At 50.2% G+C, this 144,179-nt stretch overlaps 1 protein-coding gene across 2 annotated transcripts; it reads left to right on the forward strand.

Annotated features, from left to right (window-relative positions):
* The first annotated feature begins 1,162 nt into the window (after positions 1 to 1,162).
* On the forward strand, positions 1,163 to 120,024 carry LOC146026861 (cytochrome P450 4B1-like). 2 transcript variants are annotated; one of them, XM_083157907.1, is made up of 12 exons: positions 1,164 to 1,521; positions 24,199 to 24,343; positions 47,167 to 47,211; positions 54,343 to 54,470; positions 55,452 to 55,576; positions 90,254 to 90,405; positions 90,939 to 91,045; positions 99,256 to 99,446; positions 106,411 to 106,544; positions 111,826 to 111,890; positions 114,383 to 114,465; positions 116,699 to 120,024. In XM_083157907.1, the coding sequence occupies exons 1-12, from the start codon at positions 1,330 to 1,332 to the stop codon at positions 116,874 to 116,876; spliced, it is 1,545 nt and encodes a 514-aa protein (XP_083014033.1). In that variant the 5' UTR covers positions 1,164 to 1,329; the 3' UTR covers positions 116,877 to 120,024. The 2 variants fall into 2 exon arrangements, with proteins under 2 accessions (XP_083014034.1, XP_083014033.1); XM_083157908.1 differs by lacking the exon at positions 47,167 to 47,211 and having other exon boundaries at positions 1,163 to 1,521.
* Positions 120,025 to 144,179: the final 24,155 nt, after the last annotated feature.

A 144,179-nucleotide genomic window follows, 5' to 3' on the forward strand; every position in this document is an offset into this window, starting at 1 on the left:
CGAATTGCGGGAGGGGGGGCGGGTGTCTGGGGGAGTGCTGGAGTAATGGTGGATGGTGGCTGTGGAGAAATGGTGGATGGTGGGCGTGTACTGTAACCCTGGCTGGGCGGGGGGAGGTGATGTCAAGGGGGTGGGGTGAGTAGAACACTGGTCTTTTCCTTAGGGGGGGCGGGTTTGTGTATAACGCTGGGCGGGAACGTTATACACATAGAACACTGGTCTTTTCCCTAGGGGACGGGTTGGTGTATCCCAGGGTTGCCGACTTTCAAAAAATCCTCTCCGGGAGATGCCCGGAGAGGAATCTTGCATTACGTGTTTTGGGGGCGGGGCTTAACAGTGACGTCATTAAGCCCCGCCCCTACTATGGCAAATAGCCGATATAACTGATATCTATGGAGGGGGCGTGGCTAAAATGACACGATTGTGCCGTTTTAGCTCCGCCCCCTCCCCTGAGACCCGCGGATTGCGGCATATAAATGCCGCGATCGGGGGGGCTCAGTGGGGGCCCCTCTGATTCCGGGAGGGTTGCCCACCCTTCCGGGGGCCGGGAGGAAGGACCCGATTTTCGGGAGACTCCCGCAAATTCCGGGAGGGTCGGCAACCCTGGTGTATCCCGCTGGGCGGGAACGTTATATACACAGGGGATGAGTGACAGATCTGGCTAAATATATAAGAGATAATTCCCAACATGACCCATTCCAGGAGGAACAAAACGCTCTGTTCCTAGATTTCATTGCCAGAGGCAGTAGCAGAGGTGGGGCAGTCGAAAATACAAATAGGGGAGCACCTACTGTCAGTGACTCCTGGACTGTGTTTGGGGAGGCAGTTGGTGTAATTCACCTACTTAAATTTTGGACTGTGCTACAGCCATTACCTCTGCAACTGCTTCTGGCCAGGAATGGAGCATTTTGTCCCTCCTGGAATGGGTCATGTTGGTAGGTATGTATATGTATGTGTGTGTGTATATATGTGTGTGTGTGTATATATGTGTGTACGTGTGTATGTACTGTATATCTCTGTGTTTATGTGTGGATGTGTGTTTGTCCCCACACCCTTCTCCGTTGGCAGCCTCCTCTCCTCCTCCTCCTCCTCCTCCTCCTCCTCTGTACATTGTCCCGTCAGTTGGCTCCACCTGCCCCTGGCATACGTTTATCTCTGTGTAAGTAGAGGCACGCCAGCAGTGTGTACCAAGGCAGTGCAGCAGTGTGCACCCCAGGCAGTGCAGCAGCGTGCACCCCAGGCAGTGCAGCATTGTGCACCCCAGCAGCGTGTACCCCAGGCAGTGCAGCAGCGTGTACCCCAGGCAGTGCAGCAGCGTGCTCCCCAGGAATGGCCCCCTCCATGCTGTCCGGGCTCCTGTCCCTGAGCGTCCCTGAGCTCTGTCACTGGGCGGTCTGGCTGTGTGTCCTGTACCTGCTGTACAAAGCCTCTAAGCTGTTCCTGAGGTGGCAGGAGCTGCGCAGAACGTTCTCTGAGTTCCCAGGTCCGCAGCAGCACTGGCTGTATGGCAATGCCCATGAGGTAAGTGCCCGTCTGGGCTGTGGAATTGTTCCATAGAGACAAATAGAACACATGGGGATGATTCTGCATTGGCTGCAGACAGTGGGGATGTACAGTATGTATGTATGTGGACACATCTGTATGACGCAGTGCAGCATACCTCCCAACTGTCCCATTTTTTTGCGAGATGGTCCCGCCCACACGCCGGCAGTGTCCCGCGGTTGGGGGGGGGGTCGGGCATTCAGTTGGGAATCCCCCCAGCCTATAGGGAATAGACACTTTTCAGACGCGTGCGCAGTGGTAGAAGTTGGGAGGTATGGTGCAGTGTTTCTTTTACCTTGCACTGCCCATGTCAGCAGCTGCCGACTCTGAATTAGCCCCAGGGTAGAGTCTATTTATGAAGCAGTGATAACCTGGTACTCTGGCAATAACACAAAGTATTATCACTCACTGCCCATTAATGGGGGTCATGTGAGTCTCTCCCGGGCGTGTGCATGGTGCCTGGAACATAGAATGTGAGGACAGATAAGAAGCACTTGGCCTGTTGTTATTTATATTGTTATCTGTTGGTCTATGTAATGCGCGGCAAGGGGAGTCTAGCAGGGGCCATGTTGTGTTCCTCTGTGATAGTATGCTCCTACTGCATGTACAGATGGAGTATATTGCTAAAGAACCGCGGAAGCGTGCGTCCTAAATGATATACTGCATACCTCCCGACTTTTGACCTGAAGAAATAGGGACACTCGCGCGGCGAAGCCGTGCAAGCGCCCGAAAAGGGGGTGGGGCGTATGCAAATGAGGGCGCGGCTTATGCTAATTAGCCGCGACCTCATTTTCATACGAGAATAGACGCTGTGCGCATGCGCACAGCGTCTATTCTACTAGATTGGGGGGTCTCCCAACTGCCACCCCCCGCAGCGGGACAATGCCTGCCGCGGGTGGGACAGCGGGACAGGACCCGAAAATCGGGACTGTCCCTCTAAAATCGTGACAGTTGGGAGGTATGATACTGTAGGACCTGATTCAGGTCCAGTTGTAGTTTAGCAAGAAACCAATAAACTGTAACTCCCCATAGACGTGGGCTATGGTGAGCAGACACTAGACGTGGGCTATGGGGGGCAGACACTAGACGTGGGCTATGGGGGGCAGACACTAGACGTGGGCTATGGGGGGCAGACACTAGACGTGGGCTATGGGGGGCAGACACTAGACGTGGGCTATGGGGGGCAGACACTAGACGTGGGCTATGGTGAGCAGACACTAGACGTGGGCTATGGGGGGCAGACACTAGACGTGGGCTATGGGGGGCAGACACTAGACGTGGGCTATGGTGAGCAGACACTAGACGTGGGCTATGGTGAGCAGACACTAGACGTGGGCTATGGTGAGCAGACACTAGACGTGGGCTATGGGGGGCAGACACTAGACGTGGGCTATGGGGGGCAGACACTAGACGTGAGCTATGGGGGGCAGACACTAGACGTGGGCTATGGTGAGCAGACACTAGACGTGGGCTATGGTGAGCAGACACTAGACGTGGGCTATGGGGGTGGACACTAGACGTGGGCTATGGGGGTGGACACTAGACGTGGGCTATGGTGAGCAGACACTAGATGTGGGCTATGGGGGGGCAGACACTAGACGTGGGCTATGGTGAGCAGACACTAGACGTGGGCTATGGGGGGCAGACACTAGACGTGGGCTATGGGGGGCAGACACTAGACGTGGGCTATGGTGAGCAGACACTAGACGTGGGCTATGGTGAGCAGACACTAGACGTGGGCTATGGGGGTGGACACTAGACGTGGGCTATGGGGGTGGACACTAGACGTGGGCTATGGTGAGCAGACACTAGATGTGGGCTATGGGGGGGCAGACACTAGACGTGGGCTATGGGGGTGGACACTAGACGTGGGCTATGGTGAGCGGACACTAGATGTGGGCTATGGGGGCAGACACTAGATGTGGGCTATGGGGGCAGACACTAGACGTGGGCTATGGTTAGCAGACACTTGACGTGGGCTATGGGGGGCAGACACTAGACGTGGGCTATGGGGGGCAGACACTAGACGTGTGCTATGGGGGGCAGACACTAGATGTGGGCTATGGGGGGCAGACACTAGATGTGGGCTATGGTGAGCAGACACTAGACGTGGGCTATGGGGGGCAGACACTAGACGTGGGCTATGGTGAGCAGACACTAGACGTGGGCTATGGTGAGCAGACACTAGACGTGGGCTATGGTGAGCAGACACTTGGCGTGGGCTATGGGGGTGGACACTAGATGTGGGCTATGGTGAGCGGACACTAGATGTGGGCTATGGGGGGCAGACACTAGACGTGGGCTATGGGGGGGACACTAGACGTGGGCTATGGTGAGCGGACACTAGATGTTGGCTATGGGGGCAGACACTAGATGTGGGCTATGGGGGCAGACACTAGACGTGGGCTATGGTGAGCAGACACTTGATGTGGGCTATGGGGGGCAGACACTAGACGTGGGCTATGGGGGGCAGACACTAGACGTGGGCTATGGGGGGCCGACACTAGATGTGGGCTATGGGGGGCAGACACTAGATGTGGGCTATGGTGAGCAGACACTAGACGTGGGCTATGGTGAGCGGACACTAGATGTGGGCTATGGGGGCAGACACTAGATGTGGGCTATGGGGGCAGACACTAGACGTGGGCTATGGTGAGCAGACACTAGACGTGGGCTATGGGGGGCAGACACTAGACGTGGGCTATGGGGGGCAGACACTAGACGTGTGCTATGGGGGGCAGACACTAGATGTGGGCTATGGGGGGCAGACACTAGATGTGGGCTATGGTGAGCAGACACTAGACGTGGGCTATGGGGGGCAGACACTAGACGTGGGCTATGGTGAGCAGACACTAGACGTGGGCTATGGTGAGCAGACACTAGACGTGGGCTATGGTGAGCAGACACTTGGCGTGGGCTATGGGGGTGGACACTAGATGTGGGCTATGGTGAGCGGACACTAGATGTGGGCTAGGGGGGCAGACACTAGCTGTGGGCTATGGGGGGGACACTAGACGTGGGCTATGGTGAGCGGACACTAGATGTTGGCTATGGGGGCAGACACTAGATGTGGGCTATGGGGGCAGACACTAGACGTGGGCTATGGTGAGCAGACACTTGATGTGGGCTATGGGGGGCAGACACTAGACGTGGGCTATGGGGGGCAGACACTAGACGTGGGCTATGGGGGGCCGACACTAGATGTGGGCTATGGGGGGCAGACACTAGATGTGGGCTATGGTGAGCAGACACTAGACGTGGGCTATGGGGGGCAGACACTAGACGTGGGCTATGGTGAGCAGACACTAGACGTGGGCTATGGTGAGCAGACACTAGACGTGGGCTATGGTGAGCAGACACTTGACGTGGGCTATGGGGGTGGAGACTAGATGTGGGCTATGGTGAGCGGACACTAGATGTGGGCTATGGGGGCAGACACTAGACGTGGGCTATGGAGGTGGACACTAGACGTGGGCTATGGTGAGCGGACACTAGATGTGGGCTATGGGGGGCAGACACTAGACGTGGGCTATGGTGAGCAGACACTTGACGTGGGCTATGGGGGGGCAGACACTAGACGTGGGCTATGGGGGGCAGACACTAGACGTGGGCTATGGGGGGCAGACACTAGATGTGGGCTATGGGGGGCAGACACTAGACGTGGGCTATGGTGAGCAGACACTAGATGTGGGCTATGGGGGGCAGACACTAGACGTGGGCTATGGTGAGCAGACACTAGACGTGGGCTATGGTGAGCAGACACTTGACGTGGGCTATGGGGGTGGACACTAGACGTGGGCTATGGTGAGCGGACACTAGATGTGGGCTATGGGGGGCAGACACTAGACGTGGGCTATGGGGAGTGGACACTAGGGGGGGAATTTACTAATATGAAAAACCTAGTTTTTCATATTAGTATTTCCCCTACGACTGCATACGACTGTTTCAGTCGTATGCAAAGTTGTGTTCCGGAGGGGAATTTACAAAGCAGTCGTATACGACTGCTTTGTAACCCTCCGATGGTGTAATGATTCGTATTAGCTGGCCATATATACGGCCGCTAATACGAATTTTTCAGGCAGCCTGCACGGATCAGTCAGATCCATCATATCAGTCAGATCCCTGCAGGCTGCAAGGTGTAAAAAAATAGAAAAATAAATAATTAAAAAAAAACAGTGTGGGGTCCCCCCCACAGCCGTAACCAGCACCAGGCAGGTCCCCGTATTTTAAGAACCAGCCCCAGCAGGGGCTGGCTGGCCACTTTCAGCCTGGGGGGCAAACACAAGCAAGTAGCCCTGGTCTTTCTTTTAGCACAAATATTCTTCTGATATGTGAAAAACGATAAGCAGCACATATACATACATATATACATACAGTCGTTGTATTCCTACTAGGCACATGAGGCCTGTCCCTAGTGGTGTCCCTTGCTGAGGAGGTCAGCACAAGATACTCACTTTCAAGCCAGGTCAAAAAATTTTTTTTATCATTATCATTTTTTTTTAGCATTTATCCAAGGCAAATCCAGCGTTCTTCTCACATGACCAGCATTTACCCTCCCACTAAATGGCCGGTTACCCCTCTAGATGTCTACTTCTTGCCAATCATTTTGCGATCGGCCTGCAAAGAGAAAATGTAGCAGTCTTCGTTCGGTAGGCCCCATAATCGCCGGATGTGCCAGTTGGCAGCGGTACAATTTTGTCTAAATCAGGCCCATTGTGTAATGAATACGCAGTTTAAGATTTTCCATGAAAAACTGTAGGTTGTAGCTGCATGGGGTACAGCCGAATACACCCCTTGCCTCAGAAAGCCCCCTCTTTCCAGGGCGGCAGCAGCTGTGCGAGTCCTGTAACTACTGTGGGAGGGAAAGGCACAAAGGCTGCCTGTCTGTACCCAGTGACAATTTTGGCCGTGTCTCCCCCCTGTTCGGGGCCCGCTAAGCCCTGTCCCTTCACAGAGTCCTCCTAAGCAGCCGAATGGCACATCCGGACACTGACAGCCAGGGTGGCAGGATTATACATGGCAAATGACGACCACCTGGAATTATGCACGACACGACAGCACCCTTGGAATTATAAGGAACACATGGCGCACCCAGGACTGATATGGCACAAAGGGCAGCCCTGCACTATTTTTTATTTTTTAATAGCAGCCCCCTTACTAATGCCCCTATAGTAGTGTCCCTCATAGTAATGCCCCATTGGTAGTGTCCCCAACAGTGCCTCCACCACACAGTCCTGACAGTGACAGCATATAAATGTAATGGGCATGGGAGGACTGTTGGTTATTTTATCTCATGCTTGCAGCAGCTTAATGCATTCTTTATATGCTGAGGCATGCATGACATGTGAGCACTATTCATGTTTGATGAGGGGGATAGGCACCTTTTTGTCTCCTGACTCGGTGCCAGGGACTTGGGGAAGCAGTGAAAATTTTGTACTTACAAGAAGACTCCCCTCAATGTAAGAAGCCAGTGGCAGGGCTAGATGCCCGTGACTACAGCCGCCCACCCACTTCAAACAAGACGTCTCCGGCAGCATGATGAGCCCTCTGCACAGAACGACAGCAGCCAGTTCCACACAGTCCTGCCCCAGCACAACATAATGTAATATGAACGTCTTGCAGGCAGCTGCTCGTTACACCTGCATACTAGGAGGCAGAGCCGCCCGTATTCACTGAGCATGAGAAGGCAGTGCAACGGCAGCGGAACTGATTTCACTCACTCATGATCTGAAACTGCCAGCCAGAGCCAGGACAGTAGTTTTTTGTCTATTTATTTATAGCAGTGGGACCTAGAGCACCCTCTATGGGCACGCCTGACTCAGCTACATACTTTGTGTAATTATAGGGCCGGCACTGCAAGCGGCCCTAATGCTGCATATATGTACTGGCCTGGGGGGCACATGGCACCCTGCCCCCTGGCCCAGCCCGCCACTGAGCCCCAGGCCATACCAGCCAGCAGGGTAATGCCACAGCCGGGGGACACTTATTATATAAGGTCCCGCGGCCAAAACATTAACCCTACCGACCAGTCAGCCTGGCCAGGGGCCCAATAAAGGGGTCCCCCCCCTCCAGGACTTACCTGACCAGGCTGAAGCCTGGTGCTGTCCCCGGTGACCCTGTGCGGTGGCCACCGGGCTGATTCTGTGTAAAAGAATAGATGAAAACCTATTGTTTAAAACTGTGGAACTATGAGTCCCAGCAAGCCTCCCCTGCAAGCTGGGACTTGGAGAACCACAAGTCCCAGCCTGCAGGGCATTAAAGGGCCCGCTGGCACTTGTAGTTCCACAGTAATAAAAATAGTACAATAAACACACTGACACAATGAAAATAAAAGTTTAATACATCCATTACACACATACTGATACCTATCTTGATCCCATAGGTAGCCCTCTGTCCTGGTGTCCGGTGTCCTGTGTCGTCCTCCAGGTCCATGTCGGCGGTCCGTGTCATCCTCCAGGTCCATGGCGGTGTCCGGGTCCAAAGAAATCCATGTTGGAGCTGTGGAAGGAAATCCTACTCACCTGGTCCTGTGCTGAAGATGTCTTGTCTTGGTCCGACGTAGTCCAGGTAATCTTCAAGCTGTCGCCGGTCCCCTCACTTCCCCGCAATGATTCCATTGGCCGCCTAGCGGCCAATCAGGAGCCGACTTTCTTGGCTCCTGATTGGCCGCTAGGCGCCGAGTATGAAATATCTCTGCATCTCTCCTCAGTGCGATGCGGACAGTGCGGGGACCGGCGACAGCTTGAAGATTACCTGGACTACGTCGGACCAAGACAAGACATCTTCAGCACAGGACCAGGTGAGTAGGATTTCCTTAAACAGCTCCACAATGGATTACTTCGGATTCGGACACCGCCATGGACCTGGAGGATGACACGGACTGCCAACATGGACCTGGAGGACGACACAGGACAACAGGACCGAGGGCTACCTACGGGATTAAGATAGGTATCAGTATGTGTGTAATGGATGTATTAAACTTTTATTTTCATTGTGTCAGTGTGTGTTTATTGTACTATTTTTATTACTGTGGAACTACAAGTGCCAGCGGGCCCTTTAATGCCCCGCAGGCTGGGACTTGTGGTTCTCCAAGTCCCAGCTTGCAGGGGAGGCTTGCTGGGACTCATAGTTCCACAGTTTTATACAATAGATTTTCATCTATTCTTTTACACAGAATCAGCCCGGTGGCCACCGCACAGGGCCACCGGGGACAGCACCAGGCTTCAGCCTGGTCAGGTAAGTCCTGGAGGGGGGGGGACCCCTTTATTGGGGGGGTCCCCACTCCCCCAGGTCCCCTGGCCAGGCTGACTGGTCGGTAGGGTTAATGTTTTGGCCGCGGGACCTTATATAATAAGTGTCCCCCGGCTGTGGCATTACCCTGCTGGCTGGTTTGGCCTGGGGCTGGTTCTTAAAATACGGGGGACCCCTACTCATTTTGTCCCCCGTATTTTGGGAACCAGCCCTGGACCTGGAGCCTGGGGCTGGTTGTTAAAAATCAGGGAACCCCTATTTGTCGGGTTCCCTGATTTTTAATTACCGGCCCTGGCTCTTTCAGCCTGGTGCTGGTTACAGCTGTGGGGGGGACCCCACGCTGGTTTTTTTAAATTATTTATTTTTCTATTTTTTTACACTAAAGCCTGCACGTATCTTACTGATCCGTGAAGGCTAAAGCCAAATACGACAGGACAATCAAGGTGTATTTTCCTGTCGTATTTGCGTGCCTGTTTTACACCAATTAGCAGCCGTATTATCAATACGGCCGCTTAGTAAATCAGGAACCACCATTCTTTTGAATGGTGATTCCTGTCTTATCCTATCGATGGTGTAGACATTCGTATTTGTAAATACAAATACGAATGTCCCATCATTAGGAATACGAATTGTTGTATTTTCGGGATAGTAAATCCCGAAAATACAAATGTGTAAAAAATAGGTGTATTTCTGCCTACTAATACACCTATTTTTTACGAATCCATATTGGTAAATTTCCCCCTAGATGTGGGCTATGGGGGGTGGACACTAGACGTGGACTATGGTGAGTGGACACTAGACGTGGGCTATGGTGAGCAGACACTAGACATGGGCTATGGTGAGCAGACACTAGACGTGGGCTATGGTGAGCAGACACTAGACGTGGGCTATGGGGGGGGCGGACACTAGACGTTTGCTATGGGGGGTGGACACTAGACGTGGACTATGGGGAGTGGACACTAGATGTGGACTATGGGGAGTGGACACTAGACGTGGGCTATGGTGAGCGGACACTAGACGTGGGCTATGGGGTTCAGACACTAGACGTGGGCTATGGTGAGCAGACACTAGATGTGGGCTATGGTGAGCAGACACTAGATGTGGGCTATGGGGAGTGGACACTAGACGTGGGCTATGGGGGGCGGACACTAGATGTGGACTATGGGGGGCAGACACTAGATGTGGGCTATGGTGAGCAGACACGAGATGTGGGCTATGGTTAACAGACACTAGATGTGGGCTATGGGGAGTGGACACTAGACGTGGGCTATGGGGGGCGGACACTAGATGTGGGCTATAGGGGCGGACACTAGATGTGGGCTATGTTGAGCGGACACTAGATGTGGGCTATGGGGGGGGCAGACACTAGACATGGGCTATGGGGGGCGGACACTAGACATGGGCTATGGGGGGCGGACACTAGACGTGGGCTATTGGGGGCGGACACTAGACGTGGGCTATGGGGGGCGGACACTAGACGTGGGCTATTGGGGGCGGACACTAGACGAGGGCTATGGGGGGCAGACACAAGACGTTGGCTATGGTGAGCAGACACTAGACGTAGGCTAGGGGGGGGCGGACACTAGACTTGGGCTATGGGGACGAACACAAGACGTGGGCTATGGTGAGCAGACACTAGACGTGGGCTATGGGGGCGGACACTAGACGTGGGCTATGGTGAGCAGACACTAGACGTGGGCTATGGTGAGCAGACACTAGACGTGGGCTATGGGGGCGGACACTAGACGTGGGCTATGGTGAGTAGACACTAGACGTGGACTATGGTGAGCAGACACTAGACGTAAGTCCTAAGTTTTATGAAAAATTACTAAAGGACCCAACAACTGAGTATTGCTGCAGTCTCAAAGAATTTTTACTTAAAGGGATTGATGATGGCTCAATAACCAAAAAAGAATTTTCATTTTTTTATAATGCACACCCAATTATTCCCACCTACTATCACGTACCAAAAATACATAAATCACTTTCTTCACCTCCTGGTCGTCCAATTATTTCTGGTGCTGGGTCCCTCACTTTCTGCTTTTGTCGACACTTTTTTACAGTCACACGTACAGTCACTCAGATCCTACATCAAGGATACCACCCATTTTTTGATTAAGATTCAAAGATGCAATTGGCACAAAGAATATTTGTTCTTGACATGTGACGTTGAGTCCCTACAGTACCCGCGTGGGCAGGGGATCATGGCACTTAAAAAATTCTTGATTAATGATGTGGATCTGAGTGACAGTAGAAGGAATTTCATTTTGGATTCAGTTGCATTTATTCTTTCTCACAATTATTTCACATTTAATGGGTTTTTTATTTACAGATCTTGGGTACTGCTATGGGCACCAAGTTCGCCCCAAGCTTTGCTAACCTCTATATGGGACTGTTCGAGGACCAGTACATTTTTTTTTTGGGGGGGGGGGGGGCGTTCGGGGCGAGCTTGGTGTCCTATGGCAGATACATTGATGACATGTTTTTTATTTGGCAAGGGGGACACTTAGAAGCACTGAAATGTATTGATTTTTTAAATGACAACACTTTTGGTTTAAAATTCACTCACACTATTAGTCACGAACACATTACTTTCTTGGATATTGCCCTCCGAATTGAGAACAACGAAATAGTAACCTCCACTTATACAAAGGAGGTTGACTGTAGTAGATATTTAAACTACAAGAGTTGCCATCATCGTCCCTGGGTAAATAATATACCCAAAAGCCAGCCTTTAAGAATAAAAATAAATTGTTCCGATCCTCTTTCCTTTGAGCAACAGGCCGATAGCCTTATCTTGTCATTTTTAGAACAAGGTTATCCTTTTGAAGTCCTTCTCTCTGCATTGGAAGAAGTAAAGAAAGTAGAAAGAGAGTCTCTTTTTCTGGATTCTTCCAAAAAACATAAGAATAATTCCATTAGCGTAATTGATGACAGTGATAATTTCAACTACAAACCACTTTTTATCTCCAAATACAACTCCCATTCTCATGAAATAAGAAAAATTATAAATAAAAATTATAAGGTTTTGAAAACTGATAGACACCTTGCATCAGTCTTAGAAGACAGACCAAAAATTGTGTTTAAAAAAAATCTTAATCTAAAAAATGCACTGGCTCCTAGCCATTTTAGGAAATTAGATGAAACAACAAAGAGTACATTGCAAATCGTGGGGTGCCATAAATGTGGCCGTAATAAATGCATAACTTGTAAATTCCTGGTAGATAAAAGTAAACAGTTTATATCTTCCTCCAATCAGTCGGTTCATAAGAGAAACAGTTTTTTGAACTGCAACTCCACATACGTGATTTATTTAATCACGTGTGAATGCGGTTTGCAGTATGTGGGCCTTTGAATACACGGTTTCTTGAGCATAGAAGGAATGTTTTGAATCAAGATAAAACCCACAGTATCTCCAGGCATGTTAAGGAAAAACATCAAGGAAATGTTGAAGTCCTTAAACTTCAAGCAATTGAATGGATACCCACCTCAGAAAGAGCTGGTGATCGCTTCTCCTCCTTATGCAAACGTGAAGCTTTTTGGATTTTTTCCTTGGGTTCTCTTACCCGCTAGGACTAAATGAGTCCATTGAACTCAATAATCTTGGGAAATAAACTCTTTCCTGTACCAAATTCCTTCATTGGTCTTTATAGTGTTCTTCTCTTGGTCTTCTCTGGTTAATGATTATAACAACTAAAAGGGCTGATTCTTTTTCATTGATTGTTCTTTGTTTAGTTTAATGTAGCTATTGTAAATAGATTAATACTGGTAAACTTGGAGATATTCCTATAATAACATCAATGAACTCTATAGGTGATATTAGCGTACTTGTATACATGTACAGGTATGTGTGTATGTATATAGATATCAGTGAATTATAAAAGTGGCCATTTTCTCCTTCTAACTGGTATCTATTGTTTTCATATATGAATTACACCTTGACCAGTAATTTGTTCCTCATTTAGATTTTGCAGTGAATTATGCAAATTATTGGATAGCGATATATATATGTAGCTGTAATATTCTGAAAGTACTGTGTGCCTTGTTCTCCTCCATATTTTTATATTAACCTTTACTCACTATTGTTCCGGGTTCTATCTATGCTGTATAAATGGCCACTCATTTTGCCCCTTTTCTTCTTTTTCAACTGATGTTTCAAATAAGGAAAAAAAAAAAAATGGGGCATCAATTTCTTTCTTCATTTACACCTGTATATATGTATAATCTTATTTTTGGTCCCAATAGAAGATAAAAAAAATCCTAAAATTATTATAAACTGCTATCCACAACATCGAATAATAATAATGTAAAAATAATAAATAAAACAATATAAATATTAGAAGTGGTTGGTCTTAAACCTGGGATTCCTGGGTCAATGTGCTAGTGCTCAGTGTGGTGAGCCACAGAGACTCCTTTGAGACTAGAGCTGATAACTGACATTTCAAGATGCTTTATGTGCCACAGTAAGTAATTAACTAAGACTATTTATATGTATATATATATATATATTATCTAACGAGGTGTTATACTTGAAATATCCTTATCTGCCTCTTGGTCAGTAATCCATTCTTTTTATTCACATTAGTGCTTGAAGCTTGCCTTTGAAATACTCTTTAATAAAAAGTTTTAAATGAAATGTTCGCATTGTGTCTGCTGATTATTAACCTGAATGAATACAGGTGATCTTTCCCATCCTGATTGTTCCGATTGGTGCATGGTACTTTATAAACCACCAGTGCAATAGGGGATTTATCTTCTGAACAAACCGTCAGATTAGGAGGACGGAGAAACCGGTTAAGAGCTATTCCCCCACGATGCCAAGTGCCTGAATTTGGACCTCTATATCCTGTCGCTGTCTGCGTAAAATAAGGAACCTGTCCCTGCAACCATCTGGCATGATTATACTTACAGCGCTACAAAGCCAAAGACGGTGAATGCTGTTATACACCTGCCCGGGACAGAGGTAGCAATATCTTCGAAGACTGTGTTGCTTGTTTCCCTGCAGCGTCCGCCCCCAGCTGGGTGTGTGCGGTCGGCTCCCTGACGCAGTGAGCTGGTCTCAATACTGCGGTCAGGTTGGAAGGATATAAACAGCAAATATACTACCCAAAGTACTTTCCTACAATAACTCTCTGGACTGCTCACTATCCTTATGGAGATCACTAATTGAGTGAGACTTACAGCGACAGTGAATAGGGTCCCTCACCTTACTGAACTTCTTATTTCTGACCATCATTATTTCCCCACGTATAGCAATTAATACAGATAACCAAACTACCCCGAAGTGAAGGGGGTTTATCTGGACTGAATTTATTCCTACCAACTAAATTCAAAAATCTGGAATCAGTATATTTCTGTGGAAGTATCAAAATCCGGCTATTGGTGGTTATGTAAAATATGGTCTTTTGAAGTTTACTGTATCGGGTACGATGGGCAAAGTGATACTATTTTATTTTATATGTATTCATTGATTATTTAAAGATGTATGTATTCGTGTTTACTATATGTGTATTTTATTAACATTGTGTGTTATAGATTATAAATAAATAACAATCTTTTTAGAAACATTTAATTCTGAGTATTAAGGCGCCTAGAGAATTATGCTGCTTTATCCTATACCTTTATCTAACACTTAAGCCTAGAAATAACTCACACTGACACCTTAACTAATAAATAAGATACGGACACCAACTGCGTAAGTTTAAAGGTCATCTAGCATATTTATTTAAAGATGGTATGACCCTAATTGTTTTAGGGATGGCAAGAAGAAGCACTTGAGACCAGCACCCTCAAAACGCTGATGCCCCTCATGGCGGCGACCAGGTCGCCCCACTCGCTGGCATCACTCAACAATTGTGTGTACAGCCCGCTCCGCAGCGGCATGCCACGCCCCTCCTAGGGCCAGACGCGGGCACTTCCAGGAAGTGTCCAGCGCCCCACCGCGTTGAGTCGGGACTCACCTACCTTCTTGGCAGAGGGGCGGGCCATACCCCACGGAGACCACCTGACACCACACCTGAGTGCTGGTCGAGAGCGCTCAACCGCCGATTTTAAATGTAATCTAAATTCAAATTTGGTGAAGGCTCAACAGCCCAGGTAGCACATTAGAAGGGAAGGGAGGGTGGGAATCCAGACTCAAAGAGGAAGTCCTTCCTGTCTGCTTTCCTATAAGTACCCCTCTCTAAGCTGACGCCCCCCAGCTACCCGATAGGGCAGATCTAACTGCCACTCACTATTTGCCTCCGGCCTTACCTTAATGTTTACAACTTTATTTAACTTTGCAAATTCACAGGCTCTTAATTACACTCGGGCCTATGCGGCCCTCGTTACATCTAAGGCGCCTAGAGAATTATGCTGCTTTATCCTATACCTTTATCTAACACTTAAGCCTAGAAATAACTCACACTGACACCTTAACTAATAAATAAGACACGGACACCAACTGCGTAAGTTTAAAGGTCATCTAGCATATTTATTTAAAGATGGTATGACCCTAATTGTTTTAGGGATGGCAAGAAGAAGCACTTGAGACCAGCACCCTCAAAACGCGGATGCCCCTCATAGCGGCGACCAGGTCGCCCCACTCGCTGGCATCACTCAACAATTGTGTGTACAGCCCGCTCCGCAGCGGCATGCCACGCCCCTCCTAGGGCCAGACGCGGGCACTTCCAGGAAGTGTCCAGCGCCCCACCGCGTTGAGTCGGGACTCGCCTACCTTCTTGGCAGAGGGGCGGGCCATACCCCACGGAGACCACCTGACACCACACCTGAGTGATGGTCGAGAGCGCTCAAACGCCACTGCCTTGGCACGCCTACCCAGCCGGGTCAACCTGTGCCACAAGGCCCGCCACCCCAAAAACAACTACCTACACCCTAACTACACTAAACTCAAGAGAATATCCTGCAGGAAAATAGCCATACCGGGGTCCGATAGGTGAACCCCGTCCGGCCTATACAGCCTCGGGTTGCCTTTTACAATGGTGGGATGCCTGACTGCTTTACCACCCTTTGCCACTATGTATCTGGATACGGCGTGGTTCACTTTCTTTCTGGCCTTCTCAACAGCCTCTATGCTCCGACACCCCCGCCATGTGAAACGGGGCACTATGTCAGACCAGACCAGCAGTACACCTGGCCAACGCTCCTGTATCCTCGCCATGTCCTTCTCAATTTGTATGGTCAACGCAATGCCGGTCCGCTTGACCAAGTCATTGCCTCCCAGGTGTATGACTAAGACATCAGGCCTGCCCAATCTCCGGGCTTTGGAGACCAGCAGGTCCCACAGGCCATCCCACTGAAAACCCCTAATGCCTAGCCACTGCACCTCCCGGGCCTGAGACAGCTCCGGGGCCGAGGCTGCTAAAGGGTGCCTAGCATCCCAATATATATAGGAGTGCCCCACTAACCAAACCCTGCCCAGAGTCATTGAGGGAGGGGGAGGGGCTGAAAAAGAGAAAACCTAAGGTTAGCATATACCTTATACTGTACAAAACACAACTGAAATGCATTGACTATAGACCCGAGTGAAGGGGAAAAATCTTAAAAAAACTCTGGTGGACTGTATGGGGGAAGCCAATTGTAATTAAGTCCCCTGCAAAGGAAAAAGTAAAAAAATTCCCTTCACTCCGTCGATTCCGGAACGCTAACCGTTCCAAAACCGATTGTAAACAGTACGTTTTCGGGTCAGCGCAACAGGCGCTATCTACAACTTATCTAACCTTACATATTTCTTATAGGCGGCTGACTTCCACCTCCCCACCGCTTGAACTGAGGACGGTGGAAGCCCCGCTGCGGCTGCGCAAGTTGCCGCCCCGATTCTGAACGAATGCGTTCCATACTCTTTCTCGGGGAGACCCAAGGCCGCGACACACCTCAGAAACACAGCCGCAAACTGGAATCGGGTAAGTGGCCCCACCTCCTTGTGTGCTAGGAACTGTGCCGCGGTGCCCGGTCCGCCCGAGACATACTCCTCAGCCAAAGATACAGGACATATCGCCTTATTGCAGTGCGCTCTCAACGTTATCCATACGCCCTTACCCGCTTGGTCTGTCTTAGACTTCCCTATCTTGCAAAGTATCTTCCCCTCGCGGAACACTACATTTTCTTTAAGGAGCCCCGAAAGCGCGTGTTTGTTAGCGGCCACTAACTCGCTTACTCTAAAGGCTCCAAAAAATGCGAAGGAAAATGCCACTTTGAAGAGCGCCGCCTCATATCCATTCACCGCTACTTTATTTAAACACTGCATAAGGTCCCCCAGCATGTTCTCATCAATTGGGCGAAGGGAGTCTGGAAACCCCGGCTGCGCCCTTGCCCACCCTTTTAACGCTTTAGCCAGTACAAAAGACCTAGTAGGGTCGGGTTCACCTAGCAACTTGGAATGGAAAGCTATCCCTGCCAAAGCCGCCGCCATAGCCGACTTTGACCTGCCGTTTTTATAATGCTCCCAGACGAAGGCTAGTAACCGGTCCTCGACCGACTTACCATAGGCCTCCGGTGAAACCTGAAAGGCTGACCAATCCCTCCAAGCCGCCCCATAAGCTCTACGTGTGGACGGGGCCAAAGATAGCAGGGCCAGTGACTTCATGCCGACTCTATGACCTGCCATACAAAAGGGGGACAGCTGAGCCCTGTGATAGCGGCCTCTGGTGCCAGCTCGCGAAATCTCTCGAACTGGAACCTCGAGAGTGCATCTGCTATGCTGTTGTCGACTCCCGGGACGTGTCGGGCCCTAAAGTGAATGTTGTGCTGCAGACAATGTAAAACTAGGTGTCTTAGTAGGCGCAAGGCCTCTGGTGATGTGGCCCGCTGGTTGTTAATCGCATGGACAACGCCCATGTTGTCGCACTAGAACACTATGTTCTTGTCCGCCAAATGGCTGGCCCACAACTCGACCGCCACAATGATGGGAAAGAGTTCCAGCAGTAATAGATTGACCGTGAAACCATGGTCGATCCATGACTGTGGCCATGGCGCGCAGCACCATTCTCCTTGCAAGTAGGCCCCGAATCCCGTAGAGCCCGCAGCGTCCGTGTAGAGCTGTAGCTCCACATTGGAGGCTGGGTCCGCCGGCCACAGCAGCTCCCTGTTGAAATGCTCCAGGAAAATGGACCAGACCGCTAGGTCACCCTTTATCTCTTGCCCTAGCCTAACTGTATGATGCGGGTCTCTCACCCCCGCTGTGGCCCTCTCCAGCTTCCTGCAGAAAACCCTACCCATCGGAATGATGCGGCAAGCGAAATTGAAAGATCCTAGCAGCGACTGAATCAGCCGCAGCCGGACCCTCCCCTTCCGCCGGCACTCCTCAATAAGCGCCTGCAGCTTCGCTACCTTATCCTCCGGCAGTCTGCAACATCCACCCTCAGAGTCTATTTCGATACCCAAATATGATAGCACCCTGGTGGGACCCTCCGTCTTGTCAGCTGCTATGGGGACCCCTATAGCCGTCAGTATGTCCTTGGCCCCTTCCAGAATGCGCCGACATGTGTCGTCTTATCCTGATCCCACAAAGAGGAAATCATCTAAATAATGAGCTACCCCTTTGCAGCTCGCACCTTCCTGTATGCACCAATGCAGGAAGGTGCTGAATCTCTCGAAGTAGGAACATGAGACTGAGCACCCCATCGGCAGGCATTTGTCTATAAATATGCCCCCATCCAGCCTAAAGCCCATAAAACGGAAGGAATTGGGGTGCAAAGGGAGCAGCCGGAAAGCGGACTCTATGTCCAGTTTCGCCATGAGTGCCCCCTGACCAAAACCCTTCACGATCTCCAGCACTTCATCAAAGAGCTGGTATTGCACGCTACACTGGGCTTCCGGAATGGCGTCGTTGATGGACCTTCCGGGAGGGTAAGACAGGTGTTGTATTAACCTATACTTCCCCGGCGTCTTCTTAGGGACTACGCCTAAAGGGGAGAAACACATGCGGGGCAAGGGTTCGGCAGCAAAAGGGCCTGCCATCCTTCCCAGTTCTATCTCTGCATGCACTTTCTGTCTCACGACCCCCGGAAAATCCCTTGCCGATTTGAGGTTCTTATGGGATATCACCAAGACTGACTCAGGTTTGGGTAATTGAAAACCGAACTTAAAACCACTATATAAGAACTGTGCCGCCTCCCTATCAGGGTAAGAGGCTAGGCGGCGAACCAACTCGTCCAGGACTATGGGGGAGGGTGCCTTACTTGTTGCTAGGCCCTACGTCACCCTGCTCCTGGGCCCTCCCAGATTTACAGGATTTTCCCGAGTGTCCTGCCCCGCACCAACGGCATTCATGCCTGTAGCGGCACTTTGTGCCTCTCTCGCATTTGCCGTCGTTAAAGGCGAAGCATCTACCCTTGCCCGAGGCCTTCGCCCCGGGTTTCCCCCCGAGAAAGGGCTTCCTGCCAGATTGTTCCGTGGATGGCTGGCCTTTTCCTATAACCTCTAGCCATATCTCCACGTGTTTGCAACCCATAGGCATGCTTGTGGACCCCTCATGAGCCCGGCGGAACTTCTCGTCATAGTCCCGCCAGGCCCCGTTCCTGTAGCTAATGAATGTTTCATTTACCAGAAATAGGTAACGAAGAACATTCAAATGTTCATCTGGCCTGGTGCTAAGGTAGCACGAGGAGAAGATGAGGAATCCCCTGAGCCAATTGTGGAAGCTCTTGAAGGCGAGCTGAGGATTTCCTGGCCTTATCGAACTCCTTTTTCATGTCGGCCGTTAACGTAAAGAGGTCCACAAACTTCCCCTTCTTAATCCTCTCTTTCACTCCCCTACGGAGCCCCCGGGAAATGGCCGTGTTCGAACAATAAACCTTATCCCCAGCCGTGTCTGTAACGGGGGGGGGGGCGCGTCCTTCTGTTTGCGCTTCGTGCCTCTGACCCTCTTTGCTACAGCTCGCGCAACCAATTTAGCAAGCTTGCGCGGGCGCCCTGACTGCCCCTCGTCCCCGCTGCTAGCTGTGGAGTGGTAAGATGAGGATTCACACAAAGAATTGTCAGTGTTCTCACCCTCCGTGGATTCGGCCCCGTCCTCAGGCTCTGCCTCCGCCTCTTGTGTCACGGGTTGCTCTGAAGGCCTGGGCCCTGATGACCCGCCAGATTGCTCGGCGTCCCCTGAGGCGCCCACCGGATCCCTGCCGCTTGTGGCCGCCTTGGCGGTCGGGGTAGATGACCTCGGAGCCAACCCTGAGCCTTGCAGGATCCCTTGTACGGCACTCTGTGTAGACCTCATGGCCCTCATGACCCCGTCCGAACCTGAAGATGTCTCTGGAGACAAAGGCAAGGCATTACCCATGGAGCCTGACGTAGTGGAAAACCCTGCCTCACCCCTGGATGCCTGCCCCCTTTCGGCACTCCCTGCGGGTGAATAATGCGGCCGTGGAGGGGCGAAATTTGGCTGCTGCCCATATGGATGGGGTTGACCCCCGCTCTGATAAGGATGCTGCAACCCTGACGCCCAGCTAGCAGTGGGCTGCTGCTGGAACAATGGCCAAGCAGACCCGTAAGGCCCCTGTGGTGTCCCACTGTTTTGGTGGAAATATGGGAAGCTGGAAGGTTGGCCCCAGGGAGGCTGGTGTGCCATATGTTGCTGCGCTGGTGGGTACCCCGGGTGGCCGGTTGCTACTGTTGTAGGGAAAGGCCAGGCCCCTTGTTGGTGGGGATTAGCGGGGGGCTGCTGAAAGTGCTGGAACCCAGGATGAAATGCAGACGGGCCAAACCCTTGGTGCCCTTGCTGCAAGGGTGTGGGGGGAGCGAACATACCCTGTTGCGCCTGGGCTTGCCCAGAGCCCTGGTGCCATGCTGCTTGCTGCCCTGGATACAAATGTGTTGTGGCAGGACCCGTGCCCTCCCCGCTGCTGCGGGTTAACACTGGTTGCCCCCCAGTAAAAACTCCTGCCTGCGGGGGGAAACTGCCCGGCAGCAGAGGATCTGCAGTGTGCGACAGGGAGGCCTGCAGTGTGACTATAGGCGGCCCCCTGAGTAGTGCGGGCAGCCTTGCTGGGCCTCCTGTAATGACCTGCATGGGGCTGGCACTGGGTGCGGGAGGGGTTGATGCACCCCTGCTGTCCGCGTGAGGCAGCGCGTAAACGGGGATACCCGGAGCTGGGGGAGGTGTATTCATACCCCCTTGCTCCTCCTCGCGGTGAATCAAAGCCGCGTGAACCCCCACCCCGGTACCCGGTGAGCCCGCGTGAGCTTCAGGGGCAGCCAGCGCCTCGGCCGAGGTGCCTGGCATATCCCCGCGTGTTGGCGTGTAGCCGACACTACCAGCCGCGCTAGCCGCGGCCTGGTGATGAAAGCGAGCGGCCGCCGGGGACCGCGTGATCCCCGTGACGGATGCTCCGCTGCTGCTGGGACTGACTGCTGACAGGGGAATAATTCCGCGCTGCAGCGCCGGGGAGAGAGGGCGCACAGAGTCGCGCTGGCGCTCTGTGGACGCCATGTAATGGGCCGCGGCTGGTGTTTTACCACCCCCACGCCCGGCTACTGTGATCAGGGGGCGGGCGGCGTCCGCCAGCCAACAGGGGGGGGGGAGCGCTGCGCTTAGGACGCCCTGACATCTTTAAGGTAAAGTAACTAGCTGATGGACCAAATAAGTAAAAAATACTTAGCTTTAAGTGTCCTTGCGCTTGGTTAAACAGGATTGTCCCAGCAGAAATCCAGACTCAAAGAGGAAGTCCTTCCTGTCTGCTTTCCTATAAGTACCTCTCTCTAAGCTGACGCCCCCCAGCTACCCGATAGGGCAGATCTAACTGCCACTCACTATTTGCCTCAGGCCTTATCTTAATGTTTACAACTTTATTTAACTCTGCAAATTCACAGGCTCTTAATTACACTCAGGCCTATGCGGCCCTCGTTACATCTTCCTGCGCTCTCTAGATAAGAGTTTGGTACTTATGTAGTATCTGGGCGTCCTATTTAGAAATCGGGTCGGATCGGGTACATCGCATCGCATCGCATGCGACCATCGGATGCGATGCGATGCGATGACCCGATTTTTCCATAGGAATCAATGTTAAAATGGCTTGAGTCCATTTTAACATGGAATTCAATGGGAAAAAGGGGTCCTTTTCATACCCCTACTATTCAAGTGGGCATGGAGTTGGATATAAACCCGTGCCCGAAGCGTGGCGAGCGTAGCGAGCCCCGCGAGGGGACACAGAATACCGTTCGCTCGCCTGCTTCGGGCTTGGTGGCTTGTTACGCTCGCCACAGGTTTATATCCAACTCCATGCCCACTTGGATAGTAGGGGTATGAAAAAGGACCCCTTTTTCCCATTGAATTCCATGTTAAAATGGACTCAGTCCATTTTAACATTGATTCCTATGGAAAAATCGAGTCATCGCATCGCATCGCATCCGATGGTCGCATGCGATGCGATATCGCATCGCATCTGATTGTATGCCTTAACTTAAGGCATACAATCAAAAAATCGGACGCCCAGATACTACATAAGTACCAAGAGTTTCTCTTTCTTCTATAGACACTAGACATAGGCTATGTTGAGCAGACACTAGACGTGGGCTATGGGGACGGACACTAGACGTGGACTATGGTGAGCAGACACTAGACGTGGGCTATGGTGAGCAGACACTAGACGTGGGCTATGGGGGCGGACAATAGACGTGGACTATGGTGAGCAGACACTAGACGTGGACTAGGGAGTGGACACTAGATGTGGGCCATGGGGGGGCGGACACTAGACGTGGGACATGGGGGCGGACACTAGACGTTGGCCATGGCGGGTGAACACAAGACGTGCGGTGGGCTATGGGGAGCGGACACTAGATGTGGGCCATGGGGAGTGGACACCAGACGTGTGCCATGGGGGGCAGACACTAGATGTGGGTCATGGGGAGTGGACACTACACGTGGGCCATGGGGGGTGAACACAAGACGTGCGGTGAGCTATGGGGAGCAGTCATCAGACGTGTGCCATGGGGGGGGGGCGGACACTAGACGTGGGCCATGGGGGCCAGACACTAGACGTGGGCCATGGGGGGCGGGCACTAGACATAGGCTATGTTGAGCAGACACTAGACGTGGGCTATGGGGGCGGACACTAGACGTGGGCTATGGTGAGCAGACACTAGACGTGGGCTATGGTGAGCAGACACTAGACGTGGGCTATGGGGGCGGACACTAGACGTGGACTATGGTGAGCAGACACTAAACGTGGACTATAGGGAGTGGACACTAGATGTGGGCCATGGGGGGGCAGACACTAGACGTGGGACATGGGGCGGACACTAGACGTGGGCCATGGGGGGTGAACACAAGACGTGCGGTGGGCTATGGGGAGTGGACACTAGATGTGGGCCATGGGGAGTGGACACTAGACGTGTGCCATGGGGGGCAGACACTAGACGTGGGTCATGGGGAGTGGACACTACATGTGGGCCATGGGGGGCGAACACTAGACGTGCAGTGAGCTATGGGGAGCGGTCATCAGACGTGGGCCATGGGGGGGTGGACACTAGACGTGGGCCATGGGGGGTGAACACAAGACGTGCGGTGGGCTATGGGGAGCAGACACTAGACGTGGGCCATGGGGGCGGACACTAGACGTGGACTATGGTGAGCAGACACTAGACGTCGACTAGGGAGTGGACACTAGATGTGGGCAATGGGGGGGCGGACACTAGACGTTGGCCATGGCGGGTAAAAACAAGACGTGCGGTGGGCTATGGGGAGCGGACACTAGATGTGGGCCATGGGGAGTGGACACTAGACGTGTGCCATGGGGGGCAGACACTAGATGTGGGTCATGGGGAGTGGACACTACACGTGGGCCATGGGGGGCGAACACTAGACGTGTGGTGAGCTATGGGGAGCAGTCATCAGACGTGGGCCATGGGGGGGCGGACACTAGACGTGGGCCATGGGGGGCGGACACTAGACATGGGCCATGGGGGGCGGACACTAGACGTGGGCCATGGGGGGCGGACACTAGACGTGGGCCATGGGAGGCGGACACTAGACGTGGGCCATGGGGGGCCGGACACTAGACGTTAGCCATGGAGGGCAGACACTAGACGTGGGCCATGGGGGGCAGACACTAGAAGTGGGCCATGGGGGGGCGGACACTAGACGTGGGCCATGGGGAGGGGAAGACACTAGACGTGGGCCATGGGGGGGGCAGACACTAGACGTGAGCTATGGGGGGGCCGACACTAGACGTAAGCCATGGGGGGCAGACACTACACGTGGGTCATGGGGGCGAACACTAGACGTGCGGTGAGCTATGGGGAGCAGTCATTAGACGTGGGCCATGGGGGGCCTGACACTGGACGTGCGCTATGGGTGGAACTACAGAACCTCCTGCATGATAGGACGGACGGTGCAATAATCAGCGGCTATGGGCCATACAGACGCTCTCCTGTACCACTGACATCTCTCTATCTTTTTATCTTTTCTAACAGTTTAAGCAGGACGGCCATGATCTGGACATGTTGGACGGATACGCCCAGCAGTATGACTACGGATTCCCCATGTGGATTGGGAAATTCTTTGCGTCACTTATGGTCTGTCATCCGGACTATGCGAAGGCCATTCTGACCCGGCAGGGTGAGCACAGGCGCTGTCCGCATGTTCTGCTGTATGACTAATGTGCCTCACATACGTGTGCATCATGTGTGGCCGACCCTACCTGCCAACGCGCTCAGACCGACAAAGGGACAACGGTGACATCGGCCGAGGGACTTATTATTGGAATAGTTTGTGTGTCCCTGGGTATAATGTCACTGTCACACATTGCGCACATTACAGACCCCAATACCGGCATCACCATACACACATACTGGCATCTCCGTACACACACACACCACCATCTCCGTACACAGACACCGCCATCACCGTACACACACACCGCCATCAACATACACACACACACACCGCCATCACCGTACACACATACCGGCATCACCACACACACACACACACACACTGCCATCACCGCACACACACACCGCCATCACCGTACACACACACCGGCATCACCGTACACACACACCGCCATCACTGTACACACACACCGCCATCACTGTACACACACACTGATATCACCGCACACACCGGCATCACCATACAAACACCTACCGGGTCAGTTACTAAGGGCCAGATGTTACGGGTTGTGCTTGACAATGACAGTTAGGAGCTGATTGGCTGGTTGTTTATCACTCCCCATTTTATCACTTTTTGAAGCTTAATATATCTGACTCTAAAAGCGGCAATGTTGCCCATAGCAACCAATCACAATCTGTCAATCACTTTCTAGGACGCAATAGAGAAATTATAGGTGTGATTGGGTGCAATGTTTAGAAGCTTTAGTACATAAACCCCATTATATCCCTGCGCCCTCTGCATAAACCCCATTATATCCCTGCACCCCGTGTACTCCCCATGTACCCCGTGTGACACCATTATATCCCTGCATCCTCTACTCCCCATGTACCCCGTGTGACACCATTATATAGCTGTGTCCTCTACTCCCCGTGTACCCCGTGTGACACCATTATATACCTGTGTCCTCTTCTCCCCATGTACCCCGTGTGACACCATTATATCCCTGTGTCCTCTACTCCCCGTGTACCCCGTGTGACACCATTATATCCCTGTGTCCTCTTCTTCCCATGTACCCCGTGTGACACCATTATATCCCTGCGTCATCTACTCCCCGTGTACCCCGTGTGACACCATTATATCCCTGCGTCCTCTACTCCCCGTGTACCCCATGTGACACCATTATATCCCTGTGTCCTCTTCTTCCCATGTACCCCGTGTGACACCATTATATCCCTGCGTCATCTACTCCCCGTGTACCCCGTGTGACACCATTATATCCCTGCGTCCTCTACTCCCCGTGTATCCCGTGTGACACCATTATATCCCTGCATCCTCTACTCCCCGTGTACCCCGTGTGACACCATTATATCACTGCGTCCTCTACTCCCCGTGTACCCCGTGTGACACCATTATATCCCTGCATCCTCTACTCCCCGTGTACCCCGTGTGACACCATTATATCACTGCGTCCTCTACTCCCCGTGTACCCCGTGTGACACCATTATATCCCTGCGTCCTCTACTCCCCGTGTACCCCGTGTGACACCATTATATCCCTGCGTCCTCTACTCCCCGTGTACCCCGTGTGACACCATTATATCCCTGCGTCCTCTACTCCCCGTGTACCCCGTGTGACACCATTATATCCCTGCATCCTCTACTCCCCGTGTACCCCGTGTGACACCATCATATCCCTGCGTCCTCTACTCCCCGTGTACCCGTGTGACACCATTATATCCCTGCATCCTCTACTCCCCGTGTACCCCGTGTGACACCATTATATAGCTGTGTCCTCTACTCCCCGTGTACCCCGTGTGACACCATTATATAGCTGTGTCCTCTACTCCCCGTGTACCCCGTGTGACACCATTATATCCCTGCGTCCTCTACTCCCCGTGTACCCCGTGTGACACCATTATATCCCTGCGTCCTCTACTCCCCGTGTACCCCGTGTGACACCATTATATAGCTGTGTCCTCTACTCCCCGTGTACCCCGTGTGACACCATTATATACCTGCGCCCTCTACTCCCCATGTACCACCATTATATCCCTGTGTCCTCTACTCCCCATGTACCCCGTGTGACACCATTATATCCCTGCGTCCTCTACTCCCTGTGTACCTTGTGTGACACCATTATATCCCTGCGTCCTCTACTTCCCATGTACCCCGTGTGACACCATTATATCCCTGCGTCCTCTACTACCCGTGTACCCCGTGTGACACCATTATATCCCTGCGTCCTCTTCTCCCCGTGTACCCCGTGTGACACCATTATATACCTGCGTCCTCTACTCCCTGTGTACCTTGTGTGACACCATTATATCCCTGCGTCCTCTACTTCCCATGTACCCCGTGTGACACCATTATATCCCTGCGTCCTCTACTCCCCGTGTACCCCGTGTGACACCATTATATCCCTGCGTCCTCTACTCCCCGTGTACCCCGTGTGACACCATTATATAGCTGTGTCCTCTACTCCCCGTGTACCCCGTGTGACACCATTATATCCCTGTGTCCTCTACTCCCCGTGTACCCCGTGTGACACCATTATATCCCTGTGTCCTCTACTCCCCGTGTACCCCGTGTGACACCATTATATAGCTGTGTCCTCTACTCCCCGTGTACCCCGTGTGACACCATTATATAGCTGTGTCCTCTACTCCCCGTGTACCCCGTGTTACACCATTATATCCCTGCATCCTCTACTCCCCGTGTACCCCGTGTGACACCATTATATACCTGCGTCCTCTACTCCCTGTGTACCTTGTGTGACACAATTATATCCCTGTGTCCTCTTCTTCCCATGTACCCCATGTGACACCATTATATCCCTGCGTCCTCTACTCCCCGTGTACCCCGTGTGACACCATTATATCCCTGCGTCCTCTACTCCCCGTGTACCCCGTGTGACACCATTATATAGCTGTGTCCTCTACTCCCCGTGTACCCCGTGTGACACCATTATATCCCTGCGTCCTCTACTCCCCGTGTACCTCGTGTGACACCATTATATAGCTGTGTCCTCTACTCCCCGTGTACCCCGTGTGACACCATTATATCCCTGTGTCCTCTACTCCCTGTGTACCTTGTGTGACGCCATTATATCCCTGCGTCCTCTACTCCCCGTGTACCCCGTGTGACACCATTATATCCCTGCGTCCTCTACTCCCCGTGTACCCCGTGTGACACCATTATATCCCTGCGTCCTCTACTCCCCGTGTACCCCGTGTGACTCCATTATATCCCTGCGTCCTCAACTCCCCGTGTACCCCGTGTGACACCATTATATCCCTGCGTCCTCTACTCCCTGTGTACCCCATGTGACACCATTATATCCCTGCGTCCTCTACTCCCCGTGTACCCCGTGTGACACCATTATATCCCTGTGTCCTCTACTTCCCATGTACCCCGTGTGACACCATTATATCCCTGCGTCCTCTACTCCCTGTGTACCTTGTGTGACGCCATTATATCCCTGCGTCCTCTACTCCCCGTGTACCCCGTGTGACACCATTATATCCCTGCATCCTCTACTCCCCGTGTACCCCGTGTGACACCATTATATAGCTGTGTCCTCTACTCCCCGTGTACCCCGTGTGACACCATTATATCCCTGCGTCCTCTACTCCCCGTGTACCCCGTGTGACACCATTATATCCCTGCGTCCTCTACTCCCTGTGTACCCCGTGTGACACCATTATATCCCTGCGTCCTCTACTCCCCGTGTACCCCGTGTGACACCATTATATCCCTGCATCCTCTACTCCCCGTGTACCCCGTGTGACACCATTATATAGCTGTGTCCTCTACTCCCCGTGTACCCCGTGTGACACCATTATATAGCTGTGTCCTCTTCTCCCCGTGTACCCCGTGTGACACCATTATATCCCTGCATCCTCTACTCCCCGTGTACCCCGTGTGACACCATTATATAGCTGTGTCCTCTTCTCCCCGTGTACCCCGTGTGAAACCATTATATCCCTGTGTCCTCTATTCCCCGTGTACCCCGTGTGACACCATTATATCCCTGCATCCTCTACTCCCCGTGTACCCCGTGTGACACCATTATATCCCTGCGTCCTCTACTCCCCGTGTACCCCGTGTGACACCATTATATCCCTGCGTCCTCTACTCCCCGTGTACCCCGTGTGACACCATTATATCCCTGCGTCCTCTACTCCCCGTGTACCTTGTGTGACGCTATTATATCCCTGCGTCCTCTACTCCCTGTGTACCCGTGGGACACCATTATATCCCTGCGTCCTCTACTCCCCGTGTACCCCGTGTGACACCATTATATCCCTGTGTCCTCTTCTCCCCGTGTACCCCGTGTGACACCATTATATCCGTGCATCCTTTACTCCCCGTGTACCCCGTGTGACACCATTATATCCCTGTGTCCTCTTCTCCCCGTGTACCCCGTGTGACACCATTATATCCGTGCATCCTTTACTCCCTGTGTACCCCGTGTGACAACATTATATCCCTGCGTCCTCTACTCCCCATGTATCCCGTGTGACACCATTATATCCCTGCGTCCTCTACTCCCCGTGTACCCCGTGTGACACCATTATATCCCTGCATCCTCTACTCCCCGTGTACCCCGTGTGACACCATTATATAGCTGTGTCCTCTACTCCCCGTGTACCCCGTGTGACACCATTATATCCCTGCGTCCTCTACTGCCTGTGTACCTTGTGTGACACCATTATATCCCTGCGTCCTCTACTCCCCGTGTACCCCGTGTGACACCATTATATACCTGTGTCCTCTACTCCCTGTGTACCTTGTGTGACGCCATTATATCCCTGCGTCCTCTACTCCCCGTGTACCCCGTGTGACACCATTATATCCCTGCGTCCTCTACTCCCCGTGTACCCCGTGTGACACCATTATATACCTGCATCCTCTACTCCCCGTGTACCCCGTGTGACACCATTATATCCCTGCATCCTCTACTCCCCGTGTACCCCGTGTGACACCATTATATACCTGCATCCTCTACTCCCCGTGTACCCCGTGTGACACCATTATATCCCTGCGTCCTCTACTCCCCGTGTACCCCGTGTGACACCATTATATCCCTGCATCCTCTACTCCCTGTGTACCCCGTGTGACACCATTATAAAGTATCCCTGCGTCCTCTACTCCCCGTGTACCCCGTGTGACACCATTATATCCCTGCATCCTCTACTGCTCGTGTACCCCGTGTGACACCATTATATCCCTGCATCCTCTACTCCCCGTGTACCCCGTGTGACACCATTATATCCCTGCGTCCTCTACTCCCCGTGTACCCCGTGTGACACCATTATATCCCTGCGTCCTCTACTCCCCGTGTACCCGGTGTGACACCATTATATCCCTGTGTCCTCTACTGCTCGTGTACCCCGTGTGACACCATTATATCCCTGCGTCCTCTACTCCCCGTGTACCCCGTGTGACACCATTATATCCCTGTGTCCTCTACTCCCCGTGTACCCCGTGTGACACCATTATATAGCTGTGTCCTCTACTCCCCGTGTACCCCGTGTGACACCATTATATCCCTGTGTCCTCTACTCCCCGTGTACCCCGTGTGACACCATTATATAGCTGTGTCCTCTACTCCCCGTGTACCCCGTGTGACACCATTATATCCCTGTGTCCTCTTCTCCCCGTGTACCCCGTGTGACACCATTATATACCTGCATCCTCTACTCCCCGTGTACCCCGTGTTACACCATTATATCCCTGCGTCCTCTACTCCCCGTGTACCCCGTGTGACACCATTATATCCCTGCGTTCTCTACTCCCCGTGTACCCCGTGTGACACCATTATATCCCTGCGTCCTCTACTCCCCGTGTACCCCGTGTGAAACCATTATATCCCTGCGTCCTCTACTCCCCGTGTACCCCGTGTGACACCATTATATCCCTGCGTCTTATACTACCCGTGTACCCCGTGTGACACCATTATATCCCTGCATCCTCTACTGCTCGTGTACCCCGTGTGACACCATTATATCCCTGCGTCCTCTACTCCCTGTGTACCTTGTGTGACGCCATTATATCCCTGCGTCCTCTACTCCCCGTGTACCCCGTGTGAAACCATTATATCCCTGCGTCCTCTACTCCCCGTGTACCCCGTGTGACACCATTATATCCCTGCGTCCTCTACTCCCTGTGTACCTTGTGTGACGCCATTATATCCCTGCGTCCTCTACTCCCCGTGTACCCCGTGTGACACCATTATATCCCTGCGTCCTCTACTCCCCGTGTACCCCGCGTGACACCATTATATCCCTGCGTCCTCTACTCCCCGTGTACCCCATGTGACACCATTATATCCCTGCGTCCTCTACTCCCTGTGTACCCCGTGTGACACCATTATATCCCTGCGTCCTCTACTCCCCGTGTACCCCGTGTGACACCATTATATAGCTGTGTCCTCTACTCCCCGTGTACCCCGTGTGACACCATTATATCCCTGTGTCCTCTACTCCCCGTGTACCCTGTGTGACACCATTATATCCCTGCGTCCTCTACTCCCTGTGTACCCCGTGTGACACCATTATATCCCTGCGTCATCTACTCCCCGTGTACCCCGTGTGACACCATTATATCCCTGCGTCCTCTACTCCCCGTGTACCCCGTGTGACACCATTATATCCCTGCGTCCTCTACTCCCTGTGTACCCCGTGTGACACCATTATATACCTGCATCCTCTACCCTCCGTGTACCCCGTGTGACACCATTATATCCCTGCGTCCTCTACTCCCCGTGTACCCCGTGTGACACCATTATATACCTGCGTCCTCTACTACCCGTGTACCCCGTGTGACACCATTATATCCCTGCGTCCTCTTCTCCCGTGTACCCCGTGTGACACCATTATATCCCTGCATCCTCTACTCCCCGTGTACCCTGTGTGACACCATTATATCCCTGCGTCCTCTACTCCCCGTGTACCCCGTGTGACACCATTATATCCCTGCGTCCTCTACTCCCCGTGTACCCCGTGTGACACCATTATATCCCTGCGTCCTCTACTCCCCGTGTACCCCGTGTGACACCATTATATCCCTGCTTCCTCTACTCCCCGTGTACCTTGTGTGACACCATTATATACCTGCGTCCTCTACTCCCCATGTACCCCGTGTGACACCATTATATCCCTGCGTCCTCTACTCCCCGTGTACCCCGTGTAACACCATTATATCCCTGCGTCCTCTACTCCCCGTGTACCCCGTGTGACACCATTATATCCCTGCATCCTCTACTCCCCGTGTACCCCGTGTGACACCATTATATACCTGCGTCCTCTACTCCCCGTGTACCTTGTGTGACGCCATTATATCCCTGCGTCCTCTACTCCCCGTGTACCCCGTGTGACACCATTATATACCTGCATCCTCTACTCCCCGTGTACCCCGTGTGACACCATTATATACCTGCATCCTCTACTCCCCGTGTACCCCGTGTGACACCATTATATCCCTGCATCCTCTACTCCCTGTGTACCCCGTGTGACACCATTATATACCTGCATCCTCTACTCCCCGTGTACCCCGTGTTACACCATTATATCCCTGCGTCCTCTACTCCCCGTGTACCCCGTGTGACACCATTATATCCCTGCGTCCTCTACTCCCCGTGTACCCCGTGTGACACCATTATATCCCTGCATCCTCTACTCCCCGTGTACCCCGTGTTACACCATTATATCCCTGCGTCCTCTACTCCCCGTGTACCCCGTGTGACACCATTATATCCCTGCATCCTCTACTCCCCGTGTACCCCGTGTTACACCATTATATCCCTGCGTCCTCTACTCCCCGTGTACCCCGTGTGACACCATTATATCCCTGCATCCTCTACTCCCCGTGTACCCCGTGTGACACCATTATATACCTGCGTCCTCTACTCCCCATGTACCCCGTGTGACACCATTATATCCCTGCGTCCTCTACTCCCTGTGTACCTTGTGTGACGCCATTATATCCCTGCGTCCTCTACTCCCCGTGTACCCCGTGTGACACCATTATATACCTGCATCCTCTACTCCCCGTGTACCCCGTGTGACACCATTATATACCTGCATCCTCTACTCCCCGTGTACCCCGTGTGACACCATTATATCCCTGCATCCTCTACTCCCCGTGTACCCCGTGTGACACCATTATATACCTGCATCCTCTACTCCCCGTGTACCCCGTGTTACACCATTATATCCCTGCGTCCTCTACTCCCCCTGTACCCCGTGTGACACCATTATATCCCTGCGTCCTCTACTCCCCGTGTACCCCGTGTGACACCATTATATCCCTGCGTCCTCTACTCCCCGTGTACCCCGTGTGACACCATTATATCCCTGCGTCCTCTACTCCCCGTGTACCCCGTGTGACACCATTATATCCCTGCGTCCTCTACTCCCCGTGTACCCCGTGTGACACCATTATATCCCTGCATCCTCTACTCCCTGTGTACCCCGTGTGACACCATTATATCCCTGCGTCATCTACTCCCCATGTACCCCGTGTGACACCATTATATCCCTGCGTCCTCTACTCCCCGTGTACCCCGTGTGACACCATTATATACCTGCATCCTCTACTCCCCGTGTACCCCGTGTGAAACCATTATATCCCTGCGTCCTCTACTCCCCGTGTACCCCGTGTGACACCATTATATCCCTGCGTCCTCTTCTCCCTGTGTACCTTGTGTGACGCCATTATATCCCTGCGTCCTCTACTCCCCGTGTACCCCGTGTGACACCATTATATCCCTGCGTCCTCTACTCCCCGTGTACCCTGTGTGACACCATTATATCCCTGCGTCCTCTACTCCCCGTGTACCCCGTGTGACACCATTATATCCCTGCATCCTCTACTCCCCGTGTACCCTGTGTGACACCATTATATCCCTGCGTCCTCTACTCCCCGTGTACCCCATGTGACACCATTATATCCCTGCGTCCTCTACTCCCTGTGTACCCCGTGTGACACCATTATATAGCTGTGTCCTCTACTCCCCGTGTACCCCGTGTGACACCATTATATCCCTGTGTCCTCTGCTCCTCGTGTACCCCGTGTGACACCATTATATCCCTGTGTCCTCTACTCCCCGTGTACCCCGTGTGACACCATTATATCCCTGCGTCCTCTACTCCCCGTGTACCCCATGTGACACCATTATATCCCTGCGTCCTCTACTCCCTGTGTACCCCGTGTGACACCATTATATCCCTGCGTCCTCTACTCCCCGTGTACCCCGTGTGACACCATTATATCCCTGTGTCCTCTACTCCCCGTGTACCCCATGTGACACCATTATATCCCTGTGTCCTCTACTCCCCGTGTACCCCGTGTGACACCATTATATCCCTGCGTCCTCTACTCCCCGTGTAACCAGTGTGACACCATTATATCCCTGCGTCCTCTACTCCCCGTGTACCCCGTGTGACACCATTATATCCATGCATCCTCTACTCCCTGTGTACCCCGTGTGACACCATTATATCCCTGCGTCCTCTACTCCCCGTGTACCCCGTGTGACACCATTATATCCCTGCGTCCTCTACTCCCCGTGTACCCTGTGTGACACCATTATATCCCTGCGTCCTCTACTCCCCGTGTACCCCGTGTGACACCATTATATACCTGCGTCCTCTACTACCCGTGTACCCCATGTGACACCATTATATCCCTGCGTCCTCTTCTCCCGTGTACCCCGTGTGACACCATTATATCCCTGCATCCTCTACTCCCCGTGTACCCTGTGTGACACCATTATATCCCTGCGTCCTCTACTCCCCGTGTACCCCGTGTGACACCATTATATCCCTGCGTCCTCTACTCCCCGTGTACCCCGTGTGACACCATTATATCCCTGCGTCCTCTACTCCCCGTGTACCCCGTGTGACACCATTATATCCCTGCTTCCTCTACTCCCTGTGTACCTTGTGTGACACCATTATATACCTGCGTCCTCTACTCCCCATGTACCCCGTGTGACACCATTATATCCCTGCGTCCTCTACTCCCCGTGTACCCCGTGTGACACCATTATATACCTGCATCCTCTACTCCCCGTGTACCCCGTGTTACACCATTATATCCCTGCGTCCTCTACTCCCCGTGTACCCCGTGTGACACCATTATATCCCTGCATCCTCTACTCCCCGTGTACCCCGTGTGACACCATTATATACCTGCGTCCTCTACTCCCCATGTACCCCGTGTGACACCATTATATCCCTGCGTCCTCTACTCCCTGTGTACCTTGTGTGACGCCATTATATCCCTGCGTCCTCTACTCCCCGTGTACCCCGTGTGACACCATTATATACCTGCATCCTCTACTCCCCGTGTACCCCGTGTGACACCATTATATCCCTGCATCCTCTACTCCCCGTGTACCCCGTGTGACACCATTATATACCTGCATCCTCTACTCCCCGTGTACCCCGTGTTACACCATTATATCCCTGCGTCCTCTACTCCCCGTGTACCCCGTGTGACACCATTATATCCCTGCGTCCTCTACTCCCCGTGTACCCCGTGTGACACCATTATATCCCTGCGTCCTCTACTCCCCGTGTACCCCGTGTGACACCATTATATCCCTGCGTCCTCTACTCCCCGTGTACCCCGTGTGACGCCATTATATCCCTGCGTCCTCTACTCCCCGTGTACCCCGTGTGACACCATTATATCCCTGCATCCTCTACTCCCCGTGTACCCCGTGTGACACCATTATATCCCTGCGTCATCTACTCCCCATGTACCCCGTGTGACACCATTATATCCCTGCGTCCTCTACTCCCCGTGTACCCCGTGTGACACCATTATATACCTGCATCCTCTACTCCCCGTGTACCCCGTGTTACACCATTATATCCCTGCGTCCTCTACTCCCCGTGTACCCCGTGTGACACCATTATATCCCTGCGTCATCTACTCCCCATGTACCCCGTGTGACACCATTATATCCCTGCGTCCTCTACTCCCCGTGTACCCCGTGTGACACCATTATATCCCTGCGTCCTCTTCTCCCCGTGTACCCCGTGTGACACCATTATATCCCTGCGTCCTCTACTCCCCGTGTACCCCGTGTGACACCATTATATCCCTGCGTCCTCAACTCCCCGTGTACCCCGTGTGACACCATTATATCCCTGCGTCCTCTACTCCCCGTGTACCCCGTGTGACACCATTATATCCCTGCGTCCTCTACTCCCCGTGTACCCCGTGTGACACCATTATATCCCTGCATCCTCTACTCCCCGTGTACCCCGTGTGACACCATTATATCCCTGCGTCCTCTACTCCCCGTGTACCCCGTGTGACACCATTATATCCCTGCGTCCTCTACTTCCCGTGTACCCCGTGTGACACCATTATATCCCTGCGTCCTCTACTCCCCGTGTACCCCGTGTGACACCATTATATCCCTGCGTCCTCTACTGCTCGTGTACCCCGTGTGACACCATTATATCCCTGCATCCTCTACTCCCCGTGTACCCCGTGTGACACCATTATATCCCTGTGTCCCCTACTCCCCGTGTACCCCAGGTGACACCATTATATCCCTGCGTCCTCTACTCCCCGTGTACCCCGTGTGACACCATTATATCCCTGCGTCCTCTACTCCCCGTGTACCCCATGTGACACTATTATATCCCTGTGTCCTCTACTCCCCGTGTACCCCGTGTGACACCATTATATCCCTGTGTCCTCTTCTCCCCATGTACCCCGTGTGACACCATTATATCCCTGCATCCTCTACTCCCCGTGTACCCCGTGTGACACCATTATATCCCTGCGTCCTCTACTCCCCGTGTACCCCGTGTGACACCATTATATCCCTGCGTCCTCTACTGCCTGTGTACCCCGTGTGACACCATTATATACCTGCGTCCTCTTCTCCCCGTGTACCCCGTGTGACACCATTATATCCCTGCGTCATCTACTCCCCGTGTACCCCGTGTGACACCATTATATCCCTGCGTCATCTACTCCCCGTGTACCCCGTGTGACACCATTATATCCCTGCGTCCTCTACTCCCCGTGTACCCCGTGTGACACCATTATATCCCTGCGTCCTCTACTCCCTGTGTACCTTGTGTGACGCCATTATATCCCTGCGTCCTCTACTCCCCATGTACCCCGTGTGAAACCATTATATCCCTGCGTCCTCTACTCCCCGTGTACCCCGTGTGACACCATTATATCCCTGCGTCCTCTTCTCCCCGTGTACCCTGTGTGACACCATTATATAGCTGTGTCCTCTACTCCCCGTGTACCCCGTGTGACACCATTATATCCCTGCATCCTCTACTCCCCGTGTACCCCGTGTGACACCATTATATCCCTGCGTCCTCTACTCCCCGTGTACCCCGTGTGACACCATTATATCCCTGCGTCCTCTACTCCCCGTGTACCCCGTGTGACACCATTATATCCCTGCGTCCTCTACTCCCCGTGTACCCCGTGTGACACCATTATATCCCTGCGTCCTCTACTCCCCGTGTACCCCGTGTGACACCATTATATCCCTGCGTCCTCTACTCCCCGTGTACCCCGTGTGACACCATTATATCCCTGCGTCCTCTACTCCCCGTGTACCCCGTGTGACACCATTATATCCCTGCGTCCTCTACTCCCCGTGTACCCCGTGTGACACCATTATATCCCTGCATCCTCTACTCCCCGTGTACCCCGTGTGACACCATTATATCCCTGCGTCCTCTACTCCCCGTGTACCCCGTGTGACACCATTATATCCCTGCGTCCTCTACTCCCCGTGTACCCCGTGTGACACCATTATATCCCTGCGTCCTCTACTCCCCGTGTACCCCGTGTGACACCATTATATCCCTGCGTCCTCTACGCCCCATGTACCCCGTGTGACACCATTATATCCCTGCACCCCGTGTACTCCCCATGTATCCCGTGTGACACCATTATATCCCTGTGTCATCTACTCCCCGTGTACCCAGTGTGACACCATTATATCCCTGCATCCTCTACTCCCCGTGTACCCCATGTGACACCATTATATCCCTGCATCCTCTTCTCCCCATGTATCCCGTGTGACACCATTATATCCCTGCGTCCTCTACTCCCCGTGTACCCCGTGTGACACCATTATATCCCTGCGTCCTCTACTCCCCGTGTACCCCGTGTGACACCATTATATCCCTGCGTCCTCTACTCCCCGTGTACCCCGTGTGACACCATTATATCCCTGCGTCCTCTACTCCCCATGTACCCCGTGTGACACCATTATATCCCTGCACCCCGTGTACTCCCCATGTATCCCGTGTGACACCATTATATCCCTGTGTCATCTACTCCCCGTGTACCCAGTGTGACACCATTATATCCCTGCATCCTCTACTCCCCGTGTACCCCATGTGACACCATTATATCCCTGCATCCTCTTCTCCCCATGTATCCCGTGTGACACCATTATATCCCTGCGTCCTCTACTCCCTGTGTACCCCGTGTGACACCATTATATCCCTGCATCCTCTTCTCCCCGTGTACCCTGTGTGACACCATTATATCCCTGAGTACTCTACTCTCCGTGTACCCCGTGTGACACCATTATATCCCTGCGTCCTCTACTCCCCGTGTACCCCGTGTGACACCATTATATCCCTGCGTTCTCTACCCTCCGTGTACCCCGTGTGACACCATTATATCCCTGCGTCCTCTACTCCCCGTGTACCCCGTGTGACACCATTATATCCCTGCGTCCTCTACTCCCCGTGTACCCCGTGTGACACCATTATATCCCTGCGTCCTCTACTCCCCGTGTACCCCGTGTGACACCATTATATCCCTGCATCCTCTACTCCCCGTGTACCCCGTGTGACACCATTATATCCCTGTGTCCTCTACTCCCCGTGTACCCCGTGTGACTCCATTATATCCCTGCGCCCCGTGTACTGCCTGTGTACCACCATTATATCCCTGTGTCCTCTACTCCCCATGTACCACCATTATATCCCTGCGTCCTCTACTCCCCGTGTACCCCGTGTGACACCATTATATCCCTGCGTCCTCTACTCCCCGTGTACCCCGTGTGACACCATTATATCCCTGCGTCCTCTACTCCCCGTGTACCCCGTGTGACACCATTATATCCCTGCACCCCGTGTACTCCCCATGTATCCCGTGTGACACCATTATATCCCTGTGTCATCTACTCCCCGTGTACCCAGTGTGACACCATTATATCCCTGCATCCTCTACTCCCCGTGTACCCCATGTGACACCATTATATCCCTGCATCCTCTTTTCCCCATGTATCCCGTGTGACACCATTATATCCCTGCGTCCTCTACTCCCCGTGTACCCCGTGTGACACCATTATATCCCTGCGTCCTCTACTCCCCGTGTACCCCGTGTGACACCATTATATCCCTGTGTCCTCTACTCCCCGTGTACCCCGTGTGACACCATTATATCCCTGCGTCCTCTACTCCCCGTGTACCCCGTGTGACACCATTATATCCCTGCGTCCTCTTCTCCCCGTGTACCCTGTGTGACACCATTATATAGCTGTGTCCTCTACTCCCCGTGTACCCCGTGTGACACCATTATATCCCTGAGTACTCTACTCTCCGTGTACCCCGTGTGACACCATTATATCCCTGCGTCCTCTACTCCCCGTGTACCCCGTGTGACACCATTATATCCCTGCGTCCTCTACCCTCCGTGTACCCCGTGTGACACCATTATATCCCTGCGTCCTCTACTCCCCGTGTACCCCGTGTGACACCATTATATCCCTGCATCCTCTACTCCCCGTGTACCCCGTGTGACACCATTATATCCCTGCGTCCTCTACTACCCGTGTACCCCGTGTGACACCATTATATCCCTGCATCCTCTACTCCCCGTGTACCCCGTGTGACACCATTATATCCCTGTGTCCTCTACTCCCCGTGTACCCCGTGTGACACCATTATATCCCTGCGTCCTCTACTCCCCGTGTACCCCGTGTGACACCATTATATCCCTGCGTCCTCTACTCCCCGTGTACCCCGTGTGACACCATTATATCCCTGCGTCCTCTACTCCCCGTGTACCCCGTGTGACACCATTATATCCCTGCGTCCTCTACTCCCCATGTACCCCGTGTGACACCATTATATAGCTGTGTCCTCTACTCCCCGTGTACCCCATGTGACACCATTATATCCCTGCGTCCTCTACTCCCCGTGTACCCCGTGTGACACCATTATATCCCTGCGTCCTCTACTCCCCGTGTACCCCGTGTGACACCATTATATCCCTGCGTCCTCTACTTCCCGTGTACCCCGTGTGACACCATTATATCCCTGCGTCCTCTACTCCCCGTGTACCCCGTGTGACACCATTATATCCCTGCGTCCTCTACTGCTCGTGTACCCCATGTGACACCATTATATCCCTGCATCCTCTACTCCCCGTGTACCCCGTGTGACACCATTATATCCCTGTGTCCCCTACTCCCCGTGTACCCCAGGTGACACCATTATATCCCTGCATCCTCTACTCCCCGTGTACCCCGTGTGACACCATTATATACCTGCGTCCTCTACTCCCCGTGTACCCCATGTGACACTATTATATCCCTGTGTCCTCTACTCCCCGTGTACCCCGTGTGACACCATTATATCCCTGTGTCCTCTTCTCCCCATGTACCCCGTGTGACACCATTATATCCCTGCATCCTCTACTCCCCGTGTACCCCGTGTGACACCATTATATCCCTGCGTCCTCTACTCCCCGTATACCCCGTGTGACACCATTATATCCCTGTGTCCTCTACTCCCCGTGTACCCCGTGTGACACCATTATATCCCTGCGTCCTCTACTCCCCGTGTACCCCGTGTGACACCATTATATCCCTGCGTCCTCTTCTCCCCGTGTACCCTGTGTGACACCATTATATAGCTGTGTCCTCTACTCCCCGTGTACCCCGTGTGACACCATTATATCCCTGCGTCCTCTACTCCCCGTGTACCCCGTGTGACACCATTATATCCCTGCGTCCTCTACTCCCCGTGTACCCCGTGTGACACCATTATATCCCTGCATCCTCTACTCCCCGTGTACCCCGTGTGACACCATTATATCCCTGCGTCCTCTACTCCCCGTGTACCCCGTGTGACACCATTATATCCCTGCGTCCTCTACTTCCCGTGTACCCCGTGTGACACCATTATATCCCTGCGTCCTCTACTCCCCGTGTACCCCGTGTGACACCATTATATCCCTGCGTCCTCTACTGCTCGTGTACCCCGTGTGACACCATTATATCCCTGCATCCTCTACTCCCCGTGTACCCCGTGTGACACCATTATATCCCTGTGTCCCCTACTCCCCGTGTACCCCAGGTGACACCATTATATCCCTGTGTCCTCTTCTCCCCATGTACCCCGTGTGACACCATTATATCCCTGCATCCTCTACTCCCCGTGTACCCCGTGTGACACCATTATATCCCTGCGTCCTCTACTCCCCGTGTACCCCGTGTGACACCATTATATCCCTGCGTCCTCTACTGCCTGTGTACCCCGTGTGACACCATTATATACCTGCGTCCTCTTCTCCCCGTGTACCCCGTGTGACACCATTATATCCCTGCGTCATCTACTCCCCGTGTACCCCGTGTGACACCATTATATCCCTGCGTCATCTACTCCCCGTGTACCCCGTGTGACACCATTATATCCCTGCGTCCTCTACTCCCCGTGTACCCCGTGTGACACCATTATATCCCTGCGTCCTCTACTCCCTGTGTACCTTGTGTGACGCCATTATATCCCTGCGTCCTCTACTCCCCATGTACCCCGTGTGAAACCATTATATCCCTGCGTCCTCTACTCCCCGTGTACCCCGTGTGACACCATTATATCCCTGCGTCCTCTTCTCCCCGTGTACCCTGTGTGACACCATTATATAGCTGTGTCCTCTACTCCCCGTGTACCCCGTGTGACACCATTATATCCCTGCAACCTCTACTCCCCGTGTACCCCGTGTGACACCATTATATCCCTGCGTCCTCTACTCCCCGTGTACCCCGTGTGACACCATTATATCCCTGCGTCCTCTACTCCCCGTGTACCCCGTGTGACACCATTATATCCCTGCGTCCTCTACTCCCCGTGTACCCCGTGTGACACCATTATATCCCTGCGTCCTCTACTCCCCGTGTACCCCGTGTGACACCATTATATCCCTGCGTCCTCTACTCCCCGTGTACCCCGTGTGACACCATTATATCCCTGCGTCCTCTACTCCCCGTGTACCCCGTGTGACACCATTATATCCCTGCGTCCTCTACTCCCCGTGTACCCCGTGTGACACCATTATATCCCTGCATCCTCTACTCCCCGTGTACCCCGTGTGACACCATTATATCCCTGCGTCCTCTACTCCCCGTGTACCCCGTGTGACACCATTATATCCCTGCGTCCTCTACTCCCCGTGTACCCCGTGTGACACCATTATATCCCTGCGTCCTCTACTCCCCGTGTACCCCGTGTGACACCATTATATCCCTGCGTCCTCTACGCCCCATGTACCCCGTGTGACACCATTATATCCCTGCACCCCGTGTACTCCCCATGTATCCCGTGTGACACCATTATATCCCTGTGTCATCTACTCCCCGTGTACCCAGTGTGACACCATTATATCCCTGCATCCTCTACTCCCCGTGTACCCCATGTGACACCATTATATCCCTGCATCCTCTTCTCCCCATGTATCCCGTGTGACACCATTATATCCCTGCGTCCTCTACTCCCCGTGTACCCCGTGTGACACCATTATATCCCTGCGTCCTCTACTCCCCGTGTACCCCGTGTGACACCATTATATCCCTGCGTCCTCTACTCCCCGTGTACCCCGTGTGACACCATTATATCCCTGCGTCCTCTACTCCCCATGTACCCCGTGTGACACCATTATATCCCTGCACCCCGTGTACTCCCCATGTATCCCGTGTGACACCATTATATCCCTGTGTCATCTACTCCCCGTGTACCCAGTGTGACACCATTATATCCCTGCATCCTCTACTCCCCGTGTACCCCATGTGACACCATTATATCCCTGCATCCTCTTCTCCCCATGTATCCCGTGTGACACCATTATATCCCTGCGTCCTCTACTCCCTGTGTACCCCGTGTGACACCATTATATCCCTGCATCCTCTTCTCCCCGTGTACCCTGTGTGACACCATTATATCCCTGAGTACTCTACTCTCCGTGTACCCCGTGTGACACCATTATATCCCTGCGTCCTCTACTCCCCGTGTACCCCGTGTGACACCATTATATCCCTGCGTTCTCTACCCTCCGTGTACCCCGTGTGACACCATTATATCCCTGCGTCCTCTACTCCCCGTGTACCCCGTGTGACACCATTATATCCCTGCGTCCTCTACTCCCCGTGTACCCCGTGTGACACCATTATATCCCTGCGTCCTCTACTCCCCGTGTACCCCGTGTGACACCATTATATCCCTGCATCCTCTACTCCCCGTGTACCCCGTGTGACACCATTATATCCCTGTGTCCTCTACTCCCCGTGTACCCCGTGTGACTCCATTATATCCCTGCGCCCCGTGTACTGCCTGTGTACCACCATTATATCCCTGTGTCCTCTACTCCCCATGTACCACCATTATATCCCTGCGTCCTCTACTCCCCGTGTACCCCGTGTGACACCATTATATCCCTGCGTCCTCTACTCCCCGTGTACCCCGTGTGACACCATTATATCCCTGCGTCCTCTACTCCCCGTGTACCCCGTGTGACACCATTATATCCCTGCACCCCGTGTACTCCCCATGTATCCCGTGTGACACCATTATATCCCTGTGTCATCTACTCCCCGTGTACCCAGTGTGACACCATTATATCCCTGCATCCTCTACTCCCCGTGTACCCCATGTGACACCATTATATCCCTGCATCCTCTTCTCCCCATGTATCCCGTGTGACACCATTATATCCCTGCGTCCTCTACTCCCCGTGTACCCCGTGTGACACCATTATATCCCTGCGTCCTCTACTCCCCGTGTACCCCGTGTGACACCATTATATCCCTGTGTCCTCTACTCCCCGTGTACCCCGTGTGACACCATTATATCCCTGCGTCCTCTACTCCCCGTGTACCCCGTGTGACACCATTATATCCCTGCGTCCTCTTCTCCCCGTGTACCCTGTGTGACACCATTATATAGCTGTGTCCTCTACTCCCCGTGTACCCCGTGTGACACCATTATATCCCTGAGTACTCTACTCTCCGTGTACCCCGTGTGACACCATTATATCCCTGCGTCCTCTACTCCCCGTGTACCCCGTGTGACACCATTATATCCCTGCGTCCTCTACCCTCCGTGTACCCCGTGTGACACCATTATATCCCTGCGTCCTCTACTCCCCGTGTACCCCGTGTGACACCATTATATCCCTGCATCCTCTACTCCCCGTGTACCCCGTGTGACACCATTATATCCCTGCGTCCTCTACTACCCGTGTACCCCGTGTGACACCATTATATCCCTGCATCCTCTACTCCCCGTGTACCCCGTGTGACACCATTATATCCCTGTGTCCTCTACTCCCCGTGTACCCCGTGTGACACCATTATATCCCTGCGTCCTCTACTCCCCGTGTACCCCGTGTGACACCATTATATCCCTGCGTCCTCTACTCCCCGTGTACCCCGTGTGACACCATTATATCCCTGCGTCCTCTACTCCCCGTGTACCCCGTGTGACACCATTATATCCCTGCGTCCTCTACTCCCCATGTACCCCGTGTGACACCATTATATAGCTGTGTCCTCTACTCCCCGTGTACCCCATGTGACACCATTATATCCCTGCGTCCTCTACTCCCCGTGTACCCCGTGTGACACCATTATATCCCTGCGTCCTCTACTCCCCGTGTACCCCGTGTGACACCATTATATCCCTGCGTCCTCTACTTCCCGTGTACCCCGTGTGACACCATTATATCCCTGCGTCCTCTACTCCCCGTGTACCCCGTGTGACACCATTATATCCCTGCGTCCTCTACTGCTCGTGTACCCCATGTGACACCATTATATCCCTGCATCCTCTACTCCCCGTGTACCCCGTGTGACACCATTATATCCCTGTGTCCCCTACTCCCCGTGTACCCCAGGTGACACCATTATATCCCTGCATCCTCTACTCCCCGTGTACCCCGTGTGACACCATTATATACCTGCGTCCTCTACTCCCCGTGTACCCCATGTGACACTATTATATCCCTGTGTCCTCTACTCCCCGTGTACCCCGTGTGACACCATTATATCCCTGTGTCCTCTTCTCCCCATGTACCCCGTGTGACACCATTATATCCCTGCATCCTCTACTCCCCGTGTACCCCGTGTGACACCATTATATCCCTGCGTCCTCTACTCCCCGTATACCCCGTGTGACACCATTATATCCCTGTGTCCTCTACTCCCCGTGTACCCCGTGTGACACCATTATATCCCTGCGTCCTCTACTCCCCGTGTACCCCGTGTGACACCATTATATCCCTGCGTCCTCTTCTCCCCGTGTACCCTGTGTGACACCATTATATAGCTGTGTCCTCTACTCCCCGTGTACCCCGTGTGACACCATTATATCCCTGAGTACTCTACTCTCCGTGTACCCCGTGTGACACCATTATATCCCTGCGTCCTCTACTCCCCGTGTACCCCGTGTGACACCATTATATCCCTGCGTCCTCTACCCTCCGTGTACCCCGTGTGACACCATTATATCCCTGCGTCCTCTACTCCCCGTGTACCCCGTGTGACACCATTATATAGCTGTGTCCTCTACTCCCCGTGTACCCCATGTGACACCATTATATCCCTGCGTCCTCTACTCCCCGTGTACCCCGTGTGACACCATTATATCCCTGCGTCCTCTACTCCCCGTGTACCCCGTGTGACACCATTATATCCCTGCGTCCTCTACTTCCCGTGTACCCCGTGTGACACCATTATATCCCTGCGTCCTCTACTCCCCGTGTACCCCGTGTGACACCATTATATCCCTGCGTCCTCTACTGCTCGTGTACCCCATGTGACACCATTATATCCCTGCATCCTCTACTCCCCGTGTACCCCGTGTGACACCATTATATCCCTGTGTCCCCTACTCCCCGTGTACCCCAGGTGACACCATTATATCCCTGCATCCTCTACTCCCCGTGTACCCCGTGTGACACCATTATATACCTGCGTCCTCTACTCCCCGTGTACCCCATGTGACACTATTATATCCCTGTGTCCTCTACTCCCCGTGTACCCCGTGTGACACCATTATATCCCTGTGTCCTCTTCTCCCCATGTACCCCGTGTGACACCATTATATCCCTGCATCCTCTACTCCCCGTGTACCCCGTGTGACACCATTATATCCCTGCGTCCTCTACTCCCCGTATACCCCGTGTGACACCATTATATCCCTGTGTCCTCTACTCCCCGTGTACCCCGTGTGACACCATTATATCCCTGCGTCCTCTACTCCCCGTGTACCCCGTGTGACACCATTATATCCCTGCGTCCTCTTCTCCCCGTGTACCCTGTGTGACACCATTATATAGCTGTGTCCTCTACTCCCCGTGTACCCCGTGTGACACCATTATATCCCTGAGTACTCTACTCTCCGTGTACCCCGTGTGACACCATTATATCCCTGCGTCCTCTACTCCCCGTGTACCCCGTGTGACACCATTATATCCCTGCGTCCTCTACCCTCCGTGTACCCCGTGTGACACCATTATATCCCTGCGTCCTCTACTCCCCGTGTACCCCGTGTGACACCATTATATCCCTGCATCCTCTACTCCCCGTGTACCCCGTGTGACACCATTATATCCCTGCGTCCTCTACTACCCGTGTACCCCGTGTGACACCATTATATCCCTGCATCCTCTACTCCCCGTGTACCCCGTGTGACACCATTATATCCCTGTGTCCTCTACTCCCCGTGTACCCCGTGTGACACCATTATATCCCTGCGTCCTCTACTCCCCGTGTACCCCGTGTGACACCATTATATCCCTGCGTCCTCTACTCCCCGTGTACCCCGTGTGACACCATTATATCCCTGCGTCCTCTACTCCCCGTGTACCCCGTGTGACACCATTATATCCCTGCGTCCTCTACTCCCCGTGTACCCCGTGTGACACCATTATATACCTGCGTCCTCTACTCAACGTGTACCCCGCGTGACACCATTATATCCCTGCGTCCTCTACTCCCCGTGTACCCCGTGTGACACCATTATATCCCTGCGTCCTCTACTCCCCGTGTACCCCGTGTGACACCATTATATCCCTGCGTCCTCTTCTCCCCGTGTACCCCGTGTGACACCATTATATCCCTGCATCCTCTACTCCCCGTGTACCCCGTGTGACACCATTATATCCCTGTGTCCTCTACTCCCCGTGTTCCCCGTGTGACTCCATTATATCCCTGCGCCCCGTGTACTGCCTGTGTACCACCATTATATCCCTGTGTCCTCTACTCCCCATGTACCACCATTATATCCCTGTGTCCTCTACTCCCCATGTACCCCATGTACCACCATGATATCCCTGCGTCCTCTACTCCCCGTGTACCCCATGTGACACCATTATATCCCTGTGTCCTCTACTCCCCATGTACCCCATGTGACACCATTATATCCCTGTGTCCTCTACTCCCCATGTACCCCATGTGACACCATTATATCCCTGCGTCCTCTACTCCCCATGTACCATCACTGTGTCCTGATGCATAGAACTGTTTCCTTACAGATCCCAAGGATAACGTCGGCTATAGCTTCCTCACCCCGTGGATTGGTATGTAACATGGGGCTGGACAGTCATTGTATGTATTGTACCCGAGCGCCCAGATATATTGCTAAGTAGAAGCGTCATCCTATGTAACATCCTGCGCTGCGTGCCCGTGTATATACTGCAGTGTGCCCGTGTATTTACTGCAGTGTGCCCGTGTATTTACTGCAGTGTGCCCATGTATTTACTGCAGTGTGCCCGTGTATTTACTGCAGTGTGCCCGTGTATTTACTGCAGTGTGCCCATGTATTTACTGCAGTGTTCCCGTGTATTTACTGCGGTGTGCCCATGTATAAACTGCAGTGTGCCCATGTATAAACTGCAGTGTGCCCATGTATATACTGCAGTGTGCCCATGTAAATACTGCAGTGCGCCCGTGTATATACTGCAGTGTTCCCATGTAAATACTGTAGTGCGCCCGTGAATATACTGCGGTGTGCCCATGTATATACTGCTGTGTGCCCATGTATATACTGCGGTGTGCCCATGTATATACTGCTGCGTGCCCGTGTATATACTGCAGTGTGCCCATGTATTTACTGCAGTGTGCCCGTGTATTTACTGCGGTGTGCCCATGTATATACTGCAGTGTGCCCATGTATATACTGCAGTGTGCCCATGTATATACTGCAGTGTGCCCATGTATATACTGCAGTGTTCCCATGTAAATACTGTAGTGCGCCCGTGTATATACTGCGGTGTGCCCGTGTATATACTGCTGTGTGCCCATGTATATACTGCGGTGTGCCCATGTATATACTGCAGTGTGCCCATGTATTTACTGCAGTGTGCCCGTGTATTTACTGCAGTGTGCCCATGTATATACTGCAGTGTGCCCATGTATATACTGCAGTGTGCCCATGTATATACTGCAGTGTGCCCATGTATATACTGCAGTGTTCCTATGTAAATACTGTAGTGCGCCCGTGTATATACTGCGGTGTGCCCATGTATATACTGCTGTGTGCCCATGTATATACTGCGGTGTGCCCATGTATATACTGCGGTGTGCCCATGTATATACTGCGGTGTGCCCGTGTATACACTGTGGTGTGGCCATGTATTACTGCAGTGTGCCCATGTATATACTGCAGTGTGCCCGTGTATTACTGCAGTGTGCCTGTGTATATACTGCAGTGTGCCCGTGTATTAACTGCAGTGTGCCCATGTGTATATATACTGCAGTGTGCCCATGTGTTTATATACTGCAGTGTGCCCGTGTATATACTTTAGTGTCCCCGTGTATATACTGCAGTGTGCCTGTGTATATGCTTCAGTGGCTCATGTGTATATACTGCAGTGTGTCCGTGTATATACTGCAGTGTGTCCGTGTATATACTGCAGTGGCTCATGTGTATATGCTTCAGTGTCTCATGTGTTTATACTGCAGTGTGCCCATGTATATACTGCAGTTTTCCCATGTATTTACTGCAGTGTGCCCGTGTATACACTGCGGTGTGCCCGTGTATATATACTGCAGTGTGCCCGTGGATATGCTGCAGTGGCTCATGTGTATATGCTGCAGTGTGTCCGTGAAGTGGCTCATGTGTATATACTGCAGTGTGTAAGTGTACACTCTGCAGTGGCCCATGTACATATTGAAGTGGCGCATGTGTACCCTGCAGTGGCCTGTGGCTCAGTGTGCCCTGCAGTGGCCCGTGTATACCCTGCAGTGGCCCATGTATATATTGCTGTGGCCAGTGGCTCTGTGTACCCTGCAGTGGACAGTGTATATACTGTAGTGGCATACCTCCCAACTTTGTCAATATTAAAATAGGGACACGCGAGAGCCCGGAAAGGAGGCGTCGTGTATGTAAATTAGGGTGCGGCTTATGCAAATTAGGCCACACCCCCATTTTCGGTTGCCAATAGACGCTGTGTGCATGCGCACAGCGTCTATTCTGTCAGATTGGGGGGGACTCCCTACTGCCGACCCCCCTCCCCACGCAGCGGGACACTGCCAGCTGCAGGAGGGATGCGGGAACGTCCCCAAAAACCGGGACGTTCCCGCATTTAGCGGGACAGTTGGGAGGTATGCAGTGGCCTGTGGCTCTGTGGATTCAGTATTGAATCCCGGCGGTCGGGATCCCGGAGTTCAGAATCCCGACGCCGGAATCCCGACAGCCGAAATGACGACAAGGGGGGGACGTGGATCGCCCCCACTTGCGGGCACGCTGCGCTCGCCACGCAGCGGGCCCGTTGCCTCGCTACGCTCGGCACACTAATTTATTCTCCCTCCAGGGGTGTCGTGGACACCCCAGGAGGGAGAATGTGTCGGCATTTCGGCGGTCGGGATTCCGGCGTCGGGATTCTGAACGCCGGGATCCCGACCGCCGGGATTTTAACTGCATCCCGGCTCTGTGTACCCTGCAGAGGCCAGTGTATAAACTGCAGTGGCTCTGTGTACCCTGCAGAGGCCCGTGTATATACTGCAGTGGCTCTGTGTACCCTGCAGAGGCCCGTGTATATACTGCAGTGGCTCTGTGTACCCTGCAGAGGCCCGTGTATATACTGCAGTGGCTCTGTGTACCCTGCAGTGGCCAGTGTATATACTGCAGTGGCTCTGTGTACCCTGCAGAGGCCCGTGTATATACTGCAGTGGCTCTGTGTACCCTGCAGAGGCCCGTGTATATACTGCAGTGGCTCTGTGTACCCTGCAGTGGCCAGTGTATATACTGCAGAGGCTCTGTGTACCCTGCAGAGGCCCATGTATATACTGCAGTGGCTCTGTGTACCCTGCAGTGGCCAGTGTATATACTGCAGAGGCTCTGTGTACCCTGCATAGGCCCGTGTATATACTGCCGTGGCTCTGTGTACCCTGCAGAGGCCAGTGTATATACTGCCGTGGCTCTGTGTACCCTGCAGAGGCCAGTGTATATACTGCCGTGGCTCTGTGTACCCTGCAGAGGCCCGTGTATATACTGCAGTGGCTCTGTGTACACTGCAGAGGCCCGTGTATATACTGCAGTGGCTCTGTGTACCCTGCAGAGGCCCGTGTATATACTGCAGTGGCTCTGTGTACCCTGCAGAGGCCCGTGTATATACTGCAGTGGCTCTGTGTACCCTGCAGAGGCCCGTGTATATACTGCAGTGGCTCTGTGTACCCTGCAGAGGCCCGTGTATATACTGCAGTGGCTCTGTGTACCCTGCAGAGGCCCGTGTATACACTGCAGTGGCTCTGTGTACCCTGCAGAGGCCCGTGTATACACTGCAGTGGCTCTGTGTACCCTGCAGAGGCCCGTGTATACACTGCAGTGGCTCTGTGTACCCTGCAGAGGCCCGTGTATACACTGCAGTGGCTCTGTGTACCCTGCAGAGGCCCGTGTATACACTGCAGTGGCTCTGTGTACCCTGCAGAGGCCCGTGTATACACTGCAGTGGCTCTGTGTACCCTGCAGAGGCCCGTGTATACACTGCAGTGGCTCTGTGTACCCTGCAGAGGCATGTGTATATACGGCAGTGGCTCTGTGTACCCTGCAGAGGCCCGTGTATATACGGCAGTGGCTCTGAGTACCCTGCAGAGGCCCGTGTATACACTGCAGTGGCTCTGTGTACCCTGCAGAGGCCCGTGTATATACTGCAGTGGCTCTGTGTACCCTGAATTGGCCAGTGTATATACTGCAGTGGCTCTGTGTACCCTGCAGAGGCCAGTGTATATACTACAGTGGCTCTGTGTACGCTGCAGAGGCCAGTATATATACTGCAGAGGCTCTGTGTACCCTGCAGAGGCACGTGTATACACTGCAGTGGCTCTGTGTACCCTGCAGAGGCCCGTGTATATACTGCAGTGGCTCTGTGTACCCTGCAGAGGCTCTGTGTATATACTGCAGTAGCTCTGTGTACCCTGCAGAGGCCAGTGTATATACTGCAGTGGCTCTGTGTACCCTGCAGAGGCCAGTGTATATACTGCAGTGGCTCTGTGTACCCTGCAGAGGCCCGTGTATAAACAGCAGTGGCTCTGTGTACCCTGCAGAGGCCCGTGTATATCTGGCAGTGGCTCTGTGTACCCTGCAGAGGCCCGTGTATACACTGCAGTGGCTCTGTGTACCCTGCAGAGGTCTGTGTATATACGGCAGTGGCTCTGTACCCTGCAGAGGCCAGTGTATATACTGCAGTGGCTCTGTGTACCCTGCAGAGGCCAGTGTATATACTGCAGTGGCTCTGTGTACCCTGCAGAGGCCCGTGTATATATGGCAGTGGCTCTGTGTACCCTGCAGTAGCTCTGTGTACCCTGCAGAGGCCAGTGTATATACTGCAGTGGCTCTGTGTACCCTGCAGAGGCCCGTGTATATACTGCAGAGGCCCGTGTATATACTGCAGTTGCTCTGTGTTCCCTGCAGACGCCGGTGTATATACTGCAGTGGCTCTGTGTACCCTGCAGAGGCCCGTGTATATACTGCAGTGGCTCTGTGTACCCTGCAGTGGCCAGTGTATATACTGCCGTGGCTCTGTGTACCCTGCAGAGGCCCGTGTATATACTGCCGTGGCTCTGTGTACCCTGCAGAGGCCAATGTATATACTGCCGTGGCTCTGTGTACCCTGCAGAGGCCAGTGTATATACTGCCGTGGCTCTGTGTACCCTGCAGAGGCCCGTGTATATACTGCAGTGGCTCTGTGTACCCTGCAGAGGCCAGTGTATATACTGCAGTGGCTCTGTGTACCCTGCAGAGGCCCGTGTATATACTGCAGTGGCTCTGTGTACCCTGCAGAGGCCCGTGTATATACTGCAGTGGCTCTGTGTACCCTGCAGAGGCCCGTGTATACACTGCAGTGGCTCTGTGTACCCTGCAGAGGCCCGTGTATACACTGCAGTGGCTCTGTGTACCCTGCAGAGGCCCGTGTATACACTGCAGTGGCTCTGTGTACCCTGCAGAGGCCCGTGTATACACTGCAGTGGCTCTGTGTACCCTGCAGAGGCCCGTGTATACACTGCAGTGGCTCTGTGTACCCTGCAGAGGCCCGTGTATACACTGCAGTGGCTCTGTGTACCCTGCAGAGGTCCGTGTATACATTGCAGTGGCTCTGTGTACCCTGCAGAGGCCCGTGTATACACTGCAGTGGCTCTGTGTACCCTGCAGAGGCCCGTGTATACACGGCAGTGGCTCTGTGTACCCTGCAGAGGCCCGTGTATAAACGGCAGTGGCTCTGTGTACCCTGCAGAGGCCCGTGTATATACTGCAGTGGCTCTGTGTACCCTGCAGAGGCCCGTGTATATACTGCAGTGGCTCTGTGTACCCTGAATTGGCCAGTGTATATACTGCAGTGGCTCTGTGTACCCTGCAGAGGCCAGTGTATATACTGCAGTGGCTCTGTGTACCCTGCAGAGGCCAGTGTATATACTGCAGAGGCTCTGTGTACCCTGCAGAGGCCCGTGTATACACTGCAGTGGCTCTGTGTACCCTGCAGAGGCCCGTGTATACACTGCAGTGGCTCTGTGTACCCTGCAGAGGCTCTGTGTATATACTGCAGTGGCTCTGTGTACCCTGCAGAGACCAGTGTATATACTGCAGTGGCTCTGTGTACCCTGCAGAGGCCAGTGTATATACTGCAGTGGCTCTGTGTACCCTGCAGAGGCCCGTGTATATACGGCAGTGGCTCTGTGTACCCTGCAGAGGCCCGTGTATATACTGCAGTGGCTCTGTGTACCCTGCAGAGGCCCGTGTATATACTGCAGTGGCTCTGTGTACCCTGCAGAGGCCCGTGTATATACTGCAGTGGCTCTGTGTACCCTGCAGTGACTCTGTGTATACACTGTATATGTAGCATATTTTGGCTGCTACGCTTATCTCCTAACTATGGAATTAGAAATGTACTAAGGAACACTCACAGGACCCTATTGGGGGTGATAATGGGAAAGTGCAACATCGTCAGTATCTCATGTGGTCCCCCTACATAACTTTTTGGGGAAACTATATATTTGGTTGTAACCCCCAAATACGCATTGCCGGGGGGGGGATACCCCACAAATAGGCTTCTTATAACCTTATCTGTGCCTATATGAATGCAAAGCCACATGGGGAAATTTACTGAGATGGGAGTTCTATTTCATATGGGATGTTGCTATGGGCAATAAATAAGAAGTAGATTCTGATTGGTTGCTCGTAGCAACATCCCATGTGAATGAGAGCTCCCATCTTAAATTTCACCCATAAAGTGATCATAAATAGAACCATAGAAAGTGCCGGGTCCCTATCTGATTCCGTGTGAGGACGACTTCCCACCTGGAGCTGTGTGGCCGGGGAGTTATGTGACACCCCAGAGTGAGCCACCTGGAGCTGTGTGGCCGGGGAGTTATGTGACACCCCAGAGTGAGCCACCTGGAGCTGTGTGGCCGGGGAGTTATGTGACACCCCAGAGTGAGCCACCTGGAGCTGTGTGGCCGGGAAGTTATGTGACACCCCACACCTATACGGGAGTTGGTGGTTCCTCACAGTCTCATTTGAAGCATGTGGGACCATGGAAGTAAGGTGCGCCGGGAGGATGCTACTACTTCACCACGAGGAGCTGGGAGCCAGACCAAAATGATTCCAGGCCTAATACTGAGGGCTACAGCCACGTCCAAAGTTCCCCATCTCTCCCATATCCCTGATGTATGTGCCATGTGACTTCCCCTTTGTTGTGGGACAGGAGATTGTATCATGGTCCAGGTCTTCAGAGGAATAGTTATTTCAGTGACCACGGACTGAGGTGTCCAAGAAATCACATGACAGTCTGTATAAGGGTCTCTCTGGGTGAGTCGGCCAGACCAGATGGGTGAAGGGTCTGAGTGTGGTCTGCATTAGTCCTGGGAGAACCACTTGTGGTAGGACTATAGATACAGTGTGAGTTATTGTGTTGGTATAGTGCCCTAATAAACTGACCTGACCATGTGTAGTCTAATGGCCAACATCCTGTGGGCTTGTACTATGCAACCCCAGCCCCCCAGTGACTGGCAGAACTACCAGTGCCCTGTAATCAGCATTTAGCTTGTATATGCCTAGTGCACGTTAGTCACTGAAAGCAAAGCTGTGATTGGCTGCTACGGCATTAATGTAGACTGGCTCCTGTAAGCAATGTTAGCCAATAATTGTGAATATATCTAATTAATATCCAGCCCAAGGCCCTGTTCTGCCCTAAATACTATGTCTGTGTCCTCAGGGAAGGGGCTGCTGGTGTTATCGGGACAGAAGTGGTTCCAGCACCGCAAGCTGCTGACTCCGGCCTTCCACTACGATGTCCTGAAGCCGTATATCCGGCTGATGTCAGACTGCACCAACACCATGCTGGTAAGAAGAGAATGTATTGTGCCAGCCCCAGAAGTAGGGACCTGTTATGGTTATTGCCTTAAAGCACTGGGATTGGAATCCTGTAGATATATTTCTTGTTGCCTCCTTATGAAGCTTTTCTCTGCCAGCATTGGTGGTGCTGGGAAGGAGGATGGCACATTGGAGGAATCAGACATAAACCATTAATGACCTACAGTGATCCATTTTGTGACTCTCCTGGGCAGTTTAACTCATTTCAGTGGTCAGGCTCCTGGGTAATGACTTGAGACAGCAAGCTAGGTGAGTGCAAGGGATGATGGGCTTAGGGATGAGGGGATAGAGATGGGATCTTGTACCGTATGAAGACACATCTGTGTATATGTAACTGACAGGAGTCAGGGGATAGCGGTATGCAAAGGTGGCAATTGCTTGGTGACCATTTGCCCTCCTCCATGGACTTCATGTACCCTAACAATATTGGAATATTCCCACCGGACATGGCACTGCGTCATCAGTCCCAAGTTCTACAGAACTGATTTGATAAGCGTTCTGGAGAGATCTAATGGATAGAGTGGCCACCAAGTTCGTCCAGCATAAACCCAACTGAGCATTTATGGGACATAGCAGAGAGGTCCATAAGCACCCAAGATCATGTACCTACACATGTAAGGAGTTGGGAAGCTAACCAGCCGGCGTGGACCACACCTCTCCAGATATTATCTATCCACTTGTGGACTCAATTCCACGTCAACTGCACACTCTTCGTTGGGTTAGAGGAGGTCCTTCACAAGACTAGGCACTTATCCCTTGACTATAGGCACTTCAAACTACTTACTGTAAGTTAACAGCTGACATGCTGGCCAAACTATCGCTTTTCCCATAGATATATGCACGTATGGTCCTAAAACTTGTTACTACTAGCTAGTTATACATTCTATTAAACAGAATTGTCAGCTAGAGGTCTAGAACCTCCAAAGTTGTAACACCTTGCATCTTGTGTAGGACACATGGGAGAGGCAGATCCCAGATGGGAAGCCCATGGAACTCTTCCATTACGTCAGCCTCATGACTCTGGACACCATCATGAAATGCGCCTTCAGTTATGAGAGCAACTGCCAGAAGGACAGGTTGGTACATGGTAGGCACTTAGTGCTACTAGTACAGTGCCATACCAGGGCAGTGATGCTCTAGTGACCTCTCACCAGCAAACACAGGGTGAGCACAGCACATGGGTGTTATGGACAGCCAGTCAAGGCCTCAGCAGGATCTGACTTCTTACCATTGATATATACAGTATATATATTGGCTGCAAGTTCCATCCAGTGACTGTTCTCTGCCATGTCCATGTGGCCGTGTACTGCTGGGACTGTTATGTTCTCAGCCATGTCCATGGTGGCTGCGTACTGAGAATGAGTACATATTTCTGTATCCTTTCTGTGCAGTGAGAATGACTAAATCAGTGCTGTGTATGAGCTGTCCTACCTGGTGGAACACAGGTCCCGCACTTACCACCTAGTGTCCATAATGGGGTACTGCACCCACATACTTGTACTGATACTTCTGTGTCCTTTCTGTGCAGTGAGAATGACTAAATCAGGGCTGTGTATGAGCTGTCCTACCTGGTGGAACACAGGTCCCGCACTTACCACCTAGTGTCCATAATGGGGTACAGCACCCACATACTTGTACTGATACTTCTGTGTCCTCTCTGTGCAGTGAGAATGAGTACATCAGTGCTGTGTATGAGCTGTCCTACCTGGTGGAACACAGGTCCTGCACTTACCCCCTAGTGTCCATAATGGGGTACTGCACCCACATACTTGTACTGATACTTCTGTGTCCTCTCTGTGCAGTGAGAATGAGTACATCAGTGCTGTGTATGAGCTGTCCTACCTGGTGGAACACAGGTCCCGCACTTACCCCCTAGTGTCCATAATGGGGTACTGCACCCACATACTTGTACTGATACTTCTGTGTCCTCTCTGTGCAGTGAGAGTGAGTACATCAGTGCTGTGTATGAGATGTCCTACCTGGTGGAACACAGGTCCCGCACTTACCCCCTAGTGTCCATAATGGGGTACTACACCCACATACTTGTACTGATACTTCTGTGTCCTCTCTGTGCAGTGAGAGTGAGTACATCAGTGCTGTGTTTGAGATGTCCTACCTGGTGGAACACAGGTCCCGCACTTACCACCTAGTGTCCATAATGGGGTACTGCACCCACATACTTGTACTGATACTTCTGTGTCCTCTCTGTGCAGTCAGAATGAGAACATCAGTGCTGTGTATGAGCTGTCCTACCTCGTGGAATACAGGTCCCGCACTTACCCCCTAGTGTCCATAACACCCACATACTTGTACTGATACTTCTGTGTCCTCTCTGTGCAGTGAGAATGAGTACATCAGTGCTGTGTATGAGCTGTCCTACCTGGTGGAACACAGGTCCCGCACTTACCCCCTAGTGTCCATAATGGGGTACTGCACCCACATACTTGTACTGATACTTCTATGTCCTCTCTGTGCAGTGAGAATGAGTACATCAGTGCTGTGTATGAGCTGTCCTACCTCGTGGAATACTGGTCCCGCACTTACCCCCTAGTGTCCATAATGGGGTACTGCACCCACATACTTGTACTGATACTTCTGTGTCCTCTCTGTGCAGTCAGAATGAGTACATCAGTGCTGTGTATGAGCTGTCCTACCTCGTGGAATACAGGTCCCGCACTTACCCCCTAGTGTCCATAATGGGGTATAGCACCTACATACTTGTACTGATACTTCTGTGTCCTCTCTGTGCAGTGAGAATGAGTACATCAGTGCTGTGTATGAGCTGTCCTACCTGGTGGAACACAGGTCCTGCACTTACCCCCTAGTGTCCATAATGGGGTACTGCACCCACATACTTGTACTGATACTTCTGTGTCCTCTCTGTGCAGTCAGAATGAGTACATCAGTGCTGTGTATGAGCTGTCCTACCTCGTGGAATACAGGTCCCGCACTTACCCCCTAGTGTCCATAATGGGGTACAGCACCCACATACTTGTACTGATACTTCTGTGTCCTCTCTGTGCAGTGAGAATGAGTACATCAGTGCTGTGTATGAGCTGTCCTACCTGGTGGAACACAGGTCCCGCACTTACCCCCTAGTGTCCATAATGGGGTACTGCACCCACATACTTGTACTAATACTTCTATGTCCTCTCTGTGCAGTGAGAATGAGTACATCAGTGCTGTGTATGAGCTGTCCTACCTCGTGGAATACAGGTCCCGCACTTACCCCCTAGTGTCCATAATGGGGTACTGCACCCACATACTTGTACTGATACTTCTGTGTCCTCCCTGTGCAGTTTGAATAAGTACATCAGTGCTGTGTATGAGATATCCTACCTGGTGGAACACAGGTCCCGCACTTACCCCCTAGTGTCCATAATGGGGTACTGCACCCACATACTTGTACTGATACTTCTGTGTCCTCTCTGTGCAGTGAGAGTGAGTACATCAGTGCTGTGTATGAGCTGTCCTACCTGGTGGAACACAGGTCCCGCACTTACCCCCTAGTGTCCATAATGGGGTACTGCACCCACATACTTGTACTGATACTTCTGTGTCCTCTCTGTGCAGTCAGAATGAGTACATCAGTGCTGTGTATGAGCTGTCCTACCTGGTGGAACACAGGTCCCGCACTTACCCCCTAGTGTCCATAATGGGGTACTGCGCACACATACTTGTGCTGATACTTCGGTGTCCTTTCTTTGCAGTAAAAGTGAGTACATCAGTGCTGTGTATGAGCTGTCCTACCTGGTGGAACACAGGTCCCGCACTTACCACCTAGTGTCCATAATGGGGTACTGCACCCACATACTTGTACTGATACTTCTGTGTCCTCTCTGTGCCGTTAGAATTAGTACATCAGTGCTGTGTATGAGCTGTCCTACCTGGTGGAACATAGGTCCAGCACTTACCCCCTAGTGTCCGTAATGGGGTACTACACCCACATACTTGTATTGATACTTTTGTCTCCTCTCTGTGCAGTGAGAATGAGTACATCAGTGCTGTGTATGAGCTGTCCTACCTGGTGGAACACAGGTCGCACACTTACCCCCTAGTGTCCATAATGGGGTACTGCACCCACATACTTGAACTGATACTTCCGTGTCCTCTCTGTGCAGTGAGAGTGAGTACATCAGTGCTGTGCATGAGCTGTCCTACCTGGTGGAACACAGGTCGCGCACTTACCCCCTAGTGTCCATAATGGGGTACTGCACCCACATACTTGTACTGATACTTCTGTGTCCTCTCTGTGCAGTGAGAGTGAGTACATCAGTGCTGTGCATGAGCTGTCCTACCTGGTGGAACACAGGTCCCGCACTTATCCCCTAGTGTCCATAATGGGGTACTGCACCCACATAATTGTACTGATACTTCTGTGTCCTCTCTGTGCAGTGAGAATGAGTACATCAGTGCTGTGTATGATCTGTCCTACCTGGTGGAACACAGGTCCCGCACTTACCCCCTAGTGTACATAATGGAGTACTGCACACACATACTTGTGCTGATACTTCGGTGTCCTTTCTTTGCAGTGAGAGTGAGTACATCAGTGCTGTGTATGAGCTGTCCTACCTGGTGGAACACAGGTCCCGCACTTACCCCCTAGTGTCCATAATGGGGTACTGCACCCACATACTTGTACTGATACTTCTGTGTCCTCTCTGTGCAGTGAGAGTGAGTACATCAGTGCTGTGTATGAGCTGTCCTACCTGGTGGAACACAGTTCCCGCACTTACCCCCTAGTGTCCATAATGGGGTACTGCACCCACATACTTGTACTGATACTTCTGTGTCCTCTCTGTGCAGTGAGAGTGAGTACATCAGTGCTGTGTATGAGATGTCCTACCTGGTGGAACACAGGTCCCGCACTTACCCCCTAGTGTCCATAATGGGGTACTACACCCACATACTTGTACTGATACTTCTGTGTCCTCTCTGTGCAGTGAGAGTGAGTACATCAGTGCTGTGTATAAGATGTCCTACCTGGTGGAACACAGGTCCCGCACTTACCACCTAGTGTCCATAATGGGGTACTGCACCCACATACTTGTACTGATACTTCTGTGTCCTCTCTGTGCAGTCAGAATGAGAACATCAGTGCTGTGTATGAGCTGTCCTACCTCGTGGAATACAGGTCCCGTACTTACCCCCTAGTGTCCATAATGGGGTACAGCACCCACATACTTGTACTGATACTTCTGTGTCCTCTCTGTGCAGTGAGAATGAGTACATCAGTGCTGTGTATGAGCTGTCCTACCTGGTGGAACACAGGTCCCGCACTTACCCCCTAGTGTCCATAATGGGGTACTGCACCCACATACTTGTACTGATACTTCTATGTCCTCTCTGTGCAGTGAGAATGAGTACATCAGTGCTGTGTATGAGCTGTCCTACCTCGTGGAATACTGGTCCCGCACTTACCCCCTAGTGTCCATAATGGGGTACTGCACCCACATACTTGTACTGATACTTCTGTGTCCTCTCTGTGCAGTCAGAATGAGTACATCAGTGCTGTGTATGAGCTGTCCTACCTCGTGGAATACAGGTCCCGCACTTACCCCCTAGTGTCCATAATGGGGTACTGCACCCACATACTTGTACTGATACTTCTGTGTCCTCTCTGTGCAGTGAGAGTGAGTACATCAGTGCTGTGTATGAGCTGTCCTACCTGGTGAAACACAGTTCCCGCACTTACCCCCTAGTGTCCATAATGGGGTACTGCACCCACATACTTGTACTGATACTTCTGTGTCCTCTCTGTGCAGTGAGAGTGAGTACATCAGTGCTGTGTATGAGATGTCCTACCTGGTGGAACACAGGTCCCGCACTTACCCCCTAGTGTCCATAATGGGGTACTACACCCACATACTTGTACTGATACTTCTGTGTCCTCTCTGTGCAGTGAGAGTGAGTACATCAGTGCTGTGTATGAGATGTCCTACCTGGTGGAACACAGGTCCCGCACTTACCACCTAGTGTCCATAATGGGGTACTGCACCCACATACTTGTACTGATACTTCTGTGTCCTCTCTGTGCAGTCAGAATGAGAACATCAGTGCTGTGTATGAGCTGTCCTACCTCGTGGAATACAGGTCCGGTACTTACCCCCTAGTGTCCATAATGGGGTACAGCACCCACATACTTGTACTGATACTTCTGTGTCCTCTCTGTGCAGTGAGAATGAGTACATCAGTGCTGTGTATGAGCTGTCCTACCTGGTGGAACACAGGTCCCGCACTTACCCCCTAGTGTCCATAATGGGGTACTGCACCCACATACTTGTACTGATACTTCTATGTCCTCTCTGTGCAGTGAGAATGAGTACATCAGTGCTGTGTATGAGCTGTCCTACCTCGTGGAATACTGGTCCCGCACTTACCCCCTAGTGTCCATAATGGGGTACTGCACCCACATACTTGTACTGATACTTCTGTGTCCTCTCTGTGCAGTCAGAATGAGTACATCAGTGCTGTGTATGAGCTGTCCTACCTCGTGGAATACAGGTCCCGCACTTACCCCCTAGTGTCCATAATGGGGTATAGCACCTACATACTTGTACTGATACTTCTGTGTCCTCTCTGTGCAGTGAGAATGAGTACATCAGTGCTGTGTATGAGCTGTCCTACCTGGTGGAACACAGGTCCTGCACTTACCCCCTAGTGTCCATAATGGGGTACTGCACCCACATACTTGTACTGATACTTCTGTGTCCTCTCTGTGCAGTCAGAATGAGTACATCAGTGCTGTGTATGAGCTGTCCTACCTCGTGGAATACAGGTCCCGCACTTACCCCCTAGTGTCCATAATGGGGTACAGCACCCACATACTTGTACTGATACTTCTGTGTCCTCTCTGTGCAGTGAGAATGAGTACATCAGTGCTGTGTATGAGCTGTCCTACCTGGTGGAACACAGGTACCGCACTTACCCCCTAGTGTCCATAATGGGGTACTACACCCACATACTTGTACTGATACTTCTATGTCCTCTCTGTGCAGTGAGAATGAGTACATCAGTGCTGTGTATGAGCTGTCCTACCTTGTGGAATACAGGTCCCGCACTTACCCCCTAGTGTCCATAATGGGGTACTGCACCCACATACTTGTACTGATACTTCTGTGTCCTCCCTGTGCAGTTTGAATAAGTACATCAGTGCTGTGTATGAGATATCCTACCTGGTGGAACACAGGTCCCGCACTTACCCCCTAGTGTCCATAATGGGGTACTGCACCCACATACTTGTACTGATACTTCTGTGTCCTCTCTGTGCAGTGAGAGTGAGTACATCAGTGCTGTGTATGAGCTGTCCTACCTCGTGGAACACAGGTCCCGCACTTACCCCCTAGTGTCCATAATGGGGTACTGCACCCACATACTTGTACTGATACTTCTGTGTCCTCTCTGTGCAGTCAGAATGAGTACATCAGTGCTGTGTATGAGCTGTCCTACCTGGTGGAACACAGGTCCCGCACTTACCCCCTAGTGTCCATAATGGGGTACTGCGCACACATACTTGTGCTGATACTTCGGTGTCCTTTCTTTGCAGTAAAAGTGAGTACATCAGTGCTGTGTATGAGCTGTCCTACCTGGTGGAACACAGGTCCCGCACTTACCACCTAGTGTCCATAATGGGGTACTGCACCCACATACTTGTACTGATACTTCTGTGTCCTCTCTGTGCCGTTAGAATTAGTACATCAGTGCTGTGTATGAGCTGTCCTACCTGGTGGAACATAGGTCCAGCACTTACCCCCTAGTGTCCGTAATGGGGTACTACACCCACATACTTGTATTGATACTTTTGTCTCCTCTCTGTGCAGTGAGAATGAGTACATCAGTGCTGTGTATGAGCTGTCCTACCTGGTGGAACACAGGTCGCGCACTTACCCCCTAGTGTCCATAATGGGGTACTGCACCCACATACTTGTACTGATACTTCCGTGTCCTCTCTGTGCAGTGAGAGTGAGTACATCAGTGCTGTGCATGAGCTGTCCTACCTGGTGGAACACAGGTCGCGCACTTACCCCCTAGTGTCCATAATGGGGTACTGCACCCACATACTTGTACTGATACTTCTGTGTCCTCTCTGTGCAGTGAGAGTGAGTACATCAGTGCTGTGCATGAGCTGTCCTACCTGGTGGAACACAGGTCCCGCACTTACCCCCTAGTGTCCATAATGGGGTACTGCACCCACATAATTGTACTGATACTTCTGTGTCCTCTCTGTGCAGTGAGAATGAGTACATCAGTGCTGTGTATGATCTGTCCTACCTGGTGGAACACAGGTTCCGCACTTACCCCCTAGTGTACATAATGGAGTACTGCACACACATACTTGTGCTGATACTTCGGTGTCCTTTCTTTGCAGTGAGAGTGAGTACATCAGTGCTGTGTATGAGCTGTCCTACCTGGTGGAACACAGGTCCCGCACTTACCCCCTAGTGTCCATAATGGGGTACTGCACCCACATACTTGTACTGATACTTCTGTGTCCTCTCTGTGCAGTGAGAGTGAGTACATCAGTGCTGTGTATGAGCTGTCCTACCTGGTGGAACACAGTTCCCGCACTTACCCCCTAGTGTCCATAATGGGGTACTGCACCCACATACTTGTACTGATACTTCTGTGTCCTCTCTGTGCAGTGAGAGTGAGTACATCAGTGCTGTGTATGAGATGTCCTACCTGGTGGAACACAGGTCCCGCACTTACCCCCTAGTGTCCATAATGGGGTACTGCACCCACATACTTGTACTGATATTTCTGTGTCCTCTGTGCAGTAAGAGTGAGTACATCAGTGCTGTGTATGAGCTGTCCTACCTGGTGGAACACAGGTCCTGCACTTACCCCCTAGTGTCCATAATGGGGTACTGCACCCACATACTTGTACTGATACTTCTGTGTCCTCTCTGTGCAGTGAGAGTGAGTACATCAGTGCTGTGCATGAGCTGTCCTACCTCGTGGAATACAGGTCCCGCACTTACCCCCTAGTGTCCATAATGGGGTACTGCACACACATAATTGTACTGATACTTCTGTGTCCTCTGTGCAGTGAGAATGAGTACATCAGTGCTGTGTATGAGCTGTCCTACCTGGTGGAACACAGGTCCCGCACTTACCCCCTAGTGTCCATAATGGGGTACTGCACCCATATACTTGTACTTATACTTCTGTGTCCTCTCTGTGCAGTGAGAATGAGTACATCAGTGCTGTGTATGAGCTGTCCTACCTGGTGGAACACAGGTCCCGCACTTACCCCTTGTGTCCATAATGGGGTACTGCACCCACATACTTGTACTGATACTTCTGTGTCCTTCCTGTGCAGTTTGAATAAGTACATCAGTGCTGTGTATGAGCTTTCCTACCTGGTGGAACACAGGTCCCGCACTTACCCCCTAGTGTCCATAATGGGGTACTGCACCCATATACTTGTACTGATACTTTTGTGTCTTCTCTGTGCAGTTTGAATAAGTACATCAGTGCTGTGTATGAGCTGTCCTACCTGGTGGAACACAGGTCCCGCACTTACCCCCTAGTGTCCATAATGGGGTACTGCACCCACATACTTGTACTGATACTTATTTATTTATTTATTATTTATTAGCAGTTTCTTATATAGCGCACACAGATTCCGCAGCGCTTACCCCTTGTGTCCATAATGGGGTACTGCACCCACATACTTGTACTGATACTTCTGTGTCCTCCCTGTGCAGTTTGAATAAGTACATCAGTGCTGTGTCCTCTCTGTGTCCTCTCTGTGCAGTGAAAATGAGTACATCAGTGCTGCGTATGAGCTGTCCTACCTGGTGGAACACAGGTCCCGCACTTACCCCCTAGTGTCCATAATGGGGTACTGCACCCACATACTTGTACTGATACTTCTGTGTCCGCTCTGTGCAGTCAGAATGAGTACATCAGTGCTGTGTATGAGCTGTCCTACCTGGTGGAACACAGGTCCCGCACTTACCCCCTAGTGTCCATAATGGGGTACTGCACACACATACTTGTGCTGATACTTCGGTGTCCTTTCTTTGCAGTAAAAGTGAGTACATCAGTGCTGTGTATGAGCTGTCCTACCTGGTGGAACACAGGTCCCGCACTTACCACCTAGTGTCCATAATGGGATACTGCACCCACATACTTGTACTGATACTTCTGTGTGCTCTCTGTGCCGTTAGAATTAGTACATCAGTGCTGTGTATGAGCTGTCCTACCTGGTGGAACATAGGTCCAGCACTTACCCCCTAGTGTCCGTAATGGGGTACTACACCCACATACTTGTATTGATACTTTTGTCTCCTCTCTGTGCAGTGAGAATGAGTACATCAGTGCTGTGTATGAGCTGTCCTACCTGGTGGAACACAGGTCGCGCACTTACCCCCTAGTGTCCATAATGGGGTACTGCACCCACATACTTGTACTGATACTTCTGTGTCCTCTCTGTGCAGGGAGAGTGAGTACATCAGTGCTGTGCATGAGCTGTCCTACCTGGTGGAACACAGGTCGCGCACTTACCCCCTAGTGTCCATAATGGGGTACTGCACCCACATACTTGTGCTGATACTTCGGTGTCCTTTCTTTGCAGTAAAAGTGAGTACATCAGTGCTGTGTATGAGCTGTCCTACCTGGTGGAACACATGTCCCGCACTTACCCCCTAGTGTCCATAATGGGGTACTGCACCCACATAATTGTACTGATACTTCTGTGTCCTCTCTGTGTAGTGAGAATGAGTACATCAGTGCTGTGTATGATCTGTCCTACCTGGTGGAACACAGGTCCCGCTCTTACCCCCTAGTGTACATAATGGAGTACTGCACACACATACTTGTGCTGATACTTCGGTGTCCTTTCTTTGCAGTGAGAGTGAGTACATCAGTGCTGTGTATGAGCTGTCCTACCTGGTGGAACACAGGTCCCGCACTTACCCCCTAGTGTCCATAATGGGGTACTGCACCCACATACTTGTACTGATACTTCTGTGTCCTCTCTGTGCAGTGAGAATGAGTACATCAGTGCTGTGTATGAGCTGTCCTACCTGGTGGAACACAGGTCCCGCACTTACCCCCTAGTGTCCATAATGGGGTACTGCACCCACATACTTGTACTGATACTTCTGTGTCCTTTCTGTGCAGTGAGAGTGAGTACATCAGTGCTGTGTATGAGCTGTCCTACCTGGTGGAACACAGGTCCTGCACTTACCCCCTAGTGTCCATAATGGGGTACTGCACCCACATACTTGTACTGATACTTCTGTGTCCTCTCTGTGCAGTGAGAGTGAGTACATCAGTGCTGTGCATGAGCTGTCCTACCTCTTGGAATACAGGTCCCGCACTTACCCCCTAGTGTCCATAATGGGGTACTGCACACACATAATTGTACTGATACTTCTGTGTCCTCTGTGCAGTGAGAATGAGTACATCAGTGCTGTGTATGAGCTGTCCTACCTGGTGGAACACAGGTCCCGCACTTACCCCCTAGTGTCCATAATGGGGTACTGCACCCATATACTTGTACTTATACTTCTGTGTCCTCTCTGTGCAGTGAGAATGAGTACATCAGTGCTGTGTATGAGCTGTCCTACCTGGTGGAACACAGGTCCCGCACTTACCCCTTGTGTCCATAATGGGGTACTGCACCCACATACTTGTACTGATACTTCTGTGTCCTCCCTGTGCAGTTTGAATAAGTACATCAGTGCTGTGTATGAGCTTTCCTACCTGGTGGAACACAGGTCCCGCACTTACCCCCTAGTTTCCATAATGGGGTACTGCACCCATATACTTGTACTGATACTTCTTTGTCCTCTCTGTGCAGTGAGAATGAGTACATCAGTGCTGTGTATAAAGCTTTCCTACCTGGTGGAACACAGGTCCCGCACTTACCCCCTAGTGTCCATAATGGGGTACTGCACCCACATACTTGTACTGATACTTCTGTGTCCTTTCTGTGCAGTGAGAGTGAGTACATCAGTGCTGTGTATGAGCTGTCCTACCTGGTGGAACACAGGTCCTGCACTTACCCCCTAGTGTCCATAATGGGGTACTGCACCCACATACTTGTACTGATACTTCTGTGTCCTCTCTGTGCAGTGAGAGTGAGTACATCAGTGCTGTGCATGAGCTGTCCTACCTCTTGGAACACAGGTCCCGCACTTACCCCCTAGTGTCCATAATGGGGTACTGCACCCACATACTTGTACTGATACTTCTGTGTCCTCTCTGTGCAGTGAAAATGAGTACATCAGTGCTGCGTATGAGCTGTCCTACCTGGTGGAACACAGGTCCCGCACTTACCCCCTAGTGTCCATAATGGGGTACTGCACCCACATACTTGTACTGATATTTCGGTGTCCTCCATGTGCAGTTTGAATAAGAACATCAGTGCTGTGTATGAGCTGTCCTACCTGGTGGAACACAGGTCCCGCACTTACCCCCTAGTGTCCATAATGGGGTACTGCACCCACATAATTGTACTGATACTTCTGTGTCCTCTTTGTGTAGTGAGAATGAGTACATCAGTGCTGTGTATGATCTGTCCTACCTGGTGGAACACAGGTCCCGCTCTTACCCCCTAGTGTACATAATGGAGTACTGCACACACATACTTGTGCTGATACTTCGGTGTCCTTTCTTTGCAGTGAGAGTGAGTACATCAGTGCTGTGTATGAGCTGTCCTACCTGGTGGAACACAGGTCCCGCACTTACCCCCTAGTGTCCATAATGGGGTACTGCACCCACATACTTGTACTGATACTTCTGTGTCCTCTCTGTGCAGTGAGAATGAGTACATCAGTGCTGTGTATGAGCTGTCCTACCTGGTGGAACACAGGTCCCGCACTTACCCCCTAGTGTCCATAATGGGGTACTGCACCCACATACTTGTACTGATACTTCTGTGTCCTTTCTGTGCAGTGAGAGTGAGTACATCAGTGCTGTGTATGAGCTGTCCTACCTGGTGGAACACAGGTCCTGCACTTACCCCCTAGTGTCCATAATGGGGTACTGCACCCACATACTTGTACTGATACTTCTGTGTCCTCTCTGTGCAGTGAGAGTGAGTACATCAGTGCTGTGCATGAGCTGTCCTACCTCTTGGAATACAGGTCCCGCACTTACCCCCTAGTGTCCATAATGGGGTACTGCACACACATAATTGTACTGATACTTCTGTGTCCTCTGTGCAGTGAGAATGAGTACATCAGTGCTGTGTATGAGCTGTCCTACCTGGTGGAACACAGGTCCCGCACTTACCCCCTAGTGTCCATAATGGGGTACTGCACCCATATACTTGTACTTATACTTCTGTGTCCTCTCTGTGCAGTGAGAATGAGTACATCAGTGCTGTGTATGAGCTGTCCTACCTGGTGGAACACAGGTCCCGCACTTACCCCTTGTGTCCATAATGGGGTACTGCACCCACATACTTGTACTGATACTTCTGTGTCCTCCCTGTGCAGTTTGAATAAGTACATCAGTGCTGTGTATGAGCTTTCCTACCTGGTGGAACACAGGTCCCGCACTTACCCCCTAGTTTCCATAATGGGGTACTGCACCCATATACTTGTACTGATACTTCTTTGTGCTCTCTGTGCAGTGAGAATGAGTACATCAGTGCTGTGTATAAAGCTTTCCTACCTGGTGGAACACAGGTCCCGCACTTACCCCCTAGTGTCCATAATGGGGTACTGCACCCATATACTTGTACTGATACTTCTGTGTCCTCTCTGTGCAGTTTGAATAAGTACATCAGTGCTGTGTATGAGCTGTCCTACCTGGTGGAACACAGGTCCCGCACTTACCCCCTAGTGTCCATAATGGGGTACTGCACCCACATACTTGTACTGATACTTCTGTGTCCTTTCTGTGCAGTGAGAGTGAGTACATCAGTGCTGTGTATGAGCTGTCCTACCTGGTGGAACACAGGTCATGCACTTACCCCCTAGTGTCCATAATGGGGTACTGCACCCACATACTTGTACTGATACTTCTGTGTCCTCTCTGTGCAGTGAGAGTGAGTACATCAGTGCTGTGCATGAGCTGTCCTACCTCTTGGAACACAGGTCCCGCACTTACCCCCTAGTGTCCATAATGGGGTACTGCACCCACATACTTGTACTGATACTTCTGTGTCCTCTCTGTGCAGTGAAAATGAGTACATCAGTGCTGCGTATGAGCTGTCCTACCTGGTGGAACACAGGTCCCGCACTTACCCCCTAGTGTCCATAATGGGGTACTGCACCCACATACTTGTACTGATATTTCTGTGTCCTCCATGTGCAGTTTGAATAAGAACATCAGTGCTGTGTATGAGCTGTCCTACCTGGTGGAACACAGGTCCCGCACTTACCCCCTAGTGTCCATAATGGGGTACTGCACCCACATACTTGTACTGATACTTCTGTGTCCTCTCTGTGCAGTGAGAATGAGTACATCAGTGCTGCGTATGAGCTGTCCTACCTGGTGGAACACAGGTCCCGCACTTACCCCCTAGTGTCCATAATGGGGTACTGCACCCACATACTTGTACTGATACTTCTGTGTCCTCTCTGTGCAGTGAGAGTGAGTACAGCAGTGCTGTGTATGAGCTGTCCTACCTCGTGGAATACAGGTCCCGCACTTACCCCCTAGTGTCCATAATGGGGTACTGCACCCACATACTTGTACTGATACTTCTGTGTCCTCTCTGTGCAGTGAGAGTGAGTACATCAGTGCTGTGTATGAGATGTCCTACCTGGTGGAATACAGGTCCCGCACTTACCCCCTAGTGTCCATAATGGGGTACTGCACCCATATACTTGTACTGATACTTCTGTGTCCTCTCTGTGCAGTTTGAATAAGTACATCAGTGCTGTGTATGAGCTGTCCTACCTGGTGGAACACAGGTCCCGCACTTACCCCCTAGTGTCCATAATGGGGTACTGCACCCACATACTTGTACTGATACTTCTGTGTCCTCTCTGTGCAGTGAAAATGAGTACATCAGTGCTGCGTATGAGCTGTCCTACCTGGTGGAACACAGGTCCCGCACTTACCCCCTAGTGTCCATAATGGGGTACTGCACCCACATACTTGTACTGATATTTCTGTGTCCTCCATGTGCAGTTTGAATAAGAACATCAGTGCTGTGTATGAGCTGTCCTACCTGGTGGAACACAGGTCCCGCACTTACCCCCTAGTGTCCATAATGGGGTACTGCACCCACATACTTGTACTGATACTTCTGTGTCCTCTCTGTGCAGTGAGAATGAGTACATCAGTGCTGTGTATGAGCTGTCCTACCTCGTGGAATACAGGTCCCGCACTTACCCCCTAGTGTCCATAATGGGGTACTGCACCCACATACTTGTACTGATACTTCTGTGTCCTCTCTGTGCAGTGAGAGTGAGTACATCAGTGCTGTGTATGAGATGTCCCTTCTGGTGGAATACAGGTCCCGCACTTACCCCCTAGTGTCCATAATTGGGTACTGCACCCACATACGTGTACTGATATTTCTGTGTCCTCTCTGTGCAGTGAGAGTGAGTACATCAGTGCTGTGTATGAGCTGTCCTACCTCGTGGAATACAGGTCCCGCACTTACCCCCTAGTGTCCATAATGGGGTACTGCACCCACATACTTGTACTGATACTTCTGTGTCCTCTCTGTGCAGTGAGAATGAGTACATCAGTGCTGTGTATGAGCTGTCCTACCTCGTGGAATACAGGTCCCGCACTTACCCCCTAGTGTCCATAATGGGGTACTGCACCCACATACTTGTACTGATACTTCTGTGTCCTCTCTGTTCAGTGAGAATGAGTACATCAGTGCTGTGCATGAGCTGTCCTACCTCTTGGAATACAGGTCCCACACTTACCCCCTAGTGTCCATAATGGGGTACTGCACCCACATACTTGTACTGATACTTCTGTGTCCTCTCTGTGCAGTGAGAGTGAGTACATCAGTGCTGTGCATGAGCTGTCCTACCTCTTGGAATACAGGTCCCGCACTTACCCCCTAGTGTCCATAATGGGGTACTGCACACACATAATTGTACTGATACTTCTGTGTCCTCTGTGCAGTGAGAATGAGTACATCAGTGCTGTGTATGAGCTGTCCTACCTGGTGGAACACAGGTCCCGCACTTACCCCCTAGTGTCCATAATGGGGTACTGCACCCATATACTTGTACTTATACTTCTGTGTCCTCTCTGTGCAGTGAGAATGAGTACATCAGTGCTGTGTATGAGCTGTCCTACCTGGTGGAACACAGGTCCCGCACTTACCCCTTGTGTCCATAATGGGGTACTGCACCCACATAATTGTACTGATACTTCTGTGTCCTCTCTGTGTAGTGAGAATGAGTACATCAGTGCTGTGTATGATCTGTCCTACCTGGTGGAACACAGGTCCCGCTCTTACCCCCTAGTGTACATAATGGAGTACTGCACACACATACTTGTGCTGATACTTCGGTGTCCTTTCTTTGCAGTGAGAGTGAGTACATCAGTGCTGTGTATGAGCTGTCCTACCTGGTGGAACACAGGTCCCGCACTTACCCCCTAGTGTCCATAATGGGGTACTGCACCCACATACTTGTACTGATACTTCTGTGTCCTCTCTGTGCAGTGAGAATGAGTACATCAGTGCTGTGTATGAGCTGTCCTACCTGGTGGAACACAGGTCCCGCACTTACCCCCTAGTGTCCACAATGGGGTACTGCACCCACATACTTGTACTGATACTTCTGTGTCCTTTCTGTGCAGTGAGAGTGAGTACATCAGTGCTGTGTATGAGCTGTCCTACCTGGTGGAACACAGGTCCTGCACTTACCCCCTAGTGTCCATAATGGGGTACTGCACCCACATACTTGTACTGATACTTCTGTGTCCTCTCTGTGCAGTGAGAGTGAGTACATCAGTGCTGTGCATGAGCTGTCCTACCTCTTGGAATACAGGTCCCGCACTTACCCCCTAGTGTCCATAATGGGGTACTGCACACACATAATTGTACTGATACTTCTGTGTCCTCTGTGCAGTGAGAATGAGTACATCAGTGCTGTGTATGAGCTGTCCTACCTGGTGGAACACAGGTCCCGCACTTACCCCCTAGTGTCCATAATGGGGTACTGCACCCATATACTTGTACTTATACTTCTGTGTCCTCTCTGTGCAGTGAGAATGAGTACATCAGTGCTGTGTATGAGCTGTCCTACCTGGTGGAACACAGGTCCCGCACTTACCCCTTGTGTCCATAATGGGGTACTGCACCCACATACTTGTACTGATACTTCTGTGTCCTCCCTGTGCAGTTTGAATAAGTACATCAGTGCTGTGTATGAGCTTTCCTACCTGGTGGAACACAGGTCCCGCACTTACCCCCTAGTTTCCATAATGGGGTACTGCACCCATATACTTGTACTGATACTTCTTTGTCCTCTCTGTGCAGTGAGAATGAGTACATCAGTGCTGTGTATAAAGCTTTCCTACCTGGTGGAACACAGGTCCCGCACTTACCCCCTAGTGTCCATAATGGGGTACTGCACCCATATACTTGTACTGATACTTCTGTGTCCTCTCTGTGCAGTTTTAATAAGTACATCAGTGCTGTGTATGAGCTGTCCTACCTGGTGGAACACAGGTCCCGCACTTACCCCCTAGTGTCCATAATGGGGTACTGCACCCACATACTTGTACTGATACTTCTGTGTCCTCTCTGTGCAGTGAAAATGAGTACATCAGTGCTGCGTATGAGCTGTCCTACCTGGTGGAACACAGGTCCCGCACTTACCCCCTAGTGTCCATAATGGGGTACTGCACCCACATACTTGTACTGATATTTCTGTGTCCTCTCTGTGCAGTGAGAGTGAGTACATCAGTGCTGTGTATGAGCTGTCCTACCTCGTGGAATACAGGTCCCGCACTTACCCCCTAGTGTCCATAATGGGGTACTGCACCCACATACTTGTACTGATACTTCTGTGTCCTCTCTGTGCAGTGAGAATGAGTACATCAGTGCTGTGTATGAGCTGTCCTACCTCGTGGAATACAGGTCCCGCACTTACCCCCTAGTGTCCATAATGGGGTACTGCACCCACATACTTGTACTGATACTTCTGTGTCCTCTCTGTGCAGTGAGAATGAGTACATCAGTGCTGTGCATGAGCTGTCCTACCTCTTGGAATACAGGTCCCGCACTTACCCCCTAGTGTCCATAATGGGGTACTGCACCCACATACTTGTACTGATACTTCTGTGTCCTCTCTGTGCAGTGAGAGTGAGTACATCAGTGCTGTGCATGAGCTGTCCTACCTCTTGGAATACAGGTCCCGCACTTACCCTCTAGTGTCCATAATGGGGTACTGCACCCACATACTTGTACTGATACTTCTGTGTCCTCTCTGTGCAGTGAGAATGAGTACATCAGTGCTGTGTATGAGCTGTCCTACCTCGTGGAATACAGGTCCCGCACTTACCCCCTAGTGTCCATAATGGGGTACTGCACCCACATACTTGTACTGATACTTCTGTGTCCTCTCTGTGCAGTGAGAATGAGTACATCAGTGCTGTGCATGAGCTGTCCTACCTCTTGGAATACAGGTCCCGCACTTACCCCCTAGTGTCCATAATGGGGTACTGCACCCACATACTTGTACTGATACTTCTGTGTCCTCTCTGTGCAGTGAGAGTGAGTACATCAGTGCTGTGCATGAGCTGTCCTACCTCTTGGAATACAGGTCCCGCACTTACCCCCTAGTGTCCATAATGGGGTACTGCACACACATAATTGTACTGATACTTCTGTGTCCTCTGTGCAGTGAGAATGAGTACATCAGTGCTGTGTATGAGCTGTCCTACCTGGTGGAACACAGGTCCCGCTTTTACCCCCTAGTGTCCATAATGGGGTACTGCACCCATATACTTGTACTTATACTTCTGTGTCCTCTCTGTGCAGTGAGAATGAGTACATCAGTGCTGTGTATGAGCTGTCCTACCTGGTGGAACACAGGTCCCGCACTTACCCCTTGTGTCCATAATGGGGTACTGCACCCACATAATTGTACTGATACTTCTGTGTCCTCTCTGTGTAGTGAGAATGAGTACATCAGTGCTGTGTATGATCTGTCCTACCTGGTGGAACACAGGTCCCGCTCTTACCCCCTAGTGTACATAATGGAGTACTGCACACACATACTTGTGCTGATACTTCGGTGTCCTTTCTTTGCAGTGAGAGTGAGTACATCAGTGCTGTGTATGAGCTGTCCTACCTGGTGGAACACAGGTCCCGCACTTACCCCCTAGTGTCCATAATGGGGTACTGCACCCACATACTTGTACTGATACTTCTGTGTCCTCTCTGTGCAGTGAGAATGAGTACATCAGTGCTGTGTATGAGCTGTCCTACCTGGTGGAACACAGGTCCCGCACTTACCCCCTAGTGTCCATAATGGGGTACTGCACCCACATACTTGTACTGATACTTCTGTGTCCTTTCTGTGCAGTGAGAGTGAGTACATCAGTGCTGTGTATGAGCTGTCCTACCTGGTGGAACACAGGTCCTGCACTTACCCCCTAGTGTCCATAATGGGGTACTGCACCCACATACTTGTACTGATACTTCTGTGTCCTCTCTGTGCAGTGAGAGTGAGTACATCAGTGCTGTGCATGAGCTGTCCTACCTCTTGGAATACAGGTCCCGCACTTACCCCCTAGTGTCCATAATGGGGTACTGCACACACATAATTGTACTGATACTTCTGTGTCCTCTGTGCAGTGAGAATGAGTACATCAGTGCTGTGTATGAGCTGTCCTACCTGGTGGAACACAGGTCCCGCACTTACCCCCTAGTGTCCATAATGGGGTACTGCACCCATATACTTGTACTTATACTTCTGTGTCCTCTCTGTGCAGTGAGAATGAGTACATCAGTGCTGTGTATGAGCTGTCCTACCTGGTGGAACACAGGTCCCGCACTTACCCCTTGTGTCCATAATGGGGTACTGCACCCACATACTTGTACTGATACTTCTGTGTCCTCCCTGTGCAGTTTGAATAAGTACATCAGTGCTGTGTATGAGCTTTCCTACCTGGTGGAACACAGGTCCCGCACTTACCCCCTAGTTTCCATAATGGGGTACTGCACCCATATACTTGTACTGATACTTCTTTGTCCTCTCTGTGCAGTGAGAATGAGTACATCAGTGCTGTGTATAAAGCTTTCCTACCTGGTGGAACACAGGTCCCGCACTTACCCCCTAGTGTCCATAATGGGGTACTGCACCCATATACTTGTACTGATACTTCTGTGTCCTCTCTGTGCAGTTTTAATAAGTACATCAGTGCTGTGTATGAGCTGTCCTACCTGGTGGAACACAGGTCCCGCACTTACCCCCTAGTGTCCATAATGGGGTACTGCACCCACATACTTGTACTGATACTTCTGTGTCCTCTCTGTGCAGTGAAAATGAGTACATCAGTGCTGCGTATGAGCTGTCCTACCTGGTGGAACACAGGTCCCGCACTTACCCCCTAGTGTCCATAATGGGGTACTGCACCCACATACTTGTACTGATATTTCTGTGTCCTCCATGTGCAGTTTGAATAAGAACATCAGTGCTGTGTATGAGCTGTCCTACCTGGTGGAACACAGGTCCCGCACTTACCCCCTAGTGTCCATAATGGGGTACTGCACCCACATAATTGTACTGATACTTCTGTGTCCTCTTTGTGTAGTGAGAATGAGTACATCAGTGCTGTGTATGATCTGTCCTACCTGGTGGAACACAGGTCCCGCTCTTACCCCCTAGTGTACATAATGGAGTACTGCACACACATACTTGTGCTGATACTTCGGTGTCCTTTCTTTGCAGTGAGAGTGAGTACATCAGTGCTGTGTATGAGCTGTCCTACCTGGTGGAACACAGGTCCCGCACTTACCCCCTAGTGTCCATAATGGGGTACTGCACCCACATACTTGTACTGATACTTCTGTGTCCTCTCTGTGCAGTGAGAATGAGTACATCAGTGCTGTGTATGAGCTGTCCTACCTGGTGGAACACAGGTCCCGCACTTACCCCCTAGTGTCCATAATGGGGTACTGCACCCACATACTTGTACTGATACTTCTGTGTCCTTTCTGTGCAGTGAGAGTGAGTACATCAGTGCTGTGTATGAGCTGTCCTACCTGGTGGAACACAGGTCCTGCACTTACCCCCTAGTGTCCATAATGGGGTACTGCACCCACATACTTGTACTGATACTTCTGTGTCCTCTCTGTGCAGTGAGAGTGAGTACATCAGTGCTGTGCATGAGCTGTCCTACCTCTTGGAATACAGGTCCCGCACTTACCCCCTAGTGTCCATAATGGGGTACTGCACACACATAATTGTACTGATACTTCTGTGTCCTCTGTGCAGTGAGAATGAGTACATCAGTGCTGTGTATGAGCTGTCCTACCTGGTGGAACACAGGTCCCGCACTTACCCCCTAGTGTCCATAATGGGGTACTGCACCCATATACTTGTACTTATACTTCTGTGTCCTCTCTGTGCAGTGAGAATGAGTACATCAGTGCTGTGTATGAGCTGTCCTACCTGGTGGAACACAGGTCCCGCACTTACCCCTTGTGTCCATAATGGGGTACTGCACCCACATACTTGTACTGATACTTCTGTGTCCTCCCTGTGCAGTTTGAATAAGTACATCAGTGCTGTGTATGAGCTTTCCTACCTGGTGGAACACAGGTCCCGCACTTACCCCCTAGTTTCCATAATGGGGTACTGCACCCATATACTTGTACTGATACTTCTTTGTGCTCTCTGTGCAGTGAGAATGAGTACATCAGTGCTGTGTATAAAGCTTTCCTACCTGGTGGAACACAGGTCCCGCACTTACCCCCTAGTGTCCATAATGGGGTACTGCACCCATATACTTGTACTGATACTTCTGTGTCCTCTCTGTGCAGTTTGAATAAGTACATCAGTGCTGTGTATGAGCTGTCCTACCTGGTGGAACACAGGTCCCGCACTTACCCCCTAGTGTCCATAATGGGGTACTGCACCCACATACTTGTACTGATACTTCTGTGTCCTTTCTGTGCAGTGAGAGTGAGTACATCAGTGCTGTGTATGAGCTGTCCTACCTGGTGGAACACAGGTCCTGCACTTACCCCCTAGTGTCCATAATGGGGTACTGCACCCACATACTTGTACTGATACTTCTGTGTCCTCTCTGTGCAGTGAGAGTGAGTACATCAGTGCTGTGCATGAGCTGTCCTACCTCTTGGAACACAGGTCCCGCACTTACCCCCTAGTGTCCATAATGGGGTACTGCACCCACATACTTGTACTGATACTTCTGTGTCCTCTCTGTGCAGTGAAAATGAGTACATCAGTGCTGCGTATGAGCTGTCCTACCTGGTGGAACACAGGTCCCGCACTTACCCCCTAGTGTCCATAATGGGGTACTGCACCCACATACTTGTACTGATATTTCTGTGTCCTCCATGTGCAGTTTGAATAAGAACATCAGTGCTGTGTATGAGCTGTCCTACCTGGTGGAACACAGGTCCCGCACTTACCCCCTAGTGTCCATAATGGGGTACTGCACCCACATACTTGTACTGATACTTCTGTGTCCTCTCTGTGCAGTGAGAATGAGTACATCAGTGCTGCGTATGAGCTGTCCTACCTGGTGGAACACAGGTCCCGCACTTACCCCCTAGTGTCCATAATGGGGTACTGCACCCACATACTTGTACTGATACTTCTGTGTCCTCTCTGTGCAGTGAGAGTGAGTACAGCAGTGCTGTGTATGAGCTGTCCTACCTCGTGGAATACAGGTCCCGCACTTACCCCCTAGTGTCCATAATGGGGTACTGCACCCACATACTTGTACTGATACTTCTGTGTCCTCTCTGTGCAGTGAGAGTGAGTACATCAGTGCTGTGTATGAGATGTCCTACCTGGTGGAATACAGGTCCCGCACTTACCCCCTAGTGTCCATAATGGGGTACTGCACCCATATACTTGTACTGATACTTCTGTGTCCTCTCTGTGCAGTTTGAATAAGTACATCAGTGCTGTGTATGAGCTGTCCTACCTGGTGGAACACAGGTCCCGCACTTACCCCCTAGTGTCCATAATGGGGTACTGCACCCACATACTTGTACTGATACTTCTGTGTCCTCTCTGTGCAGTGAAAATGAGTACATCAGTGCTGCGTATGAGCTGTCCTACCTGGTGGAACACAGGTCCCGCACTTACCCCCTAGTGTCCATAATGGGGTACTGCACCCACATACTTGTACTGATATTTCTGTGTCCTCCATGTGCAGTTTGAATAAGAACATCAGTGCTGTGTATGAGCTGTCCTACCTGGTGGAACACAGGTCCCGCACTTACCCCCTAGTGTCCATAATGGGGTACTGCACCCACATACTTGTACTGATACTTCTGTGTCCTCTCTGTGCAGTGAGAATGAGTACATCAGTGCTGTGTATGAGCTGTCCTACCTCGTGGAATACAGGTCCCGCACTTACCCCCTAGTGTCCATAATGGGGTACTGCACCCACATACTTGTACTGATACTTCTGTGTCCTCTCTGTGCAGTGAGAGTGAGTACATCAGTGCTGTGTATGAGATGTCCCTTCTGGTGGAATACAGGTCCCGCACTTACCCCCTAGTGTCCATAATTGGGTACTGCACCCACATACGTGTACTGATATTTCTGTGTCCTCTCTGTGCAGTGAGAGTAAGTACATCAGTGCTGTGTATGAGCTGTCCTACCTCGTGGAATACAGGTCCCGCACTTACCCCCTAGTGTCCATAATGGGGTACTGCACCCACATACTTGTACTGATACTTCTGTGTCCTCTCTGTGCAGTGAGAATGAGTACATCAGTGCTGTGTATGAGCTGTCCTACCTCGTGGAATACAGGTCCCGCACTTACCCCCTAGTGTCCATAATGGGGTACTGCACCCACATACTTGTACTGATACTTCTGTGTCCTCTCTGTGCAGTGAGAATGAGTACATCAGTGCTGTGCATGAGCTGTCCTACCTCTTGGAATACAGGTCCCACACTTACCCCCTAGTGTCCATAATGGGGTACTGCACCCACATACTTGTACTGATACTTCTGTGTCCTCTCTGTGCAGTGAGAGTGAGTACATCAGTGCTGTGCATGAGCTGTCCTACCTCTTGGAATACAGGTCCCGCACTTACCCCCTAGTGTCCATAATGGGGTACTGCACACACATAATTGTACTGATACTTCTGTGTCCTCTGTGCAGTGAGAATGAGTACATCAGTGCTGTGTATGAGCTGTCCTACCTGGTGGAACACAGGTCCCGCACTTACCCCCTAGTGTCCATAATGGGGTACTGCACCCATATACTTGTACTTATACTTCTGTGTCCTCTCTGTGCAGTGAGAATGAGTACATCAGTGCTGTGTATGAGCTGTCCTACCTGGTGGAACACAGGTCCCGCACTTACCCCTTGTGTCCATAATGGGGTACTGCACCCACATAATTGTACTGATACTTCTGTGTCCTCTCTGTGTAGTGAGAATGAGTACATCAGTGCTGTGTATGATCTGTCCTACCTGGTGGAACACAGGTCCCGCTCTTACCCCCTAGTGTACATAATGGAGTACTGCACACACATACTTGTGCTGATACTTCGGTGTCCTTTCTTTGCAGTGAGAGTGAGTACATCAGTGCTGTGTATGAGCTGTCCTACCTGGTGGAACACAGGTCCCGCACTTACCCCCTAGTGTCCATAATGGGGTACTGCACCCACATACTTGTACTGATACTTCTGTGTCCTCTCTGTGCAGTGAGAATGAGTACATCAGTGCTGTGTATGAGCTGTCCTACCTGGTGGAACACAGGTCCCGCACTTACCCCCTAGTGTCCATAATGGGGTACTGCACCCACATACTTGTACTGATACTTCTGTGTCCTTTCTGTGCAGTGAGAGTGAGTACATCAGTGCTGTGTATGAGCTGTCCTACCTGGTGGAACACAGGTCCTGCACTTACCCCCTAGTGTCCATAATGGGGTACTGCACCCACATACTTGTACTGATACTTCTGTGTCCTCTCTGTGCAGTGAGAGTGAGTACATCAGTGCTGTGCATGAGCTGTCCTACCTCTTGGAATACAGGTCCCGCACTTACCCCCTAGTGTCCATAATGGGGTACTGCACACACATAATTGTACTGATACTTCTGTGTCCTCTGTGCAGTGAGAATGAGTACATCAGTGCTGTGTATGAGCTGTCCTACCTGGTGGAACACAGGTCCCGCACTTACCCCCTAGTGTCCATAATGGGGTACTGCACCCATATACTTGTACTTATACTTCTGTGTCCTCTCTGTGCAGTGAGAATGAGTACATCAGTGCTGTGTATGAGCTGTCCTACCTGGTGGAACACAGGTCCCGCACTTACCCCTTGTGTCCATAATGGGGTACTGCACCCACATACTTGTACTGATACTTCTGTGTCCTCCCTGTGCAGTTTGAATAAGTACATCAGTGCTGTGTATGAGCTTTCCTACCTGGTGGAACACAGGTCCCGCACTTACCCCCTAGTTTCCATAATGGGGTACTGCACCCATATACTTGTACTGATACTTCTTTGTCCTCTCTGTGCAGTGAGAATGAGTACATCAGTGCTGTGTATAAAGCTTTCCTACCTGGTGGAACACAGGTCCCGCACTTACCCCCTAGTGTCCATAATGGGGTACTGCACCCATATACTTGTACTGATACTTCTGTGTCCTCTCTGTGCAGTTTTAATAAGTACATCAGTGCTGTGTATGAGCTGTCCTACCTGGTGGAACACAGGTCCCGCACTTACCCCCTAGTGTCCATAATGGGGTACTGCACCCACATACTTGTACTGATACTTCTGTGTCCTCTCTGTGCAGTGAAAATGAGTACATCAGTGCTGCGTATGAGCTGTCCTACCTGGTGGAACACAGGTCCCGCACTTACCCCCTAGTGTCCATAATGGGGTACTGCACCCACATACTTGTACTGATATTTCTGTGTCCTCTCTGTGCAGTGAGAGTGAGTACATCAGTGCTGTGTATGAGCTGTCCTACCTCGTGGAATACAGGTCCCGCACTTACCCCCTAGTGTCCATAATGGGGTACTGCACCAACATACTTGTACTGATACTTCTGTGTCCTCTCTGTGCAGTGAGAATGAGTACATCAGTGCTGTGTATGAGCTGTCCTACCTCGTGGAATACAGGTCCCGCACTTACCCCCTAGTGTCCATAATGGGGTACTGCACCCACATACTTGTACTGATACTTCTGTGTCCTCTCTGTGCAGTGAGAATGAGTACATCAGTGCTGTGCATGAGCTGTCCTACCTCTTGGAATACAGGTCCCGCACTTACCCCCTAGTGTCCATAATGGGGTACTGCACCCACATACTTGTACTGATACTTCTGTGTCCTCTCTGTGCAGTGAGAGTGAGTACATCAGTGCTGTGCATGAGCTGTCCTACCTCTTGGAATACAGGTCCCGCACTTACCCCCTAGTGTCCATAATGGGGTACTGCACCCACATACTTGTACTGATACTTCTGTGTCCTCTCTGTGCAGTGAGAATGAGTACATCAGTGCTGTGTATGAGCTGTCCTACCTCGTGGAATACAGGTCCCGCACTTACCCCCTAGTGTCCATAATGGGGTACTGCACCCACATACTTGTACTGATACTTCTGTGTCCTCTCTGTGCAGTGAGAATGAGTACATCAGTGCTGTGCATGAGCTGTCCTACCTCTTGGAATACAGGTCCCGCACTTACCCCCTAGTGTCCATAATGGGGTACTGCACCCACATACTTGTACTGATACTTCTGTGTCCTCTCTGTGCAGTGAGAGTGAGTACATCAGTGCTGTGCATGAGCTGTCCTACCTCTTGGAATACAGGTCCCGCACTTACCCCCTAGTGTCCATAATGGGGTACTGCACACACATAATTGTACTGATACTTCTGTGTCCTCTGTGCAGTGAGAATGAGTACATCAGTGCTGTGTATGAGCTGTCCTACCTGGTGGAACACAGGTCCCGCTTTTACCCCCTAGTGTCCATAATGGGGTACTGCACCCATATACTTGTACTTATACTTCTGTGTCCTCTCTGTGCAGTGAGAATGAGTACATCAGTGCTGTGTATGAGCTGTCCTACCTGGTGGAACACAGGTCCCGCACTTACCCCTTGTGTCCATAATGGGGTACTGCACCCACATAATTGTACTGATACTTCTGTGTCCTCTCTGTGTAGTGAGAATGAGTACATCAGTGCTGTGTATGATCTGTCCTACCTGGTGGAACACAGGTCCCGCTCTTACCCCCTAGTGTACATAATGGAGTACTGCACACACATACTTGTGCTGATACTTCGGTGTCCTTTCTTTGCAGTGAGAGTGAGTACATCAGTGCTGTGTATGAGCTGTCCTACCTGGTGGAACACAGGTCCCGCACTTACCCCCTAGTGTCCATAATGGGGTACTGCACCCACATACTTGTACTGATACTTCTGTGTCCTCTCTGTGCAGTGAGAATGAGTACATCAGTGCTGTGTATGAGCTGTCCTACCTGGTGGAACACAGGTCCCGCACTTACCCCCTAGTGTCCATAATGGGGTACTGCACCCACATACTTGTACTGATACTTCTGTGTCCTTTCTGTGCAGTGAGAGTGAGTACATCAGTGCTGTGTATGAGCTGTCCTACCTGGTGGAACACAGGTCCTGCACTTACCCCCTAGTGTCCATAATGGGGTACTGCACCCACATACTTGTACTGATACTTCTGTGTCCTCTCTGTGCAGTGAGAGTGAGTACATCAGTGCTGTGCATGAGCTGTCCTACCTCTTGGAATACAGGTCCCGCACTTACCCCCTAGTGTCCATAATGGGGTACTGCACACACATAATTGTACTGATACTTCTGTGTCCTCTGTGCAGTGAGAATGAGTACATCAGTGCTGTGTATGAGCTGTCCTACCTGGTGGAACACAGGTCCCGCACTTACCCCCTAGTGTCCATAATGGGGTACTGCACCCATATACTTGTACTTATACTTCTGTGTCCTCTCTGTGCAGTGAGAATGAGTACATCAGTGCTGTGTATGAGCTGTCCTACCTGGTGGAACACAGGTCCCGCACTTACCCCTTGTGTCCATAATGGGGTACTGCACCCACATACTTGTACTGATACTTCTGTGTCCTCCCTGTGCAGTTTGAATAAGTACATCAGTGCTGTGTATGAGCTTTCCTACCTGGTGGAACACAGGTCCCGCACTTACCCCCTAGTTTCCATAATGGGGTACTGCACCCATATACTTGTACTGATACTTCTTTGTCCTCTCTGTGCAGTGAGAATGAGTACATCAGTGCTGTGTATAAAGCTTTCCTACCTGGTGGAACACAGGTCCCGCACTTACCCCCTAGTGTCCATAATGGGGTACTGCACCCATATACTTGTACTGATACTTCTGTGTCCTCTCTGTGCAGTTTTAATAAGTACATCAGTGCTGTGTATGAGCTGTCCTACCTGGTGGAACACAGGTCCCGCACTTACCCCCTAGTGTCCATAATGGGGTACTGCACCCACATACTTGTACTGATACTTCTGTGTCCTCTCTGTGCAGTGAAAATGAGTACATCAGTGCTGCGTATGAGCTGTCCTACCTGGTGGAACACAGGTCCCGCACTTACCCCCTAGTGTCCATAATGGGGTACTGCACCCACATACTTGTACTGATATTTCTGTGTCCTCTCTGTGCAGTGAGAGTGAGTACATCAGTGCTGTGTATGAGCTGTCCTACCTCGTGGAATACAGGTCCCGCACTTACCCCCTAGTGTCCATAATGGGGTACTGCACCCACATACTTGTACTGATACTTCTGTGTCCTCTCTGTGCAGTGAGAATGAGTACATCAGTGCTGTGTATGAGCTGTCCTACCTCGTGGAATACAGGTCCCGCACTTACCCCCTAGTGTCCATAATGGGGTACTGCACCCACATACTTGTACTGATACTTCTGTGTCCTCTCTGTGCAGTGAGAATGAGTACATCAGTGCTGTGCATGAGCTGTCCTACCTCTTGGAATACAGGTCCCGCACTTACCCCCTAGTGTCCATAATGGGGTACTGCACCCACATACTTGTACTGATACTTCTGTGTCCTCTCTGTGCAGTGAGAGTGAGTACATCAGTGCTGTGCATGAGCTGTCCTACCTCTTGGAATACAGGTCCCGCACTTACCCCCTAGTGTCCATAATGGGGTACTGCACCCACATACTTGTACTGATACTTCTGTGTCCTCTCTGTGCAGTGAGAATGAGTACATCAGTGCTGTGTATGAGCTGTCCTACCTCGTGGAATACAGGTCCCGCACTTACCCCCTAGTGTCCATAATGGGGTACTGCACCCACATACTTGTACTGATACTTCTGTGTCCTCTCTGTGCAGTGAGAATGAGTACATCAGTGCTGTGCATGAGCTGTCCTACCTCTTGGAATACAGGTCCCGCACTTACCCCCTAGTGTCCATAATGGGGTACTGCACCCACATACTTGTACTGATACTTCTGTGTCCTCTCTGTGCAGTGAGAGTGAGTACATCAGTGCTGTGCATGAGCTGTCCTACCTCTTGGAATACAGGTCCCGCACTTACCCCCTAGTGTCCATAATGGGGTACTGCACACACATAATTGTACTGATACTTCTGTGTCCTCTGTGCAGTGAGAATGAGTACATCAGTGCTGTGTATGAGCTGTCCTACCTGGTGGAACACAGGTCCCGCTTTTACCCCCTAGTGTCCATAATGGGGTACTGCACCCATATACTTGTACTTATACTTCTGTGTCCTCTCTGTGCAGTGAGAATGAGTACATCAGTGCTGTGTATGAGCTGTCCTACCTGGTGGAACACAGGTCCCGCACTTACCCCTTGTGTCCATAATGGGGTACTGCACCCACATAATTGTACTGATACTTCTGTGTCCTCTCTGTGTAGTGAGAATGAGTACATCAGTGCTGTGTATGATCTGTCCTACCTGGTGGAACACAGGTCCCGCTCTTACCCCCTAGTGTACATAATGGAGTACTGCACACACATACTTGTGCTGATACTTTGGTGTCCTTTCTTTGCAGTGAGAGTGAGTACATCAGTGCTGTGTATGAGCTGTCCTACCTGGTGGAACACAGGTCCCGCACTTACCCCCTAGTGTCCATAATGGGGTACTGCACCCACATACTTGTACTGATACTTCTGTGTCCTCTCTGTGCAGTGAGAATGAGTACATCAGTGCTGTGTATGAGCTGTCCTACCTGGTGGAACACAGGTCCCGCACTTACCCCCTAGTGTCCATAATGGGGTACTGCACCCACATACTTGTACTGATACTTCTGTGTCCTTTCTGTGCAGTGAGAGTGAGTACATCAGTGCTGTGTATGAGCTGTCCTACCTGGTGGAACACAGGTCCTGCACTTACCCCCTAGTGTCCATAATGGGGTACTGCACCCACATACTTGTACTGATACTTCTGTGTCCTCTCTGTGCAGTGAGAGTGAGTACATCAGTGCTGTGCATGAGCTGTCCTACCTCTTGGAATACAGGTCCCGCACTTACCCCCTAGTGTCCATAATGGGGTACTGCACACACATAATTGTACTGATACTTCTGTGTCCTCTGTGCAGTGAGAATGAGTACATCAGTGCTGTGTATGAGCTGTCCTACCTGGTGGAACACAGGTCCCGCACTTACCCCCTAGTGTCCATAATGGGGTACTGCACCCATATACTTGTACTTATACTTCTGTGTCCTCTCTGTGCAGTGAGAATGAGTACATCAGTGCTGTGTATGAGCTGTCCTACCTGGTGGAACACAGGTCCCGCACTTACCCCTTGTGTCCATAATGGGGTACTGCACCCACATACTTGTACTGATACTTCTGTGTCCTCCCTGTGCAGTTTGAATAAGTACATCAGTGCTGTGTATGAGCTTTCCTACCTGGTGGAACACAGGTCCTGCACTTACCCCCTAGTTTCCATAATGGGGTACTGCACCCATATACTTGTACTGATACTTCTTTGTCCTCTCTGTGCAGTGAGAATGAGTACATCAGTGCTGTGTATAAAGCTTTCCTACCTGGTGGAACACAGGTCCCGCACTTACCCCCTAGTGTCCATAATGGGGTACTGCACCCATATACTTGTACTGATACTTCTGTGTCCTCTCTGTGCAGTTTTAATAAGTACATCAGTGCTGTGTATGAGCTGTCCTACCTGGTGGAACACAGGTCCCGCACTTACCCCCTAGTGTCCATAATGGGGTACTGCACCCACATACTTGTACTGATACTTCTGTGTCCTCTCTGTGCAGTGAAAATGAGTACATCAGTGCTGCGTATGAGCTGTCCTACCTGGTGGAACACAGGTCCCGCACTTACCCCCTAGTGTCCATAATGGGGTACTGCACCCACATACTTGTACTGATATTTCTGTGTCCTCCATGTGCAGTTTGAATAAGAACATCAGTGCTGTGTATGAGCTGTCCTACCTGGTGGAACACAGGTCCCGCACTTACCCCCTAGTGTCCATAATGGGGTACTGCACCCACATACTTGTACTGATACTTCTGTGTCCTCTCTGTGCAGTGAGAATGAGTACATCAGTGCTGCGTATGAGCTGTCCTACCTGGTGGAACACAGGTCCCGCACTTACCCCCTAGTGTCCATAATGGGGTACTGCACCCACATACTTGTACTGATACTTCTGTGTCCTCTCTGTGCAGTGAGAGTGAGTACATCAGTGCTGTGTATGAGCTGTCCTACCTCGTGTAATACAGGTCCCGCACTTACCCCCTAGTGTCCATAATGGGGTACTGCACCCACATACTTGTACTGATACTTCTGTGTCCTCTCTGTGCAGTGAGAGTGAGTACATCAGTGCTGTGTATGAGATGTCCTACCTGGTGGAATACAGGTCCCGCACTTACCCCCTAGTGTCCATAATGGGGTACTGCACCCACATACGTGTACTGATATTTCTGTGTCCTCTCTGTGCAGTGAGAGTGAGTACATCAGTGCTGTGTATGAGCTGTCCTACCTCGTGGAATACAGGTCCCGCACTTACCCCCTAGTGTCCATAATGGGGTACTGCACCCACATACTTGTACTGATACTTCTGTGTCCTCTCTGTGCAGTGAGAATGAGTACATCAGTGCTGTGTATGAGCTGTCCTACCTCGTGGAATACAGGTCCCGCACTTACCCCCTAGTGTCCATAATGGGGTACTGCACCCACATACTTGTACTGATACTTCTGTGTCCTCTCTGTGCAGTGAGAATGAGTACATCAGTGCTGTGCATGAGCTGTCCTACCTGGTGGAACACAGGTCCCGCACTTACCCCCTAGTGTCCATAATGGGGTACTGCACCCACATACTTGTACTGATATTTCTGTGTCCTCCATGTGCAGTTTGAATAAGAACATCAGTGCTGTGTATGAGCTGTCCTACCTGGTGGAACACAGGTCCCGCACTTACCCCCTAGTGTCCATAATGGGGTACTGCACCCACATACTTGTACTGATACTTCTGTGTCCTCTCTGTGCAGTGAGAATGAGTACATCAGTGCTGCGTATGAGCTGTCCTACCTGGTGGAACACAGGTCCCGCACTTACCCCCTAGTGTCCATAATGGGGTACTGCACCCACATACTTGTACTGATACTTCTGTGTCCTCTCTGTGCAGTGAGAGTGAGTACATCAGTGCTGTGTATGAGCTGTCCTACCTCGTGTAATACAGGTCCCGCACTTACCCCCTAGTGTCCATAATGGGGTACTGCACCCACATACTTGTACTGATACTTCTGTGTCCTCTCTGTGCAGTGAGAGTGAGTACATCAGTGCTGTGTATGAGATGTCCTACCTGGTGGAATACAGGTCCCGCACTTACCCCCTAGTGTCCATAATGGGGTACTGCACCCACATACGTGTACTGATATTTCTGTGTCCTCTCTGTGCAGTGAGAGTGAGTACATCAGTGCTGTGTATGAGCTGTCCTACCTCGTGGAATACAGGTCCCGCACTTACCCCCTAGTGTCCATAATGGGGTACTGCACCCACATACTTGTACTGATACTTCTGTGTCCTCTCTGTGCAGTGAGAATGAGTACATCAGTGCTGTGTATGAGCTGTCCTACCTCGTGGAATACAGGTCCCGCACTTACCCCCTAGTGTCCATAATGGGGTACTGCACCCACATACTTGTACTGATACTTCTGTGTCCTCTCTGTGCAGTGAGAATGAGTACATCAGTGCTGTGCATGAGCTGTCCTACCTCTTGGAATACAGGTCCCGCACTTACCCCCTAGTGTCCATAATGGGGTACTGCACCCACATACTTGTACTGATACTTCTGTGTCCTCTCTGTGCAGTGAGAGTGAGTACATCAGTGCTGTGCATGAGCTGTCCTACCTCTTGGAATACAGGTCCCGCACTTACCCCCTAGTGTCCATAATGGGGTACTGCACACACATAATTGTACTGATACTTCTGTGTCCTCTGTGCAGTGAGAATGAGTACATCAGTGCTGTGTATGAGCTGTCCTACCTGGTGGAACACAGGTCCCGCACTTACCCCCTAGTGTCCATAATGGGGTACTGCACCCATATACTTGTACTTATACTTCTGTGTCCTCTCTGTGCAGTGAGAATGAGTACATCAGTGCTGTGTATGAGCTGTCCTACCTGGTGGAACACAGGTCCCGCACTTACCCCTTGTGTCCATAATGGGGTACTGCACCCACATACTTCTACTGATACTTCTGTGTCCTCCCTGTGCAGTTTGAATAAGTACATCAGTGCTGTGTATGAGCTTTCCTACCTGGTGGAACACAGGTCCCGCACTTACCCCCTAGTGTCCATAATGGGGTACTGCACCCATATACTTGTACTGATACTTCTTTGTCCTCTCTGTGCAGTGAGAATGAGTACATCAGTGCTGTGTATGAGCTTTCCTACCTGGTGGAACACAGGTCCCGCACTTACCCCCTAGTGTCCATAATGGGGTACTGCACCCATATACTTGTACTGATACTTCTGTGTCCTCTCTGTGCAGTTTGAATAAGTACATCAGTGCTGTGTATGAGCTGTCCTACCTGGTGGAACACAGGTCCCGCACTTACCCCCTAGTGTCCATAATGGGGTACTGCACCCACATACTTGTACTGATACTTCTGTGTCCTCTCTGTGCAGTGAAAATGAGTACATCAGTGCTGCGTATGAGCTGTCCTACCTGGTGGAACACAGGTCCCGCACTTACCCCCTAGTGTCCATAATGGGGTACTGCACCCACATACTTGTACTGATATTTCTGTGTCCTCCATGTGCAGTTTGAATAAGAACATCAGTGCTGTGTATGAGCTGTCCTACCTGGTGGAACACAGGTCCCGCACTTACCCCCTAGTGTCCATAATGGGGTACTGCACCCACATACTTGTACTGATACTTCTGTGTCCTCTCTGTGCAGTGAGAATGAGTACATCAGTGCTGCGTATGAGCTGTCCTACCTGGTGGAACACAGGTCCCGCACTTACCCCCTAGTGTCCATAATGGGGTACTGCACCCACATACTTGTACTGATACTTCTGTGTCCTCTCTGTGCAGTGAGAGTGAGTACATCAGTGCTGTGTATGAGCTGTCCTACCTCGTGGAATACAGGTCCCGCACTTACCCCTAGTGTCCATAATGGGGTACTGCACCCACATACTTGTACTGATACTTCTGTGTCCTCTTTGTGCAGTGAGAATGAGTACATCAGTGCTGCGTATGAGCTGTCCTACCTGGTGGAACACAGGTCCCGCACTTACCCCCTAGTGTCCATAATGGGGTACTGCACCCACATACTTGTACTGATACTTCTGTGTCCTCTCTGTGCAGTGAGAATGAGTACATCAGTGCTGCGTATGAGCTGTCCTACCTGGTGGAACACAGGTCCCGCACTTACCCCCTAGTGTCCATAATGGGGTACTGCACCCACATACTTGTACTGATACTTCTGTGTCCTCTCTGTGCAGTGAGAGTGAGTACATCAGTGCTGTGTATGAGCTGTCCTACCTCGTGGAATACAGGTCCCGCACTTACCCCTAGTGTCCATAATGGGGTACTGCACCCACATACTTGTACTGATACTTCTGTGTCCTCTTTGTGCAGTGAGAATGAGTACATCAGTGCTGCGTATGAGCTGTCCTACCTGGTGGAACACAGGTCCCGCACTTACCCCCTAGTGTCCATAATGGGGTACTGCACCCACATACTTGTACTGATACTTCTGTGTCCTCTCTGTGCAGTGAGAGTGAGTACATCAGTGCTGTGTATGAGCTGTCCTACCTCGTGGAATACAGGTCCCGCACTTACCCCTAGTGTCCATAATGGGGTACTGCACCCACATACTTGTACTGATACTTCTGTGTCCTCTCTGTGCAGTGAGAATGAGTACATCAGTGCTGTGTATGAGCTGTCCTACCTCGTGGAATACAGGTCCCGCAATTACCCCCTAGTGTCCATAATGGGGTACTGCACCCACATACTTGTACTGATACTTCTGTGTCCTCTCTGTGCAGTGAGAATGAGTACATCAGTGCTGTGTATGAGCTGTCCTACCTCGTGGAATACAGGTCCCGCAATTACCCCCTAGTGTCCATAATGGGGTACTGCACCCACATACTTGTACTGATACTTCTGTGTCCTCTCTGTGCAGTGAGAATGAGTACATCAGTGCTGTGTATGAGCTGTCCTACCTCGTGGAATACAGGTCCCGCAATTACCCCCTCCATAACTCTCTGATCTTCCACCTGAGCCCATATGGACCCCGCTTCCGGAGAGCCCTGAAGACCGCCCATGAACACACAAGTCAGTATCAGTGCGCTACGATTCTGTTGGTCACTGTTCCGGTATAGATGAGAGGAGCACACTGTAATGCAGATAAATCCTTAGATGTGGATTATATCAACATGTCTAGGTAGACAGCCAATAGGTCGATATTGACAAAAGTTTTTTTGGTCAGCGGTGGTTCATCTGGCCAGCAGTGGGCAGGGCATAGGGCCGGTAGTGGGTGGGGCATAGGGCCAGAAGTAGATGGGACATAGGGCCAGCAGTGGGTGGGGCATTTGGCCAGCAGTGGGTGGGTCATAGGACCGGCAGTGGGTGGGACATAGTGCCAGCAGTGGGTGGGGCATAGGGTAGCAGTGGGTGGGACATAGTGCCAGCAGTGGATTGGGCATAGGACCAGCAGTGGATTGGGCATAGGACCAGCAGTGGGTGGAAGATAGGGCCAGCAGTGGGTGGGGCATAGTGCCAGCAGTGGGTGGGGCATTGGGTCAGCAGTGGGTGGGGCTTGTACTTATTTTGCTGATGAATAAATGAATAATATGCGTCTTTTCTAGATAATGTAATCAGACAGAGGAAGGAAGCGCTCACACAGGTGACGGAGCTGGAGAAGGTGAAGCAGAAGAGACACTTGGATTTCCTGGACATTCTATTATATGCCAAGGTACTGAGGTTACCCCTGACCACTGCACCAGTACAGCGGGCATGTTCTCGCTTCTCTGCCCCTGTGCCAAGGTACTGAGGTTACCCCTGACCACTGCACCAGTACAGCGGGCATGTTCTCGCTTCTCTGCCCCTGTGCCAAGGTACTGAGGTTACCCCTGACCACTGCACTAGTACAGCGGGCATGTTCTAGCTTCTCTACCCCTGTGCCAAGGTACTGAGGTTACCCCTGACCACTGCACTAGTACAGCGGGCATGTTCTTGCTTCTCTGCCCCTGTGCCAAGGTACTGAGGTTACCCCTGACCACTGCACTAGTACAGCGGGCATGTTCTAGCTTCTCTACCCCTGTGCCAAGGTACTGAGGTTACCCCTGACCACTGCACTAGTACAACGGGCATGTTCTCGCTTCTCTGCCCCTGTGCCAAGGTACTGAGGTTACCCCTGACCACTGCACCAGTACAGCGGGCATGTTCTCGCTTCTCTGCCCCTGTGCCAAGGTATTGAGGTTACCCCTGACCTCTGCACCAGTACAGCGGGCATGTTCTCGCTTCTCTGCCCCTGTGCCAAGGTACTGAGGTTACCCCTGACCACTGCACTAGTACAGCGGGCATGTTCTAGCTTCTCTACCCCTGTGCCAAGGTACTGAGGTTACCCCTGACCACTGCACTAGTACAGCGGGCATGTTCTTGCTTCTCTGCCCCTGTGCCAAGGTACTGAGGTTACCCCTGACCACTGCACTAGTACAGCGGGCATGTTCTAGCTTCTCTACCCCTGTGCCAAGGTACTGAGGTTACCCCTGACCACTGCACTAGTACAACGGGCATGTTCTCGCTTCTCTGCCCCTGTGCCAAGGTACTGAGGTTACCCCTGACCACTGCACCAGTACAGCGGGCATGTTCTCGCTTCTCTGCCCCTGTGCCAAGGTATTGAGGTTACCCCTGACCACTGCACTAGTACAGCGGGCATGTTCTAGCTTCTCTACCCCTGTGCCAAGGTACTGAGGTTACCCCTGACCACTGCACTAGTACAGCGGGCATGTTCTTGCTTCTCTGCCCCTGTGCCAAGGTACTGAGGTTACCCCTGACCACTGCACTAGTACAGCGGGCATGTTCTAGCTTCTCTACCCCTGTGCCAAGGTACTGAGGTTACCCCTGACCACTGCACTAGTACAACGGGCATGTTCTCGCTTCTCTGCCCCTGTGCCAAGGTACTGAGGTTACCCCTGACCACTGCACCAGTACAGCGGGCATGTTCTCGCTTCTCTGCCCCTGTGCCAAGGTATTGAGGTTACCCCTGACCTCTGCACCAGTACAGCGGGCATGTTCTCGCTTCTCTGCCCCTGTGCCAAGGTACTGAGGTTACCCCTTACCACTGCACTAGTACAGCGGGCATGTTCTCGCTTCTCTGCCCCTGTGCCAAGGTACTGAGGTTACCCCTGGCCCCTGCACTAGTACAGCGGGCATGTTCTCGCTTCTCTGCCCGTGTGTTAAGGTACTGAGGTTAACCCTGACCTCTGCCACAGTACAGCGGGCATGTTCTCGCTTCTCTGCCCCTGTGCCAAGGTACTGAGGTTACCCCTGACCTCTGCACCAGTACAGCGGGCATGATCTCGCTTCTCTGCCCCTGTGCCATTGTACTGAGGTTACCCCTGACCACTGCACTAGTACAGCGGGCATGTTCTCGCTTCTCTGCCCCTGTGCCAAGGTACTGAGGTTACCCCTGACCACTGCACCAGTACAGCGGGCATGTTCTCGCTTCTCTGCCCCTGTGCCAAGGTACTGAGGTTAACCCTGACCACTGCACTAGTACAGCAGGCATGTTCTCGCTTCTCTGCCCCTGTGCCAAGGTACTGAGGTTACCCCTGACCTCTGCACCAGTACAGCGGGCATGTTCTCGCTTCTTTACCCCTGTGCCAAGGTACTGAGGTTACCCCTAACCACTGCACCAGTACAGCGGGCATGTTCTCGCTTCTCTGCCCCTGTGCCAAGGTACTGAGGTTACCCCTGACCTCTGCACCAGTACAGTGGGCATGTTCTCGCTTCTCTGCCCCTGTGCCAAGGTACTGAGGTTACCCCTGACCACTGCACCAGTACAGCGGGCATGTTCTCGCTTCTCTGCCCCTGTGCCAAGGTACTGAGGTTACCCCTGACCACTGCACCAGTACAGCGGGCATGTTCTCGCTTCTCTGCCCCTGTGCCAAGGTACTGAGGTTACCCCTGACCACTGCACTAGTACAGCGGGCATGTTCTCGCTTCTCTGCCCCTGTGTTAAGGTACTGAGGTTACCCCTGACCACTGCACTAGTACAGCGGGCATGTTCTCGCTTCTCTGCCCCTGTGCCAAGGTACTGAGGTTACCCCTGACCCCTGCACTAGTACAGCGGGCATGTTCTCGCTTCTCTGCCCCTGTGTTAAGGTACTGAGGTTAACCCTTACCTCTGCCACAGTACAGCGGGCATGTTCTCGCTTCTCTGCCCCTGTGCCAAGGTACTGAGATTACCCCTGACCACTTCACCAGTACAGCGGGCATGTTCTCGCTTCTTTGCCCCAGTGCCAAGGTACTGAGGTTACCCCTGACCTCTGCACCAGTACAGCGGGCATGTTCTCGCTTCTTTGCCCCTGTGCCAAGGTACTGAGGTTACCCCTGACCACTGCACCAGTACAGTGGGCATGTTCTCACTTCTCTGCCCCTGTGCCAAGGTACTGAGGTTACCCCTGACCACTGCACCAATACAGCAGGCATGTTCTCGCTTCTCTGCCCCTGTGCCAAGGTACTGAGATTACCCCTGACCACTTCACCAGTACAGCGGGCATGTTCTCGCTTCTCTGCCCCTGTGCCAAGGTACTGAGGTTACCCCTGACCACTGCACTAGTACAACGGGCATGTTCTCGCTTCTCTGCCCCTGTGCCAAGGTACTGAGGTTACCCCTGACCACTGCACCAGTACAGCGGGCATGTTCTCGCTTCTATGCCCCTGTGCCAAGGGGGAGATTCTGATATCTGCGTGGTGCATACACTAATACAATGCAGGTCACCCGGTAGGTCACTTGCACCACCAGCTGTGTAATATACAGGGTATATAGGGGTTTACTGATCACAACTGGCCATCGCTGGCTGCTCACAGGTTGATTATAACCCTTTGGTTGTTTGGGGGCGGTAACCGTGCATTTTTGGGGAGTATCCTAGAACACATAGGCATTCCCCGTCAGCAGCAGCTTCCTACTCCCCATGGCCTTAGCAGCACTTAGTAAGTCTTGGCTCACTCAGCGCTGCATGCCAGGGAGGGTGAGTTGTGGGGTGGATTCACACAGCCCAGCGATCAGGTCTAAGACTGCCAGGGAGGGTGAGCTGTGGGGCCGATTCACACAGCCCAGCGATCAGGTCTAAGACTGCCAGGGAGGGGGGGCTTTGGGGTCGATTCACACAGCCCAGCGATCAGGTCTAAGACTGCCAGGGAGGGTGAGCTGTGGGGCCGATTCACACAGCCCAGCGATCAGGTCTAAGACTGCCAGGGAGGGGGGGTTGTGGGGTTGATTCACACAGCCCAGCGATCAGGTCTAAGACTGCCAAGAAGGGTGAGTTGTGGGGCCGATTCACACAGCCCAGCGATCAGAACTAATACTGCCAGGGAGGGGGAGTTGTGGGTCCGATCCACGTAGCCCAGCGATCAGGTCTAAGACTGCCAGGGAGGGGGGGGGGGTTGTGGGGCCGATTCACACAGCCCAGCGATCAGGTCTAAGACTGTCAGGGAGGTTGAGCTGTGGGGCCGATTCACACAGCCCAGCGATCATGTCTAAGACTGCCAGGGAGGGGGGGTTGTGGGGCCGATTCACACAGCCCAGCGATCAGGTCTAAGACTGCCAGGGAGGGGGTGTTGTGGGGCCGATTCACACAGCCCAGCGATCAGATCTAATACTGCCAGGGAGGGGGAGTTGTGGGTCCGATTCACGCAGCCCAGCGATCAGGTCTGAGACTGCCAGGGAGGGTGAGCTGTGGGGCCGATTCACACAACCCAGCAATCAGGTCTAAGACTGCCAGGGAGGGGGGGTTGTGGGGCCGCTTCACACAGTCCAGCGATCAGGTCTAAGGGTGCCAGGGAGGGTGAGTTGTGGGGTCGATTCACACAGCCCAGCAATCAGGTCTAAGACTGCCAGGGAGGGTGAGCTGTGGGGCCGATTCACACAGCCCAGCGATCATGTCTAAGACTGCCACGGAGGGGGGGCTGTGGGGCCGATTCACACAGCCCAGCGATCAGGTCTAAGACTTCCAGGGAGGGGGGGTTGTGGGGTCGATTCACACAGCCCAGCGATCAGGTCTAAGACTGCCAGGGAGGGTGAGCTGTGGGGCCGATTCACACAGCCAAGCGATCAGGTCTAAGACTGCCATGGAGGGGGGGGCTGTGGGGCCGATTCACACAGCCCACCGATCAGGTCTAAGACTGCCAGGGAGGGGGGGTTGTGGGGCCGATTCACACAGCCCAGCGATCAGGTCTAAGACTGCCAGGGAGGGTGAGTTGTGGGGCCGATTCACACAGCCCAGCCATCAGATCTAATATTGCCAGGGAGGGGGAGTTGTGGGTCCGATTCACGCAGCCCAGCGATCAGGTCTAAGACTGCCAGGAGGGGGGGGGTTGTGGGGCCGATTCACACAGCCCTTAGCAGCACTTAGTAAGTCTTGGCTCACTCAGCGCTGCATCCAGAGGGGAAAGTCTGTCACAGCCCAGCGATCAGGTCTAAGACTGCCAGGGAGGGTAAGCTGTGGGGCCGATTCACACAGCCCAGCGATCAGGTCTAAGACTGCCAGGGAGGGGGGGTTATGGGGCCGATTCACACAGCCCAGCGATCAGGTCTAAGACTGCCAGGGAGGGTAAGCTGTGGGGCCGATTCACACAGCCCAGCGATCAGGTCTAAGACTGCCAGGGAGGGGGTGTTGTAGGGTCGATTTACACAGCCCAGCGATCAGGTCTAAGACTGCCAGGGAGGGTGAGCTGTGGGGCCGATTCACACGGCCCAGCGATCAGGTCTAAGACTGCCAGGGAGGGGGGGTTGTGGGGCCGATTCAGACAGCCCAGCGATCAGGTCTAAGACTGCCAGGGAGGGGGGGCTGTGGGGCCGATTCACACAGCCCAGCGATCAGGTCTAAGACTGCCAGGGGGGGTGAGTTGTGGGGCCGATTCACACAGCCCAGCGATCAGATCTAATACTGCCAGGGAGGGGGAGTTGTGGGTCCGATTCACGCAGCCCAGCGATCAGGTCTGAGACTGCCAGGGAGGGGGGGGGGGTTGTGGGGCCGATTCACACAGCCCAGCGATCAGGTCTAAGACTGTCAGGGAGGGTGAGCTGTGGGGCCGATTCACACAGCCCAGCGATCATGTCTAAGACTGCCAGGGAAGGGGGGTTGTGGGGCCTATTCACGCAGCCCAGCGATCAGGTCTAAGACTGCCAGGGAGGGGGAGCTGTGGAGCCGATTCACACAGCCCAGCGATCAGGTCTAAGACTGCCAGGGAGGGGGAGTTCTGGGGCCGATTCACACAGTCACTTATAACTTAATCCAACCCAATGCACATATTCTACAAAAATGACATTTGTCACGTGACTGCGCCGTATATCTACATTACACACATTGACTGCGGCATGCGCCTGCATCGCACACATTTGTCACATGACTGTGACGGCATTCACCTGCACCGTACACATGTGTCACATGACTGCGGCATGCGCCTGCATCGCACACATGTGTCACATGACTGCTGCATGCGCCTGCATCGCACATGTTTGTCACATGACTGCGGCATGCACCTACATGGCACACATTTGTCACGTGACTGCGGCATGCACCTACATCACACACATTTGTCACGTGACTGCGGCATGCACCTGCATCGTACACATTTGTCACATGACTGCGGCATGCACCTGCATTACACACATTTTTCACGTGACTTCGGCATGCACCTACATCACACACATTTGTCCCATGACTGTGGCATGCACCTGCATCGTACACATTTGTCACATGACTGCGGCATGCACCTACATCACACACATTTGTCACATGACTGCGGCATGCACCTGCATCGTACACATTTGTCACATGACTTTGGCATGCACCTACATCACACACATTTGTCACATGACTGCGGCATGCACCTATGCATTTGTCGCATGACTGTGGCATGCACCTACATCACACGCATTTGTCACATGAATGCGGCATGCACCTGCATCACATGCATTTGTCCCATGACTGTGGCATGCACCTGCATCGTACACATTTGTCACATGACTGCGGCATGCACCTTCATCACACGCATTTGTCCCATGACTGTGGCATGCACCTGCATCGTACACATTTGTCACATGAATTCGGCATGCACCTGCATATTACACATTTGTCACGTGACTGCTGCATACACCTGCATCGTACACATTTTTCACATGACTGCGGCATGCACCTACATGACACACATTTGTCCCATGACTGTGGCATGCACCTGCATCGTACACATTTGTCACATGAATTCGGCATGCACCTGCATCGTACACATTTGTCACGTGACTGCTGCATGCACCTGCATCGTACACATTTTTCACATGACTGCGGCATGCACCTTCATCACACGCATTTGTCCCATGACTGTGGCATGCACCTGCATCGTACACATTTGTCACATGAATTCGGCATGCACCTGCATCGTACACATTTGTCACGTGACTGCTGCATGCACCTGCATCGTACACATTTTTCACATGACTGCGGCATGCACCTACATGACACACATTTGTCACATGACTGCGGCATGCACCTACATCACACACATTTGTCACATGACTGCGGCATGCACCTGCATCGTACACATTTGTCACATGACTGCGGCATGCGCTTACATCACACACATTTGTCACATGACTGCGGCATGCACCTACATCACACGCATTTGTCACATAACTGTGGCATGCACCTACATCACACGCATTTGTCATATGAATGCGGCATGCACCTGCATCACACACATTTGTCACATGACTGTGGCATGCACCTTCATCACACGCATTTGTCCCATGACTGTGGCATGCACCTGCATCGTACACATTTGTCACATGAATTCGGCATGCACCTGCATCGTACACATTTGTCACGTGACTGCTGCATGCACCTGCATCGTACACATTTGTCACATGAATTCGGCATGCACCTGCATCGTACACATTTGTCACGTGACTGCTGCATGCACCTGCATCGTACACATTTTTCACATGACTGCGGCATGCACCTACATGACACACATTTGTCACATGACTGCGGCATGCACCTACATCACACACATTTGTCACATGACTGCGGCATGCACCTGCATCGTACACATTTGTCACGTGACTGCTGCATGCACCTGCATCGTACACATTTTTCACATGACTGCGGCATGCACCTACATGACACACATTTGTCACATGACTGCGGCATGCACCTACATCACACACATTTGTCACATGACTGCGGCATGCACCTGCATCGTACACATTTGTCACATGACTGCGGCATGCGCCTACATCACACACATTTGTCACATGACTGCGGCATGCACCTACATCACACGCATTTGTCACATAACTGTGGCATGCACCTACATCACACGCATTTGTCATATGAATGCGGCATGCACCTGCATCACACACATTTGTCACATGACTGTGGCATGCGCCTACATCACACGCATTTGTCACATGACTGTGGCATGCACCTACATCACACACATTTGTCACATGACTGCGGCATGCACCTGCATCGTACACATGTCACATGACTGTGGCATGCACCTACATCACACACATTTGTCACATGACTGCAGCATGCACCTACATCACACACATTGGTCACGTGACTGCGGTATGCACCTACATCACACACATTTGTCACATGACTGCGGCATGCACCTACATCACACACATTTGTCACATGGCTGCAGCATGCACCTACATCACACACATTGGTCACGTGACTGCGGTATGCACCTACATCACACACATTTGTCACATGACTGCAGCATGCACCTGCATCACACACATTTGTCACATGACTGCGGCATGCATGTACATCACACATATTTGCCACATCAACATTTTAGTGTTTGCAGAACCCGATTTGGGGCTTTACAGTTTTGGTCGATTTGCAATTACATACTTTAAGAGCCTTTTTCTCTACAACTCCTCAGGATGAGAACGGTCAGGGCCTGTCTGATGAGGACCTGCAGGCGGAGGTGGACACGTTCATGTTTGAGGGACATGATACCACAGCCAGCGGAATCTCCTGGACATTATACTGTCTGGCCAAGTACCCGGAGCACCAGGAGAAATGCCGGGAGGAGATCCGAGAGGTCCTAGGGGAGCGGAACACTGTGGAGTGGTGAGAACATCTTTGTCTTTAGTTTTTGTTTTCCAAGATGCAATGATTACAGTTGTGGTTAGGAAGTAGCAAGCAGACAGGGTGACACAGAAGAGTAAGCATGGAACACAGGTTTTCAGGTGAGATTTGGCTATGTTTGGGGAAGAAGTGCGTCTTGAAAGCCTGTTTAAAGTTCTGGTGACTCTGAGAGAGAGGTAGAGAATTCCAGAGGTAGGGAACCGCACATGAGAAATCCTGGAGGCAGGAGTGTGAGGATGAAACCAGTTGGCAGGAGAGGCGGTGTGCATTAGCGGAGAAAATAGGACTCGCAGGAGTGTATAGGGAGAGGAGGTAGGGATATAATTGGGAGCGGATTGTGATGTGTAAGTGAGTGTGAGGAGGCTTAGTTGCATTCTGAAGGGAAGATGAGCCGGAAAAGGGCGCGTAGGAGATGAGGTGGATGTAGTGCATTTGGTGATGAAGATGAGCCAGTTCAGGAGACAGAAGGTGGATGTAGTGCATGTGGAGAGAAATAGGAGCCAGTGTAGGAGTGGGTAGGTGGATGTAGTGCATTTGTTGAGGAAAAGGAGCCAGTGTAGGCGGCATGTAGGAGAGGGGAGTTGGATGTAGTGCATTTTTTGAGGAAGAGGAACCAGTGTAGGGTGTGTAGGAAGGGAGGTGGATGTAGTGTGTTTGGGGGGGAGGAGGAGGAGCCACTGTTTTCGGGCCAATATGCACGGTGTGTTCGCCGATCGAGGCGGTTGTGGCACTGTGCATTTTGTGTGAACACTCCCGTGTACGCCCATGTTTTCACCCAGTTTTCCTCATTATTCCGGCTGCACCCATAAAAACGCCCACATGCCGCCCACAATGACCGTACTCTTGAGGACAGGTTTTTTCACACGGAGAGACCCGTCCGTGAGCGGTGTGAGGTCGCCGCACATGCGCATTGCGAAAGATACGCATGCGCAGATGAAAAAAAAGCCTGATCCGACTGTATATGGTCCCACCGTACCAAACAGAATAACCCCCTATGAGAGGGGAGGTGGAAGTAGTGTGTTTGGTGAGGAGGAGGAGGAGCCAGTGTAGTATGTGTAGGAGGGGAGGTCAATGTTGTGCATTTGGTGACGAAGAGGAGACAGTGTAGGGCTTGTAGGGGAGGTGGATATAATACATTTGGTGTGAAAGAGGAGCCAGTGTAGGGCGTGTAGGAGAAGGGAGGTGTATGTCGTGCCTTTGGTTAGGAATGAATAGCCAGTGTAGGGCGTGTAGGAGAAGGGAGGTGGATGCAGTGTGTTTGGTGATTAAGTGAAACCAGTGTAGTACAAGTAGGAGAGGGTAGGTGAATGTAGTGCATTGGTGAGGAAGAGGAGCCAGTGTAGGGTGTGTAGGAGGGGAGATGAATGTTCTGCCCTTGGAGAGGAAGAGGAGCCAGTGTAGGGTGTGTAGGAGGGCAAGTGGATATAGTGCATTTGGAGAGGAAGATGAGTCAGTGTAAGGCATATTGGAGAGGAGGTAGATTTAGTGTGTTTGGAGAGGAAGAGAAGACAGTGTAGGAGAGGGGAGGAGGATGTAGTGCATTTGGTGAGGAAGAGGAGCCAGTGTAGGGCGTGTAGGAGGACAGGTGTATCTTGTGCATTTGGAGAGGAAGATGAGCCAATGTAGGGCATGTAGGAGAAGGGAGGTACATATAGTGTGATTGGTGAGGAAGAGAAGACAGTGTAGGGTGTGTAGGAGAGGGGAGGAGGATGTAGTGCATTTGGTGAGGAAGAGGAGCCAGTGTAGGGTGTGTAGGAGAGGGGAGGAGAATGTAGTGCATTTGGTGAGGAAGAGGAGCCAGTGTAAGGCGTGGAGGAGAGGTGGTGGATGTACTGTGTTTGGAGAGGAAGATGAGCCAGTGCAGGGAGTGTACAACGGGAGGTGAATATTGTGCGTTTGGAGAGGAAAATGTGCCAGTGTAGGGCATGTAGGAGAAGGTAGGTAGATGTAGTGTAATTGGCGAGGAACAACAAAAACAGAGGGGAGAATCGGCGCTCAGAGAAGTACTGTTTCAAGTGCTTGCATCAATTCAATAAAATTATTTAATAAATAATAAATAAATTCATACACATGTATACAATAAACACAAGAAAAATAATAAATATAAATATAAAAACAATAAAAGGCAATGGACCTATTGGGAGAGGTGAGGTATTTATATAGTCACCCGTGTGGTGTTGATTGGACCTGCACTGATCCAGAAACTTGTGTCCATAAAAGTCCAGAGAGCGTCCGTGTAATTATGGCCGTATGATGGTATGTCCTGGTAGATGCCTAGGAGGTATGCCCGTTGGCAAAAGATGGTAAATGATAGCCAGCCCGGGATGTCCTTCCAGTTGGATTTGGCATCAGGATTCTTTAGGCTCTGCACGGTTTCAAGAGAACGGTCTTTAGGACAGGATCAGATGTAGATAGAGCAGGTGGTCAGCACTTCTTTTGTGTTTGGAGAGGAAGATGAGCCAGTGTAGGGCGTGTAGGAGGGCAGGCGTATATTGTGTATTTGGAGAGGAAGATGAGCCAGTGTAGGGCATGTAGTAGGGGACATGGATGTTGTGCCTTTGGTTAGGAATGAACAGCCAGTGTAGGGCATGTAGGAGAAGGGAGGTAGATGTAGTATGTTTGGTGATGAAGTGAAACCAGTGTAGGACATGTAGGAGAGGGTAGGTGGATGTTGTGCATTGGAGAGGAGCCAGTATAGGGCATGTAGGAGAGGGGAGATAGATGTACTTCATTTGGAGAGGAAGAGGAGCCAGTGTAGGAGTGTGGAGGTTGATGTGGTGCGTTTGGTGACGAAGATGAGCCAGTGTAGGGAATGTAGGAGGTCAGGTGAATGTTGTGCATTTGGTGAGGAAGAGTAGTCAGTGTATGGCGTGTAGGAGTGTAGGTGGATGTAGTGTGCTTGATGAGTAAGAGGAGCCAGTGTAGGGCATGTAGGAGGGGTGATGAATGTTGTGCATTTGATGAGTAAGAGGAGCCAGTGTAGGGAGTGTAGGAGGGGAAGTGGATGTAGTGCGTTTGGAGAGGAAGATGAGCCAGTGTAGGGCATGTAGCAGGGCAGGTATATATTGTGCATTTGGAGAGGAAGATGAGCCAGTGTAGGGCATGTAAGATGGGACGTGGATGTAGTGCATTTGGAGAGGAAGATGAGCCAGTGTAGGGTGTGTAGGATAAGGGGGGTAGATGTAGTGCAATTGGTGAGGAAGAGGAGTCATTGCAGGGTGTGTAGGAGGGCAAGTGGATGTAGTGTGTTTGGAGAGGAAGATGAGCCACTGTAAGGCGTGTAGGAGGGCAGGCGTATATTGTGTATTTGGAGAGGAAGATGAGCCAGTGTAGGGCATGTAGTAGGGGACATGGATGTTGTGCCTTTGGTTAGGAATGAACAGCCAGTGTAGGGCATGTAGGAGAAGGGAGGTGGATGTAGTATGTTTGGTGGTGAAGTGAAACCAGTGTAGGACATGTAGGAGAGGGTAGGTGGATGTTGTGCATTGGAGAGGAGCCAGTATAGGGCATGTAGGAGAGGGGAGATAGATGTACTTCATTTGGAGAGGAAGAGGAGCCAGTGTAGGAGTGTGGAGGTTGATGTGGTGCGTTTGGTGACGAAGATGAGCCAGTGTAGGGAATGTAGGAGGTCAGGTGAATGTTGTGCATTTGGTGAGGAAGAGTAGTCAGTGTATGGCGTGTAGGAGTGTAGGTGGATGTAGTGTGCTTGATGAGTAAGAGGAGCCAGTGTAGGGCATGTAGGAGGGGTGATGAATGTTGTGCATTTGATGAGTAAGAGGAGCCAGTGTAGGGAGTGTAGGAGGGGAAGTGGATGTAGTGCGTTTGGAGAGGAAGATGAGCCAGTGTAGGGCATGTAGCAGGGCAGGTATATATTGTGCATTTGGAGAGGAAGATGAGCCAGTGTAGGGCATGTAAGATGGGACGTGGATGTAGTGCATTTGGAGAGGAAGATGAGCCAGTGTAGGGTGTGTAGGATAAGGGGGGTAGATGTAGTGCAATTGGTGAGGAAGAGGAGTCATTGCAGGGTGTGTAGGAGGGCAAGTGGATGTAGTGTGTTTGGAGAGGAAGATGAGCCACTGTAAGGCGTGTAGGAGGGCAGGCGTATATTGTGTATTTGGAGAGGAAGATGAGCCAGTGTAGGGCATGTAGTAGGGGACATGGATGTTGTGCCTTTGGTTAGGAATGAACAGCCAGTGTAGGGCATGTAGGAGAAGGGAGGTGGATGTAGTATGTTTGGTGATGAAGTGAAACCAGTGTAGGACATGTAGGAGAGGGTAGGTGGATGTTGTGCATTGGAGAGGAGCCAGTATAGGGCATGTAGGAGAGGGGAGATAGATGCATTTCATTTGGAGAGGAAGAGGAGCCAGTGTAGGAGTGTGGAGGTTGATGTGATGCGTTTGGTGATGAAGATGAGCCAGTGTAGGGAATGTAGGAGGTCAGGTGAATGTTGTGCATTTGGTGAGGAAGATTAGTCAGTGTATGGCGTGTAGGAGTGTAGGTGGATGTAGTGTGCTTGCAGGGCTTAAAGTGGACCTGGAGAGGTGGTGGAACTCATCTCCCATGACCACCCAATTCCTCCTCTTCCTCTCCCCCTATTTGGCAGATCCAGGGCCAGTGGTATGGTTTTTGGCATCCACCTGCAAACTATAATGCTTTTCTGTAAGAATTACTGTGCAGGGTCAAGACGGAGGTTGAGCTAGTTCCACTTTCCCATTAGAGGTGGGGGAACTCAGTTCCACCCCGTTCCCCCCCACTTTAACCCCTGTGTGCTTGATGAGTAAGAGGAGCCAGTGTAGGGCATGTAGGAGGGGTGATGAATGTTGTGCATTTGATGAGTAAGAGGAGCCAGTGTAGGGAGTGTAGGAGGGGAAGTGGATGTAGTGCGTTTGGAGAGGAAGATGAGCCAGTGTAGGGCATGTAGCAGGGCAGGTATATATTGTGCATTTGGAGAGGAAGATGAGCCAGTGTAGGGCATGTAGGTGGGGACGTGGATGTAGTGCATTTGGAGAGGAAGATGAGCCAGTGTAGGGTGTGTAGGATAAGGGGGGTAGATGTAGTGCAATTGGTGAGGAAGAGGAGTCATTGCAGGGTGTGTAGGAGGGCAAGTGGATGTAGTGTGTTCGGAGAGGAAGATGAGCCACTGTAAGGCGTGTAGGAGAGGAGGTGGATGTAGTGTGTTTGGAGAGGAAGATGAGCCACTGTGAAGCGTGTAGGAGAGGTGGCGGATGCAGTGTGTGTGGTAGGAAGATGAGCCAGTGTGTACGACGGGAGGTGAATATTGTGCATTTGGAGAGGAAGATGTGCCAGTGTAGGAGAGGGGAGGTGGATGTAGTGTGTTTGGAGAGGAAGATGAGCCACTGTAAAGCGTGTAGGAGAGGAGGTGGATGTTGTGTGTTTGGAGAGGAAGATGATCCAGTGTAGGGCATGTAGGAGAGGAAGTGTATGTAGTGCTCTTGGAGAGGAAGAGAAGCCAGTGTAGCAGAGAGGATGTAGATGTAGTGTGTTTGATGAGGAAGAGGAGCCAGTGTAGGGCATGTAGGAGGGGATGTGAATGTTATGCATTTGGTGAGGAAGAGGAGCCAGTGTAGGGTGTGTAGGAGAGAGGAGGTAGATTTAGTGCATTTGGTGAGGAAGAAAAGCCAGTGTAGGGTGTGTAGGAGAGGGGAGGTTGATATAGCATGTTTGGTGAGGAAGAGGAGCCAGTGTAAAGCGTGTAGGAGAGGAGGTGGATGTAGTGTGTTTGGTGAGGAAGATGAGCCAGTGTAGGGCATGTAGGAGAGGAGGTGGTTTTAGAGCATTTGGTGAGGAAGATGAGCCAGTGTAGGGCATGTAGGAGAGGAGGTATATTTAGTGCGTTTGGTGAGGAAGAGGAGCCAGTGTAAGGCGTGTAGGAGAGGGGGGGCTGGATGTAGTGCATTTGGTGAGGAAGAGGAGCCAGTGTAGGATGTGTAGGAGAGAGGAGGTGGATTTAGTGCATTTGGTGAGGAAGAAAAGCCAATGTAGTGTTTGTAGGAGAGGGGAGGTTGATATAGCGTGTTTGGTGAGGAAAAGCCAGTGTAAGGTGTGTAGGAGAGTACATCCACCTCCTCTCTCCTTCACGCCTTGCACTGGCTCCTCTTTCTCAATAAATGCACTATGCATTTATTGAGGAAGAGGAGATAGTGCAAGGCGTGAAGGAGAGAGGAGGTGGATGTAGTGCATTTGGTGAGGAAAATAAGCCAGTGTAGGGCGTGTAGGAGAGAGGAGGTGGATGTAGTGTGTTTAGTGAGGAAGAGGAGCCAGTGTAGGGCGTGTAGGAGAGGAGGTGGTTTTAGAGCGTTTGGTGAGGAAGAGGAGCCAGTGTAAGGCGTGTAGGAGAGCAGGTGGATGTAGTGCGTTTGGTAAGGAAGAGAAGCCAGTGTAAGGCGTGTGGGAGAGGGGAGGTGGATGTAGTGCGTTTAATGAGGAAGAGGAGCCAGTGTGTAAGGCGTGTAGGAGAGGGGAGGTGGATGTAGTGCGTTTGGTGAGGAAGAGAAGCCAGTGTAAGGCGTGTGGGAGCGGAGGATGAGGTAGTGTTTTGGAGAGGAAGTTGAGCTGGGCAGCAGCAGCATTGAGTACAGATTACAGTGAAGAGATGTGTTTGTCAGGAAGAACAAATAGGAGATTACAGTAGTCATGGAGCTCTCAAAACTATATTGCTCGGGGACCCTGGTAGACCATAAAAACTATTTCAGGACCCTGCAGAATGGTCACCACACGTGTGGTCAGCAATCCGCAAATGATGCGAGGAGTCTGAAGTAAAAGATAATTCAGCTGGTTTCTCAGTTTCTTGGATCACTGAAATTACAGCATCAGCCTGATGGTCAGCAACATTGAGTTACGACCCCATACTGAGATTTAAGGATATCTGTAGGAAAACATTACTGGAGACTTTTTGCACTGCAGTATAACTAAGCTATATATGCAGGGAGGATCTGGGGAAGATGCCGTACACCACCATGTGTATTAAGGAGAGCATGCGCCTCTATCCACCGGTACCAGCAGTGGCCCGTGAGCTCAGCCAGCCAATAACCTTCTGCGATGGGCGGAGCCTGCCCAAAGGTCAGTCCCAATTTTTTCCTAAAATGTATAAGAATTTACTGATCCATCCTACATCATCAACACTGGTGAACACACAAATCCTGACTGCACTGTGTCGCACATACTGTGGCATATCCCACCGGTTTGCCTCTAGATTGTAAGCACTTCAGTATAGGGTTCTCTATGTCACTATGGGCCTTATTCTAGTTCACTCTTTCTGACAAAATCCTTCTTAGATGGACAAAACCATGTGCACTGCAGGTGGGGCAGATGTAACTTGTGCAGAGAGAATTAGATTTGGGTGGGGTTTTACTTCAAAGTGAGAACTATATTGCAGTGTAAAAATAAAGCAGTCAGTATTTACCCTGCACAGAAACAAAATAACTCACCCAAATCTAATTCTCTCTGCACATTTTACATCTGCCCCCCTGCAGTGCACATGGTTTTGTCCATCTAAGAAGGATTTTGTCAGAAAGAGTGAACTAGAATAAGGCCCTATATTATTTTGTTTAATGTAGTGTATCCTTCCCACCTGTTTGTCGTGGGTTTGTATACATGGGGGCATGTGATATTGATATATATATACACACACCTTCACACTTTAATCTTGCAACGTACATGAATACTGAATATGCATATCTGGGAGTGCCAGATTAAGCCTTCGGGGGCCCGGGGCTCTTTAGACAGGGGGGCCCCTTGCACTTGTCATTACTGGCCGCAAACTGCATGGGGGAATATTACACTGTCAAAACACAGAGTAAAGCAGTATAAACTTGGTCAATGGGTAACTTCAGGGGATATATATATATATATATATATATATATATATATATATATATATACACACACATACATACATACATACATACATACATACATACATACATACATACATACATACCACATGAAAAGCCTGTGTTTGTCCCTCTGCACCTTACTCTGTAGGAGACCTCACTGTCCCAGTGCTGCCTCTGATTAAAAACCCTCCCATGACTAGGCTGCTGCTGCTGTTATCCATGTGCCTGAGAAGCATGTAATGAGCTCCACCAATCAGAGCTCAGCACAAACGTCTCAGCCTCTGCCCTCTGGTGCAAAGTGTCATGGGACTTAGTCAACTCCCAGTAATGCACTGTACACTTGGCTCCCGATGCTCAGCACCATTAGTCATTGTCACATTGGCAGATAGGTGAAGCTGCAGCACTACCCCACTCCCATGCACAAAACCTTTAGCTAAAATTTTTTTTAAAAAAATACATGCCAACCACAGGGGGGCCCTAGCTAGAGGGGGGCCCAGGGGCACTGACCCCTTGTGCCCCCATTATAATCCGGCCCTGATTGGGACTCATTCTTGAGGCCCTCCCACTGATTTTGGGTCAGTACCTGAGGCCCTCCCACTGATGCGGGTTAGTCATACTGTATTAGGAATCCCATCTTTCCTTTTTCCTTACAAACCAGCTCCTGGGGTTGATTCTCAAATAATTCAAGTTCAACCCTCAGACTTGACAATCACCTGTAACCGTAATATAACGTTATATAGTAATGCAGCAACATAAATTACTGGGACATTATAACGTATCAGGTACAGAACAGTTTTGACCGACTTGGGAGATGCTTTTGGGGAGAAAGTGCGGTCTGGAACAGCTGTGTTTTGAGTGGTTTTCTGGCAGTGATGTAACACAGTGATATAATAATGCAGTGATGGGACACAGTGATATAATAATGCAGTGATGGGACACAGTGATATAATAATGCAGTGATGGGACACAGTGATATAATAATGCAGTGGCGGGACACAGATATACAGTGATGGTACACAGTTATATAATAATGCAATGATGGGACACAGTGATATAATAATGCCGTGATGGGACACAGAGATATAATAATGCAGTGATGGGACACAGTAATATAATAATGCAGTGACGGGACACAGTGATATAATAATGCAGTGATGGAACCCAGTGATATAATAATGCAGTGATGGCACACAGTGATATAATAATGCAGTGATGGAACACAGTGATATAATAATGCAGTGATGGAACACAGTGATATAATAATGCATTGATGGGACACAGTGATATAATAATGCAGTGACAGGACACAGTGATATAATATTGCAGTGATGGCACACAGTGATATAATAATGCAGTGATGGGACACAGTGATATAATAATGCAGTGATGGAACACAGTGATATAATAATGCATTGATGGGACACAGTGATATAATAATGCATTGATGGGACACAGTGATATAATAATGCAGTGACAGGACACAGTGATATAATAATGCCGTGATGGGACACAGAGATATAATAATGCAGTGATGGGACACAGTAATATAATAATGCAGTGACGGGACACAGTGATATAATAATGCAGTGATGGAACCCAGTAATATAATAATGCAGTGATGGCACACAGTGATATAATAATGCAGTGATGGAACACAGTGATATAATAATGCAGTGATGGGACACAGTGATATAATAATGCAGTGACAGGACACAGTGATATAATATTGCAGTGATGGCACACAGTGATATAATAATGCAGTGATGGGACACAGTGATATAATAATGCATTGATGGGACACAGTGATATAATAATGCAGTGACGGGACACAGTGATATAATAATGCAGTGATGGAACACAGTGATATAATAATGCATTGACGGGACACAGTGATATAATAATGCAGTGACAGGACACAGTGATATATTATTGCAGTGATGGCACACAGTGATATAATAATGCAGTGATGGGACATAGTGATATAAAAATGCATTGATGGGACACAGTGATATAATAATGCAGTGACGGGACACAGTGATATAATAATGCAGTGATGGAACACAGTGATATAATAATGCATTGATGGGACACAGTGATATAATAATGCAGTGACAGGACACAGTGATATAATATTGCAGTGATGGCACACAGTGATATAATAATGCAGTGATGGGACATAGTGATATAATAATGCAATGATGGGACACAGTGATATAATAATGCAGTGATGGGACACAGAGATATAATAATGCAGTGACGGGACACAGTGATATAATAATGCCGTGATGGGACACAGAGATATAATAATGCAGTGATGGGACACAGTAATATAATAATGCAGTGACGGGACACAGTGATATAATAATGCAGTGATGGAACCCAGTGATATAATAATGCAGTGATGGCACACAGTGATATAATAATGCAGTGATGGAACACAGTGATATAATAATGCAGTGATGGAACACAGTGATATAATAATGCATTGATGGGACACAGTGATATAATAATGCAGTGACAGGACACAGTGATATAATATTGCAGTGATGGCACACAGTGATATAATAATGCAGTGATGGGACATAGTGATATAATAATGCATTGATGGGACACAGTGATATATAATGCAGTGACGGGACACAGTGATATAATAATGCAGTGATGGAACACAGTGATATAATAATGCATTGATGGGACACAGTAATATAATAATGCAGTGACAGGACACAGTAATATAATATTGCAGTGATGGCACACAGTAATATAATAATGCAGTGATGGAACACAGTGATATAATAATGCAGTGATGGAACACAGTGATATAATAATGCATTGATGGGACACAGTGATATAATAATGCATTGATGGGACACAGTGATATAATAATGCAGTGACGGGACACAGTGATATAATAATGCAGTGATGGAACACAGTGATATAATAATGCATTGATGGGACACAGTGATATAATAATGCAGTGACAGGACACAGTGATATAATATTGCAGTGATGGCACACAGTGATATAATAATGCAGTGACGGGACATAGTGATATAATAATGCATTGATGGGACACAGTGATATAATAATGCAGTGACGGGACACAGTGATATAATAATGCAGTGATGGAACACAGTGATATAATAATGCATTGATGGGACACAGTGATATAATAATGCAGTAACAGGACACAGTGATATAATATTGCAGTGATGGCACACAGTGATATAATAATGCAGTGATGGGACATAGTGATATAATAATGCATTGATGGGACACAGTGATATAATAATGCAGTGACGGGACACAGTGATATAATAATGCAGTGATGGAACACAGTGATATAATAATGCATTGATGGGACACAGTGATATAATAATGCAGTGACAGGACACAGTGATATAATATTGCAGTGATGGCACACAGTGATATAATAATGCAGTGATGGGACATAGTGATATAATAATGCATTGATGGGACACAGTGATATAATAATGCAGTGACGGGACACAGTGATATAATAATGCAGTGATGGAACACAGTGATATAATAATGCATTGATGGGACACAGTGATATAATAATGCAGTGACAGGACACAGTGATATAATATTGCAGTGATGGCACACAGTGATATAATAATGCAGTGTTGGGACATAGTGATATAATAATGCATTGATGGGACACAGTGATATAATAATGCAGTGATGGGACACAGTGATATAATAATGCAGTGATGGAACACAGTGATATAATAATGCATTGATGGGACACAGTGATATAATAATGCATTGATGGGACACAGTGATATAATAATGCAGTGATGGGACTCAGTGATATAATATTGCAGTGATGGGACACAGTGATATAATAATGCAGTGATGGGAAATAGTGATATAATAATGCAGTGATGGAACACAGTGATATAATAATGCAGTGGCAGGATACAGTGATATAATAATGCAGTGGCGGGACACAGTGATATAATAATGCAGTGATGGGACACAGTGATATAATAATGCAGTGATGGGACACAGTGATATAATAATGCAGTGATGGGACACAGTGATATAATAATGCAGTGATGGGACACAGTGATATAATAATGCAGTGATGGGACACAGTGATATAATAATGCAGTGATGGGACACAGTGATATAATAATGCAGTGATGGGACACAGTGATATAATAATGCAGTGATTGGACACAGTGATATAATAATGCAGTGATGGGACACAGTGATATAATAATGCAGTGATGGGACACAGTGATATAATAATGCAGTGATGGGACACAGTGATATAATAATGCAGTGATGGGACACAGTGATATAATAATGCAGTGATGGGACACAGTGATATAATAATGCAGTGATGGGACACAGTGATATAATAATGCAGTGATGGGACACAGTGATATAATAATGCAGTGATGGGACACAGTGATATAATAATGCAGTGATGGGACACAGTGATATAATAATGCAGTGTTTACCTTATATCACAGGTACAAATGTTTACCTGAATATATACTCTATAAACAGACACCCCAGCATGTGGAACGACCCAGAGGTAATTAGTTGACAACTTTCAAGCGTTATCTTAATATGTTGTATTTGTATAATTTAATCAAATGTATTTCGGTTCTTGTGTAGCTTCGCTCGCCCACGCTGCGGGCACGGTGGCTCGCTACGCTTGCCAAACTATCTAAAATAAAGTAACTTAAGTCCATGCCAACGTGGATAGTTCATACCCTCACTATCCACGTTGGCATGGAGTTGATTTTAGATAGCGTGGCGAGCGTAGCGAGCCACCATGCCCGCAGCGTGGGCGAGCGAAGCGAGCCCCGCAAGGGGACTCAGACACACGGCGCCATGCTGTATTTGTTATGGGAATACTGAAATAGCCACCAGGTTTACCCTATAGCCAATTGCCGGCTAAAATCCTCATGCCATGGGAAAGGCCCTTCTATGAAATCACCTTGTACCATGCCTAAAGATGGTAATTCAAGCGCGGAAACCCACTGACTCTGTGTAAACTGTGGGATTGGTGGGTTCTCCGCACTGACTCTGTGTAAACTGTGGGATTGGTGGGTTCTCCGCACTGACTCTGTGTAAACTGTGGGATTGGTGGGTTCTACGCACTGACTCTGTGTAAACTGTGGGATTGGTGGGTTCTCCGCACTGACTCTGTGTAAACTGTGGGATCGGTGGGTTCTCCGCACTGACTCTGTGTAAACTGTGGGATCGGTGGGTTCTCCGCACTGACTCTGTGTAAACTGTGGGATTGGTGGGTTCTCCGCACTGACTCTGTGTAAACTGTGGGATTGGTGGGTTCTCCGCACTGACTCTGTGTAAACTGTGGGATTGGTGGGTTCTCCGCACTGACTCTGTGTAAACTGTGGGATCGATGGGTTTTCCGCACTGACTCTGTGTAAACTGTGGGATCGGTGGGTTCTCCGCACTGACTCTGTGTAAACTGTGGGATCAATGGGTTTTCCGCACTGACTCTGTGTAAACTGTGGGATTGGTGGGTTCTCCGCACTGACTCTGTGTAAACTGTGGGATTGGTGGGTTCTCCGCACTGACTCTGTGTAAACTGTGGGATCGGTGGGTTCTCCGCACTGACTCTGTGTAAACTGTGGGATCGATGGGTTTTTCGCACTGACACAGTGTAAACTGTGGGATTGGTGGGTTCTCCGCACTGACTCTGTGTAAACTGTGGGATCGGTGGGTTCTTCGCACTGACTCTGTGTAAACTGTGGGATTGGTGGGTTCTCCGCACTGATTCTGTGTAAACTGTGGGATTGGTGGGTTTCCCGCACTGACTCTGTGTAAACTGTGGGATTGGTGGGTTCTCCGCACTGACTCTGTGTAAACTGTGGGATTGGTGGGTTCTCCGCACTGATTCTGTGTAAACTGTGGGATTGGTGGGTTTCCCGCACTGACTCTGTGTAAACTGTGGGATTGGTGGGTTCTCCGCACTGACTCTGTGTAAACTGTGGGATTGGTGGGTTCTCCGCACTGATTCTGTGTAAACTGTGGGATTGGTGGGTTCTCCGCACGGACTCTGTGTAAACTGTAGGATTGGTGGGTTCTCCGCACTGACTCTGTGTAAACTGTGGGATTGGTGGGTTCTCCGCACTGACTCTGTGTAAACTGTGGGATTGGTGGGTTCTCCGCACTGATTCTGTGTAAACAGTGGGATTGGTGGGTTCTCCGCAATGACTCTGTGTAAACTGTGGGATTGGTGGGTTCTCCGCACTGATTCTGTGTAAACTGTGGGATTGGTGGGTTCTCCGCACTGACTCTGTGTAAACAGTGGGATTGGTGGGTTCTCCGCACTGACTCTGTGTAAACTGTGGGATTGGTGGGTTCTCCGCACTGATTCTGTGTAAACAGTGGGATTGGTGGGTTCTCCGCACTGATTCTGTGTAAACAGTGGGATTGGTGGGTTCTCTGCACTGACTCTGTGTAAACTGTGGGATTGGTGGGTTCTCCGCACTGATTCTGTGTAAACTGTGGTATTGGTGGGTTCTCCGCACTGATTCTGTGTAAACTGTGGGATTGGTGGGTTCTCCGCACTGATTCTGTGTAAACAGTGGGATTGGTGGGTTCTCCGCAATGACTCTGTGTAAACTGTGGGATTGGTGGGTTCTCCGCACTGATTCTGTGTAAACTGTGGGATTGGTGGGTTCTCCGCACTGACTCTGTGTAAACAGTGGGATTGGTGGGTTCTCCGCACTGACTCTGTGTAAACTGTGGGATTGGTGGGTTCTCCGCACTGATTCTGTGTAAACAGTGGGATTGGTGGGTTCTCCGCACTGATTCTGTGTAAACAGTGGGATTGGTGGGTTCTCTGCACTGACTCTGTGTAAACTGTGGGATTGGTGGGTTCTCCGCACTGATTCTGTGTAAACTGTGGTATTGGTGGGTTCTCCGCACTGATTCTGTGTAAACTGTGGGATTGGTGGGTTCTCCGCACTGTAGCCATGAGAAACCGGGGTTTGGGTTATTTGCAGATTTATATTTGGTACAAATCACTTGATTTCTATGTTTTTTCAGGTTTTTGACCCTCTGAGATTTTCGCCTGACAACCCGTCTAAGAAACATGCCTACAGCTTCCTCCCCTTCTCTGCTGGATCAAGGTACCGCTCCCTCTCCGCCGCTAATCCCTGATAGGTCTGTGGTGTGCCGCGGCACATACAAAGGTTTAGCGCTTATTAATCCTAGCGGTAGAAATGGACAGATACTCGGCACCACGTAGTACATATAGCCTACAGCCGCTACCCGCCAGGAAACACATAGGGGTACATTACCTAAATGGGAGTTCTATTGAAGATGAGTTGTTGCTCTGGGCAACCAATCAGATTCTACTAATTACTTATTAGGCATCTTCTAGAAGATAATAGAATCTGATTGGTTGCTATGGGCAATAGAACGTGATTAACGTGCAGTGAGATCACGGGGGTACCATAGCTGCACTCGGAGATGGTGCGTGTTATGGAAGTGGCATGGGTGTGTTGGTGATTATGTGCACATACAAGGCCATACAAAGACGGCTGCTGAGAGCGCACCGGGAGTAGGTGCCATGGAAACATTCTGATAGTCTAGGGCAGTGGTTCCCAACCTGGGGTACTAGTACCCCTGGGGGTACTCTGCAGACCAGCTGGGGGTACTTGAAAATAATATTGGTAATGGCGGAAGATGAAAAAGTATTTTGATGGCAGAAGAAGACCCATTGCTATGGAGAAAAACCATGTTGTGTCATTTATGGTTCTGTCTTCAGCATCATCAGCGTCTCATTGTGCTTTTGCCTGACCAGCAATCCAATGGGAGCTAACCATGCTGCCCTCAGACATCAGCGATCATCTGCCCAGCACTGACACGGGTGGAAGAAGCAGCGGCATTAATCCTACAGGTGTTTGTGGGAACCCTGGAGACAATACACAACCAGCGGCCAGACACGGAAGGGCACGATTCCTGTCCGCTACTCCTTAATATAAGGACATGCATAAGGATACGCATACCAATCACTTCCACTCCACTCATAAGTACTGTCTATATTTTATATTTCGAGGAGGGGGTACTCATCATTGAAAAGCCTAATCAAGGGGTACGGGAGAGAAAAAAGGTTGGGAACCACTGGTCTAGGGTGCCGTAATTCAAGAAAGATTGGGAACCACTGGCCTAGGTCCTAATGTAGTATGGATCGCTAATCAGTGAATTCGTAATCCGATCAATTATCCAACAACTGGGTGCATGCAGCGTTTGCATGGTGCAGGCAGTGGTGGCAATCAGCGATGTTGTAGGGTAGCCACAGCTTGATTGACAGGAAGCCGCCATTTAGGGGCAGTAACATGGTGTTTCCTGGGTGGGTGATAACGCAGGCATGCCCAGGTGGTTCTCTGACGTCAGTGGTGCTTGGGCAGATTAGGGAACGCCCTAGACTGGCGCAGATGGAAAAATCTGTTTGATGGTTCAGTGTTTGTGATCTGTGAATACATTGCTATTTGCCATGTATGCGCAATTTCGCAGGGGGCGATAATTCCGTCTGGGCGTAGTCCCCTGCGCATTCTCACATTAGCGACCCATGCTGAATTAGGCCCATAATGCAGAGCCTGTCCCCCAGTGATGATGATGATGACTATTTCAGTCCTTGTCACCGTCCCCGTTGCGTAGGGACCCCGTTATATCATCAGTGTCGCAGCTGTGTGAATGTGCGGCCATCTTGTCACATAATCAGCAGGAAGGGGGATGTGCGTATGTGAGTAATGGTTCATGTACCTCGGGGGGAGATAAAGCAGCAGCCAATCAGCTCATAACTGCCATGTTGCAGGATGGGTTTGAAAAATGGCAGCTAGGAGCAGATTGGCTGATACTGTATCTCTCCCCAAGGCTTCGTGCATCTCCCTCATGATCATTTGGGTTCACAAATACATTTTATATTGAAAATGTGACTTTAAATGTATTACTGTAAAGACACAACTCTCCCGTGTGTATATATAACACTTCATCACCTTATTCTGCTGTATACAAATAGGGTGCTGTAACTATATCATGTACCAGTAACGCCACCATATCAAGTACCGGGCCTCATTCAGGGTCGCTGTTGGGTACTTCAGGGACAATGGGACCATCTTTAGTGTATAAAACACTGTGCACAAATCTTCAAACATGAGAAAAGCGCCTCTGTGAGGATAGCACAAAATGTCCGTGGATATACAGTATACAGTGGTGGAAGCCATGTTTGCACTCTCATTAACTGAGCTGACAAAATGGCCGCCGGCACTGCGTGTAGCTGCCCAGTGCTGTGTGATGGGGGACATAACGGACATAATTACACAGGGTATACTATAACCTCTGTTTCCTACTTCCCAGGAACTGTATTGGACAGAACTTTGCCATGAATGATATGAAAGTCGCCATCGCTCTGACATTACAGAGATTTGCGCTGAGTCCAGATCCGGACAAAGAGCCGCTGAAGCTCCCGCAGTTAGTGCTGCGCTCCTTGAATGGCATTCATGTGATTGTGAGGAAGGTGCAGAGAGCAGCCTGATCCCCGGACACTGTATTGTGCAGTCACTGTGTAATCCTTTCACCTATTCACCGATGAGTAAATGTAGAAATGTAGTTCTATCTGTAGCGTTCTGTCCTTATTTACTGTACAGAGAAACGCATGTGGCTGACTTAGGCAAATGTTCTGTTCTATCTGTAGCGTTCTGTCCTTATTTACTGTACAGAGAAACGCATGTGGCTGACTTAGGCAAATGTTCTGTTCTATCTGTAGCGTTCTGTCCTTATTTACTGTACAGAGAAACACGTGTGGCTGACTTAGGCAAATGTTCTGTTCTATCTGATGCGTCCTGTCCTTATTTACTGTACAGAGAAACGCGTGTGGCTGACTTAGGCAAATGTTCTGTTCTATCTGATGCGTCCTGTCCTTATTTACTGTACAGAGAAACACGTGTGGCTGACTTAGGCAAACGTCTTCCCAGCCTGATTCTGTACTGAGACGCCCAGCGGCAGCTAAGTGCCCCCAAATGCTGGTCCCATCCGTGCCTGTCACAAGTGCTATAATATATATATGGGTGCGGCACTCCAATAAATTTTGATGAGCAGTGCCCTCCGTGGCGTACACCTGACAACGCAGGTGCTTGTATGCAGGAGTGTGTTAAAAAACCCGCCGAGGTTTGAAACGTCGGATCATCCATCCAAGGTCTCCTGGTCTTACTTTACCTACTTTGAGTGCCACTGTCCAACACACTCATATATATATATATATATATATATATATATATATATATATATCCACAAAAGCTGGAAAGAACCCCCCTGACGCCCTATAGTGGCAGGAACCAACTCGATTACAGCGAATCTCTTGGAATTTGTCGATTATGCCCTACAACCTGAAGTCATATTAATCAAGTCGTACAGTACTTTAAGGATACCATCGATATGATTAATTGTATCAAACAAATCCAATGGGAAACCGGTGACATTCTGGTCACAGCTGATGTTACAGCACTTTATTCAATCGTCAACCATCAAATGGGCATAACAGCGGTAGAGTATTTTTTAACCAAAGGAAAAATAGGGGGAAAAAAGATTGAATTTCTGAAAGAAGCAATCCACTTCATATTGAATAACAAAAAAAGAAAAGAAAGACCAGCGCTAAGTAATCTGGACGTAATTAAAACCCAAAAAATATATATGTTACTAGTGTTTCCACCACTGCTGCTGTTTTTTGGGACTGCTCAATAAATCCCAGTAAGAACAAACAGAAAATGGGGAAAAAAACTGCGCAAGGGGAAACACTAATGGTTAGTAATCAAATGAATTTATTATACAATATTAAATGTACATATGGTATGTGGCCACAACCTATAAAAACTTAGGATATAAAATACATCCACATAAAAATGAAAAAAATATATATATATAAACAAAAATAAAAATATATAAATATATATAGTATAAAAACTACATAGCACAAATCACACACAATATCAAGCTTAGTAGGTGCCTCTGCTGGTGAGTAATGCAGGTTAGTAAGTTAGCAAGCTGAGAACTTGTATGGTTGGATCCAGAAAGTCCATATACTCAGACTGGTAGATTTTTACTTAGATGGAGTTAGTAAACTTGCAACATGCAAAAGGTGTTATCAACTTCAGAATGAGTCAGATAGGTTGCCTGGCCAGACAAAAAAAATATATAATATAAAAGCTGGGTATATACCTTTGGAGACTTGTGATGGATTACAGTCTCTGATGCCTCCCAGTTGCTAGAACTGAATTTCCAAATTTGTATGCAACTATATCCGGAGTTTGTGACACCAGTGGCTTAAAAATGAATAGCAGGTCCCCTCAGTGCAATATCGATATTCTTCAGTGATCAGGAGAAGTAGAAATAAGTCTCTAACGCGTTTCCCCGCCTGAGAGAGCGAGTAAATCGTGCATCATATTGAATAACAACTTCTTTTGGTTTAAGGAACGCTACTATCAGCAAATTACGGGTACCGCTATGGGCACCAAATTTGCCCCTGCGTACGCCAATATGTTTATGGGCTGGTGGGCAGATCTAGTAATATGGAACAATAATGACAACATAAACCGAATTAAAGTTTGGAGGAGGTACATTGATGACATTTTTTTTTGTTTGGAACGGCGATATATTAGAACTAGAGGAATTCTGTAATGGTCTGAACCAAAACAAGTACAATATCCAATTAAGCTTCCTGGATCTGAGCAGAAGGTTATTAACAAAGAACTATTCCAAACCCACAGACAATAATAGTTATATACCCATTTCCAGCAACCATCATCCAACCTGGCTACGGAGCATTCCATCAGGACAACTCCAACGGATACGTAGGAATTGTTCAGAGATAGACGTTTTTGAAGAGCAAGCAAAGATAATGAAAGGCTGTTTTGTGGAGAAAGGTTATCCGGAAAAAAATATAGATGAGAAGATTCAAGAACTGAAAACCAAAGAAAGACCACCAATGTTAAATTATAAGAAGAAGGATGAAGATAACAAACCAAAACTGGCCTTCATCACCAAATTTAACAATCAGCATAGGGAGATGGAAAAAGCTATTAAAAAACATTGGCACATTCTAACAGCAGACCCTCTGCTGAAGGATCATATTGGTGAATATCCGAAGTTTATTTACAGAAGGGCTAATAATATAAAATCCCAACTAGTTAAAAGTGCTATACCGGAACAAAGAGAAGGGAGGATAAAAACCAAGGGGTTCCATAGATGTGGGATGTGCCAAATGTGTAAATCACATAAAAACACACCCACTAAGGTTACGGAATTCATATCTACTTCAAATGGGACCAGTTTCAAAATACAAGAAGGTACTTGTTTCCTATCTGGGCGCCCAGGTTTTCTACGTACGGCACCGTAATGAAATCGGATCGCATCGCATCGGATTCGGTACTCGATGATGTACGATGGCATACGATGCTATCCGATCCGATTTCATTTTAAATTGATCCGATTTCATTTTAAATCGGATCGCATCGCATGCGGTGACGCGATCAACCTGATTTTTACATTGGAATCAATGTTAAATGGTCCCTGAGACCCGATTTTACATTGATTTCAATGTAATAACCCCGCAAACCCACGATTTGTATAGGAAACCCCCCCTGATGGTTTAAAATGCGCCTCCATTGTTAACGCCACCCCAGTATTGACGTCAACCCGAAGCGTGGCGAGCGCAGCGAGCCCCGCGAGGGGTCGGTGGCTCGCTGCGCTCGCCACACTATTCTATTCTCGACTCCACGCCGACGTGGATAGTGGGGGTATGAAAAAGTCGGAGGACGCGTACCGCTGCGCTCGCCACGCTTCGGGTTGACGTCAATACTGTGTTTCTGTGCAGATGTGACAAGGGGAGGGCTTTGAAGGGTTAATAAATACAGTAGTGTTACAGATGGCCCATCCTATGGGCCAACCATAAAAGCGGGAACGAAATCGGATCGGATCGCATCGCATCGTTCAAAATCGTGTATGTGCATTTGTGGTATCCGATGCGATGCGATCCGATTTTGATACGGAGAATAGCATGGTGCGCAATTAACTTAGCGGGCGCCCAGATAGGAAACAAGTACCTACAAGAATTCATAACGTGCAACAGTAAGAACTGCATCTATATGATCCAATGCAAATGTGGTCTCCAATATGTGGGGAAAACCTGCAGAACTCTCAGGGAAAGATGGGCCGAGCACGTCTGGAATATCAAAAAGGGAATGACCGGCCACTTATTGTCAGAACATTTCAAAAACAAACATTCATGTTCCCCCTCAGAGATTTCCCTAGTGATTGGGATCAAAAAAGTTACCAGCAATTGGAGACAGAAAGGTTGCGTTACCATCTTAGCACAGAATGAAATGAAATTTATTTACAATATGAACACCCTAACTCCGAAAGGACTTAACAGGGATTTTGAGATTAAATGGTTCTTATAAACACAAAAATATTCCATCCAACCTAACATATTAATACCTAAAACCCTAAACCCTTCCAATCAACTATATCGGATAGTATCTATTATATTTTTTATAAAAGCAGTGGTAGACATTATAACACATCATCTGTGTCCATACTAACAGGGTTGATGCATTCCATGTGTAATCATTTGGCAGTATAATATTGATATGTTTGGTCATAAACTGTCGGTATAAATCATTATTGTTTTGTGTTGATCCTGTGTTCCACTTCCAAAATGGCTGTGCGTTTCAAATAGACCTTAGATAGGTTTGGTTATAACTGTTTGTATAAATCACCACTATTTTGTATTGGTTCTGTGTTCAACTTTAAATATGGTTGTGCGTTCCAAATATATGTCTGTGCGCTCCATTACTCATTAATCCTAGAATGCAGCGCCACCATCCTACTGTTGCACGCAGAGGGCATGCACAGCAAGGTCCGGGGCTGCAGCAGCTCCCGGGCCGTGCACTCCCCTGCTCCGGCGTCGCTAAGGCTGGTTGCTTAGCAACCAAGGACGCCGGGGGAGCTAGCTGTCGGGCACGGCGTCAGCGTGCGGCTCCCGTAGTTGCCGGGCAGCGAGGACGCAGGAGAATGCCGGACAGCGTCACTTCCTCTGCCCGGCGGTCACCACGGCAACCCGGCAACGGAGCAGCACGCCGTCCACAGTGGGGGGAGACATAATAGGAGGCTGGGCAGGTATCCCTCCTCCTGATTGGACAGGACTACCCTTTTAAGGGAGGCTGTCCTTCATGTCCATGCCGGTGATAGCGTTGTGCTAGCCTTCACCTGCCCCTCTTGCTTGCTTGCTGGTTGGCCTGTTCCCAGCCTGTTCCTGGTGTCGGTCCTGGAGGATCTGTGGCTATCCTCCCTGGTGCCGTAAGTTCCCCTTTGGGGAGTCTGTTTTATTACTTATTTTCTGGTTGCTCTCCTGAGCAAGATCTGTTTGAGTTTCTTTACCTCTGGAGGTGTCAGAGGTTATTTCTGTGTTCCGCCGTGTCTTATGGGGGTTCTTTTCCCATCAAGACGGTCTCAGTCTTTCTGTGTTGTTTGTTCAGTGTGTAGTGTGCTTTTGGTGTGGTGTTATTTATCCTTGTATATGCGACGCGGTCGCTGGTGTTTGGCGACTAGGTCGCTGGCGCATTAGCTGCGTTAGCCAGTTTTTTGGCAAGTTGCCTTTTCTTAATTTTCAGTTAGGCTTCTTAGTTAGTTTTCCTTTTGGCTGTACCCTTAGGAGGTCCCCGGTTTTCTGTCACCTCATAACACCTGGCTGCACCGGAGCTTGGGCGGGCTTAACTCGCCCTTTCAAACGTGGCGGCTACAGGCGAAGCCTAGTATCTGCGGAAACCGGTCACCTCTCTTTGGGGGTCAACAGAGGCAGAATAGGGTTCCGCTGTGGCTGTTCTAAACAGCAGTCCCGGCTACGGGTACACACACGAAATCCGTAACATTATCACCGGCCTTAAAAAAAAAAAAAAAATCACAGGATTTAGGAGTAGGGGATTATTTTTTTTTCTTTTGCTGGGTACCTGTGATTGCTACAGTCTGCTGGATTTTGGGTGTACTTCTGCAGTTGAATATGAACCCGTCCCCTACCAATCCCGCTCAGGCATTCGCCAACCAGCTCCAGAATCTTACTCAAATGGTTCAGTATTTATCTCTGCGGGTCAAGTCACAGGAAGATGCTGCTCGGGGAGCGGCTGTGATGCTTCCTGAACCTAAGATGAATCTCCCAGACGGGTTTTCCGGAAGACGCAAAGATTTCTTTAATTTCAGGGAGAGTTGTAAATTATACTTTCAGTTGAAGCCCAGATCATCGGGGTCTGAGGTCCAGCAAGTGGGTTTGATCATTTCCTTGCTACAAGGAGATCCTCAAACCTGGGCTTTTGGGTTGAAACCAGACGACCCTGCGCTCCGTACTGTAGATGCCTTTTTTAAGTCACTTGGGCTGTTGTACGACGATCCCGATAGGGAAGCATCTGCGGAGAGTCATTTGCGCACTTTAAAGCAAGGTAGAGATCCTGTTGAGGGATACTGCACGGAGTTTCGCCGGTGGTCAAACGACTGTGGGTGGAACGACTCAGCCTTACGGAGCCAATTCCGACTTGGGTTATCCGAGGCAATTAAGGATAGCCTTATTCAATATCCTGTGCCAGAAAACCTTGATAAATTGATGGAATTGGCTATTAAGATTGACAGGCGCCTCCAGGAACGGAGGTCAGAGAGGGGTTCCTCCTTTAGACCTACCACCTGTGTCTACACTCCCCCTGAGGAAGTGGATGAACCCATGCAAGTCGGAGTGTTCAGAATCTCTCCGGAGGAGAGGGCCCGCAGGATAAGTGGGGGTCTTTGTCTTTACTGCAGTAGCAAAGGCCCTGTGTTGCGCAACTGTCCTAATCGGTCGGGAAATGCTCGGACCAAGTGAATGGTGGGGAGGTTCACTTTGGTCTGCAGCAGATCTCCTCTCGTAATGCTGTATTAGTCCCGGCTAGGCTTCTTTGTAATGGTACTGAGACCTCTGTTTCGGCCTTCATTGATAGTGGGGCTGCAGGGAATTTTTTGTACACTTCTTTTGCTAAAGAAATTGGTGTTCCTCAAATTCCTCTTGACAAGGTCATCGCGTTACGAGGTCTGGATGGTAGTCCTCTTTCTACTGGGTTAATTACTCACCAGACTCCACCATTACGGTTGCAAATTGGTATTTTTCATTCTGAAAATATTTCCTTCTACCTAACTTCCTGCCCAGCCGTTACTTTAGTTTTGGGTCATCCTTGGTTGCATAACCATAATCCATCCATTGATTGGCAGTCGGGCGAGATAACTCGCTGGAGTTCCTGGTGCTCAGGGCATTGTATCCTCAACCCTGTAGTATTAGCCGCCGTTTCTGTAGAAAGCATACCACCCAGCTACTCAGATTATGCGGATGTGTTTTCAAAAGGCAAGGCCGAGGTATTGCCACCCCATCGTCCTTACGACTGTGCCATTGAGTTAGTTCCTGGTGCACCACTCCCAAAAGCCCGACTGTACTCACTCTCTGGTCCTGAGACCAAGGCTATGCAGGACTATGTGCAAGTAAGTCTGGAAAAGGGGATTATTAGACCATCCAAGTCTCCTCTTAGTGCTGGTTTTTTCTTTGTTTCTAAAAAAGATGGGTCACTCAGACCTTACATTGACTTCCGAGCTCTTAACAAGATTACTATAAAAAATACCTATCCTTTACCGCCGATTTCCGTGCTGTTCGATCAGCTCCGCTAGGCCAAAGTCTTTTCTAAAATCGATCTCAGAGGGGCCTATAATCTCATCCGCATAAGATCTGGGGATGAGTGGAAGACGGCCTTTAGTACTCAAACCGGGCATTACGAATACCTTATGATGCCATTTGGTCTGTCTAATGCGCCTGCAGTTTTTCAGGACTTTATAAATGATGTATTGAGAGAGTTCCTGGGAAGATTCGCTGTTGTCTATTTAGACGACATTTTGATTTTTTCTGAGAACCTAGAAGAGCATCGCATCCATGTTCGTCAGATTCTCCAGAAACTCCGCGAAAACAATCTTTTCGCCAAACCAGAGAAATGCGAATTCGAGGTTTCTAAGGTATCTTTTTTAGGATACATAATCGCCAGAAGGATTTTATATGGAACCAAAGAATCTGCAGGCCGTTCTGGAATGGGTGCAGCCTACGAATCTGAAAGCCATTCAGAGATTTCTAGGCTTTGTCAATTATTATAGACGCTTCATTCGTTCATTTTCTGACCTGGTGGCGCCCATAGTGGCTCTTACAAAAAAAAGGAGCTGACCCCTCTAGTTGGTCACCACAGGCAGAACAAGCATTTGTAACACTCAAACAGGCCTTAGTTTCCGTGCCCATCCTAAGACATCCTGATCCTGAGCTGCCCTTTATCATTGAGGTAGATGCCTCGGAGGTAGGGGCAGGGGCTGTCTTGTCTCAGAAGGATCCTGTTTCCTTGTGTTTATTCCCCTGTGCTTACATGTCCAGGAAATTCTCCTCGGCGGAGGTTAATTATGATGTCGGCAACCGGGAGTTGCTTGCCATCAAATGGGCCTTCGAGGAATGGAGGCACTGGCTGAAGGGGGCCCACCATCAAGTGTTGGTAGTAACTGACCAAAAAATTTGCAGTACATTGAGTCAGCTAAACGCCTGAATGCCCGGCAGGCCCGCTGGGCCCTATTTTTCACCCGGTTCAGTTTTCTTATTTCCTTCAGGCCAGGGTCAAAGAACGTCAGGGCGGATGCGCTTTCCCGTTGCTTTCTTCCCAAACAGGAGGTGAAGTTACCTGCGGAACCCATTCTTCCTGCTTCAGTCATACATTCTGGTCTCACCCAGACCTTGGAAGAGCTCCTCTGTCCAGTGCAGAATCAGGCTCCCAGTCAAGTGCCTGCCGGTCGTCTCTATGTTCCGCAACCCTTAAGAAGTAAGGTGTTTTCAGGGTTTTATGATAGCAGGATTGCAGGGCATCCTGGAGTGGAGAAGATGTTAAAACTCCTCTCCCGTAGTGTCTGGTGGCCTGACATCTCTAAGGACACCAGGGAGTTTGTCTCCTCATGCCCAGACTGTGCTAGGCACAAAGCCCCAAGGTCTCTGCCCACTGGCCTACTTTTGCCCTTAGCCATACCTTCGAGGCCATGGTCCCATATTGCCATGGACTTTGTGGTCGACCTGCCGGTGTCATCTGGCTTTCAGGTAATTTGGGTCGTTATAGACCGTTTTAGTAAGATGGTTCATTTTGTGCCTCTGCCACAGCTGCCGTCGGCCAAGGAGTTGGCCAAAATTTTTCTTCAACACATCTTTAGACTCCATGGGTTACCCAAGGATATTGTGTCTGACCGGGGTCCTCAGTTCATTGCACGGTTTTGGAGACTCTTTTGTGCCGCCCTGAAAATTAAGCTCAGTTTGACCTCTGCCTACCATCCTCAGTCTAATGGTCAAACGGAACGGCTTAACCAGTCCCTGAAGCAGTACTTGCGTCTTTTTGTTTCCAAGGCACAGAATGATTGGTCAGATTTTTTGCCCATTGCCGAGTTTGCCTACAACAATTCGTACCATTCATCTACCAAGGTGTCACCTTTCTTTCTGTCTACGGATTTCATCCCAAGGCCAATGCACTTGGTCCTGAAGGGCCAGTGGTGGCATCATCATCAACCTCTCGCTTAAGAGGCATCTGGAGGGAGGTGCTTTTTGCCCTCAAAAAGGCTGCTTTTCGTGAAAAAGTCTTTTCAGATCGGTCAAGGCGGCCTTGTAATTTCAGGGTGGGTGATAAAGTCTGGTTGTCGACTCGCAACATCAAACTTCGGCAACCTTCGTCTAAGTTTGGTCCCAGATTCATTAGGCCATTCTTCATCATAAAAAAGGTTAACCCAGTAGCCTTTCGCTTACAAATTCCCAGGTCTCTCAAAATTGCGAATACATTTCACTCCTCTCTCCTTAAACCAGTGATTTCTTCGAGGAAATTCCCTCGAAAGATGGTTCAAGGCAGACCTCCAGTGGAGATCCATGGGCAACCCGAGTTTCTGGTAGAGAGGATTCTGGATTCCAAGATTTACCGTGGCTCGCTTCGTTTCCTTGTCCACTGGAGGGGATATGGACCAGAAGAGAGATCCTGGGTCTCTGACAGAGATTTACATGCCCCGAGACTCAAGGGAAAATTCTTTCAGGACTTTCCACACAAGCCCGGGTCTAGGGGTTTGTCAACCCCTCCTCAAGGGGGGGGTACTGTTGCACGCAGAGGGCGTGCACAGCATGGTCCGGGGCTGCAGCAGCTCCCGGCCGTGCACTCCCCCTGCTCCGGCGTCGCTAAGGCTGGTTGCTTAGCAACCAAGGACGCCGGGGGAGGTAGCTGTCGGGCACGGCGTCAGCGTGCGGCTCCCGTAGTTGCCGGGCAGCGAGGACGCAGGAGAATGCCGGACAGCGTCACTTCCTCTGCCCGGCGGTCGCCACGGCAACCCGGCAACGGAGCAGCACGCCGTCCACAGTGGGGGGAGACCTAATAGGAGGCTGGGCAGGCATCCCTCCTCCTGATTGGACAGGACTACCCTTTTAAGGGAGGCTGTCCTTCATGTCCATGCCGGTGATACCGTTGTGCTAGCCTTCACCTGCCCCTCTTGCTTGCTTGCTGGTTGGCCTGTTCCCAGCCTGTTCCTGGTGTCGGTCCTGGAGGATCTGTGGCTATCCTCCCTGGTGCCGTAAGTTCCCCTTTGGGGAGTCTGTTTTATTACTTATTTTCTGGTTGCTCTCCTGAGCAAGATCTGTTTGAGTTTCTTTACCTCTGGAGGTGTCAGAGGTTATTTCTGTGTTCCGCCGTGTCTTATGGGGGTTCTTTTCCCATCAAGACGGTCTCAGTCTTTCCGTGTTGTTTGTTCAGTGTGTAGTGTGCTTTTGGTGTGGTGTTATTTATCCTTGTGTATGCGACGCGGTCGCTGGTGTTTGGCGACTAGGTCGCTGGCGCATTAGCTGCGTTAGCCAGTTTTTTGGCAAGTTGCCTTTTCTTAATTTTCAGTTAGGCTTCTTAGTTAGTTTTCCTTTTGGCTGCACCCTTAGGAGGTCCCCGGTTTTCTGTCACCTCATAACACCTGGCTGCACCGGAGCTTGGGCGGGCTTAACTCGCCCTTTCAAACGTGGCGGCTACAGGCGAAGCCTAGTATCTGCGGAAACCGGTCACCTCTCTTTGGGGGTCAACAGAGGCAGAATAGGGTTCCGCTGTGGCTGTTCTAAACAGCAGTCCCGGCTACGGGTTCACACCCGAAATCCGTAACACCTACTAGGTAAACAGTGGGATTAATGCCCGTGCGTTCCACCGCGCGAGCCTGCACACTTTATTCCAGTATTTCCGGCATCATTAACCAGAAGTAAGTTATCTAATGGCCGTGCGTTCCATCGCGCCAGCCAAACATTCAGTGCCGTCCTTCCGGTATTGTTAGCCGGAAGTAAGGAAACCAACTTCCAGGAGGGTTGGAGAACATGGCCGTGCGTTCCACTGCGCAGGCCACCATACGAAATGCTGCATTTCCGGCGTTAATAGACAGCAATCAAGTGTCTTAGACACATCCCCCCCCCCCCCCCCGGACTTAGCGAGGCCCTTATCCAGCATTTAGAAATCCAATTGTTATACCATACCTCGGCCGCTTATATCATCCAGCATGCAGGGTGCCATTCCCTTATATGGACTTCCGGGTCTCATTTCCGGCCTATTAAGGTTAATCCGTCATTTTAATACATATATATCTTTCAAAATGTGACCATATAAAAGGTGAAGTTTACTGTATATATGTATCATGTTATCAAATATGTTTTTAATGAGTTTTAGATGTATAACTTGTTCCCCATTTGACGCCACCCCCAAATCCACCCTAAGTGGGAGGCAACACCAAGGGGTATATAAACCCTTACTATGGAAGGTGACAGCACCCTCTTGAAAAAGACCCCAGAGTCAAAACGCGTTGGTGCGGTGCTGTTAGCTTTTTTACTCAGACCTTATGTCTACCAACTGACCACTGAATCTGGTGAGCATCCTGAGGCCTCCAATTACATCTGGGTTCCCAGTGAAAGTGTCGGTGGGTGTAGTCAAGGTTTCTGTTTTATTTTTTGTTGTAACGCATGTTTTATGAAAGATACCTACTTTTTATCAATAAATTACATCTTTTGGACCATTATCCTGTCTGAGGAGTCCGTTTAAAAGATACCTTGATAGGAGGAGTCACATACCATACAAGTACGCATACCAGAGTAAAGAAACCTTTATATGCTTAGACAGTGTTTTCTACATGTAAGCATACATGTAAGAATAGTACATTGTGGGTGACACGTGGTGAACTTGTACATTTTTGATCCGGACAAACACTGGTGGGAGAAGGAAGAATTCCATTAAGGATTGACATTCCCTTGGGGGACCCCCATATCCACTTATTGTATAAACGAAACTACACCTTGTATGTTTTTGCATTTCTTTTCATGTCCCTGGTGGAGAACAGTACAAGAATCAACGGTACTTGTTTCCTAGCACGGCCACACCGATTCAGATCGGGGTGGTCGTGTCGGAAAAATCGGGTCGATCGCGTCGCATGCGATGCGATCGACGCGACCGACCGATTTTTTACCCGATTTTTTTCATTGAATCCAATGTAAATTGGGTCCCTGGGACCCAATTTTACATTGGATTCAATGAAAAAAATTCCCAACCCCCCCAAATTTAAGCGCGTTAACCCCAGCCCACGATAGACGCCAACCCGAAGCGTGGCGAGCGCAGCGAGCCCGCGAGGGGCGGCGGTACGCGTCCTCCGACCTTTTCATGCCCTACTATCCACGTCGGCGTGGAGTGAGAATAGAATAGTGTGGCGAGCGCAGCGAGCCACCGAGCCCGAAGCGTGGCGAGCGCAGCGAGCCCCGCGAGGGGACGCGGATACCTTCACAGGTAAACGCGTCCCTTCGCGGGCTTCACAGGTGTCCGCGTCGCCACGGACACCTGTGAAGCCCGCAAGGGGACGCGTATAACTGTGAAGGTATCCGCGTCCCCTCGCGGGGCTCGCTGCGCTCGCCACGCTTCGGGCTCGGTGGCTCGCTGCGCTCGCCACACTATTCTATTCTCACTCCACGCCGACGTGGATAGTAGGGCATGAAAAGGTCGGAGGACGCGTACCGCCGCCCCTCGCGGGCTCGCTGCGCTCGCCACGCTTCGGGTTGGCGTCTATCGTGGGGTGACGACGGGGACATCTATAATGTGAAATGGGTCATATTGGCCCATTTCACATTTTTTCACATTTTTACAGCATTTCAATGTTAAAAAATATTTTAACATTGAAGCCTATGCAAAAATCGGGTGCATCGCGTCGCATCGCGTCGGGACCAATGTTAATGGTCCCGACCGACGCGATGCCCCCGGTATTTTACCTTTCCCGACAAGATTTCAATGTTAAAATATTTTTTAACATTGAAGCCTATGGAAATATCGGGGGCATTGCGTCGGTCGCGTCGGGACCAATGTTAATGGTCCCGACCGACGCGATGCCCCCGATATTGTCTCCTAGCCGGCAAAATGGACCTGATTTCAAAAGAAATCGGGTCCATCGGGGGTAATCGTGTCCCTTAAGTAAGGGACACGATTACTTAAGATTGTGGCCGTGCTAGGAAACAAGTACCGAATCAACTATTTTGGACGTTGGTGAACTATACATTTGGGACTATAAGAGGCTTGTCTTCCCTAAATAGTAAGATCACATTATTATTTTGTACCTAACTATTGGGCACTTTTTCCTGCCTATCCATTTACAGCTATAATATAGGGGTATTCCAAACTAGAGAAAGATAAGGGTTCCCCAAGTATCAGCTATAAGTTTAAGGGGGTCATTTATCATTGTATATTTGTGGCGGTTTCCCCGAAAACACCTGTTATCCAGGGATAGTAGTATACTGTATATAACATCTCCTACGACTGTATGAGGGCGGAACCACAGTATATCCGATACCTGCTGCGATCCTTCCATTCCAGCGCACAACTGCATTCCCCATAGGTGTCTATGAGGTATGCGATAATGCCTGATAAACAATATTGGCTACTGCCATCGGAACATGGGCGTAGCTCCCCAGATGTGGCTGCTGGCTGACGGCACATGCAGTCTCCCCGGTAGAGCACATCGCAGGTGCACAATAATACATCTCACCAATATATTGCAGTAATATCCCACCCATAGCGCATTGAATATGTGATTCATGATAGATGGGAATTGAAGTCTTATAGCTGATACTGGTATCTTCTAGGTGCTACCAAACAGAAATGAGGCGCCTGGGCAAGTACTGTATCTGCAAGCGCACTGGTTACTTCTATTATCCAGCAATGGTAGCGTCCCTTACTCACATTACACAGCACAGTAGTGTCCCTTACTCACATTACACAGCACAGTAGTGTCCCTTACTCACATTACACAGCACAGTAGTGTCTGTTATTCACATTACACAGCACAGTTGTGTCCCTTACTCACATTATACAGCACAGTAGTGTCTGTAATTCACATTACACAGCACAGTAGTGTCTGTTATTCACATTACACAGCACCATAGTGTTTGTTACAAACATAACACAGCACAGTAGTGTCACTTACATTACACAGCACAGTTGTGTCCATTATTCACATTACACCGCACAGTAGTGTCCCTTACTCACATTACACAGCACAGTAGTGTCTGTTATTCACATTACACAGCACCGTAGTGTTTGTTACACACATTACATAGCACAGTAGTGTCCGTTATTCACATTACACCACACAGTAGTGTCTGTGAGGATCCCAGATTCATGTATGCACTCAATGGTCGCCAAGCGCTCGTATCCACCTTGAGAAAGGCAGTGTTTACAGCCGTGCATGGCGCCCGGGGGTCCTCGGTTCTTGGATCACACAATAAGGCCACAATAGCAGGTACAAAACGCACCTTAATTTCATATTATCAGTACATATGAACTCCATAACCACACTGCTAACACTACACAATCCAGGTAGCACTACTATATAACACAGCACACACTAACACTACACAGTACAGGTAGAACTACTACAGATGGAGCGCCTCTTGCTATTGCTCCGCCAGCGCCAGAATCTGAGAGAGAGAGGCGCCCCATCTGACTGAGACGCTCGTGCGTCTCACACGCACGCGCGTCTCAGTTTCGCGTCAGCGGGGGGACGGGAACGCTGTCCGTCTCTGCTTCAGGGAGACGGACAGGGTTAGAGGGGGGGCGGCGAGGCGGCGGGGACCCGGGGGGAGCCCTGTTGTAAGGCGACTGGCGGGGATGGCGGCTGGTGAATCTTCCGCCATCCCCTGCAATAGCGAGAGGTGCTCCATCTGTACATAACACAGCACACACTAACACTACACAGTACAGGTAGCACTACTATATAACACAGCACACACTAACACTACACAGTACAGGTAGCACTGCTATATAACACAGCACACACTAACACTACACAGTACAGGTAGCACTACTATATAACACAGCACACTACTAACACTACACAATACAGGTAGCACTACTACATAACACAGCACGCACTAACACTACACAGTACAGGTAGCACTACTATATAACACAGCACACACTAACACTACACAGTACAGGTAGCACTACTATATAGCACAGCACACACTAACACTACACAGTACAGGTAGCACTACTATATAGCACAGCACACACTAACACTACACAGTACAGGTAGCACTACTACATAACACAGCACACACTAACACTACACAGTACAGGTAGCACTACTATATAACACAGCACACACTAACACTACACAGTACAGGTAGCACTACTATATAACACAGCACACACTAACACTACACAGTACAGGTAGCACTACTATATAACACAGCACACACTAACACTACACAGTACAGGTAGCACTACTATATAACACAGCACACACTAACACTACACAGTACAGGTAGCACTACTATATAACACAGCACACACTAACACTACACAGTACAGGTAGCACTACTATATAACACAGCACACACTAACACTACACAGTACAGGTAGCACTACTATATAACACAGCACACACTAACACTACACAGTACAGGTAGCACTACTACAGTATATAACACAGCACACACTAACACTACACAGTACAGGTAGCACTACTATATAACACAGCACACACTAACACTACACAGTACAGGTAGCACTACTATATAACACAGCACACACTAACACTACACAGTACAGGTAGCACTACTATATAACACAGCACACACTAACACTACACAGTACAGGTAGCACTACTATATAACACAGCACACACTAACACTACACAGTACAGGTAGCACTACTATATAACACAGCACACACTAACACTACACAGTACAGGTAGCACTACTATATAACACAGCACACACTAACACTACACAGTACAGGTAGCACTACTATATAACACAGCACACACTAACACTACACAGTACAGGTAGCACTACTACAGTATATAACACAGCACACACTAACACTACACAGTACAGGTAGCACTACTATATAACACAGCACACACTAACACTACACAGTACAGGTAGCACTACTATATAACACAGCACACACTAACACTACACAGTACAGGTAGCACTACTATATAACACAGCACACACTAACACTACACAGAAAGACCGAGAGGAATGACGCTATTTATGCTGTTAAGCTAGAATTCCTGGCCCTGGTGTGGGCGCTGACCAATAAGTTTCTGGACTATCTGGCGGCTACTCCATTCATTGCAGTGACAGATTGTAACCCCATGGCCCACCAGGATACTGCCCAATTAGGGGCATTAGAACAATGCTGGGCCTATCGACTTGCCAACTACCGCTACACGGTCGAGTATAGGAACTGGTGTAGCAACACGAATGCCGATGCGTTGTCGAGGCTACCGCTACCGGAAGAGGAGGAGTTACAAGTCGATGCCAGAGAACAGGACAAGATCCTGGTCTTTAGGAACCCTGCACAGACCCCCCATCCAGAACGTAATGGACTCCAGGGCCATGATAAGAACAGAAGGGGCAGGGAGCGACGACTGGATCAAGTGGCAACAGGGATGCCCTCACATCCAACGGATGTCCATATCCTATCCAAAGAGGGGACATTGATGGACCATATCAAATCTCAGTTGAGGGGGTAATGATGAACCATATCATATGTCAGAGAGAGGACAGTGATGGACCATATCCTTTCTCGGAGAGGGGACAGTGATGCGCCATATCCTATCCAGGGAGAGGGGACAGTGATGCGCCATATCCTTTCTCAGAGAGGGGACAGTGATGGACCATATCATATCTCAGAGAGAGGACAGTGATGGACCATATCATATCTCAGAGAGAGGACAGCGATGGACCATATCCTTTCTCAGAGAAGGGACAGTGATGGACCATATACTTTCTCAGTGAGGGGGTAATGATGGACCATATCCTATCTCAGTGACGGTACAGTGATGGACCATATCCTATCTCAGTGAGGGGACAGTGATGGACCATATCCTATCTCAGTGAAGGGACATTGATGGACCATATCCTATCTCAGTGAGGCGACAGTGATGGACCATATCCTATCTCAGTGAAGGGACATTGATGGACCATATCCTATCTCAGTGAGGGGACAGTGATGGACCATATCATATCTCAGTGAGGGGACAGTGATGGACCATATCCTATCTCAGTGAAGGGACATTGATGGACCATATCCTATCTCAGTTAGGTGACAGTGATGGACCATATCCTATCTCAGTGAGGGTACAGTGATGGACCATATCCTATCTCAGTGACGGGACAGTGATGGACCATATCCTATCTCAGTGACGGGACAGTGATGGATCATATCATATCTCAGTGAGGGTACAGTGATGGACCATATCCTATCTCAGTGAGGGTACAGTGATGGACCCATATCCTATCTCAGTGAGGGTACAGTGATGGACCATATCCTATCTCAGTGAAGCGACAGTGATGGACCATATCCTATCTCAGTGAGGGTACAGTGATGGACCATATCCTATCTCAGTGAGGGTACAGTGATGGACCATATCATATCTCAGTGAGGGGACAGTGATGGACCATATCCTATCTCAGTGAGGGTACAGTGATGGACCATATCATATCTCAGTGAGGGGACAGTGATGGATCATATCCTATCTCAAAGAGGGGACAGTGATGGATCATATCATATCTCAGTGAGGGGACAGTGATGGATCATATCCTATTTCAGTGAGGGGACAGTGATGGACCATATCCTATCTCAGTGAGGGTACAGTGATGGACCATATCCTATCTCAGAGAGGGGACAGTGATGGATCATATCCTATCTCAAAGAGGGGACAGTGATGGATCATATCCTATCTCAGTGAGGGTACAGTGATGGATCATATCCTATCTCAGTGAGGGGACAGTGATGGACCATATCCTATCTCAGTGAGGGGACAGTGATGGACCGTATCCTATCTCAGAGAGGGGAGAGTGATGGATCGTATCATATCTCAGAGAGGGGACAGTGATGCGCCATATCCTATCTCAGTGAGGGTACAGTGATGGATCATATCCTATCTCAGAGAGGGGACAGTGATGGATCATATCATATCTCAGTGAGGGGACAGTGATGGACCATATCCTATCTCAGTGAGGGGACAGTGATGGACCCATATCCTATCTCAGAGAGGTGACAGTGATGGACCCATATCCTATCTCAGTGAGGGGACAGTGATGGACCATATCCTATCTCAGTGAGGGTACAGTGATGGACCATATCCTATCTCAGTGAGGGTACAGTGATGGACCATATCATATCTCAGTGAGGGGACAGTGATGGATCATATCCTATCTCAAAGAGGGGACAGTGATGGATCATATCATATCTCAGTGAGGGGACAGTGATGGATCATATCCTATTTCAGTGAGGGGACAGTGATGGACCATATCCTATCTCAGTGAGGGTACAGTGATGGACCATATCCTATCTCAGAGAGGGGACAGTGATGGATCATATCCTATCTCAAAGAGGGGACAGTGATGGATCATATCCTATCTCAGTGAGGGTACAGTGATGGATCATATCCTATCTCAGTGAGGGGACAGTGATGGACCATATCCTATCTCAGTGAGGGGACAGTGATGGACCGTATCCTATCTCAGAGAGGGGAGAGTGATGGATCGTATCATATCTCAGAGAGGGGACAGTGATGCGCCATATCCTATCTCAGTGAGGGTACAGTGATGGATCATATCCTATCTCAGAGAGGGGACAGTGATGGATCATATCATATCTCAGTGAGGGGACAGTGATGGACCATATTCTATCTCAGTGAGGGGACAGTGATGGACCCATATCCTATCTCAGAGAGGTGACAGTGATAGACCATATCCTATCTCAGTGAGGGGACAGTGATGGACCATATCCTATCTCAGTGAGGGGACAGTGATGGACCATATCATATCTCAGTGAGGTGACAGTGATGGACCATATCATATCTCAGAGAGGGGACAGTGATGGACCATATCATATCTCAGTGAGGGGACAGTGATGGACCCATATCCTATCTCAGTGAGGGGACAGTGATGGACCATATCCTATCTCAGTGAGGGGACAGTGATGGACCGTATCCTATCTCAGAGAGGGGAGAGTGATGGATCGTATCATATCTCAGAGAGGGGACAGTGATGCGCCATATCCTATCTCAGTGAGGGTACAGTGATGGATCATATCCTATCTCAGAGAGGGGACAGTGATGGATCATATCATATCTCAGTGAGGGGACAGTGATGGACCATATCCTATCTCAGTGAGGGGACAGTGATGGACCCATATCCTATCTCAGAGAGGTGACAGTGATAGACCATATCCTATCTCAGTGAGGGGACAGTGATGGACCATATCCTATCTCAGTGAGGGGACAGTGATGGACCATATCATATCTCAGTGAGGTGACAGTGATGGACCATATCATATCTCAGAGAGGGGACAGTGATGGACCATATCATATCTCAGTGAGGGGACAGTGATGGACCCATATCCTATCTCAGAGAGGTGACAGTGATGGACCATATCCTATCTCAGTGAGGGGACAGTGATGGACCATATCCTATCTCAGTGAGGGGACAGTGATGGACCATATCATATCTCAGTGAGGTGACAGTGATGGACCATATCATATCTCAGAGAGGTGACAGTGATGGACCATATCATATCTCAGTGAGGGGACAGTGATGGACCATATCCTATCTCAGTGACGGGACAGTGATGGACCATATCTTATCTCAGTGAGGGGACAGTGATGGACCATATCCTATCTCAGTGACGGGACAGTGATGGACCATATCCTATCTCAGTGAGGGTACAGTGATGGACCATATCATATCTCAGTGAGGGGACAGTGATGGACCATATCATATCTCAGTGAAGGGACAGTGATGGACCCATATCCTATCTCAGTGAGGGGACAGTGATGGACCATATCATATCTCAGTGAAGGGACAGTGATGGACCCATATCCTATCTCAGTGAGGGGACAGTGATGGACCATATCATATCTCAGAGAGGGGACAGTGATGGATCATATCCTATCTCAGTGAGGGGGCAGTGATGGATCATATCCTATCGAGGTTTAGGCAATACTGCTGAACTGTGCATTAGGCTGTGGGGGGTGGAAGAAGAAGTGAGGTTAGCAGGGATAGGAGGAAGGAATGTATGTAATGATAGAGACATCCCCATGTATCCCTTTAATAGGATTAAGTGAGCCCGGGCTGTTGGACTTAATCCTCTGGTAATCCCATACGGTATTATTCTATGTATTGTATTGCAGCTGAGAACAATAGGCCTTGGTGAGCCATGGCTATCCAGAGACGGCTGGCTGGAGAGGGCTCCATCTCTGTAGGATTCCCTCCTTTGGGATTCCGGCATCGGTATACTGACTGCCATCATCTCCACGGCCGGTCATCTGTATGTATCCAGTAGGGAGGATGACATACTACTAATACTGTCACCCGCATCTCCTGGGATAAACCTCACATAAATAACTTTGGTCTGGCATCAGCCTGGTGTGTATATAATAGCCCTGGCATGGCGTACAATGGTACAAGGGGCGCAGATGTGTCCCTTTTACAGCTGGGCACGTCCTGCTATTCACCGCTGCAAAACCTTTCATTCAAGTGCATTTTGGTGCAAAGTGTATCCAGCGCTGCATGTGCCCGTCAGTAAACACCTTTCCCATTAAAGCCACGTCCTCTCTATTTAGCGGGTAAGAGTCTTCTGTTCATTATTACCTACATCACCAACTAAATGTATTACACTGCTCTTTCCCACTGGGTGGCACTGTTCTCCATATCTGGCTGCATGGTTTTCAGTTCCATGTCATACACACCACACGCCAACTACACAGCTGTCTATGGATGACTGCAGGCTGAGATCATCCAGATACCGTTACTGATTATTTGCATTTAGTTAACCTGTGCTAGGAATGTGACAGCATGTACAGTATTATTTGTATCATTGTGCTACAAGGAATCTGCAGCACCCTATTACAGAGCACATACACAAATAAGCAATAAAAGGGGTCCTCAAACTATTTTGCTCTGGGACCCCATCAGACAATAAAAATAACTACAGGACCCCAGCAAGTTACTGCAGAAGGTCATCACATCACACGTGTAGTCAGCAGGCAGCACATACATGGCAGCATTGTGGGGGCACAGAGTGATGGGAGCAGTCTGATATCATACCTCCCAACTTTTGAAGTTGGGAGGTCGGGACGTTCGCGCTCCCGAAAAGGGGGCCTTGCCTCAAGAAAAGGGGCGTGGTCTCACGGGGTGACGCGAACTCCGGCCACGCCCCCGTTTTCGCTGCTCGTCGGCGCTGAATAGACGCTGTGCGCATGCGCACAGCGTCTATTCTCGACAAGCTGGGGGGGCTCCCAACTGTACCCCCCCACAGCGGGACAATGACGGCCCCGTGCGGGACGTGGGAACGTCCCCGAATATCGGGACGTTCCCGCAAAAGCCTGACAGTTGGGAGGTATGTGATATACCATAACCCATCACATCACATGTGTAGTCAGCAGACAGCACATACATGGCAGCATTGTGGGGGCACAAAGGGATGGGAGGAGTCTGATATACCATAACCCATCACATGTGTAGTCAGCAGACAGCACATACATAGCAGCATTGTGGAGGCGCAGAGTGATGGGAGGAGTCTGATATACCATAACCCATCACATCACACGTGTAGTCAGCAGACAGCACATACATGGCAGCATTGTGGAGGCACAGAGTGATGGGAGGAGTCTGATATACCATAACCCATCACATCACACGCGTAGTCAGCAGACAGCACGTACATGGCAGCATTGTGGGGGCACAGAGTGATGGGAGGAGTCTAATATACCATAACCCATCACACGTGTAGTCAGCAGACAGCACATACATGGCAGTATTGTGGGGGCACAGAGTGATGGGAGGAGTCTGATATACCATAACCCATCACATCACACGTGTAGTCAGCAGACAGCACATACACGGCAGCATTGTGGGGGCACATAGTGATGGGAGGAGTCTGATATACCATAACCCATCACATCACATGTGTAGTCAGCAGGCAGCACATACATGGTAGCATTGTGGGGGCACAGAGTGATGGGAGGAGTCTAATATACCATAACCCCTCACATCACATGTGTAGTCAGCAGGCAGCACATACATGGCAGCATTGTGGGGGCACATAGTGATGGGAGGAGTCTGATATACCATAACCCATCACATTGCATGTGTAGTCAGCAGACAGCACATACATGGCAGCATTGTGGAGGCACAGAGTGATGGGAGGAGTCTGATATACCATAACCCATCACATCACACGTGTAGTCAGCAGACAGCACATACATGGCAGCATTGTGGAGGCACAGAGTGATGGGAGGAGTCTGATATACCGTAACCCATCACATCACACGTGTAGTCAGCAGACAGCACATACATGGCAGCATTGTGGAGGCACAGAGTGATAGGAGGAGTCTAATATACCATAACCCATCACATCACATGTGTAGTCAGCAGACCGCACATACATGGCAGCATTGTGGAGGCACAGAGTGATGGGAGGAGTCTGATATACCATAACCCATCACATCACATGTGTAGTCAGCAGACCGCACATACATGGCAGCATTGTGGAGGCACAGAGTGATGGGAGGCGTCTGATATACCATAACCCATCACATCACACGTGTAGTCAGCAGACAGCACATACATGCCAGCATTGTGGGGGCACAGAGTGATGGGAGGAGTCTGATATACCATAACCCATCACATCACACGTGTAGTCAGCAGACAGCACATACATGGCAGCATTGTGGAGGCACAGAGTGATGGGAGGAGTCTGATATACCATAACCCATCACATCACACGTGTAGTCAGCAGACGGCACATACATGGCAGCATTGTGGAGGCACAGAGTGATGGGAGGAGCCTGATATACCATAACCCATCACATCACACGTGTAGTCAGCAGACAGCACATACATGGCAGCATTGTGGAGGCACAGAGTGATGGGAGGAGTCTAATATACCATAACCCATCACATCACATGTGTAGTCAGCAGGCAGCACATACATGGCAGCATTGTGGAGGCACACAGTAATGGGAGGAGTCTAAAATACCATAACCCATCACATCACATGTGTAGTCAGCAGACCGCACATACATGGCAGCATTGTGGAGGCACAGAGTGATGGGAGGAGTCTAATATACCATAACCCATCACATCACACGTGTAGTCAGCAGACAGAACATACATGGCAGCATTGTGGGGGCACAGTGTGATGGGAGGAGTCTGATATACCATAACCCATCACATCACATGTGTAGTCAGCAGACAGCACATACATGGCAGCATTGTGGGGGCACAGAGTGATGGGAGGAGTCTAATATACCATAACCCATCACATCACACGTGTAGTCAGCAGACAGCACATACATGGCAGCATTGTGGAGGCACAGAGTGATGGGAGGAGTCTGATATACCGTAACCCATCACATCACACGTGTAGTCAGCAGACAGCACATACATGGCAGCATTGTGGAGGCACGGAGTGATGGGAGGAGTCTGATATACCATAACCCATCACATCACATGTGTAGTCAGCAGACAGCACATACATGGCAGCATTGTGGAGGCACAGAGTGATAGGAGGAGTCTAATATACCATAACCCATCACATCACACGTGTAGTCAGCAGACAGCACATACATGGCAGCATTGTGGGGGCACAGAGTGATGGGAGGAGTCTGATATACCGTAACCCATCACATCACACGTGTAGTCAGCAGACAGCACATACATGGCAGCATTGTGGAGGCACAGAGTGATGGGAGGAGTCTGATATACCATAACCCATCACATCACATGTGTAGTCAGCAGACAGCACATACATGGCAGCATTGTGGAGGCACAGAGTGATAGGAGGAGTCTAATATACCATAACCCATCACATCACACGTGTAGTCAGCAGACAGCACATACATGGCAGCATTGTGGGGGCACAGAGTGATGGGAGGAGTCTGATATACCATAACCCATCACATCACACGTGTAGTCAGCAGACAGCACATACATGGCAGCATTGTGGAGGCACAGAGTGATGGGAGGAGTCTGATATACCATAACCCATCACATCACACGTGTAGTCAGCAGACGGCACATACATGGCAGCATTGTGGAGGCACAGAGTGATGGGAGGAGCCTGATATACCATAACCCATCACATCACACGTGTAGTCAGCAGACAGCACATACATGGCAGCATTGTGGAGGCACAGAGTGATGGGAGGAGTCTAATATACCATAACCCATCACATCACATGTGTAGTCAGCAGGCAGCACATACATGGCAGCATTGTGGAGGCACACAGTAATGGGAGGAGTCTAAAATACCATAACCCATCACATCACATGTGTAGTCAGCAGACCGCACATACATGGCAGCATTGTGGAGGCACAGAGTGATGGGAGGAGTCTAATATACCATAACCCATCACATCACACGTGTAGTCAGCAGACAGAACATACATGGCAGCATTGTGGGGGCACAGTGTGATGGGAGGAGTCTGATATACCATAACCCATCACATCACATGTGTAGTCAGCAGACAGCACATACATGGCAGCATTGTGGGGGCACAGAGTGATGGGAGGAGTCTAATATACCATAACCCATCACATCACACGTGTAGTCAGCAGACAGCACATACATGGCAGCATTGTGGAGGCACAGAGTGATGGGAGGAGTCTGATATACCGTAACCCATCACATCACACGTGTAGTCAGCAGACAGCACATACATGGCAGCATTGTGGAGGCACGGAGTGATGGGAGGAGTCTGATATACCATAACCCATCACATCACATGTGTAGTCAGCAGACAGCACATACATGGCAGCATTGTGGAGGCACAGAGTGATAGGAGGAGTCTAATATACCATAACCCATCACATCACACGTGTAGTCAGCAGACAGCACATACATGGCAGCATTGTGGAGGCACAGAGTGACGGGAGGAGTCTAATATACCATAACCCATCACATCACAGGTGTAGTCAGCAGACAGCACATACATGGCAGCATTGTGGAGGCACGGAGTGATGGGAGGAGTCTGATATACCATAACCCATCACATCACATGTGTAGTCAGCAGACAGCACATACATGGCAGCATTGTGGAGGCACAGAGTGATAGGAGGAGTCTAATATACCATAACCCATCACATCACACGTGTAGTCAGCAGACAGCACATACATGGCAGCATTGTGGAGGCACAGAGTGATAGGAGGAGTCTAATATACCATAACCCATCACATCACACGTGTAGTCAGCAGACAGCACATACATGGCAGCATTGTGGGGGCACAGAGTGATGGGAGGAGTCTGATATACCATAACCCATCACATCACACGTGTAGTCAGCAGACAGCACATACATGGCAGCATTGTGGGGGCACAGAGTGATGGGAGGAGTCTGATAATACCATAACCCATCACATCACACGTGTAGTCAGCAGACAGCACATACATGGCAGCATTGTGGAGGCACAGAGTGACGGGAGGAGTCTAATATACCATAACCCATCACATCACACGTGTAGTCAGCAGACAGCACATACATGGCAGCATTGTGGGGGCACAGAGTGATGGGAGGAGTCTGATATACCATAACCCATCACATCACACGTGTAGTCAGCAGACAGCACATACATGGCAGCATTGTGGGGGCACAGAGTGATGGGAGGAGTCTGATAATACCATAACCCATCACATCACACGTGTAGTCAGCAGACAGCACATACATGGCAGCATTGTGGAGGCACAGAGTGATGGGAGGAGTCTGATATACCATAACCCATCACATCACACGTGTAGTCAGCAGACAGCACATACATGGCAGCATTGTGGAGGCACAGAGTGATGGGAGGAGTCTGATATACCATAACCCATCACACGTGTAGTCAGCAGACAGCACATACATGGCAGCATTGTGGAGGCACAGAGTGATGGGAGGAGTCTGATATACCATAACCCATCACACGTGTAGTCAGCAGACAGCACATACATGGCAGCATTGTGGAGGCACAGAGTGATGGGAGGAGTCTGATATACCATAACCCATCACATCACACGTGTAGTCAGCAGACGGCACATACATGGCAGCATTGTGGAGGCACAGAGTGATGGGAGGAGCCTGATATACCATAACCCATCACATCACACGTGTAGTCAGCAGACAGCACATACATGGCAGCATTGTGGAGGCACAGAGTGATGGGAGGAGTCTAATATACCATAACCCATCACATCACATGTGTAGTCAGCAGGCAGCACATACATGGCAGCATTGTGGAGGCACACAGTAATGGGAGGAGTCTAAAATACCATAACCCATCACATCACATGTGTAGTCAGCAGACCGCACAAACATGGCAGCATTGTGGAGGCACAGAGTGATGGGAGGAGTCTAATATACCATAACCCATCACATCACACGTGTAGTCAGCAGACAGAACATACATGGCAGCATTGTGGGGGCACAGTGTGATGGGAGGAGTCTGATATACCATAACCCATCACATCACATGTGTAGTCAGCAGACAGCACATACATGGCAGCATTGTGGGGGCACAGAGTGATGGGAGGAGTCTAATATACCATAACCCATCACATCACACGTGTAGTCAGCAGACAGCACATACATGGCAGCATTGTGGAGGCACAGAGTGATGGGAGGAGTCTGATATACCGTAACCCATCACATCACACGTGTAGTCAGCAGACAGCACATACATGGCAGCATTGTGGAGGCACGGAGTGATGGGAGGAGTCTGATATACCATAACCCATCACATCACATGTGTAGTCAGCAGACAGCACATACATGGCAGCATTGTGGAGGCACAGAGTGATAGGAGGAGTCTAATATACCATAACCCATCACATCACACGTGTAGTCAGCAGACAGCACATACATGGCAGCATTGTGGGGGCACAGAGTGATGGGAGGAGTCTGATATACCGTAACCCATCACATCACACGTGTAGTCAGCAGACAGCACATACATGGCAGCATTGTGGAGGCACAGAGTGATGGGAGGAGTCTGATATACCATAACCCATCACATCACATGTGTAGTCAGCAGACAGCACATACATGGCAGCATTGTGGAGGCACAGAGTGATAGGAGGAGTCTAATATACCATAACCCATCACATCACACGTGTAGTCAGCAGACAGCACATACATGGCAGCATTGTGGGGGCACAGAGTGATGGGAGGAGTCTGATATAC

This window comes from Crinia signifera, chromosome 8 (genome assembly GCF_055691185.1).
Source record: "Crinia signifera chromosome 8, ASM5569118v1, whole genome shotgun sequence".
Classification (NCBI taxonomy): Eukaryota; Metazoa; Chordata; class Amphibia; order Anura; family Myobatrachidae; genus Crinia; species Crinia signifera.

Coding starts and splice junctions, on each gene's coding strand:
- LOC146026861 (XM_083157907.1), top strand. CDS start 1,330: ATGGCCCCCTCCATGCTGTCCGGGCTCCTGTCCCTGAGCGTCCCTGAG. Junction 1,522..24,198: donor TGTATGGCAATGCCCATGAG/GTAAGTGCCCGT, acceptor CTTTTCTAACAG/TTTAAGCAGGACGGCCATGA. Junction 47,212..54,342: donor CTTCCTCACCCCGTGGATTG/GTATGTAACATG, acceptor CTGTGTCCTCAG/GGAAGGGGCTGCTGGTGTTA.